The sequence below is a fragment of the Sphaerodactylus townsendi genome, linkage group LG03 (assembly GCF_021028975.2).
Source record: "Sphaerodactylus townsendi isolate TG3544 linkage group LG03, MPM_Stown_v2.3, whole genome shotgun sequence".
Taxonomy (NCBI): domain Eukaryota; kingdom Metazoa; phylum Chordata; class Lepidosauria; order Squamata; family Sphaerodactylidae; genus Sphaerodactylus; species Sphaerodactylus townsendi.
The window spans coordinates 103,582,696-103,726,874 of NC_059427.1; positions in this window are offsets into that span (position 1 = coordinate 103,582,696).

The window sequence follows — 144,179 nt, forward strand, 5'->3', positions numbered from 1 at the left end:
GGGGGGTGGGGGGGGGGGGGGGTGGGGGGGGGGGGGGGTGGGGGGGGGGGGGGGTGGGGGGGGGGGGGGGTGGGGGGGGGGGGGGGTGGGGGGGGGGGGGGGTGGGGGGGGGGGGGGGTGGGGGGGGGGGGGGGTGGGGGGGGGGGGGGGTGGGGGGGGGGGGGGGTGGGGGGGGGGGGGGGTGGGGGGGGGGGGGGGTGGGGGGGGGGGGGGGTGGGGGGGGGGGGGGGTGGGGGGGGGGGGGGGTGGGGGGGGGGGGGGGTGGGGGGGGGGGGGGGTGGGGGGGGGGGGGGGTGGGGGGGGGGGGGGGTGGGGGGGGGGGGGGGTGGGGGGGGGGGGGGGTGGGGGGGGGGGGGGGTGGGGGGGGGGGGGGGTGGGGGGGGGGGGGGGTGGGGGGGGGGGGGGGTGGGGGGGGGGGGGGGTGGGGGGGGGGGGGGGTGGGGGGGGGGGGGGGTGGGGGGGGGGGGGGGTGGGGGGGGGGGGGGGTGGGGGGGGGGGGGGGTGGGGGGGGGGGGGGGTGGGGGGGGGGGGGGGTGGGGGGGGGGGGGGGTGGGGGGGGGGGGGGGTGGGGGGGGGGGGGGGTGGGGGGGGGGGGGGGTGGGGGGGGGGGGGGGTGGGGGGGGGGGGGGGTGGGGGGGGGGGGGGGTGGGGGGGGGGGGGGGTGGGGGGGGGGGGGGGTGGGGGGGGGGGGGGGTGGGGGGGGGGGGGGGTGGGGGGGGGGGGGGGTGGGGGGGGGGGGGGGTGGGGGGGGGGGGGGGTGGGGGGGGGGGGGGGTGGGGGGGGGGGGGGGTGGGGGGGGGGGGGGGTGGGGGGGGGGGGGGGTGGGGGGGGGGGGGGGTGGGGGGGGGGGGGGGTGGGGGGGGGGGGGGGTGGGGGGGGGGGGGGGTGGGGGGGGGGGGGGGTGGGGGGGGGGGGGGGTGGGGGGGGGGGGGGGTGGGGGGGGGGGGGGGTGGGGGGGGGGGGGGGTGGGGGGGGGGGGGGGTGGGGGGGGGGGGGGGTGGGGGGGGGGGGGGGTGGGGGGGGGGGGGGGTGGGGGGGGGGGGGGGTGGGGGGGGGGGGGGGTGGGGGGGGGGGGGGGTGGGGGGGGGGGGGGGTGGGGGGGGGGGGGGGTGGGGGGGGGGGGGGGTGGGGGGGGGGGGGGGTGGGGGGGGGGGGGGGTGGGGGGGGGGGGGGGTGGGGGGGGGGGGGGGTGGGGGGGGGGGGGGGTGGGGGGGGGGGGGGGTGGGGGGGGGGGGGGGTGGGGGGGGGGGGGGGTGGGGGGGGGGGGGGGTGGGGGGGGGGGGGGGTGGGGGGGGGGGGGGGTGGGGGGGGGGGGGGGTGGGGGGGGGGGGGGGTGGGGGGGGGGGGGGGTGGGGGGGGGGGGGGGTGGGGGGGGGGGGGGGTGGGGGGGGGGGGGGGTGGGGGGGGGGGGGGGTGGGGGGGGGGGGGGGTGGGGGGGGGGGGGGGTGGGGGGGGGGGGGGGTGGGGGGGGGGGGGGGTGGGGGGGGGGGGGGGTGGGGGGGGGGGGGGGTGGGGGGGGGGGGGGGTGGGGGGGGGGGGGGGTGGGGGGGGGGGGGGGTGGGGGGGGGGGGGGGTGGGGGGGGGGGGGGGTGGGGGGGGGGGGGGGTGGGGGGGGGGGGGGGTGGGGGGGGGGGGGGGTGGGGGGGGGGGGGGGTGGGGGGGGGGGGGGGTGGGGGGGGGGGGGGGTGGGGGGGGGGGGGGGTGGGGGGGGGGGGGGGTGGGGGGGGGGGGGGGTGGGGGGGGGGGGGGGTGGGGGGGGGGGGGGGGGGGGGGGGGGGGGGGTGGGGGGGGGGGGGGGTGGGAGGGAAGGGGGGGGGGGGGGGGGGGCGGGGTGGGGGGGGGGGGGGGGGGGGGGGTGGGGGGGTGGGGGAGGGGGGGGGGGGGGGGGGGGGGGGGTGGGGGGGGAGGGGGGTGGGGGGGGGGGGGGGGGTGGGGGCTGACAGAGGCTGATGGGAATTGTAGTTCCTGAACATCTGGAGAGTCGCAGGTTCCCTACCCCTGAACTAGACAATTGAATCAGTCACAGATCATATAAATTAGTATTTTGTTTTTAAATAATCCTACCCTTTGAGGTCCATCTAAGAAGTCCTTAGTGATACCAATGGATGCTGACCAGTTTAAAATGGCAGAATCTTAGTACATGTACCATTTTGCAAAAATCTGATGCAAGTATGTTCAGTATTCATTCACAGTTGTCTACAATGAACTGAACAGATTGGGTGACCAGCTCATATCTGATTAGCACCTGTTAAGAATTATTGTTGAACATGTTTGTGGCAAATTTGGAAGGGGTTCCACTCCCCCTAAAGGAGCAGGTTCATAGCTTGAAGGTGCACCTTTACCCAGGCCACCTGTTGGATAAACAGGGGACAGAGGTAAACATGGATGCCTTTGACCAGCTTTGGTGAATTGCCCTAGAGAATTGCCAGTGTGCCATTCCTTCAGGTGAAGTAGATATGAATCAGACACAAATATGTGTGCTACTGCAAGCTTGTCTTTCTGATCATACACTTGGCATTCAGATCAATGGCATGCTCTTGAATTCATGCATATATCAGAGGATACATACATCTCAGGTTCATATGAAAAGCATCTTGGACATCAATATGCACATTTATATAATCATGGGTTTCATTCTGAATACAGATAAAAGTTATCCTAAGAAGATCTGCAACTACTTAAAATCAATTGCATAAAAATGTTCTTAAAAATGCTATCTCCACTAACAAACTTGTAAGTACAACTAAAGTGAAAAAGAAAGGATAAACCAATATTTCATACAAGTTGGTCTGAGTGCAAATTAAAAAAAGCAACCTTGCATTTTTGACCCTAAATATATTCAATACATTATTACAGCTAGATGTTGTATTGTGTATGCAAGAACACCTGCATTATTCAAAATATACAGTTTTGATTCAGTTGAATGACTATTGGCCTTGTTTGCCAGTACTAGTCTAAAACGGACAGGGAATTAAAATCTTTGTTGTTAAAATTCAGTAATTTGGAGTTTACATCTTATATTCAGGGGAAAATGTGCCTGCAGCTATGCCTCAAACCAATAACAATCAGATTAGAATTTAAAAAAGATTTCTAGCATTGTGTCATATTTTGGGGAATAATATTAGCTTAATGCATGAAGTGCTTGAAATTTCATCTTACAAGTAGCATGTTGCTATGTCATATTTCACTAGCATACATTCTCACTCTGGTTTTTCCCCTCTATTGCTGCTGTGATGCCCACAAGAATGCCATAACAAAAATAATTTCCTTTCCTAAACAATATTTTCCTGACTCACTCATAATGAAACTAAGAATCCATTGTTCTGGACCATTACACTTACTTGTACAGAAGTACACTTGTTATAAACATTTGACTGCAGTACTACTAATAACAGCAGTATATTAGCAAATTCACAAGTGAGTTGTTCATATAATTTCTGATATTCACAAGTGAGTTGTTCATATAATTTTGACATGATGTCCAAGCGCAAATTTAAACATATTTTCTGTTCTCATCTGTGTGAGCACTATTTCATTGTGGAGATGACATATGATGAATTCTAGTTGTACTTATATACACAAGTATCTTTACATGAAAACTGTGGCAAAAATAGGTACTAAATTTTCATTTCAGAAAATTACTAACAATTCCATGCATGAATGAGCAATTTCAGAAGTGTAGGGCACATTTCACCCAATTAAGTTTTTGCAGAAATTTTCTAAAAGTTTTAAAAACAACTTGCATGATAACTTGCAGTTTAGGGCAGATTATAATTGCAAAATTAAAAATATACAAAATACAATAAAACCATTAACCTTCATCCTGCAGAAAATGCCCCCAGCATAGACCATATTAGGAGCAAATAAAATGGCATGATGAAGCTTGCTGAAAACTCTAAAGACAATGTCCCCTTCAACTATCCAGGGAGATCATTTCAGAGTGGGAATAGCTGTAGAGGAGTATTAGACTTTAGTAGATCACACCTTAAACAGTAGAAAAATTAAAAGGTGGCTATAAGGGAACTACATTTGATACCCAGGGATACTTGGAAACAGATCTGAATATGTGTTCTATTTCATGTCGTATGTGATCCCACAGTAGAGAAAACCCATGTATAAGTTCCAGACAAATGGTGTTTTATCACTTCATCACCAAGCAGTGTGAAGCAGAGCATGTTCTTTTATTAAAAAGCATGGCTGTGATGCTTACATACACTTCATTGAACATTTTGTTCATAAAGCAAAAAAGCTGACAGATATCATTACAAAGGTGAAGTTATTATCATTGCTACGGCTGAAGCAAAGCAAGATGGAAAGACAAACTTTGTTCTCAGCACTGGAGAATCAACTTATCCTTTTGCTGGAAAAATTGTTATAAAAGACAAACAGTGCCACTCTAAGGAGAATTATTCCAGTCTAAGCCCAGTCATTTCAATGGGCAGAGACTGGATTGACTCTGCACAGGATTGCACTGAAAGGTACACTGCTAAGAATTCTTCTGAAGTAGGACTGTGATGATTTAAATGCTGTGTATGTATGTGTCTTTAAATTTGAGAGGTAAGTGGGAAAAATAAGGGGGATTGAGAGTGAGAGTGGGATGTGATTGGTGAATTCTGGAGTGTGCCTGAGAGAAGTTCTGTGCTGAAGTCAGAATGTGTCAGAGAGAGAGAACAGTGTGACAGCGAATCTGAGAGAGAATGGTGTGAGACTGAGTGGGTCAGACAGAGTATCAAACAGAGAACAGAGATCTGTCAGAGAGAGAATGGCAGAGAGTTTAGAAAACATATGGAACTTAAAATTAAGAAGACAGTGTTGAACTAAACAGAGATTGAATGTGAAACTTAATAGAGTGAAGTTGGTGATAAACTAAACTTCAGATTTAGATCAGAGTAGATTGATGTTAAATGAAAGTGACCTCAAAAGGAGTTGTTTCCTCAGTTTATTTTATTTTAAAAATATTTTATTTGAAATCTTGAAGTTATGTAACAATCATAAATAAAATTTATTTAAAGAAACCTGGAATTCTATCCTATTTCCTCAGGACCACATAGTGTTTCCCCATTGCCTTTTCATGATATTCACATTTCCAACACACATTCAAAATGTTTTATACATCTTTGCCAATTTATCAGGTGAGAAGAAGCAGCAATACATCATTTAAAAATTATCCTGAAGACTGGAAATTGATGTAAATTTAGGAACCTTTAGCCACATATCCTCCCATTGTTCCCTTTGTATATTGTGTCCCATCGTTCCCTTTGTGGCTCATTTCGTCTTACAATCTTTACTTATTCTTCTGTTTCAAGTCCCAACAAGAATTTATACATTTTGACAGTAAAAGGTCATAATTCGTATAAATCTGCACTTCAAATTCAGTCCTAGGATCTTCAAAACTGAAAGATTTTTTTATCTGTTTTAAATCTTTCTAATAATTGTGCATAGAAAAACCAATGACACGTATGCCTTCTGCTTAGGATGTTGGCTAAAACAACTGGCCACCCACTGATATAGATTTGTTCCATTTGCAGAACCAAATTATTTGTGACTAACAAAGGGATTGTCTGGAACTACTAGAATGGGGCCAATTCCTGATTTAAATTAAGATGGCAATGATGCTTGGAGGGAATAGAATTGAAACATTAACAAATGCCTACATTCATCACAGCTCATTGTTATGGAGCTGCAAAGCTAAATATCCCTGCTTTAAAGTCTATTTGGAGACCCTTTCAAATTCAATCAGTAACAGCATAATGTATGTTGAACTAGACCAACCTCACCACTTCGTGGAAGACTTGGAAAAAATAGGAAATGGAGATTGCAGATTAAGAAGGTGGAAAAACTGTCACCGCATTAACCTCAAAATAGTAAGCTTATTGCCTGATGCTGGGGCAAATGTCTGCTTTGGTATTTGTTTGGTATAACAAACTCTGGATGCCATCAGACAAACTGTCATGATATCAATTAGATGCATCATTATCAGTGGAAATAAACCTTGTTTGCCAACTTATGATAAGAAAAAAAATAAGAACTTACATCTGCCTTGCTGCTGTGCATTTAGAAATTCAGTTTCAGCAGTCACCTGGCTTTAACACCCACATCCAGATCTGTGTTTTGTTATATACAAGGACAACTTTGTGGAGAAAGAGAAAGAAAAAAATATTTTGGGTGCAAATCCTGTCATTCCCAAAACTCTTGGAAACAGATATATTTCCCCAACACTATTACTAATCTATTGTAAAATTGGTGGCATAAAATCCTTTATAATGATTTTTAAAATAGAAATATTTTGTGGGAAACTAAGCCAAAGAAAAAGGTTCAAAAGAAAAAAAGGGGGGAAAAGAATGTGCTGTACAAATGGACAGATGACTGAAAGAACCTCTGGAAGGAAATATGCAACTTTAATCTTTATTATTGACTTAATGCAAATGGATGGTTTCAGAATACCATCTGTTCTCACTGAAGCATCAGAGCAGCAGGATGCATGCCTCAGTGGCTCACTCTGTCCTTCACCTTGTCCTCCTGATTCTTAGCATAAATAAATAAATAAATAAAATTGCAAGGCTTGGATCTAATGAACGGAATTGTTTGTGTGTATTTGTACCTTTGCACTCCTTTGACAGAATCGACAGCTGCAGGTGAAATAATCCTGCATTTTTCCGAAACTCTCTTAATAAGAGTTGAACAGAAAATGTTTTCTGTTTGACAGGCCAGATGATTAATAAGCTTCAGACTTATGTTGAGAACATGAATAACATTTGGATTGTTGTGTTGTGGCATCTGCTTATTATACATAACTTTGGACATAATGGAAACCAAAAAGCCTATACATTTTATTAAATATCCCCAATGAATCTCATTTAACCTCTCTAATCCAGCCACTATTTGTATTGATTATTAATGTTACCATCAATGCATTCATTATTATAATTATGTTTTCTCATATAAACAGCTTGAAGTTAATGGCATTTATTCATTTTGAGTATTGCTTTCTCATTTCAATAGCAAGTTATGCTAACCTCCAGAATATACCGGTAGATGCCCAGCACAGAAATTCAGTTCTGTGCTGTCTCCCTGGATCTCACTAAATCTCTCCATGTGAACTTAGAAAAAAAAACAACTTTAATAACAGTCTCCAAAGTTTCTGAGTGACATCTAAATAAGGCAAAGGTTCTAATGGGAGGGGTCAATTTTCTTCCACTCAGTTCATTTTATTGCTCTTGGCTATAAACCATTACAAATTTCAAGATTGTAAAATAGATTAACATATGTAAGCGAGAACATATACAGAAATGTGAACTCATTGGAGACTAAAGCACTTTCCCCAAGACTCTATAATGGAATGTAACCTCAATTTTACAGTTTATTGCACGGGTAGTTAGAAAATTCTGCCATTTTAACAGCTGCCAAAGTCAAGCTTTCTACATTTAGAATGACCTCCCTGTTACTGTTTGCCAGCAAATATTCAAGCTGTGCAATCGACCCAAACGTATACAACTTTGGAAGCCACACTACATGGTAGCCCTAATCCAATTTACCCAATCAGAGATTTAAAAAAATAGAACACACCTGAACTTCCTGACTTTGGTGGGAATCTAAGGGACATTACTGCAGCAGTATCTTGTCAGTTTCCTCCAGAAAAAAAGTATCTGCAATAGTAACTGCATGTATTTGGGCTGAGACATTTAGACACTTGTCTTTCCTATGTAAGGTGCCACATGGACCTGCCCAAATTTCACAAGAAATAGTATTTAATGGCAAGTAACATAACAGATAATGTCCTTGACTCATATAGTGAGTTGCAAGAGTAGGAAACTTCCCATGAGCCACAGTGTATATGGTTGAAGGTTTGAATTTAGGCAATATATTTGGCTAAGTTAACTATGACGTATTCATGAGAAATTATTCAGAAGTTTTTTAAAATATAATTTTAGTAAAGAGAATGCACTAATCTGGACAGAAACTCTTCCAATGACTAAATGTTTGTTGCATTGCACACAGTGTTTTTGTCGCAAATCAGTATGCACAATAAAACATGCTTTTAGAGCACAATGATTTAGAATTAGTTATTGTTGCTACAAAAGTTGGAATCTGTTAAGGTTTGCCAGATTAGATGGTTAATTTCCAAAACTTGTCAAAGTAGTTGGCATTCACCATTATGAATATTAAAGAACCCAAAGTGCAACTGCCAGATTGTAATCATTAATCATTTATACTGTATTCAGCCTGTATCAAAGATATTTTAAAGGCCCATTGCACATCTGCCTGCAGGGAATATGCTTATAGGGCAATCCTATAAGGAATCACTTCAGTCTTATCTTATTGAAACCAGAATAGCTCTGCAAAGGATTGTACTTTAGTTGGGGGAAGATCATGTAGTTTGGGCAAAGAAAGCCTAAATCTGTCATATACTTTTGGAATGACTGAAAGTTTCTTTTACATGCCCATAGATCTTTCTATCATTTCCTATAAATCTGATGAAATGACATTTTTGAAGTTTAACAGCCCAATCCAGAGAGCTGGGGACAGCGCCGTGGTGCACCACCATGCTGCCGCAGCAAAAATAAGAAAAACCCCAGCCACTGGAAAATCCCCCATAGATCAAAACAGACTTATGACATTCTTGTGGGTGGTGTAAGTTTGACTCCTGCATCGGGGGGGGGGGGGCTCTTCTTCTGCCACACAGCTCTGTGGTGATGGGCCACCTGTTTGCCCTTCCCACTGACAAAGATGCCGCTTGTGCCAGCAGGGAGTGCAAACACATCAGCAAGGGCCTGCACCACTTCCAGATTGTGCTTTTCCCCACCTTGCATTGGGCTGCCTGATACTTTGACAGAATTAACTGCATTTCTTGAATTTCTCAGAATATAACCACATTTCAGGTATTAATTCCATTACAGAAAAATCCAGACTTCTAAAGAATGTTCAGCAAATGAGGAATTATAACAAATAACGGCACTAGAATCAACTAGGCCATAATTGCGACAGCGGTCAGGGTACATGGTGAGCTCTGGAACAGTGAGCATGCGTGCCCTGGGCTGGCTATGCGGCCAAGCCACACCCGGCCTGATTGTGTGATGCGCACAAGTTCGAGGGGTGGAGCACACTCCCTATATATTAGGCAGCATGCGGTTGCTCCAGCCTTCTTCGATGACTGGAGCAAACTGACCCACCCTCCCTCCCTATTTGTGCAGAGTTTGCTGCTTAAATTGTTGCAGCCTTGGCGGTTTGGACAGAGGAGTGTATCCTTATGGGGAGGCCGAGCTTGCGCGCCGGACCTCCCCACGGTTGGGGGCCTCTATAAGAAGCTTGGGGTGGGGCAGGCTCATGGCGCATGCCATGGAGGCCTTTGCAGTCGAGCTCGACACCCCAGCAGGAAGGGGGCCACAACAGGGGGCACCCAGGTGGCCCAGGACCTCTCTGCCCCCCAATATGGATTGGGGTTGGTGCCGGGGTCAGCCAGGGGTGCTAACCGGCTGTTCGGATGTGCTCCTCTTGCTTGCCCAGCCTCTACCTCAATAAAAGGGCTATGGCCCCATTTTAATTCCAAGACGTGTCCTGTGGTTATTCACCAGATGGAACCTCTGCACATCTGGGTGCTAATGATTCTATAACACACACTCTTTCACCTAGTGCACAAATTAACTTGTGTTAATTTGATTAAATCAGTTGTTTTGTGTTGACTTGAAGCCACATATATTGACACAGAACATGCCTGTATGCAAGACAGGTTGGATGTAATTGAATATACTATTGTGTGATAATAATATGAATTATGCTACTCCTAGTTTAAAAAGGGGAGATCACAGTTTGTGATGAAATGGCAAAGTGCAAAAATGGCAGTGGCAGTTTCCAGACACTGAAGATCACCTTCAGATTCATTCTTATATCAACAAACAATAGTTTGTCATTATGGCTGAAGTACAAAAAAATATTACTAATATTGTGAAGTCATTACAAACTGTTGTAAAATCAATATAATTTTTTTAACTAAGTAAATTGGTAAAGTGGTGACATAGTTTCCAGTGGGTTAAAAAAAAAGAGTGAATAAACCCTATTAATACATTAAGAGTCCCTGTCTATCTTTCAGCAATTAACTGACTTCAGATAATGAAAATGTTTAAGGTGGTGCAACATGTGAACGTATCTACTGGTACAAAGTGGTGACAAGAGAAGTGAGGGGTCTCCATACTGATATTGCAAAGTGGAAGAAGAGGCAGAAAGCATGACTGGAAAGGCGTGATTGCTTATTTTGCCATTTATTTTTATTTATATCCTACTTATCTCACTCATAGAGACACCAAGTGTGCTATCACACTGGCACTTGTAATTACTCAGTCTTCCATCCTTCTTTCCTCTTCCCATCCAAAAGTACTTAAAAGGTGCATGTGTATTAAGGGCTTGCCCCATTTGCCCCCCAGTCTTCCTGCTGTACAGAGTCATACTACTACTCAAGCTCGTTCTCTTGTTATCTGTGGATAGAGATGCAGTTAGAGGCAGTGGATGCATAAGTACTGCTTCACACACACACCTGACCCAGCTTTCTGTCTATGGCCTTGCAGGAATTCCTGATTTATGTGTGGCCAAGCAGCCATGAGTTTTGAGTGAGACCTTCAGAACACAGTCTGAAATCTTTAAAATGATGAGGTGCAACTGACCATTCAGCACACATACACAGCGCTAATCTAGATACATCTCTGCTTTGGCAAACTTACAATACCTTTTGGTACAAGTGCAGAATTTTCTCTGACAGTTTGCTCAATGGGTCATCCTTTCCAATATACTGCAGCCATTTTCAAACTGCTCTGAATCAATTAAAGTGATAATCGAGTAATTAAGGAATAATGAAAAGAATACCAAATTAGTCCTTTCCAACGAAAAAGCTTCACAACAAAAGCTGTCCAACAAAAGCTGTCTAAGTGGCAATATGACTGATAATTGATCTTTCAGCTCAAGAAGTCAACATTTCAAAGGGCATTGCAAGTGGCAATTATATCTGTAGTCTATTTGTGGGATCCCTGTAGTTTAAAGTATGCATCTTGTTTGTAGTTTAGTAATCAAGCAAGCCAGTTTCCTTGAAACCTGCATCTTGCTGAGAAAATGCTTTCAGGTGACTTAGAAATGCCTTTTCCCAAGATAATTTAGCAGGCAAATATCTCTCACACACAAAAAAGTAATATGGTGAAATATGTACTGATGGGGGAAAAAATGCCAGGATTATACGGAAAAGTTGATATGTTCTAGCTTGAGTTTGCTCACATAGTATTAATATAGCTCAGTAGAACACTGCATGGGATGCAAGAATTGCTTTCTACATGTGGGTTCTGACCTCTATCAGTGGTAAGACTGGAATTGTCTTAACTGCTTAAAACAATCTGTGCTTTAATCAGCAGAGATGAGGGGCAGTCATGTGCATTGCTTCTCCTCAGCATAGGTTCAGGCAGTTTGGGAAAAGGCTCTTAATTATAAATACTGACCTTCTTTGAAACTAATCATGCAAGAAAGTTGGATGCTTTTTCTGAGAATGGAATCATTACAGAGAGCAGCTCTGCAGGATAATAGGGCTGTAAACAGAGGCGAGTCCAAATGAGGTGAAGTAAAGTTGCCACCTTGCTTTCCTTATGGAAGCTTTGTACCATTAGAGTCTGTATGGTGGTTAGAATGTCAACATCCATGACTTCTAGAGAAATTAAGATGAATGAGTGCTACTCTTGTCAACTCTCTGCTTATTGTACAGGCTATTAACACCACAGAGTTTCTATCAGGAAAAACACAGCAATCTTAAGATTTATTTTGTACAACCAAGGTTATGCTTGCTTGGCCTAAGAAAAATCTCCAAACTTGTTGAGCCTGTTAATACTTTGGGGATTTTGAGACCAGGCACTGGGCACCATCAAAAAATGGTTGCCACTTGAATGAGTCCAATTACACAATGATTGTCATGAGGTCTGGATCCAATAAAAGATGTTTTTTTGTGGAGAGAGTTTCCAAGTCAAGTGTCCCGCTATGATGGAGAGCTCCATTTCCAAATATGCACTTTCTGCAGACTCAAAGGTGTTCTAATTCACCTCCTACTCTTGTGAAGAAAAGGAAAGTCATAATTGGCTGTTTGCTTAGGGAGAAGCTGGAAGAGGAAATTTGGGCACAAGAGAAAAAAGTGGCACTGCAGAAATCAAGTAGAAGACCACTTTTTAAAGACATACTTTTGGAAAATTGTTCAGAGAATATTTTGTTTGCTTGTTTGCTTGCATGCAGTTGCAGTTCTGATACAATAAGCATCCATTACAGCTGAATGTTATATGACTCCATAACTTCTGATTGGCTATCGGAGATCTAATTGGGTGTGTAGATTTTTAACAAATTGCTTCAGCAGCAGCTGCCACCATATCATAAGGATCTTCATTACATGACCAAAGGTATGTTGTGTGTATGCAGGAAAATATTTTAAATAATATGTTCATTTTAAAAAGTATCCTGTTAAATAGAGATTCTGCTGAAATGTTAAAAAGTTGCTTGATGGTTTGTGATTGGCTCTACCTGTTGTGGCAGCCATTTTGTTGTTGGTTCTGCCTCCTGCAGCAGCTATTTTCTAATTGTGCCTGGTACCCTGAGTCTGAATTCTAAAGATATTCCCCAAAACTACAGCAATTACACTGGCTACTAATCTGTTTCTGAGCCCAATTGAAGATACTGTTTTTGACCTTTAAAATGCTACATGGCTTAGGACTGGATATTTGAATGACTGCCTTCTCCCGTATCACAAAGACATTTCTGTCCCATCAATCAAAGAAGATTGTTTGGCAGTTGCATGAGAGAGGGACTTTTTGGTGGCAGCCAAATTACAGAACAACTTCCCCAGGGAGGTGTGCCTGGACTGTCAATCTTCAGGATGCAATCTTCAGGATGCAAATAAATAACTGTGCCTGGTAATTGTGCCTGGTACCCTGAGTCTTTATTTAGGATAGCATTTTGATTCATTTGATTTTTATTATTGGCAGTCCTAATTAGAATTTTAAACTGTGACTTTTATGGATTTTATAATGATTGTTTTTATAATATGTCTGTCCTGCGCCCCGGGAGGGGTCCCCGCTGGGGCCCCTATTGCCAACCCTTCTTCCCCTGCCTGGATGCTGGAACCTCTGGTCTCACTCCTGTTCTCTGGGGAGTGGACTAAGTGAGTCAGCCTTTTTAGCCACAGCTTGCTTAAGCTGACCACAGCTTGCCTAATGACTGCCAGAAGCTGGGGAGAATGGCTACAGAAGCCCTCCTGCCAGCCTCTGCACTGGGGCTCTTCCTCTCCCTCGTTACCCCAACCTACTCTATTTCCCCATTCACTCTCCTTCTCTCACTCTTCTTCTTGGTCTCTGTCCATTATCCCTCCTTGAACCCGCACTCCTTTGCTCTCTCCTCCACCTTTTTCCATTCACTCTCCTCCGTTCCTCTACCGACTACCTCCCCCACCTTCCACCATGCCGCCCCCTCTTCTGATTCCCTTCTGCCTTTTATTCCCTTCCTGTTTTTCAGCAGGGCTAAAAAGCCCGCCCCTTTGTCCCACCACTGCCTTCCCCATTACTTCTTCAGCTTGCCGTGAGCCTCCCTAGCTCTCACATCCCACAGCTCTCCCCTGTCACCCCCACCGCTCGGTGCCCCATCTGGGGATGGGGGTGAGGCATGCCCTCGGATCCCCGGAGTCATCGGGCCGGTGGTATGACTGTCCCTGGCCAGAGGAGGGGTCGTCTGGCGGTAAGTCTGGGGAGGGGGGTGGGGCCTATACCCCCGCTCCCAGACAATGTATAACATTTTGTTTACTTTGTAACCTGTCTTGCGTTCCACAAGAGAACAAGGCAGCTAATAATAAATAAATAAGTAAATGCAGGAAGGTTGGCAAACCTAGAGTAGAGGAATTTCTTTGAACACCCTCATAGGCTGTTCATTCATCACAAAAAAAAAATTGAACAGCCATACTGGCCCATAAAAAATATAGAACAAAAAATAACATCTATGTAATATCTTTTATAAAAGCCAGTTAAAATGGTTGTTTGAGGCCAACAGGTTTATGATTTTATTGCAGCTGTTATTGTATTTCAATGAGATGAGAACCATCTCATTTGAAATAATAGAATCCAGTAAAGTCCAAATGTATAGCTCTGGAGTGTAGGTTTCAGATAGCGTATCTGGGGGACTGTTGTTTATCTTCTTGCTCCCAGCCCAGAGAGTCCCAGAAGACTCCATATTGCTCCCAATGCCTTTTAACATCTACATGAAACCATAGGAAGAGGTCCATCCAGATATTTGGGCTGGGTTGTCATATCTATGTGGATGATACTTAGCTTTATATTGTACTTCCAGTAGGATTCAAGGATGGGGTGAAAACTGTGAACCAATTCCTAGAGGAAATTTTCGATGAGTAAGGGCTAAGAAGCTAAAACTTATTCTTGACAAAATAGATGTGCTCATGGTATACAGAGTGATTGACCAAGAAATTAATGTGCCACCTGTTCTGGATAAAGTTGCAGTCCCCTAAAATATCAGGTTGCTTGGGTATGTTGCTAGTTTAGACCTTCTGTTAGATTTACAATGGAGCTTCTAGCTTCTGCTTTGCCTGTGGTGCATGTCCTGGTAACAACTAGATTAAACGACTGCAGTCCCTTTTAATTGATTTGCCCTTGAAAAATGTTTGGGCTTCAGTTGGTACAGAATGCTGAAGCTAGAATGGTGATTGAGGTAGGTCATAGAAACAATATCACTCCCATTCTGTGCCAACTGCTCTGGTTCCCAGTTAGCTCCTAGGCCCAATTCAAGGCTTTGACATCCTGCATGTGAGCTCCCAAAGGCACCTGGTGGGCAACTGCGAGTAGTAGAGTGCTGAACTAGATGGACTCTGGTCTGATCCAGCAGGCTAGTTCTTATGTTCTTATGGCCTCTTCAAGCAACTGGGAACAATGCCAGGGATAAGTATATATTGATAATTTCTCTCAAAGGGGTCCACACCTCATGCACATTAGCCTTTACCAACCAGAATGGGCATGGGTCCAGTAGACACAAAGTGGGCCTTGCAGCTCTCATAACTCTGTCCACATCATCCTGGGAGAGTTGGCTGAATTGGTCCAATGAAGGACCCAAAGAAGGCCAATGGGTCTCTAGTTCACTTATTGCACCAGATCTGGACAGAACAAAGACCTTATCTGCAAAATAGTTCACATAACCATCACTGCTAAAAGCCATAATCATCTATTATTTTGGGACCTTTCCATTAAGGTCATCAACTGTCGCATTATTCTAAATAATTGAGCAGATTTGATATTAGCTGAGAAATAACCCTTTTTCACAGCTTTCACCACCATTTCATAGACTTTCAGAAGTGTCCTACAAGTTGTTCTTGCCCCTTTGTCTAGCTGTCTTAGTTCCCATTTCTTCCTCAGCTCCAGGTTATACTGTGGAGCTGGTTTAGCATGGAAGCATGGAGGGTGTTGAAGAGCTATCTCATCAATGGCCTCAGAAACCTATTCTAGTTTTCTATTAGTCCATCTAATGAGTCACTGGGAGGCATCAGGTCTTGCAGAGCATTCCAGAAACGTATTGGTTCTATTAGTCTCTGTGAGTGAGCATAAATCAACTCAGTACCTATACAGGAGAGGCGTAGCATGTTCAAACAGGCCTTCAGAGCATGGAGATCCAATCATGGCACTTAAATATTAATAACTAAACTCACCTTATCCCTGCTCCAGAAATTAAATCCAGAGTATGCCTGCTCTATGTGTGAAATCTTAAACAAATTGGGAGAGTTCCAGTGCCACCATGGAAGATACTGGGTCTGAGGCTTGTTCAGAAGCAGAGTCAGCTGCATAAACATTAAAGTCCCCCAAGACCAAAAGTGTGGGGAACTCCCAAGACCCAGGCAGCCTCTGCCTCCAACAACCTCAATAGGGTATCTGTTGGTGGTTAGGTGGATGTACACAAACCAGATAGCTAAACTCTTTTCAGCATTCAACATCAGACCAATACACTCAATACCTGGTTTGTGTAATGGCAATGCTTATCATTTATCTTATTTCCAGAAGGATCGCTTCAAGGAACTGGCTCATTTGAAGAATCTGAATGAAAGGAGATTAATTGTTTAAGTGATTGTTGACCACTAGAGACAAGTAGAGCACCATATGATTCCTATATTGTGTGTGCAATGTGCCATCAAGTTGAAGCTGACTTATGGCATTGGCCACCCTGTAAAGTTTTCCAGGCAAGACCTAGTAGAGGTGGTTTGCCATTGACTTCCTCTGCATAGTGACCCTGGCATTCCTTGGTGGTCTCCTATCCAAGCACTCACCAGGAACAACCCCGCTTAGCTTCTGAGATCTGACAAGACCAGGCTAGCCTGGGGCATCTAGGTCAGGACAGATCTCCTGACCATTTCTCCTAGCTGTTCCATAAATCCATGATATTCTTAATTTTTTTTGTTTTCTGAAATAAAAAGATAAAAGTCCATGGATCCAAGTACAAGGTCTCAAAATCTGACTGACCATGTTTGCTTTAGTCTCCAAACTGATCTTTACCAGCCAGAGTGGTATAGTGGTTGAGAGCAGTGGACTCTAAGCTGGAGAGCTGGGTTTGATTCCCTGTTCCTCCACATGAACCAGATTTGTTTCCCCACTCCTCCACATGAAGTCTGCTGGGTGGCCTTAGGACAGTCACAGTTCTCACAAAACTGTGTCAGCCCAACCTACCTCACAAGTGCCTTTGTGGGGAGGGGAAGGGGTGGTGAATGCAAGCCACTTTGAGACTCCTTACATGTAGAGAAAAGTGAGGTATAAAAAACCAACTCTTCTTCTTCTTCTTCTGGACACTGGAGGTATAACATGTAGAAATACATGGAACATTCCATGCATGTAAAATTATTTTATATGGAGCAACCTCACAGTACCTGTTTTGCATTACAATTTAGAGCATACATTTGAACAGTAAGGTGTTCACTAATGTAACCAGCAACCCCTTATAAGCATATACAGGCAACATATTACAGTACTTCTGTAAAGAAAGTGACCTGGAGGACATCCTGATAAATCTTATTTGGGGTGTGTGTGTGTGTGTGTGTGTGTGTGTGTGTGTGTGTGTGTGTGTGTGTGTGTGTGTGTGTGTGTGTGTGTGTGTGTGTGTGTGTGTGTGTGTGTGTGTGTGTACTTGGGTACTGCTACTGGCTGAGGTGACAACAGCTTTTCGCCTCAAACTTAATGATGTGAAATAGGATTAAGGTGGTGACAAAATTAGCAGTGATGACATGACCAGTGCTGACAACAGAACAGAAGCATCAGTGTAACCTCACAGATAACCTCATTAGTGAATGCAGGTTACTATGTAATTCCTTCAGGGCAAATAAGACAAGGTGATCTATTATCAAACAAGGAAGCCTTCAGCAAAGCATTCTTATATAAGTATATGCTGAAACAGTCTGCACTAGAATAAAATTCCACTATTCTGAGTCCATATGGCAGTGTTTACCAAGCAAAACAATTTACTATTCTCCTGGAACAAACCCACATAAGTCTGACACTTTTTTCAGTATCCTAAACCCTATTGGCCTTAGTGTTAGAACTTGCGTATAATTTACTGTTGACTAGTAGAGAAAAACTGCCCACTGTGTACATGAGAAGTACATACATATTTCCTTAAAATTATCAATAATTTTTCAATTATTCATTTGGAGGAGTGGGGGAACAAACCAAACATTTCAAAATTCAGATACCTTTACTGGCATAAAAAATAAATTAAAATTTCCTAGACAGTAAAATCAAATTATAAAAGAGGGATTAATAGTTGGACAGCTCAGCCATTTTGTCCAGTTTTTGACAAGCCTTAGTTTTTAATACTAGTGAGAAAAAATTGGCAACAGAGCTGGTAAAAACTGGGCTATCTGAAAAGTGCAAGGAAAGGTGCTTTTTTTTTTTACTTTGGGCTGTTTTAACTTGTATTGGTGGTGTGATTAATTTCTCTTCCAGATCAGTATGATACTGGCAATCCAACAATATGCAGGAGATTGCATCTGGCATATTTGCCCCATGTATGCAGAGTCATTTGGAATATGGAACACAAAGAAATCTTCCACGAAGAACAGATGATGGAAAGGAATTCAATCTGGCCATCATAAAGGCGCATTTGTGGGAAGGGAGTTCAAGAGAAGATAAATAGCATAAATTGGTGTTCTGGTTGAACTACATACCTAAAAATAGGAGAAAACAAAATTTTGGTTCCTGAGGAAACAGTGTTGCTATTTCAAAGTCATGAAGTTTTTGAATTATTATACTCAATAGACTAGATCAGTCAGACTGAGCCAAGTAGTCAAGGTCAACGCCAATAGATCTGATCATATGAAGAAGAAGAAGAGTTGGATTTTTATCACCCCTTTCTCTCCTGTAGGAGACTGAAAGGGGCTTATAAACTCCTTTCCCTTCCCCCCTCACAACAAACACCCTGTGAGGTAGGTGGGGCTGAGAGAGCTCAAAAGAACTGTGACTAGCCCAAGGTTACCCAGCTGGCATGTGTTGAAGTACACAGACTAATCTGAATTCCCCAGATAAGCCTCCACAGCTCAAGCAGCAGAGCGGGGAATCAAACCTGGTTCCTCCAGGTTAGAGTACACCTGCTCTTAACCACTATACCACTGTTAGCTCCTCTAACAACTGTCTTCGAACTTCGATGACAGCAAACTCAAAAGTTGGGAATTAAAAAGTACATTCAGCCAATCTTCAATGGTAACTGTCCATGCTTTGGTTTTCACAAAAGATTGTTTAATTTCTCCACAAATGGTAGAATAACTAACACATCTAGGCACTCCTGTTACCTGGTGAATTAAATGAGCTTGTGGGTATTCAGACACATTGTTAAAAACATAGCTCCACATAGGGATTCCATATAAAAATTGTAGGATGACTTTTGAAGATGATCACTGCAGCAGGGAGAAGTTGTTTTTCTTGAGCAGCAGTTGCATAGTGAAAGTTGGAGCAGATGTGCTCACAATCTGGGAGGGCAGGGTTTGATTCCCAGCTCTACTATGAAAATAATTATGAAGAGATAGATATAAGCCTGTGCACTCCAACTACTGCGCCAGCCTATGGAGTGACTCTGAAGGAAACAAAGTCACAGTTCTTTTGAGCTCTCTCAGCCCCATCTGCCTCACAAGGTGTTTGTTGTGAGGGGGAAGGGAAAGGAGTTTGTAAGTTCCTTTAAATCTCCTCACAGGAGAGAAAAGGGGGATATAAATCCAACTCTTCTTCTGCTTGATGGAAATAAAAGTTTTGAGACTGCAGATGCTACACACTTAGTTAATTTAAGAACTTAAAATCTGTGGAGTGACCAGTTTAGATTGTAACCAAAATTCAGCCCTAGGCAGTTTAAACTTTTAACTTGTTTATCTCTTCATCCTCAACTCTCTATTTGAAGTACTTTCACCTCTTTGAAAAAAAAATCATCACTTTAGATTTATCATGGTTGAAAGTCAGGGAATTGAGGTGACAATAATTTGTGAAAGCATGTAGATAATGTTTAAGGCTGAAGTGCATAAAAGAAAGGACTACCATATTGTCTATGTAAAGAAGTAAAGAGACATGTTGTTTCCCATTTTTGGAGGATGGACATCTTTTCTTTCCAGGACAACACTAGATCATTGATAAACAAGTTGAACAGATGCAGAGCTAAAACCCAGCCTTGCTTGACTCCCTTATCTGTTGGGATCTTGGGGGTCAGTAAACCATCATGAAAATACTTCACTTGGCAAGAGGTTCATAAATTCAAAGTCTGCAAAAGGATGCATAGGCAAGGGTCTATTTCTGTTTTGATGAGTTGTTACACAGAGCTTTTCTGGGCATGGCATCAAAGGCATCTTTGAGATCTAAAATGCTACAAATAGCTTTTTCTATGTGATGTTAAGGTATTTTTCAGCCAAGAAAGCTAGGATCAGGCAATGCTTGGTTGTAGATCTACCATGATAAAAACCGATCTGTTCAGGTCCCAAGACATTGTTATTTTGCAGCCAAGAAACCAGTCCCCCCCCCCAAGTTTTTTCCATAAAATTTACCTATGGTATATGGAGACTTATTACTTAGTAATTTTGAGGTTGATCAGTTGCGCCTTTCTTGAAAATGGGAATAAGGGAATTGATCCAGCTTTCTGGAAAGATACCAGAATGCCAGAATTGTTTAATAGTGTAAATAAATTAGCTGAAGGTTGAACCCAAAATTGAGTATCACTTCTAATAAGTTCATTTGGAATTCCATGTGGTCCTTGTGCTTCATTGGAGTCTAAGAAATTTATTAAAATAATTATTTTTCTGGTCTCAACAGGAGGCCAAGCTGAGGTATCTTTAAGCAGTTTAAAACTGGCACTGGGCGTTAGATGCGAAGGGAAGATATAAAAGATACATCAGCCATTTCTGCACTTGTTATCTCCTTCACATTGAATATTCATTATCTTTGGGTTGGATTCTTAGATAAGCACATGTGTCAGAGTCCTTGGTTCAAACACTTACGACTTCATGCTATGTATGTAGTTACTAATCACATGCTTGCTGCTCTGTATGTAGTTAAGTCACGACTGGTGGAGATTGGTAAACTTGAGAGCAAGACGTAAACATGAGGGTGAGACAGACCCAGCTGCAAGAGCTCCAAGGTCTGGTTGCCAAGTAAAGTGATAAGGGTGATCTTCTCAGTAGACACAATTAAGCTGAAGCCTGAGAGTTTCTTACTGGAATGAAAACTGGGGAGAGTGGGTTAAAGTGAAGTAATAAAACGCTAATAGCTTTTTGTGCACTTTAGAACTGGCTTGAAGAGTTCATGGTTCCCACCTGCTTCACTAATAAAGACTACTGCAAACAACAACAAAGTCTGTTTACTGAGCAAGAGCCATAGATCTAACAACATGTTTTCACCGCTTCTGCACTCAATACAGATCAGAAAATCTCTGCAGCTTCAGTGAGCAGAGAAGCAGGCCCCTTCCGCACGGAGGCGGAAGGGGTTGGGTCGGCGTAATGAACGCCGACCTGACGACAAACCGGCTGGGACGACGGCGCCGCGGAGCGCCATCGCCCGGCCGACCCGCCTCTTCCCTGTCCCTCTCCCACCTGCCCCTGCATTAAGACGTCGTGCGGCCAGCTGCTGCTGGCCTCATTAGAGACCTGCCCACACTGCCCTCCGACCTCCAGGGGTCGGAGGACAGTGAGGGAGGGCCTTCGGAGGCCAGGAGGGCGATGACGGTGACGAGGTGAGTGGGAGAGGGACGGGGACAACAGCGCATTCCCGGTGGTGCCGTTCGCACCGTGCCGCCGGGAATGCGCTGTTGTGCCAAAAACCTCCCTACAGGAGGGAGGTTTTTGGAGGCGGCCTGAGGCTGTCCTAGGGGAGGGGGAAGGGAGCCAGGTCAGCGCTGCTGCGTTTTGGCAGCACCGCCTGTGCGAACGGCTCCCTGGGGATGGCGTTTTTGCCATCCCCAGGGCGTCATTATTGGCCCGTGCGGAAAGGGCCTTACTATGGAAGAAACTTGCCCATTTGAATATCAACCCTCACCTTCTCTATATGATTAAACAGCTGCATTCCCAAACAATCTACTTGGTGAAAGATCCCCAAAACGGACTTCTCACAGTCCCCATTCCTGTCAACAAAAGGGTTAGGCAAGGTTGTATCCTTGCCCCCTTCTATTTAACATCTATCTTTGACCTAGCTTCCATATTATCAGAAGAGAATAGCAAAAGCCCCAAACTTGGCTCAATTCATATACCACTATTACTGTACGTGGACAATGCTGTCCCGTACCCAGGTCGGCCTATCTCAATTACTGAATCGTTTTGTTGCGTATTGTAAGACCAACAAATTAGAAGTGAACTATGATAAATCTAACATTTTGGTTTTTGCTAATAAGACAAAGCGATATACTGGGAAAATCCAGGGCCATCAAATAGAAAAGGTAAAACATTTCAAATACCTGGGATTATGGTTTAGTTATAATCTATCATGGTCAACACATCTGAAACTAGCCTCTGCTACAGCAGTAACTAACATCAAAGAAATTTTGCGTTTCTATTTTTCCAGAGGCAATCAATACATCCCTTCAGCTCTAAAGGTATTCAATGCCAAAATTGGAGCACAACTATTATAAGGGGCACCTGTATAGTTTGATGCTATGAAGGATTCTATAAAATTGATTCATTCCAAATTCCTATATAAAACCTTAGGAGTTGTGTCCCTTATGTGGCATTATGTCTTGAGACCGGACAGTGGCCACTAAATGCAATAGCTTGGCTTAGAAAAATTTAATTTTGGCTGCGAATTCACTTCCAGTTAGATTTTTCCACATTAGTTCACATGAAGTTAACAGGATCTCAATATTCTAGATGGATTACATCTATTCTTCTTAAGTTAGAAGAAGTGGTCCTAACAATAAACTCATTAAACATGCTCTCCTACTCAGATTGTCTGAGAAAAGGATCTTGGCAACAGAATTCCAAAGACTGTCTACTGCTGCAAATAAATCTTGTTCCACTTTGAAATTTTTGATTCCAATAAAACAGGGGTGCCTAGTTCCTTATTTAAGCATCCTAGCAGATCCTAAGCAAAGAAGGGCTTATTCCTGTGCTAGGTTTGATGTATTACCTTCTGCTATGCTGCAAGGCAGGTTTAAAGGAGTCCCTAGAGAGAAGAGACTACATCCATGCAATTTAGACCAACAAGAAACTGTACAACACCAGTTGCTTTGCTGCCCAAGGTTTAATAAAGCTAGGACAAAGTACCTGACATTTCTAACATCACAGTATACTGAAATGTCAGACAGACAAAAAATTATCCTCTTACTGAACAATAATAATTTGACTCAATGTGAAGCAATGGCCAAGTTTTTATATGTAATAATGAAAATGAAATGATGATTTACATCCGGCATGTTGTACAGTTTCTGATTTTAAGAATTGTTTTTCTTATCCTGTTTTTATATTTATCTGTTTTAATCTACACTGTATGCCAATAAAGGTTTATTGATCGATTGAATCTCTGAAACCTCTGAATGTGTGACATTTCCTTCACAAGGAGAGGTATGGGAATAAACACGTGTTTCACTTTCTTCAACTTTTTTTTGCTCCTGCTGGCTTTCCTTGCCCACACAGCAACTATTCCTCCCGCTTTTCTGGATCAAAAGGGCTGGGATTTTTTTTTTTTTACACTGAGGTTCTATCACTTGAACAATAAACCTTTGAAATTTACCTAAAACTTGCATGATTTAGATCATCAATGCTAGACCAAAGATGGTAACCTTTACCTCCCCCCCAAAAGTGGTTGGCAATGTCCCTGGCTGGAGGTGGCAACCTCCCTGGCTGGAGGTTGCACAGATGGAACAAGAAAATAGTGTTAGTGGGAGGCAAAATTGTGGATTGGATTGATTGGAAAGACTTCGCAGCATGAGAATCCTGTTCAAACAAACAAAAAAAAACCCCACTGCGAGCCAAAAAGCCAGGAGGTGAGCACTACATGCATAAATCATATTGCAAATCATGTATAACAAGTGAGAACCCACAAGACTTACAAGTTGAATTTCCCTTTCCCCACTATTTACTCTTTCCCTTCGTTGCAAGCCTCTTTAGCTTTTCTCCCTTCCCTGTCTCCTCTCCTTCCCCACCAGCAGCTAACCTATCTTTATCTTTTCCTCATCTTCACTTTTTCACCATACCCTACCACTAAAACCCTCTACCCAGGAAAAAAAATTATAGCCCAGTTGTGCAGTGCTGGTTGCCAGGATGGGCTCAATTGCACATTGAAAAACTGGTAAGGATTTGCCTGGAACCCTATATCAACTTCCCCACACGATTTCCTCTTTTCCTTCATCTGACAACCTACATATCCTCAACCTTCTCTGCTTCCTTTTCTCCTTTCCACAAACCCACAAACGTTTTATCTGCCCCTTCATCTTCAGCCATATTTATTTTTTATTTACTTCATTTATAGCCCAAAATTTCTTTATAATGGAGACTCAAAACATATTACTTCATTCTCCTTCTCCCCATTTTACCCTCAGAATAATCCTGTGAAGAACCCTGGGAAAGGGCCCCTCCCATAGCCCTGCCCCAAAAGGAGAAAGAAGAGAGGAAGATGCAGTCTTTCTGACCCTAATCCTCCCTTCAAATGGGGGATGGCAGGAATGAGGAAGAGGCATTCTTCCTTACGAATTAGCTGGTGCTGGTTTCATTGCAGGTGACAGGTGGGCCATCATCTAGTGCGAGCTGGACATTCCCTCCTTCATTATGGCTGGACACTCCCCTCATCTTGCATGGGGTCTGGCTGCCATTGTCCTCTACCTTGCCTCTAGTATGATTCATCTAGGCACAGTCTGCTGCCTTGGCTCACCTCATCTGCATGGGGGTCAGTGTGCATTGCCTTCTGCTCTGTCTTAGCCACCCAGAGAGCTCAACCAGTCATTGACTTCTGTCTTGTCTTCCCTTGCCCAGGCTTGGCTGGGTGAAGTGCCATTATCTGCATTGCCTCAAGCAGGCCTGGGGTGGTCTAGGCCTGCCATCACCACCTGTGTGAAGCTTAGCTGGGCTGGGCCTTGAGCAGTGCTCAGTTGGGCCAAGTATCATTGTCTGCCTCATCTTGCTTATTGGAGAACTGAAACATCCTCTGTGGGCAATATGAGGTGATATGGTTCCATAGATATGAGGACTTTGAAGATTAGAATCAAAAACTTGAACCTGATTCAGAATTCCACTGGTAATCAGAGCAGCTGCTGTAGCACAGGTGTTATGTGCTCTCTCTCACCAACACTCTGGTGAGGAGTCTAACCACTGCATTCTGAACTAGTGATAGTTTCTGAATTAGTCTCAATGGCAGGCCCGTGTAGAATGAGTTACAAAAGTCTAACCTGGAGGTGACCATTGCATGGATCACCATGACCGGGTTGGAACAGGATAGGTAGGGGGTAAACTGTCTTGCCTGTTGGAGATAGGAAAAGGCCACTCTCACTAAAACTATAACCACTGCACTCCACTGGCTTTTATGGGATGACTGCTTGAAACATTAGCAAGCAGTCAGATCTACGTGAGCCATGCAAGTCTTGTGGTATCAAGTTTCCTTATGGTTCCTGCTAGGCCTGGTCGCAATGAGTTCTCCCTCAAAGATCCAAAGTCCTGAAAAAAAAGTTATTTACCCTTCAGGTGTCTTTTATTAACAGAAACTAACATGTTGTGGTTGCCCAGCAACAGCCTCAAAGATGTGCAAAAAAAAAGTCAGTATAATTCAGATTTGGGTATAACTGATTTGAAAATTTTCAGGAAACCCAGATATTCCTGATTGCTCATATCAAGAACATCTGGATTCCCAGAAAAATCCATTAGAACCAAATCTGAATTTCACCCCTCCATCTTCTCCCCTTCCTCTTCCATCACTATCCTTGAATGAAGCAGTTATGGTGGCTACCTCCAAGCTCCACATGGAGCATGGAGGTGGTGGCTGGGCAGGTAAATAGTTTCCTCTGAGCCCCATGTGGAGCTTGGAGGCAGCGCCTGGCAGCACAGAGCTGTCTACTGACTCCAAGATCCACGTGAAGTCTGATGGTGAAATGCTAGAATTCTGTATCTGCCTGACCAGCCAGCAGGTAAATAAAGAGGAGAAGGAGGAAGGGGAGAGGGGATTCCTTTCACTGTTTGAGAAACAAAATTTAAGTAGCAGTGAGACTGAATTGGCCGCACAAAATGCCAAAAAAACTGCATTATGTAGGATTGTCAGGTTTTTCAATTTACCAAATAGAAACCCCTAATAGCCACTGACAGCATCTGTTTCTTAAAGCTACAGGCTCTCCTTTTATCACTGGGATAGTTTCACCCTTTTTTTGGTTTTCCAGAAAACCGGGACTATTTGTCAGATTTTTGGATGATCTGACGTCTATTCATAGATCCAATCTCTGATTTAAGTATTCCTGTGATTTGGCAAACTTGGCTATTAGAATATAGTTTTTTCTGATAATCCTAAAACAATTCTTTGTTCAATTATGTTTGGATTAGACAACTTCTAAATGGAAATAACACTGATAACAAGGAAACTGCGTATATAATTTAGAATGGTAATTTTAACATACAGCTTCAGAAATATTCAGAATAAATAATATATTAAAAAGATACAGCTTGTTTTATTATCACACTATTGAAAAGCAGGCACATGATTCAATCATTATAAGGTAACTCTCCTAAAATTTAATCTCTTATGCATACACCAATTCCTAATGAGTCTACAAGGAATAAACAAATTAGTCTCCAGAATGTATTATGCATTAATTAATCAAACAAATAGTATTATGAAAGGTGAAATATTTGAAAATTAGTTCTATATACAATGCTCACATTTGAAAAAAATGGGACATGGGAAGAATTAAGAACATAATGAAAATGTCAGTTTCTACCACTTCAAGTGAAATCACATGCAGTTTATTCTACAGTTATTTAATTTATTATCCTCAGCACATGAACACCACACAGTCCTTTCTTAATAAACACAATTAGAACATGGGAAGGGAAGAAAATACAAAACAATAATTGCACATTCAACCTCTTATAAAAGCTGTACATTGAAACATTGCAGAATTACAGTTATCCAAACATAACTTATATCTTTTTCTCTATTTATCGTCAATAGCAAGACTGTTGATAGCTTCACACTGGAAATTACCAACTTTGCCTACTGTAGACGAGTGGATCCATAAAACACAAGAATACCATATCGCAGACAGTCTATCGCAGCAAACTAATCAGTCATCAAGATATATAGAAGCTATGAAAGACAGAAATTCAAAGTGGTATCCTTGGAAATTGTTTATTAAACGAAGATTTAATTTATAGAATGATAGTTAGATCGTTATAGATAGAAACTGTTTAATTTACAGAACTGTACAATTTACTGTATGATTAGTGTCAACAATAACTGAGAAACTTTTGAGTTAATATACACAGAAGATATTTAAACTTTAACTTGATGACAAAAAAGTAGAATTAAGAATACATAATAGCAACTTACAGGATAAAGTGCTTTTTTTTCAGCATCACTAATAAGATAGGATGTAAATACCAAACTCTCTAAGACAGCTTGGAGACAAAGGATTCAGGGGAAGTCCTTTCACTTTGGAGTGGATTAGCGGGACAGAGGGTCTATCCTTGTAAACTCTATTATTCTTTTATTTTAAAGTTCTCTCTCCTTCTCCTCTCTTCTTCCTTTTACACAACATAGCAAGAAACAGATATATATATAAATCAAAAATGTTAACTATAAGTGAAGATAGACGGAACCATCTCTCCCGTCTGCTTCACGGCTTCTTTGCTCTTTTTTCTCTCTCTTTCTTTCCTTCCTCTATACCTAACATGGTATTTCTATTTCTTATAGCTATGGTAATAATTAATGTATATTTAGTTAAGGGAACAAAAATGAGATGATATAAGTTGAACTGTTAATGATATGGAAATATGTTGTTTTACGCATGATATGTTCCCAGTAATATCAAAGCTGTATGAAACGTCTTTTACTTTCTACTTATGTTGAAATTTAAATAAATGATTTTTTAAAAAAAGAAACAGATACCAAAATGAGCTAGCTAGCATATACAATGAAATAAATATGAAAATAAAGTCTATTAAAGGAACCTCACTTCCTAATTACCAAATAATGTTTTCCAGCCAAACTGTAACAAGTACGGTGTTAGCTACTGGCCTACTTGGGAGAATTGAAGGGAAATATACCGTATACCTCATTTCAAAACTTTTTATTTTATTTTCCATTGTAAGAAAAACTGTGTTTTTCCTATCACTTGAAAATTTGCAGACCATTCACAAGCCTTTACAGTGTCCCATCCTATACAATATAAACAATATACAATAAGAATTTTAAAAACCCAATCAGAATATCTTTCTCACTGGCAGCAGTTTTGTTCAAATTATCACTTGGTCACATATTACAAGATGTGCACCGGATTGGTCAAAAGTGCTTCTTATCTAATACTTGAAATTGCTCTCTATTGTATTGTTAAGTGTTTTGTGCATTTTTTTTGCATTGCTTTCTCATGGCCATGGCCATCCCTATCTCCCATCTGCTCAACACACTTGAAAATATTTTTTTTAAGAGGTGCATTTCTTGATTGTCTAAAGACTGCGGGGACCCATATAGCGCTCCCCAGAATTCTAGCTTTGTCCAGCTAACCTTCCTGACTTGCAAAAATATGTAACGTATGTTTGTATCCATCATGTTCTAAATTGGATCACATATTCAAAAGTGCATATTCTCACAGGGCCTCCTTGGAACTAAAGTTTAATCTAGTATGTCCTGATCATGAGCTAATATGAGAAATGCCAGAAAATGCAATTGCAGAGAAACAGAACATGAAATCAAATCTGATTTTAAAGATGCCCTTGATGAGCCTGGAAGTACAGTATCATTCCGTAAAAGAAATAACTGGCTATGCGGATGTTGCTATGCTGAAAGACACATAGTATATAGATGTCAACTGATCAAAACATAAATCTTAAGACAACAGACAATAAGCCAGCTTTCTTGCCCTTGATGGATCTATTTGCTATGAAAGAATTAGAAGCATAAGAAATAATACTTTGGCAAACTTTTTAACAGCTCCTCAAAGGAATTCTACAAAGCCTTGACTATAAAAATTCCAGGAATTAGTACGACTTATTCACTACTGCTGAAGAATATCTGGATTCTTTCTTCTTTCCTTTTCTCTATGGCCATATAAAATGATGGCCAGGGAAACAGAACATGTTGCACACCGGCTGCTTGACCTGTTTTAATATGTGAATGAGGAAAGGCTACTACAAATATACAAATCTAAACATATACCCACCCCAAGTGTCATATATCGGAATATATATATATGTGTATAACAAACTTAACAGACTTACTATATGCATATATTGTATGAATCTGGAATCTGTATCTCCCTAAGCTCAAAAAGCCATTCTCTGCAAGAGTCCTCCAACACAATAATACGGAAGCTGTAAAGGGTATAAGCAGGCGGTCTAAATATCGCTGCTTACAACATCATAATTCTGGGTCTTCCTACAACACTGTATATCAGAATGCAAAATAGCGGGGACCAGGTTTTGCATGGCTGGCCTTGACTCTGTTCTCCTCCTTCAGTTGGTTTTCAAAGGGTGCAAATGAAGGAGTGAGCAATCCTATGCAGAAATCTACTGGCTTAACCTGGAGTAACTGGCTGGGATTGCACTGTCAGTAATTGTGCAATCTGCTTTCTCCACGCTGTTGCCAAGATCGCTTAAAGCGGGATTGCTCCACTTTTTAATAATTATTTTTGGGGGGCAAAGGTGCATGGAAAGCAATGAAAGGTCAAGGATGTTGTTAAAATGCTGCCTCTGTGTGCCTAGGGGTGTAGTTGTCAGTATAGGGCTAGAGGTTGAAAGACAAAATTTCATGTATTTGTAATTAGAAATAAATATTTCACAATATATAATTACATATTGTTTTTGTGATTAATCACTATGCTTTAATTATGTTCAATTTGTATCAATGAAAATACATCCTGCATATCAGATATTTACATTATGATTCATAACAGTAGCAAAATTACAGTTATGAAGTAGCAACGAAAATAATTTTATGGGTGGGGGTCACCACAACATGAGGAACTGTATTAAAGGTTTGTGGCATTAGGAAGGTTGAGAACCACTGATTTAACATATACATATAAATAGATGATAATAATACATGCCAAACATGGTGAAACATTACAAAAAGCGTGCTAAAACCATACAAAAGGTTTCACAAACGTTAATAAATATATAACCATTTACTTAAAATTGCAATAAATACTCATATTATGCCAAATTAATGAGTCAGTCCCTATTGTGGCTTCAAAACACAACAAGGCTTGTTATATCTTTGTGTTCCATTTGTGGTGGAACAGGCATGCTCTGATCTTCAGACCCTATCCCACTCTTTACCCTCCCCCAGGCATTTCCAATGCCTGGGCACCACGGGGACCATTTATTGCCTGGGGTGCCCCTGGAGAACTAGCCACTTGCCAACTGCCAGCCTTTTCCCTCCCGGCACCCCTTTTTAAAATAGCATGTTTAAGAAGGTGGATATTTATGTGGCACAGAGAACTGCTACCAGCATCCAAAACAAAAAAGTATTCATTAAAAAGAAAATGTTTACCAGCACACTTTTAGCACAGCACCAGATTGAGCAAGGGTTCCAAAAGAAATGAGAGAAAATGTTCCTATGACCCTCTTTCTACCCATGCCCCATCACATGTTAGAATATAGATATTACAGATTTCTACAGAATTTCCATTACTTGAAGTTTGTTTTGCCTCCCTGGGGACAACACATGGTCCAAATGGTTGCCTTCTCCATACCTCAGATGAGAGCTCTGTCTCCTCTGAGAGTCCCAGCCAAAAAATCTTCCTCCTGACTCCCAGGATTTTATTCATTCCTTCTTTCCAACCACTACCCAGTTTAGCCAGGGTCAAAGAACCTTTTTTTAGGGTTTTCCTGAAGTCCTTTCTAGAATGCTGAAACCTCCAAATCTCTGATTCTTGCTTCGAAGGCGGGAAAGAGGATAGAGGGGAGGGGAGATTGACCCATCCCATTGTATCTATTAGCATTTCATTCTCTATAGTAGCATCTTGAAAAGGTGACTGAGGTGAGGCTGGAAAGGAATTGACTTGACTTTTTCCTTTCCACCTGTCTGAAGAAAAAAATGGTTAAACATTCCCTTCAAAAGATACCTTCCCTTAAAGTGGGAAAGCTATTTCCTCACATCCTCAAAGCAAAAACAAATGCAAAGGTTCATCGTCCTCCACCAGCAATTCTACTGTATTTACTTGAAAGGCAGGTAATCGTGAATGTTAGAAGACACTCTAAAAGTACAGCCAGAAAGAAAGAAAGAAAGAAAGAAAGAAAGAAAGAAAGAAAAAGAAAGAAAGAAAGAACTGAATTCATATATAAATGTAGGAAGGCCTCCTTTGGTTTGTTTGTTTTTTGATGGTATATCTGGAAACAAGACCCTAGTCTTGCACTGGACTAAAACTTGTATATATGTGAGTGTGTGATGGGATGTCTCGATATGTAGGAGAAAACTATGAGTGAATCTTGAGATCTAAACCCCAAGTTGTTGTTTAGGGTGATGATGATGGTTACATGTTGTTTCTTTGTAAAAGTAAATATCAGATTGAAGGAGAAATATTTCTCTCAAAAGTCAAAGTCTACCGTCAATAGCTTTTCCCTCACTGCCTATTCCAATGGAATGTGATGCAAAGTATTTAGAATCTCTGCACTAGACATTTCACATTATTCCTCCAGCCAGAATTAATGCTGTCTCCCGCTGTCTATGGGGTTGGAGAACAGAACAGGGAATTTGTAGATATTCTGTGAAAATCACCTGGGGATAATAATTTGTGATCACAATCTCCCTTGCAGTTCTAAAGTGACAGAACACATGTTGGGAATTCTCCATCCCATTATCACCTAACCAATTCTTTTCACTCCTCTGCTTGCCAATCTGAACATCACAGGAGAAGCTCAGTGTACACATAATTTGCCGACGACAGAATGCCTACAATTTCATCTCCACACATTTCTATTACCGAAAATGAAAAGAAAAAGAGAAATACGTTCTATATTCTCATTTCCTACAGTTTGTGACTATGTTTTCAGAAAAAGTATAGTTTGGCCCATGTGATGAAAGTAAATGTCTTTAACCATGAAGAATGCAACTGCATCTGTGGAGTCATGTCTGAAAGCCAGAATACTGGGAGAAGGAGAAGAAGGTTCCACTGAACAGAAATAAGGGCTTGAGAAATGTTACCATGACCCAATGCCATGGTACTTTGAGAATCAGATTTTATATATGTGCAACTTACCAGACCCCACTGTGATGTTTACAGGATATATAAATTAATATTAATTTCATAATAAACCATGCTGTCTTCAGACAACATAATCTATAGAATTTATTGCTGAATTTTGCTGTGACAGCACAACATTAACTTTGAACATGGGGGCGACTTCCAGTTAAGGGTGGCGACTGGTGGACGTCTCCGGAGAGACCTCAGGAGAATCGTGACCTAATCTCTGCAGTCCTAGAAGAAGAGGATTGCAAACTATCTCTCTACTGGCAGAGAAGTTCTGGAGAATGGAGGAGGGGATTGCAGGCTGAGTAGTTTGGCTCCCCCTTACCCCAGCAAAAAAAAGCGAGAGAGAGAGATCTCCCAGAATTGGGACCAAGCCCGCGGTATGCATCTTTTAACCCGCCACACATTTTCGTGAGAATATAAGAGGAATAAAATAAATACCTGGATTCTTCAGCCCAGGAGAAGAAAACTAGCTGAGACAGAGTAAACGCATAGATGATCCATCATGTTGGATTGGACTGCTTGAAAGTCGAGCAAACGAAGTCCTGAAAGAGTGAATAAAGCTTTAGGGCTGGACTGCCCCAGAACAGATCGTTGCCATGGACGGGATCTAAGAAAGCAAAGAAGTCTGGAAAGTATAACTTTGCCGAAGCAGCAGCGTACCGCCGAACGCCGGAGCTCCGCGGAAACTGCGGAGGTGGAGAGAGAAAAAAATCCAGCGCTGGGAAGGTGGGGAGCGGGCGGGACATCGGAACACTATCTGGATGCCCCCTTAAGAAAGCCCCCCCACTCATGAGATAAACCGGAAGAGACAATGCCAAACTATTGAGAAGTTACGTAGCTTTTAAGAACGTCTCTCTCCAACTCTGAGGGGAACCCGGAAGGGAAATAAACAAATAACCCTCAGTCAAATCCTTAATAACAGACATTGCGGAAAGTGATTTAAACGGAAGAGAAACCACCGCAGAGAGAGAAGAAGCCAGACGGAACAGAGTAAACTCTATAACACGGCTAAGCTAAACAATGAAGATGGCGATTGCCTGGTGAATAAACTGGAGCAAAGAAGAAGAAACAAACCCGGTAGGCAAACCTGGACTCTTCCTCTAACAAAGTTAATTAACAAGATAATAACAACCAGTGCTGCCTGAGGGTTAACTCATAGGAGCAAAACCAAACCATGAGTAAACTGCAGGAGGAGGAAATACTGGAGAGAGAGTAAGAGTGATACAAAGCAGTGACAGTGAACCTAGCAGGGCAAACAAACCAGAGAAGCCACGTCAAGAGAGTGAAGCCAAAATGGACAAACTAGGAGCAAATAAAAGTTGTTATGCTCTGTACTTCAATTACAAACAGGAAATCTAAGGAAACAACTAAGCCAGATTTCAAAAAGAGATCAAAAAAGAGCAACGCGTAAAAATCGAATTAGAAATAATGAACCTCACCAAAGAAGTGAAGGAAAACTCCAGCCACTGCAAGAAGATAGATGAGGACCTTAAGTCAGATAAGGTCAGCATTAAATGAACATGCAGAGCATATAGAAGAGGATAGAAGATAAAATGGATGTATACAAAGAACAACAAGGAAAACAAGCAGAAATACATACAGCTATATGTTGGAATCCTGAAACAAAAAGGAGACTTCACACTGAGAATTACATAGGAGGCTTCACCTGAAATGAAACCAAAGCGAAAACCTGTTAAACGTATCAAATGCAGCTATTACAAGGAAGTTCTGGAGCCTAGAAGAGGACGAACGCGAGTTAAAGAAATAGATAGATCCTGTATGGTTAGAGTCAACTCAAAGATTGCGCAACGCGGACAGGAAACTGCCCAAGAGACATTATTATAGAATTGCGTCCGGAAGAGTCTTAGAGACGAGATCTTTGAGTGATATCATGCATCATTCCTCCCGAATCTCAACTAGAAGGGGCACCAATTTGATTATCCTCAAAGAAATCCCTACAATAATTAGGAAGAAAAGGAGAAGACCATAAAGACTTGAAAACTGGACACCTTAAGCATACGAACAACATCAGATTTAGATGGAATACACCCAGAAGGCCTTTCATTTCAAATGGACTCTAAATGCTTCAACATCAATTCAGTGGCGAAGGCATTTTAAGGACTTTGGTTAACAGCAAGGAATTCGAAAAGAATCACGACCCATAGATGATACCCAGCAGAGGTAAGAACGCCAAATAATAGCAAATTGTAAAATTATAAGTTGGAATATAAATGCGTTTTAAAGCAAAATCCAATTAAGAGAAAAAAGGTCTTCAGCCAGCTCAGTAGGAACAGATTTGAAAGCATTTGTTTACAGGAGACACACATTAACACAAAAGATATAGGATACTTACAAAAATCCGGAGATTAAAATTCGCTCTTCCACGTCATATCTACAACAAAAAAAAAAGAAGAGGTTAAGCGCTATATATCAGAGAAGGCTTTAAAAACCAAAGAAATATACTCAGATACAGGAAGCTAAGATATCTAATTACTGAGATAACTTGGAATAATGAAAAAATAATGATAGTGGCGATTTCACGCGCCAAACAACAATAAAAGTTCAGTTTTATGCTAAGCTGTATAATCAATTATTACAACTGCTCCCACAAAAATGGATAATGCCGGGGACGACATGAATAGGATAGTAGATCCTGCTAAAGATAAAAAAACAACAACAAAGGTAAGCGCAAGAGAGCAGACTGAAATACGGAGACAATAAAACTGCCTAAAGCCTTCTTTAAGATAACCAAGGACTTGGAACTGGTCAATTACGTGTGGTGGAGGGAAAAATCGGGAACTGTCGTTAGAGTACACCTTCTTTTTAGGGAGACATAGCACTTACACTCCCAGGATAGACATGATTTGGGCACCCAGATCTTTGAGTTCCCTAACAAAAAAAGATAACAATACAAAAGGAAATAGAATAATGTATCGGACCACAGCCCAATAACCTGGGAGATTGGCCAGCATAAAAGCGAACAAACTGGAACGAAAAGGACTGGGTGCTCAGAAATGCTAAATGTAAAAGAAAAAGATAAAAAGAAGACTTATTTACAATTTTGGGACATCAATGCCGCGTAGCTCAATTAGTGATAATGGAATGATATGGAGGATGCCCTAGAAGCGGTAATAAGGGAGTGTTTACTAAGTGAAGAAATTATTCTGAAAAAAAAAACAAAGTGGGAAAAAAAGAAAACCCTGGAGGGGGAGCTGTATACTCTGGCGAAAAGGAATTAGAAAAAAGGGGAGAGAACAAAAAAAATACAGGAGAAAAAATCAGACGGCTAATACAAGAGACCAGTTAAAACCTGTTGATCACAGATGGAGAATAACAAAAGCAGGGAAATATTCATAGGACAAAAATATTATTCCCCAAGGGAACAAGGCGGAGAAAATGGCTGGCCAGTAAGAGAGCTTAAAAAAAGGCAAAGAAAGGAATATAATTACACAGATTTCCTGACCCACTCACAAGTAATTACAGGAGGCAGATAAAATTAATGAAATAATCAGGAATTATTATACTCTACAAAAAAGAGAACATTGACCAAGAGAATTATAAAAAACTACCTAATGAACCAACCAGCATTTTGAAATTTCCCAGGAGAAGACCGTGATAAATTAAACAGGGAAATATCCCAAGATGAAATTAGAAAAATAATAAGACAATTGAAAAAACAAATCGCCAGGCCCAGATGGGATCACTGCCTTATACTACAAAAATTATATAGATGAGTTAATAAACCCATTAACTCAACTATTGAATGAAGTTTTCAAAGGTAAAACAATCCCCGATTCTTGGAAACAAGCAGTGATCTCATTGATACCAAAACCATCAATAGGAACACCGGAAGCTAAAGACTTCCGACCGATTTCTTTGTTAAATATTGATTATAAAATATATACGTCAATTTTAGCAAATAGATTAAAAGGCATACTAAACAAATACATTACAGATGATCAAACAGGCTTCCTACCAGGAAGAACAACCACAAGAAATGTAAGAACGGTAATAAATATCATAGAAATGCTGAATTTAACGCCACACCCCCCCTCAACTATAATCTGTTTGGATGCTGAAAAGGCTTTTGACAGAGTGGACTGGGGCTTCCTTCTGTTCTCCTCCCGCTAAAATGTTTAGGGATAACAGGAAACTTCCTTAAGAGGAATAACAAATATATACTCCTCACAAAGGTGGCTAATTAAAAATAAATAATGGACTAACAGATAAATTTACAATCGAAAGAGGAACGAGACAGGGTTGTCCCCTGTCCCCATTATTATTTATTATCACTTTAGAACCCTTACTGAAGACAATTATTAATGATAAAAGAATTGAAGGAATTAAATATAAAGGAAGACAGTACAAATTAAAAGCATATGCAGATGATATAGCATGTTTTATCGAAGACCCGCTACATAAAATCACCCAATTAATGGAAGTGATTACAGACTATGGGAAAGTAGCAGGCCTTAAAATAAACAACTCAAAGACAAAAATTCTAACAAAAAACCTAAACGAAAGGGAGAAACAAGAATTAGGGAACCTAACAAACTTCACCATAGCAAAAAAACTAAAATACCTAGGAATAACATTGGAAAATAATAACAAAAATTTAATTATGAATAATTACAATCCAACCTGGCAAGAAATAAAGGAAAAACTAAACAACTGGGGGAAATTGAACATTTCCCTATACGGGAAAATATCAATCATTAAGATGTCGGTCTTACCGAAAATGATGTACTTGTTTCAGAACTTACCTCTAATCACACATACAAAACTTTTCAAAACATGGGAATCAGATATCAGCAAATTCCTGTGGGGGGGGGGGGAAACCTAGAGTTAAATTCAGATATTTAATAGACCATAAAAATAGAGGAGGCTATGGCCTCCCGGACCTAGCCCTATACCACGACGCAGCGGCCCTAAAATGGATTAAGAATTGGATAAATTTAAAAGACTATGACTTGTTAAACATAGAAAGCTTCCATAACCAAAAAGGATGGCATAACTACCTGTGGCCATCTCACAAAGAGAACAAAACAGGAGATAGAATGTTTAAAGAACATACAGTAAAAAATGCCTTACTTAAAATTTGGCAAAAATATAGTAACATCTTCTATACTAAAATACCCATCTGGCTATCTCGTATGGAAGGCTTAAGGATCCGAGATAGAAATAATAACAAAAACTGGTTGACATACCAGGACATAACTTACAGAAATTTGAATAAGTTAATAATTAAACCAAGGAACCTGATTAAGATAGCAGAACAACCTTGTCAATGGTTTACATACTTACAATTACAAAACTGCTGGGACTATGACACAAAAAACTGGGGCATCAACTTAACCTACACAGAATTAGATAAAATTTTAATAGGAGATGATACCAAATTAATCAGCAAACTTTACCAATGTTTGCTTCAACAAAAAACGGAAAGGGAAGTCATTAAACCCAACATGATTAAGTGGGCAGAAAACATAAATAAACCTATAATGCTAGATCAATGGCAGAATTACTGGTCCAACATATATAAACACACCCCCAACACAGACCATTGGGAACATAATTTAAAAATATTCTATCGAAATTATCTAACTCCTATAACATTATCTAAAATTAATAAGACATATTCACCAATGTGCTGGAAATGTGGTCGAGAAGTGGGAACCTTTTTCCATTTATGGTGGACGTGCCCTAAAATACAAAATTACTGGCTGTTAATACATTCAGAAATAGAAAAAATCATTGAGAAAAGGTATAGAAAAACCTCATTAACTTACCTTCTAGGCCCTAGTATGGCGGAGGAAACTTTCTCGAAAAATCAGCTATATTTATTGTCTCATTTGATTATAGCAGCTCGCTTAGTGCTGGCAAAACAATGGAAAAAGATAACAATTCCGGAAACAGAAGAATGGAAGAACAAGGTTCAACAAATGTTTACGTTAGACAAAAGATATCACCAAACTGAACTATTACCTGCAGAGAGATATGTGGAAAACTGGAGGCTTTGGATTAAATATCAAGAGAAAGAAGCTGAAGCGAACTTTTTACCAATTGATTATTAATTGATTTGATTTGTATATAATATTAGTAGGATTAATAACTAGTTTGATCACTTGGTTCCATTACTGTATAACTCCTGTAAAACCATTCGTTGAGATGATAATGTATTAAGTATTAAGGATTGAATGCTCACCATGATGACTTTTGTTTTAATAGACAAACAATAAGGGGTGTTAGAGAATCAATTTTTATTATGAGTTATAGAAATAACTTATGTTAACTATGTATTAACCTTTTGGAAACCAAACATAAACTGGATGATGTGTAATCCAAAGAAACAGCTAGAGAAGTTACTATATATAGAACTAAAATAACCAATTGAGACTGAAGGAGAAGTCTAATTTTCCCTTTTCTTTCACTATACCTCTTCTTTCTTTCTTTCCCTCTGAAGGTTAACACGATGAAATGAAATAGATATTGATGTTAACTAGATATAACTTGTGTTTTCTTAATATTGTAATTTTCTTTTTCGTCTCTTCCTTTCTAACTATTACTTTCTTTCTTTTTAGTTTCTAATTACTTATCAATAGGATGCGGAATGACTTCGCGTACAAGGATGTGTGAACCTTGTTTTTTATGTTTTAATTAATAAAGATATTCTAAACAAAAAAAAAAACTTTGAACATGGATAGTTGTGGCGGAGCGCTATTTTAATACCAATAAAACTATGGCCGCTTCTGCATGGCCACGCTGGGGGTTGGGTCAGCATACATGACGCTGACCCAACCCCCCCAGGACCGTTCGCACGAACAGTCCCGGGAACGACAGGGAAGACGGCGCCGCAGAGCACCATCGCCCGATCGACATATCTTCCCTGCGACTGTCCGGCGCGTCACTGAGGCCAGGGGACACGCCCCCTGCCCTGCGCGACCGCTCCAGAGTTGCAGGGCAGGGGGGGCGTGTCCCCAGGCCTCGGCGATGAACCGGAGGGTCACAGGGAAGGTAAGTCAATCGGGAAAGGGGGGAGGGATGGCGCCTTCCAACCTCTGCTGTTCGCACGGCAGCAGCTGGAAGCCACCGTTTTCCAAAAACCTCGCTCACGGAGCGAGGTGGGAAAATGGCGGCTTCGCGCCGCTGGGGAGGAGTGAGGGCAGCGCGGCTGCAAAGCAGCTGTGCCCCCCATGCGAACAGCTCCCTAGGGATGGTGTTTTTGCCGTCCCTATGGCGCTGTATATGGTCCGTGCGGAAAGGGCCTATGACTCACATTCAAATATTGTTAGCATGGGGAACCTTGGGTAGGACTCCTGGGTTATCCATTCTAAAGTTCATTAGTTTTAGCATAGTTGTAGCTAGTTCAGTGAAGCTTCCCAGCTAGCATTTTCCATCTTTATTATGTTTTGGAGAAGCAATGCCCCGAACTTCCTGGGACCAGGGTTGTGGCTGTGGGATGGGAATCAGACAGAGGATAGGTCTTCAACATTGGCTTCAAATTGGCATCAAGGAGCCTGTGAGACTAGATCAAGCAGCAGGCCTGAACCAGCAATTTGCATCTCTGAAGCTGGCCTGAGGAAGAAGCTGCAGGCAGATCTAGAGTTCAAAGATGTAATGTTGGTACACCTTTCTTCTATTTGGCTGGAATGTGGCTGGAACCTTGCTCTTGGTCACTCTTTCCCCCTGCAAATCCTGGGGACCCCTTTGAGTGGTCTTGGGAGTGGAGCCATACAGCAGCATGACAAGGTGTCAGCTGGCTCCTACCAACAGATGACAAAGAAACCAGCAAGTGATACACCATGTTTGCTCCCCCAGCTGGTGAGCCATGGGAATGTGGTAATTGCAGATGACAAGTGGGTCACCCAATACCAGATCTGTCCCTATGCTCTGTCAATGCTCCTCTTGTTGTTCTCAATAAAAGCTATAGCTTATTTTTCCCCATTTTGCTCTTGATGTTTTGTGCTCCCACCCTATCCTCACTCCCTCCACTGGCCAACAGGTGGGATGGAATCATGAATGACAGCACAAAGACCTCAGTTAAGATATATTAACAGGAGAAACTGGCCAGCATCCTCCATCCAGTGGAGGTGGTCTAATGGCAGTTAGCTGAATATAGAATCAACTATTTGGCAGAATTCTTATTCTACAAGTTTTACAATGCAATACTATTTAAAAAGGTCAATGTAAGTCCAATTATTTCAAAAGGCTGATAGGAGACTTGGTACAGGATTTCACTGCATGTTTCCTGCATTTTGGGGATCAAGAACAACCCCATATAGATCTGATGCCCACATTTTTGAACTGACTACATTAAGAGACAATGAAGTTAATGTTAAGCTGGAAATAGCAGAAGTTATTTTACTGACTTTGCTAAACAGAAACACAGTTATACACCCTAATATTACATCAAGCAGCTAGCATATAAATAACTGATAATCAGTTATATTTCAAACACCCTGGAAAAAATTGTTCTGGCTTCATTCCTTTGGAATAATTTGTATTTCTTCCAAAAATTACAAAAAAACTGTCAAATTTTATTTGGAAACTGGTTCAGGTAAAAGAGATGTCAATTTACACAAATGTTTTTCTCCCACCTCACAAGAAACATCTAGGCTTAATAGCAACATGTTCAATTGTTGTATATGAAATGAAAACCATGGGGATTTCAGAAAGACTGTCTAGACTAGGAAATGGTATGCCTTTGCCAATTTGACTTGGTTGTAATGAGAACTTCATCAGATCCCTCCAGATTCCAAACAAAACCATACAAACAACCCTGATCTCAATCACTTGTCAAGGAACTGAGAAGGTTTATTTTTCACATATTCAGCTTGGGTGTAGAGGCCTTAAATGCATCAACTCCAGCAGCTGTCTTAATGCTAGGAGTAAGATGTCTTCTTCTCCAGCTATCAACTCTTTTTAACTGTATAACTCTTTATCTGAAATTTAAATTCAGAAGTTAGTGAATTTTGTCCTCAGTTCTTCATGTTATATGACAGAAAACTCTTTGCTTTAAATGGAAACTACTTCTAACCATTGTAGTGCAGCCCAAAGGATACATATGACACTTGAAAGAAACCAATTAATAAACCAAATATACTATATTAGCTGGCCTTTCATCTTACACAAAAGGCATATATAATAATCCCTGAGGGGTACCATAATCAACCTCATGAGTTGCAACAGAACTATATCTTTGAATTCCGTTTTGGGTTCCAGGCCTGTCTTTTAGAATCTACACTGTCCATTGCAATGGAGAGGATTTCCAAAATAGCTTCCAATGGATCAATCTCATGCTGGTCCAATGTTCCTCCATTTGCATTCATCCTCCCTATATCTAGAACCTCCCTATATCTGTCAATAACTTCAAAAAAAAAATAATTCCAACCTTCTTCAAGTATAGTTGGTAAGACTTTCAAAGTGTTGAACACATGGAGATATTTTTTTAATCCTCTTTCTCTTTGTGTGAACTTTCCCACATATTTCTGCACAAATCAGATCTCTGTTTGAAGGGGAGTTAAGAGGTTTTAGAAGGTTGCCCTGTGAAGTCTAACAAGGCTGGCTGACCAACTTGTTCTGAATGACTTTAGTCAGACTTGATTCAGGTATAGGTGTGCACATAAGAAGCCTTAGGCATCTAGTTAGCTTTTCTATATCAGATTATTTAATTCACAGCATGAGATACAACTCAACAATATTTTAGGTTTGGTGTTGACCTAGTACACAAGAAATACTACTGGAGAATCTCTGCTTCCATTTTAATCCTTTATGAAAGCAATACTATTACATTTTTAACACTGACTAACTCAACAGGAAATTATACCATCCATCACTGTTACACAGATAATTAAAGGAAAGCAATTACATGAATCCACAAAAGTATCTTACCCAAAGATAAGCAGGTCACAAGCAAGGAGCCCCTTCTGAGAAGAAACTCCTAATCAATTTCCTTCCCATCTCATCCCACTCAATGAGCTGACTACTTTGTTGACTTAATTAAAACTCTTTACAAGGCCTACTAAGCTGATCTGTCCCAAATTTTTGTTGCTGTCTGGTAACTTCCTCCCTGTTCTCCATCAAGTAAGCAAGCTACGCCTCTTCTTACTGTATTCAAGCGCATTGCTATTTATTCAAATCTCAAAAAAACAATTTACCCACACTCTTCAGGAAGGTTCAGATCAAGACATAAGGCCCTAAAATCCCCTGATCTGAATGTCAGATCTTGGAATCTAAGAAGGATCACCCTGGGATGAGAAACCACCAAGAAGTCAAGGGATGCTACACAGAGGCAGGCAATAGCAAACCACCTTTGAACGCCTCTTGTCTTGAAAAGTCTATGGGGTCACTGTAAGTCAGCTGCTGCTTTAAGGTATTTTCTACCACCAAGGCTCTAAGATTTGTCATATTTCAAATGCTCCATTGCATTTTCCCCACCCTCTTTGGTAACTGAGTAATGTTATTTCTGTATTATTTAGGCACCCCCATAATTTGAGGCTTTAAGCCTTAGGTGATATAGTTTATGCATAAATCCAATTCTGTGTCCAGTTCTCAATTTCTCAATTTCCCTTTGCTTCCAAATGCTTAGAATGTGCAGCTTGCTTCTACTATTATTTTCTGACTCCTCTTTTGAATCCATGGAATCTAGTATTTACTCCTTGCATTCAAACTAAGTTAACATCACCCAAGATCTGTGAGAAGCTAAGGCCTCCGACATACCTGTGCCATGTATCTGGGGGCTGATGGCACAATTGGCTAATGGCTGGAGAAACCAATGCACAGTTGTGGGCTTTCCCAGCCTTTCTGGCCTTTTTGACTTCCTTTATGCCCCCTCTTTCATGCTAATTGGGCTCAGCCTGGTCTGGTTCGGGGAAGTGGGGCCTGGTCTGGGAGATCTCAGTGGGAGGAGCTTCCCTCCAGTCCGCCCAGTTTTGTTTAAGCCTGCTGCCATACCTCAGAACCCGCAGTTGCATTGTGGCCCTGTCCAACTTTGTTCCTTGCACTGTGGGCCACTTCACCTATCGGACCTTTTGCCTGCCCCTCGCTTGTGTTTTTCTCATGCATACTGATGGTTCCCCATTCACTAATTCATCAACATTCTGTGGGATGTTGGAACGTCATATCTTATTCATTTTGAATTGCAGCAGAAATGATAACCACTGACTGGGGGATTCAGCCTGTTACCCAAAGTGATGAGAGTCTCTCCCTTTCAGAGTGGAAAATTTGCAAGAGCAGACCTCTGGTTTAGCAAAATGTCAGGCAAGCTTGAAATCTTTTTTGCCCATGATTTACAGAAGTCAGTTTTTCAAAAAATTCCACAAGAGAGCCTGTATATTAGGCTGCAGTCAAAGTCTGGTTGATAATGACATCTTTTTCTAATTTCAGCACCTTGTCAGAAGCAGGTGTGGGTTTTCTGACACAGTATTATCCATTGGGTGGGGTCTATTCAACATCTTCTGGCTAGGGGTGGCGCCTGGGATTGGAGAGGTCAATTCAACTCATTTGGATTGGCTTGAGGGATGAATTGAGGTGCTTTCATTCATATAATTCATCTTCCTATTCATTGGAAAGGGCTACCAGGTGCAGCAGTGGCGTAGGAGGTTAAGAGCTTGTGTATCTAATTTGGAGGAACCGGGTTTGATTCCCCGCTCTGCCGCCTGAGCTGTGGAGGCTTATCTGGGGAATTCAGATTAGCCTGTACACTCCCACACACGCCAGCTGGGTGACCTTGGGCTAGTCACAGCTTCTCGGAGCTCTCTCAGCCCCACCCATCTCACAGGGTGTTTGTTGTGAGGGGGGAAGGGCAAGGAGATTGTAAGCCCCTTTGAGTCTCCTCACAGGAGAGAAAGGGGGGATATAAATCCAAACTCTTCTTCTTCTTCTTCTTCTGGGTGAAAATGACCTTGAAGTCACTTTGGGAATTAACTTAACTAGGGGGAGAGGGAGCCTGAATTGTAACCCAAGTTCTTTGCCATGTTTCTCTTTTGGTCTGACTTACTGGAGAGGTATTCCTGGTGTTAAGACAGTAAAGGTGGATCTGGTCAGGATGATGTTTACTTGCATGTTGGGCAATGAGATTGGGACCCTGGGTTGTTGCAAGATCAGTTACCTGGATATTTCAACCCACCTCTTGAGAGAGTATCAGCATGGAGCCAGATTCATTTTGGAACATAAGAACAAGCCAGCTGGATCAGACCAAAGTCCATATAGTCCAGCATTCTGCTACTCGCAGTGGCCCACCAGGTGCCTTTGGGAGCTCACATGCAGGATGTGAAAGCAATGGCCTTCTGCGGCTGTTGCTCCCGATCACCTGGTCTGTTAAGGCATTTGCAATCTCAGATCAAGGAGGATCAAGATTGGTAGCCATAAATCGACTTCTCTTCCATAAATCTGTCCAAGCCCCTTTGAAAGCTATCCAGGTTGGTGGCCATCACCACCTCCTGTGGCAGCATATTCCAAACACCAATCACACGTTGCGTGAAGAAGTGTTTCCTTTTATTAGTCCTAATTCTTCCCCCCAGCATTTTCAATGAATGCCCCCTGGTTCTAGTATTGTGAGAAAGAGAGAAAAATTTCTCTCTGTCAACATTTTCTACCCCATGCATAATTTTATAGACTTCAATCATATCCCCCCTCAGCCGCCTCCTCTCCAAACTAAAGAGTCCCAAACGCTGCAGCCTCTCCTCATAGGGAAGGTGCTCCAGTCCCTCAGTCATCCTTGTTGCCCTTCTCTGCACTTTTTCTATCTCCTCAATATCCTTTTTGAGATGCGGCGACCAGAACTGGACACAGTACTCCAAGTGCGGTCGCACCACTGCTTTATATAAGGGCATGACAATCTTTGCAGTTTTATTCTCAATTCCTTTTCTAATGATCCCCAGCATAGAGTTTGCCTTTTTTACAGCTGCCATGCATTGAGTTGACATTCCCATGGAACTATCAACTAAGACGCCTAAATCCCTTTCCTGGTCTGTGACTGATAGCACTGACCCCTGTAGCGTGTATGTGAAGTTTGGATTTTTTGCCCCTATGTGCATCACTTTACATTTTGCTACATTGAACTGCATTTGCCATTTCTGAGCCCACTCACCTAATTTATCAAGGTCCGCTTGGAGCTCTTCGCAATCCTTTGTGGTTCTCACCACCCTACATAACTTGGTATCATCTGCAAACTTGGCCACCATGCTACCCACCCCTACTTCCAGGTCATTTATGAATAGGTTAAAGAGCACTGGTCCCAAAACGGATCCTTGGGGGACACCACTCCCGACATCTCTCCATTGTGAGAACTTCCCATTTACACCCACTCTTTGTTTCCTGTTTCTCAACCAGTTTTTAATCCATAGGAGGACTTCCCCTCTTATTCCTTCATTGCTGAGTTTTCTCAACAGTCTCTGGAAAACAATCTGTGTGCCCAGGTGATACCAGATCATCACGTTTTGGGATTGGGGGGGTGGTTGGTTCTGTTTTAACCTGCAAGCAGTGCTCTACCAGTCCTCCACAAAAGGTGCCTTGGTAATGCAGGTTAAGATGGATGCTACCTCCAGCCCTGTACTGTGTTGCCTATAAGAAAAAGGGATTTGTCTGGATAAGTCCCTCAGCCCCTCATCTCACATGCATACCAGCCAGGTATGCCCTTCCCACAGTTATTAAGAAAACAATGGACTTCTTCCTGACAAAAGCCACAGCATATCTGATTTCTTGTTCACAAAAGATATACTAACACCAGCCAAACCTAGATTCAATCAAAACTATTTGCCAGCTATTTTTTGCCTCATTAATTCTATTACACCTTTCTTGCCTCAACTCTGGGATGGTGACCTCACTTTGCAATAGAATCACTATGGAAATATGGTTTCATCAGTTCCATCCTTAATCTAACCATTCACTAGATGCTCCCTAGCCAGAGTCATTAAACCAAATGTCTCCTGTATTGGCCCCTCCCAATGGACAAGAACTTCTTTTGTTTGAGGACGATGAGCTCTCTTAACATTGCTAGAGGGGCAGATTTTCCTATAACTTACCTGCTTGCCGAGCAGTCCACATTCAGTGGACTCTATCTAGTTACACTGTTCCCAGGGCTGCTTTCACCCCATCTTTAGAATCCAACACAGGCCTCAATGAACAATTACCCAAAACACCCTGACCTATTCCTGACCTATCCCCTGAACTCTATTTATATCCCAAGTCTAGGTGTATTTTCTGTGTGTTTGCGTTTACCATTTGTATGTGTGTAAATTTATTATTTCATTCTTCCAAATAAAATTGTTAAACTTTACTTCTTTGACTTTTGCTGATTTCTTGCAGAAACCCACCGCACAAACTCTGGTGGAAAAGTTCAGTGGTTACCCACTTTCACAAAGGCAAGAACTTTCCCACTAATTCCCCACTTAAAAGAGACAGACCCTACCATTTTGGATAATACATTCCCCTAATTCATGGTGATTCCTTTAAGGGGTTTTGAGTGAGGAGTTATGGGGGAATGTCCAACTTGGGGGCTGTCAAGGAGTTCTCACTCCAAGTGGCAGAGGCAACAACACAGTGGCTGGAGCCCAGGTGGAATCCATCAACCTACCACCTCTTGGGATCTCCTCCACCCAGCAGATAGGCTGGGACAGTATGGGGTGGAGTACACTTATGTTAAAGTTTAGAGAACTCGAACAAAAGTAAGAGAAAATTCTAGCTTTGCCTGAGGCATCTGTGCATGTCAGTAAATTTGGTGGAAGCAACGAAATGGATAACAATAATAGCTAGTCCATAAACCAAATCCAAATTGCTGGAACCCTGGTGGTCTGTACACTTTCATCACCTTCTACAGATTTTTGAAGAATTCTAACAATATCATGTTACCCTATGAGCATGTTTGGGAGAGAGATTTTTAAAACTTCATTTCTAATCTTTCTTTCTGCCCAGTTGGGACACAAAGTGCATTACTTTATTGCCTGCTCCACTTCATTTCTAATCTTTCTTTCTGCCCAGTTGGGACACAAAGTGCATTACTTTATTGCCTGCTCCATTTTATCCTCACAACAACCATGGAAATAGGTTAGGATGAGAGTATGTGACTGGCCCAAGGTCAGACCTAGGTCTCTGAGATCCTAGTCACTGGTCTAACACTGGTGTAGAGGTGTATGTTCTGATCTCACCCACATAAGAATATGAATTTATTTTATAATATGCTAAAGCAACTAATAACAAATCTTAAATTGTGTCTATATTCTTGAGCCTGCCATAATGTCTGTAAATAAAGTAGCACTATACTTGTTATGTAGCAAAGAAAAAAACACTGAGGAAAAATATCTACTTATACATAAAGTAAAATGATAAGCTGCAGTATTACAGTCAGAACTCTGCTAATGACCTGAGTTTGATCCCAATGGAAGTTGGTTTTAGGAAGCTGGCCAAGGTTGATTCAGCCTTACATCCTTCCAAGTTCAGTAAACGGAATATCCAGCTTTCTGGAGGTAAAGTGTAGATGACTGGGAAAGGCTCTGGCAACCACAGTGAAAACATAGTCTGCCTAGTAAATGTCATTATGTGACCTCACACTATGGATCAGTAGTGACCCAGTGCTGGGACCTATAACTTCTAGATAATCATTCCTCACTTCTTTCTTTTTAACTAGGACTTCATTATCAAGGGGACCTAGACAGACTTTGGTAAGAGCACCAGGCCAATAGTTTTTTGATCAAGAAAAGAGTGATTTACATATACACTGGAAGGCTCCACACACCATTGTTTCCAAAGTGAAAAGCAGTATTTTGTACTTTGACATTTAAAACAAAAAAACAACAGGTATAAGTTCAAGCCAGTGTCCCTTTTGTCTCTTTCCGAGCAAACATTTATTGGAGGAAAAGGAGTGTTGATCAAAGGCAATGCACACAATTTGGGGAAAATTGTGTGAATGCTTTGCCCTTTGTTAAAATATAGTTACAATTTGTACATTTGAGTTTAGAGCCCCACTCAAAGTGGGGGGGCAATAAAGCTCTAGACAATGCCGTGCCCCTGCACTAGTGCATTTACTCTCCCTGAGACAGTTACCAAGGAGGAAAGGCAGACATGCTGATGACCGCCCATCTCAAATCTCCACTGCTGTGAAATCTAGAGGTCTAGACTGTGGTGATGCTGCACTGGCATCCTACTTGGATGTCAGTATTCGAGTAGGGGTGGGCCAAGGTGTTCCCTCCCAGGGTTTAGGGCCGGGTGTGCGGTGCACTGGCCCTCAGACTTAAGCCACACTTTTAGTTCTGTAAACCCTGTGGGGCTTTCAAGTGGTGGGGAAGTTGCAGGGCTTTTTTGAGTTTCCCATTCCACCTGAAAGCCCTTTTGGAGGTGGCAGGGTGATACTATGTTGGTGCTGTCACCTCCAGGTTTGGATGGGGCTGCCTGTCACAAATCTATTAAAGATTACAAAAATTGATGTGGTGGATCATTGGGGGAAAATGCTCTCAGATTAAGATGGACAAAAACTTGTTCATCTTGTTATCATGGGTGGATACCCTTCCAGGGACCTATGGCTCACTATTTTACATCCTTAACAATTTCAACCCACCAATGAGCCTTTTTGCAGGCAAGACTGAATATTTTTCCCTCTGCAAAATCAACTGGCAGATACAGACAAATTTCTCATGAAGACCAAATATGTCCATGTCTTTTAAGGGTACCCAAAATCACAAAACATATATTGTTATACTGTCCAAGATATGATGGCAGGTGAGTCCAACAAATTTTGTAATTGGTACAAGAAATGAACTGGCCAGACAAAAGAAAAATAAAATTTCTCTTCTTATACAAGAATCCTGAAATTACACAAGTGGCTGAATTTTTAGCATATGCTCTTGTACAAAGGTACCTGACTTAATGTGCGCTGCATTCCTATTGTATTTGTTACTGCTTTTAAATGTTTTAAGGGTTTCTCTTTTACACCATTAAAATATTTGTTATTGCTATTGTTGCACTCAGAATCGAGAAAAATAAGGGATGTGTAAAAAATGGTAAAACCAACTAATGGTAAAATACTTTGAGGCCATATACTAATTACTATGGATTTTTGTGATAAAGTTTGGGAATGTAATTAATTCAGAGACTATTCTTTATTCTTTATTCTTTATTATTTCACATTTATAGTCCTCCCTCCCCTGAAGGCCTCAGGGCGGCTTACAACCAACAAGTAGCTAAAAGCCCTGGCCCTCGTAGATGCCAGTCGAATGGTTTTTTGGGCCAGGGACCTCTAACTGTAAGGCTGAACACACTCAAATAATAATGCTTGTATGAATGTTAAGAGTCAAGTTAAATGTTAGAGGCAAGAAAACATTTGTGCATGATTTGAATTTTTTAACTAAATTGATTCTATAGTATACTTGACGAATATCAGGGAAAATCTGAACATTGTTAAAAAAGCTATTTTGACAAATCCATCACTAGGTTTTGACATTTGATAAAAATGCAGTTTATATTGTTGATTTCAAATATATTATTATGTGTCTGAAAAGTATATTATGCTTGGGGGTCACAGAGGCATAATTTCTAAGATCAGTATAAGTATGCTAATGGTATTTGATTGCAAGCAGTCATATTTGCCACAAAAAAACAATCCAGTGAAAACTAGTGTGGTCATGGGGGCTGAGCAAGCTAGAAACATAGGAAGGGCCTGACACAAGTCAGTGAGACATCATGTAAGGATCTCCTTAATGCTATTATGTCTTTTCCTTTTCCTGTCATTGGAGTGATCCCAGATATTCTATGATATCCACAATGAACATGTTATTGGTAGTAACACCTGTTAGTGGTAAAAGACCATGGTGATTTTTCTTTATTCTTGCTGGTTGTCAATGTTTTCCTTGAAATGCACACACTTCTCTGTCACCTACTATGTTTTAAAACTAGGAATAATAAAAGTATTTTATTATATAGAAGATATAAACAATATAAACAGTAGATATGCGAGGAATGCCTAAAACACATACACACAAAAAGTCCCAAGGATGTTTTACAATGAAAAGTGCCAGGCACCCTTAAAGAAAGCAGCAGCAACAGCAAACGCAGCCATATGAGACAAGGGAAGTCTGAAGGGAGTTAGTATAGTATGGTCAGATGCCAAGTACCCAATGTTTAACAGCATCTCACCATTATTGATAGTGTCCCTGCTTCTTTAATTCTGCTGTTTCTTAAGAATGAAAGGCACTGATATCTGGAACTTTAATCAAGAATTCATCTGTTACCAAATGAAAAAATGGATAGAGAGAGTGAGAGCTGACCAATCTATCTTAAATTTCAGCAGTACACTTTCACTTTCACACTTTCACACTTACACTTTCACAGGCTTTTACTTATTTTTTTTCCTGTACCTGGAGAACCCCAACTGAGTAGCGATCTGCTAATGGGGACATGGGGTATCCCATGTCCATGGGTGCACACATGTGCCTGAGCTGCCCACTGCTTAGCCCCGCCCCGCCCCTCTCCCAACCTCCCAGATGGCTGGCTCCTGCCATCCCCAGGGCCTGGGGAGGACAGGAGCTGGCCTGCAGGAAGCCGGGGGGGGCAGGATTAGTGGTGGGCACTGTGGCGCCTGCCTGGGCCACCCACTGCAGTGCTCTGCACTCCCTGCAGGCTGGCTTCTGCCCTCCATGGCAGAAGCTGGCCTACAGGGAGAGTGGGACACCACAGTGGGTGGCCCAGGTGGACACCGCAGTGCAGGCTGGCCCAGGAGTCTAGGAACCAACCTGCCGTCACAATGCCCATCCGAGTTGCTTCCCCGAGCACCACTTTCCCTGCTGGCTCCTGTAAGTGGGGCAGGGGGGCACGGGGAGTCAGGCCGGGGGAGTGGACGCAAGGAGGCAGTCATGCCCCTGGATACCATTTAGGCCCAGTATGCTACTGCCCCAACCTGCTTCTGTCAGCCATTCACCACATTCTTAATACTTTCTACACAAAAGTTAAATCATATTGAAAGAGTGTTTATTCAACCTTAGGAGCTGATTCAGATATTTCTGACATTAGTGGAATGTCTTGCATGGATTTATCCATTTCTGGATCAGACTCAAGAGATTTTTCTGAAAGTACTATCATTATTTCCATTTGGTTAGGATGACAGCACATATTATCTTCATACTATGAAAGAGCCCATTACCATAAGATGATAAAGACTAGAATAAACGGTATCAGTCTGGACATCTCATAGAACTGAGGAAGAATAAAGGGCAACTGTTCTGTGTTTTTTTAACAGCAGAGAGAATAGCAGTGTGTTTCAGCTCATTAAGAAAAAGGATGAGTAGGTTTCACAAAATATGGCCTTGTGGGCTAAAGCTGTCTCTCTTTGTTCCTTGAACAGTAGAACGAACCTTTACATCTCAGGCCAATTATCTACCAGTATTCTACAGAAACTGACAAAACATATACCATGAGCAATGATATGAAACTGGTTTACTTTGAACCCCCCTCCCAATTTGCATCTGATTTGTGTGTGTTTGCATTCTCTTTTCCTCCCTCACCACAAGATGTGAAATCTCTTATTACAAGAACAAAAACATTTCTGTGATGTAAACATCATGCAACACCAAATACTCAATAATTAAATACTCCTAATATCAGAAAGTGAAGCAGAGTTCTTGCGGATATTTTTTTTAATAAATAAATTTGTGCCTGGTATTCATTTTAAACTTGGTATGATAAGGCTGTAGGATGTTAGTAACAAAGCAGATTCCACCAATATGAATGAATACTAATTCACAATCCACAACTGATAAGCTGCAGAATGAAACCTTAGTATTTGCTATGGACCACTTGTGGAATTTTATGAAAAACAAAGGCACACAGTTATTGAACTACATTGCATTTTTAAAATGCTTTTGTTCTCACAGAAAATCTGATCAACGAAGAAGTAAATGACTTAATAGCTGTACAATCTAGAGCAGGGGTCTTCAAACTATGGCCCTCCAGATGTTCATGAACTTAGCCATGCTGGCAGGGGCTGATGGGGATTGTACTCCATGAACATCTGGAGGGCCATAGTTTGAACCCCCCTGATCTAGAGGCATGGTGCAGTGGTCAGAGAATAGGACTTGGATGTGAGACATATGATCATGCCTGCAATTGCAGGGGAGGGGGTGCATATTTGCCCTACTCCCTTGAGTGGATCTGCTATGGAAAGAAGTTTACTTCATTCTAGTTCCAGTTCAATGATCACTGAGCGCAAATCAAACATGATAGATCCTAGAGCAAAAGTGAAATACTCTTTTATGTAGACTTTATCTTTTTTAATCACACTCTAAATGCAATGGACAAAATTTTTGCTACTGACAAGATAATCTTTCTGTTTACACAAAAATGTAAAGATGAAACCACACATTCAAGTAATCTGCATTCAGAAATCTAAGGCACCTGGAAATAAAATCCTAGTCCAGAATACAGAATGCACGATAATAAGACATACAGAGCAGACCCTGCAAAGACATACCCTCAAGGAGAGACCAAATGGCGATTGGCTCCAGGCAGGCCAATGGCAGGAGTAGGATCAACAGACTTTGTTATAATAAATGTTATTTATAGTAGTATCCTACTATTAATACTATTTGCAATAGATTAGGGTATCACACAATATATATAAAATATTTTTTTTGCCTTCAGTATTAGACTTCTGTTTATTTACATGACACAAAGCTTTGTGAAAATATTAACTTATCTTCAACAGGATATTTTCATTTTATTTTGCTTTTAATCCATGTTTTGATTTTTCCTTCTTGGTTTTGTTTTATTTTGTTTCAACACCATTCTGCTTCACGATGCTATTTTATTTTATTCCCTCACCTTTTCGGATTGGATTAATATATATCTTCATACATGGTATTACCATAAATTGACTACATGTCTTCAAAAGACACCCTACTCTCTCTCTCTCTCTCTCTCTCTCTCTCTCTCTCTCTCTCTCTCTCACACACACACACACACACACACACACACACACACACACACACACACACACACACACACACACAAATATGTGTTATTATTTCATATGATCTGAGATGCTGAAATACATTTCTAAATCAGTGGAAAGTACCTGTAACCTATATTTCATTATGGGTCCATCAAATTAATACACACTAATCCCTTGTACCAGTGAACATTCTAAGCTTCCCAGTAGACAATTATAGAATGGAATTTAATTCTTTATTTAAAATAGTAACCTGGCAAGATCATTTTGAGGGCACATATTTCACTAGTACCCAAACAATTTTTAGAAAAGGTTCATGTTTTTACCCACTATACTATAAATTGGCAGTTTCTTTAATGCTTAAATGTGTTCAGATATTACCTACTATAATGCTACTTCCTACTTATATACTTAGATTTACTTTTATCTTGATAGATTTTCCCCTCACACAAGGTTTCTTAATAAGCCCTTATAGAAAACTTTTTGCTTGTTTTTCCATATATAGATCATTATTGATACTGAATTTCGTATGGAGCAATTCAATGTTTCCCGCTGAGAAGAACTTTTTAAGCAATTCATCATTTCTAAAGAAATAAAATGGAATTTGATTAATTCTTCTACCTAATTTACTTAAATATAGTAAAAACCTTAACAGTATCAGGAAAAAAATCAGTTGGCAACAATGTATTTTGAAAAAATAATGAGATAGCAAAGTTTTTATAATTGAGCCTGTGGTGTGAGGATTATATTGCTCTCTTGTGGTATCTGTGTTAGATGACTCAATGACCTCTGTGCTAAACATTATCTAAGTCATGGCTTAAAAGCGAATGACTATGATGCCTGTAGAGTATATCCCATTAAAAATTGTTCATCAGAGGGAAAAGGTTCATGTCCCACCATGCATATTACAGTGATCAGGATTCTTGGAGCAAGTCACCAGTTTTTTTTTTTTTTTAGTGCAAATGTGTTCAATAGAGAAGGTGTATATTTTTTGTTTCAATTTCTTTTCATTGTCAGACACTGAATCATATAGGGTAGTAAACATTTTAGACTGCAGCCTGAACAGTATCATCCTAAGCAGAACAATATGATTTCAAGCCTATTCATTTAATTGGGCTAACTCTTCTCAGGATTGCATCATAGCTCTATTTAACAAGTTTCATTATAGTCTTTGAAATCTCCCCTACAACCCTTGTTATATCCCAGTGTGCTCCAGTCTATTCCCAATTCCACTGCATTTTACTGAATGCAGGAATGCATTTTACTGAATGCAGGAATGTATGTATTGGAGTCATCAAGAAGACTGTTAGGCAGAAGTACATGAATTGTGTCGATTCTACAGGTAACCTTTTAAGGTAAAACTTAATAACATTACCTTAACTAGATAATTAAATGAATCATCTTAGCTTTTAATTTTACAGTGTTAGTAACTGTGGAATTTGACACATTGAGTAACATGCTCCCACAGCTCCAGTCCTAATGTGAGCACGAAAGGTGGCTCAATTACAATAAAAGACATTAAAATTCAGTAAGGAAAAAAATGCCCCTTATCAACAAGCTATAGGTGTCCTGAATCCATGAATACTCTCTCTGGTCTTTGTTGTGAATAATTCACGTTAGTTTTTTTAAAAAATCAATCCCCATTCCCAACCACAACAATGATTACCTTTCAACATCCTTCACTCTTAAGAATGATTTTTCCACTACTGTAATGTTTCCCCTGTTTTATAAGAGGACATGAAAACAGATATATGAAATTGGGCCCTGCCTCTTAATTCTCCAGATGTCATATTATTTTACTTGAGCTGTATCATACTGAATGAGAAACCTCCCTTGAAGATACTGATCAGAAGAAACTTCCCTCTCCTTGCAATAACCACGTATGGTCTCAGGTTTTCCTCCAATTCTGCGACAGCACTGTTGCCTTCTAGGTAAAGGGGAATCCAACTCTCATTATCAAACATTAGGAAAGAAAGATTGCATTCTGATGTCAATACCACCAAACTGAGCACGTGCAGTGCTTCCTTTAATTCCTTTTCTCTTCACTTGTACATTTAGCCTAGGGTTGCCAACCTCTAGGTGGTGCTGAAGATCTCTCACCGTTACTGTCACGCCTCTAGAGACACCCTATTTTCCTTATTAAATCCTCAGTTGCACCCTTAGAATGGTTTTAGTTGCGTTATACACAGTATTCTGTGGGAGGGAACCTTAGTTAGGCCCTGTCCCTTTAAGAAGCCCTCTATAGGCAAGAACACTATAGCATTCTTATTAGTCAGCAGTTCCTGTTTTATGGTCTGTTTTAGTTTAGGTGTCTGGGGAAGGCTGGAGACAGCAATATTTCAGACATTTAAGGTGTCAGAGATCCATAGAACTCAGAGTTAGCAAGTTCCAACACAATTGCAAGGAGGACACCGGGAAAACTCAGAAGAAGCAAGCAGCACAAACAAGTTCTTCAAACCATCTCCAATTGTTTCCAGCATTGCAGGTATTCTTTATGTAGTTAGACTTCATGGGAGGAGTCAGAGTCCTAAACGTTCAGTACTATTAAACCTTTTTTGAACTGTTGTTTATTCATCTGTGGGTCTTACATTCTGTTCTGTTCTGCAAGGCACCTGAATTTAGTTTGTTTGGGGAACAGAACAGTTACATCTCATTTCCAGGTGACAGAGATCAATTCATCTGGAGCAAATGGCTGCTTTGGAATGTGAACTTTATGGCATTATGACCCAATGGAAGCCCCTCCCCTCCGCTAAATCGTTTCCTTCATAGGTACTACCTTCAAAATCTCCAGGTATATCCCATCTTGAAGCTGCCCCCTAATTAAGCCTGATTGAAAACTTCCTGCCTTGTTACTGCTTCATCTAAATATACATACCTCAGCAAATTGGAGTCTGTTTACTCCAGCAAACTGGCATATTACAGTGGGATTAATGCAGGGTTTACAGTGGCATATCTTTACAAAACAGCACCCAGGGATTGTCCCGGGTGCCATGCCCAGTCAAACTCCCCCCATCCCTGCACCCTGCCAAACTCCACCCACAAAAAAGTTTACTTACTTTGCCACCACCATTGCAGTGCTCCCACTTGGCTGACACAGAGGCCAGCAAGGAGTAGGGCGGGTGAGCAGGCAGGAAAAAAACCTTCCCCAGCAGACCAGCCACTAGCCCTGGACTCCCCCTCAGCAAACCATACATAACTTTGCCAGGCTACTGCCACCCTTCTGCTGATAGCGAGGGGGGAGTTCAGAAGGGGCATAGCAGTGGCCCAATGGAGCTTCACACAGATTGCTGAGGGGGGCCAGGACCAGTAGTGGGCCTGCTGGGGAAGGTTTCTCTCCCACCTGCCCTGCTCCTTGCTGACTTCTGCATCAACCAGATGGGAGCGTGGTAGTGGTGGTGAAGTGAGTAAGCAAAAAATGGGGAGGGGGTCAGCAGGTGGGTGCAGTGCTTTGTACAACTTGCTTAGGGGGAGTCCAGGGCTGGGAGCAGGCCTGCTGGAGAAGGCTTTTCTTCTGCCTGCCCCAGCCCTGCTCCTTGCTGGTTTCCACATCAGCCAACTGGGAGCACTGTGCCAGTGGTGGAGTGAGTGCTCAAAGTCTTGGCTAGGGGCTGAGGGCTGGGGGAAAGGGAGGGGTAGGGCCAAAATGCACTTCCATGTAACCCAGGTGAATAGAACCTGGGTCACATGCCCTCTCTTGCTCTCCTAAATATCAATTGAGAGTTGACAAAGCTGGTTTGTGGGGTGAATCATTCATTTGCATTCAGACATTTGCATTCAGACATCATGAAATCCAGTTGATTCTACTGACCTCTTGGTCATACCAAGAAGTTTGTTTCTTCTTTTTTTCTCCTTTTGTAGTAAAAACTGAAATAAAATAAAAATATTAAAGAAAAATTTCTCATTAATGTACAATTGAGGCCAAGCGAGGTCTATCAAGGCCGATCCAGTATATCTCCTCTTTCTAACAATAGGTTACTGTGACAAACTGCTTAAAAAAGGGTTAATTTGAAGATGCAGTTCAGTCAAAGAAGAGATGCAAAAAGTAAACCCAGAGCTCCCACCTGATTGGTTGGCTGAACTGCAGTTAGCTATAAGGATCAGAGTGTAGGCTAGTGAGTCAGAGACAGATTGAGAAAGGCATAATGCCAGAGAGATAGAATCCTCAGAGCTGAGAGGAAAATATTATTATTTCACCAGGGGTTAGGTAGCCAGGTGTTGGTGAAGACTGAGGAAGGTCAGTGTGTGTATATGACACCTGAGTCTTTAGTCCAGAGGAAAACCTACTCATGGGGTCAATACTAAAACCACACAAAGGGCTTGCTTATAGTCTCTGTGGAGACAGCATCTAGATATGGGACTGGAGAGATTCTGAGGTGTGTGTTTTATAATTGGCAGGGTCAAGAAAAGGTTTAGAGGAACCCCAAAGCTTGCTCTGTTTAGCCCAGTGTGAATACTCTTTGGTGGAAAGGGTGGATGGTTTGAGGTATTTGTTCAGGATGTGTAGGAAGGTTTATCCTGAAGAAAGTAACTGAGTGAAAGAAGATCTATTTGAACTGAATCAACATTTTATCTGAAACATCTGAAGTAAATTACTAAGAACTGTCCATAACATCCAAGTATTCCTGCCTAAGAAAAAGTAAAGCTTAATTATCTGCAACACCCAATCTAATAACTCCGTAAATAAATGTTCTACTTCATTTTAATGTTAAAAAGCATCACACAGTCTTTTTTCAGAGTAAACCAGTCTCTCAGGAGTAAACAGATTTGGAGGGAATACTGAGATTTCCTCACAGTGCTAAATTTCCCTCAAAGGTGTCAGTGTGAGATAGCCTGACAGGATCAGCCTTGAAGAGCTTGTGTGTGTGCGTGCGTGTGTGTGTGTGTGTGTACCTGTACCCTGCTGCTGAGCTTTGCTCTCAGAACTACTGTCTCTCCCTCAGCAGTATATAGGGCAAGGATCCTTTTATTTATCAGGATAAGGATTCCTTTAAGTGGTTCCAAGCTGTAGGAATCCTTTACAAGGACTAACGATCCATTACAGTTACAAATAAAATAGCCACAAATTAATTCAGTCTTAAAAGTCAACTTGTTTTACTGTAAACTGAGGAACTAGCTTTGATTCCTGTATTCATAGTGTATCTATCAATTTTAAATTATATTCTTTGCAGGGTTTCACCGGAACTGCTCTCTATGTACCTGTTCCAGCTTGATGCCAGGCAGAGATATCAGGTTACAGCAGGGAGCTGAGTCCAGTCAGAGAGTCAGGTTTCAGTGTCAGAAGTCCAATCCAAGGGTCAGAATGCACAGAATCCACAAGTCAGAGGAAGTGTTGCAGCACTCCTGAGCTTTGTTGCATCCTGGCCGGGATATTCTGTGTACCTGCTTGATATAGGCTCTTCCAGCATGTTAGGCTTCATCCTGTAAAGACTCTGCCTCCCCACTGCTGCAGAAAGTGCCCTTTCTGAGCTAGCAGGCATGCATTTCTTCGTTTAACATGCAGCAACTCCCTCTGTCTCTGCCTTTGCTGACATGTGGGCTCAGGTGAGCTAGGTTGCTGAGTCTCTGCAGCTGGAGCAGGGCTGAATGCATGGGCTGCTTCTGCAGGCACTTCTGGCTCTGAGTTTTGACCTGGCTGTTAACCCTGTAAAGCATGCAAGGACCCTGGCTGCTCCAAGCCCAGCCTTTGTTGGTTCCCAACCTGGTTTGGGCTTATTGGGCTCTGCTTATTGGGCTCATCCCCTGAAGACTCATAACTCTATTAGGGATGGCCCATGACAGTACCTGCTTACAATCATGAAATACTTTTATTGCCACTGCCATTATTGTCATCCTACTCTCTGGTGGTTCAATTTTTATGGATGAGATGGAAGATTTCAATCGATTTCACTCCAGCTTCAGGTCTGAAATAGTTCTGGTCCTTTGCTGGGAGGGAGATGAGGGAACATGACCCATCTGGTTCTTCTGACTGGTTTGTAGCTTTCCATCATTTTGACCATGCTATCTTTTTGTCCATGCTAGTCAAAGTAAAAAGTGGTGGCTCTGCTCCTTAGATTTCTATCTTATCTAGGTGACTGATCCCACAAGGTTGTGCTGAGGAACAGTGATTCTGCCCCCTGGCACTTGTGCGTGTTCTGAATACTGTTTAATATCTACATGAAACCAATTGGAAAGGCAATCAGGGCCTTTTTATGTTGTCATCATTATGCAGATGTCACTTAACTCTATTCCATTTTTTAAAATCAGGGTCCAGTCAGAGACGAGATATTTTGTATAAATAATGAAATTTAATTTTTCTGAAGCCAGTTAAAAGTGGTACTGTAAGTACCATGATTTTGAACCTAAAAGTGCATATTTAGTATTATCTTTCAGTGCTTAGATCCACAGGTGCATTTCTGATCCCTCTAAGCATTAGTTCCTACTGCACAATATGACCTTAGCATGTGTACAGAAATGACCATTCCTTAGTTCCTTATTTAAGCAAAAGCCATTGAATTATTGACTATCCCAAATTCTGCCCAACAGGAAGCTAACCCTGAAAAGGTGCTCAGAAACTTCTTGCTATCTAGGGAACAAGGTATATATACACACAAATAACCCAGTAAGGTTATTGTACCAAGATATGAAATAATCTTTTTTTCTTGACAGTAAAGTCTTCTTATGCTAAAATATTCAGCTTTTCTAAATTTAATTCATAAAAAAGAAATGGTGTGTTCACTATTTCACATATTAACTATGTACATTCCACATATGCTCCACCTATGAAAAGTCTGCACATGAGGAGAAATCTCCAGACCAGAAAGAAGTTGTTGTCGGTTTAAGCCCTCTGTTTAGTGACTCTGCTGTCACTGTTTACCTGCTTCCCTTCTTTGGCAGTGCTTGGCTCCTTTCCACAGGAGAAACAAGGAAGTCATGGTCAGGAATAGGCAAAGAGTGGTGGTGGAACCAATAGCTCCCAGAGGCTTCTGAGTAGTCTACAGAGGCAGTTTCCCCTATTAAATTGCTTCACTTCATTACTTAAAGAAAGTTGGTGCTACTTCATTGAGTTTCACAATTTTGTTTGTCCTCAATTGCCCCTATTTAGCAGGTTTCTTTCCTCTCATTTACAGTATGAGCTATGGAAAATACTTTTAGACTGTTGTGCTAGCTTTCTGATGGCAACTTACAGTTCACAGATTTTTCATTTGTGTACTCTCCAGTGTTAATTGACATCCAAAAACATTAAAACTCTTTTTTCTGTTTAAGTGGAAAATATTTACAATTAAAGAAAAACATGATGTAAATAATTTCATTTAGTTATAACTCTCAAAATATTTTTAAATTAGTCAGTTTCAGTTTTGTGATATAAGAGGCTACATCCAGTAGTTTTTCATTCAAAGTGAAAGAAGAGTCACACATTCAGTGGGTTTGTATCTACTCCCAACACCAAAATAGGACTTCCGATGTACTAAGAATTGGGTCATGCTTCAGCACTCAGTAATTTGACCTAAAGACATCCCAATTCCCACAGCAGTCAGCTGTACCTTTCATGTACTGAAAACATTTAAGAACTACAATTTTAGACAGTTTGTATTATGTGCAACCTGTCAGTTTTCACATATAATGGAACCAGTGGGTCCAGCTGCAAATAAATACAGGGTTCTCACTAAATGGATTGCAATGTTCCAGTTCAAAGGTGGTACACAGGAGAAGAACAGAAGGACATAACAGGGAAATTGACCTGTCTTAGTTTGTTTTAGATTTTATTCCTTACTAAATAATCAGTGGTAAAGTCTATCAGAAGTCAGATGTAAGGAAAGCAAAGAAAGCATTTACTAGGGTTTGGGTCTTTACCTGAGCAATTTTCTCAGCATATCTTGTTGTAGAGCCAGATACTTTGTTTTCTATCAAAGAAATATTCAGATTGAAATAACAAACAGGCCACAGTTTAACCAGACTTTGTAACAATCAACACTTGCACACTGAAGAAAAACGAAAGGAAACAGTGGGAAGAGAGCAGAATAACCAGAAGTCAAATTAGTGAAAGAGTAGAAAAATAAAAAGGGAATATTGGAGATAATCAAATATTGTATATTACTATGTAACCCATTATTACATTAACATTTTCAGTGTTTCAGTCAAGTTCCCTGTGACTAGTTCTTCTGGAGCAAAGTCTAACAAAGCATAGAACCGGCTGTCCATAAAAATCAAAACAGAGCCATATCTTGTGAAAATGATAACTTTCTGACAGCACTGCTTCCCTCTGCTGCCTAGTAATGAGTGAGTTGGACACCTCCTGACAGCTCAACCTCAGATAAATATTTCAAACATATCATGCAAGAGATTCACAGATCAATCCCTACCTCCATGAAACCAGTGGAGTGAGACAGAAAGCCATTTTGAACTGGCCCAGCAGAGCGGAACACAATGAGAAGTACTTTTAAAAAATATCCTGTTACTGTTGATGTTTCAGGAAGCAGGTTCAGATGACAGAGATAATGCTCTGGACTGTAATTCTGATGCTTCACCGTTGCAACACAAACTGGCATATCAAAGCATTTTCTGGTACACAATTAATGATCAGTAAGTTGGCCACAAATACATTTTTACTCTATTATAAAAGACTGCATAGAAATTAGGGTGTTAAGAGGGTTTTTGATATTTCCAGATGTTTCTCCCTCAGTGCAAAATACATTAAGCATGCAACTGGGGTGGGGCGGTGGGAGGAGGAAAAAGCTATAACTTTGACTAGGAAGAAAACATTAGTTTACTTTTTAAAATTATGTGTTTTAAGACAATTGCTCACATTTGACATCTGGGAAACTGAACTATGCTGGCTTAAATTAGTAAGTCTTCCCCTACTACAAAATATTTTAAAATCTTATTCTGAGCTACAGGAACCATCTGTATTTTTTCCCTAAGATTTTAGCTTTTTATCTGCCTGCCTGCCTGCCTGCCTGCCTGCCTGCCTGCCTGCCTGCCTGCCTGCCTGCCTGCCTGCCTGTCTGTCTGTCTGTCTGTCTGTCTGTCTGTCTGTCTGTCTATCTATCTATCTATCTATCATCAGCTGTGAAAACAGGCCTCTCTTTGTTTTTAGGAGTATTCTGAAATTTGCTTGAGATGTGTTAGCAGAAAATTGATAGAAGATACATATCTCAGGCAAAACAAGCAGGATACAGAAAAGTTACAAACGTGTTCTTTCATTTTTATTATTATTACTAGCTGTACCTGCTGTGGCCCAGTCTGGTGAACTGGGAAACATTGAGAAAATGGGAAAATCCCCTCCCTCCCCTCCCTTGCAGGCCACCCCTCCCTCCCTCCATACCCTCCCTTGCATGCCACCCCTCCCTCCCCTCCCTCCCTCCATTAGGGTGGGTGGGCCATGTGCAGATGCTGGGCCCCTCCCTCCCCTTCCTTGCATGCCACCCCTCTTTTCCCTTCTGCCCAGTCTAGTGAAATTGGAAACAGTGGCCCAGTCTGATGAAATTGGAAACATTGAGATGGAATTGTAAAGTAGTGAGTATAGCATGTGTTGCTGTAATGTCCACCAGATGGCGCTGTTTGTAAAAAAACATGGTTTTACCTGTCACAAGTGTGACACCTGTATCATAGTATAATAGTAGGCATATAAAACATGCATGTATCCAAATGCAACGTTGTGTCAAAATTTCAAACCAATTGGTGAAGAGCTTTCAGAGATTTAAGATTTTGAACAAACAAACATTTACATTTTAATTTATATTTATTTATTTATTTATTTCATTTTTAAACCGCCCTCCCCCGAAGGGCTCAGGGCGGGGTACATCAACATAATAATACAAATATAAAACAATCTATAACAATTTTAAATTAATAGAATTTAAACAATTTAAAATTTACAATTTACAGTTTACAGATGGCGACTTATCCCAACCCCATTCCCGCCCACGGGAGACCAAGATGGTATGGGGGTCAGATGGTCATCCCGGCTGGCCAAAAGCCTGGCGGAACAGGTCCGTTTTACAGGCCTGGGGTGGGGGGGGGGGGGGGTGGGGGGGGGGGGGGGTGGGGGGGGGGGGGGGTGGGGGGGGGGGGGGGTGGGGGGGGGGGGGGGTGGGGGGGGGGGGGGGTGGGGGGGGGGGGGGGTGGGGGGGGGGGGGGGTGGGGGGGGGGGGGGGTGGGGGGGGGGGGGGGTGGGGGGGGGGGGGGGTGGGGGGGGGGGGGGGTGGGGGGGGGGGGGGGTGGGGGGGGGGGGGGGTGGGGGGGGGGGGGGGTGGGGGGGGGGGGGGGTGGGGGGGGGGGGGGGTGGGGGGGGGGGGGGGTGGGGGGGGGGGGGGGTGGGGGGGGGGGGGGGTGGGGGGGGGGGGGGGTGGGGGGGGGGGGGGGTGGGGGGGGGGGGGGGTGGGGGGGGGGGGGGGTGGGGGGGGGGGGGGGTGGGGGGGGGGGGGGGTGGGGGGGGGGGGGGGTGGGGGGGGGGGGGGGTGGGGGGGGGGGGGGGTGGGGGGGGGGGGGGGTGGGGGGGGGGGGGGGTGGGGGGGGGGGGGGGTGGGGGGGGGGGGGGGTGGGGGGGGGGGGGGGTGGGGGGGGGGGGGGGTGGGGGGGGGGGGGGGTGGGGGGGGGGGGGGGTGGGGGGGGGGGGGGGTGGGGGGGGGGGGGGGTGGGGGGGGGGGGGGGTGGGGGGGGGGGGGGGTGGGGGGGGGGGGGGGTGGGGGGGGGGGGGGGTGGGGGGGGGGGGGGGTGGGGGGGGGGGGGGGTGGGGGGGGGGGGGGGTGGGGGGGGGGGGGGGTGGGGGGGGGGGGGGGTGGGGGGGGGGGGGGGTGGGGGGGGGGGGGGGTGGGGGGGGGGGGGGGTGGGGGGGGGGGGGGGTGGGGGGGGGGGGGGGTGGGGGGGGGGGGGGGTGGGGGGGGGGGGGGGTGGGGGGGGGGGGGGGTGGGGGGGGGGGGGGGTGGGGGGGGGGGGGGGTGGGGGGGGGGGGGGGTGGGGGGGGGGGGGGGTGGGGGGGGGGGGGGGTGGGGGGGGGGGGGGGTGGGGGGGGGGGGGGGTGGGGGGGGGGGGGGGTGGGGGGGGGGGGGGGTGGGGGGGGGGGGGGGTGGGGGGGGGGGGGGGTGGGGGGGGGGGGGGGTGGGGGGGGGGGGGGGTGGGGGGGGGGGGGGGTGGGGGGGGGGGGGGGTGGGGGGGGGGGGGGGTGGGGGGGGGGGGGGGTGGGGGGGGGGGGGGGTGGGGGGGGGGGGGGGTGGGGGGGGGGGGGGGTGGGGGGGGGGGGGGGTGGGGGGGGGGGGGGGTGGGGGGGGGGGGGGGTGGGGGGGGGGGGGGGTGGGGGGGGGGGGGGGTGGGGGGGGGGGGGGGTGGGGGGGGGGGGGGGTGGGGGGGGGGGGGGGTGGGGGGGGGGGGGGGTGGGGGGGGGGGGGGGTGGGGGGGGGGGGGGGTGGGGGGGGGGGGGGGTGGGGGGGGGGGGGGGTGGGGGGGGGGGGGGGTGGGGGGGGGGGGGGGTGGGGGGGGGGGGGGGTGGGGGGGGGGGGGGGTGGGGGGGGGGGGGGGTGGGGGGGGGGGGGGGTGGGGGGGGGGGGGGGTGGGGGGGGGGGGGGGTGGGGGGGGGGGGGGGTGGGGGGGGGGGGGGGTGGGGGGGGGGGGGGGTGGGGGGGGGGGGGGGTGGGGGGGGGGGGGGGTGGGGGGGGGGGGGGGTGGGGGGGGGGGGGGGTGGGGGGGGGGGGGGGTGGGGGGGGGGGGGGGTGGGGGGGGGGGGGGGTGGGGGGGGGGGGGGGTGGGGGGGGGGGGGGGTGGGGGGGGGGGGGGGTGGGGGGGGGGGGGGGTGGGGGGGGGGGGGGGTGGGGGGGGGGGGGGGTGGGGGGGGGGGGGGGTGGGGGGGGGGGGGGGTGGGGGGGGGGGGGGGTGGGGGGGGGGGGGGGTGGGGGGGGGGGGGGGTGGGGGGGGGGGGGGGTGGGGGGGGGGGGGGGTGGGGGGGGGGGGGGGTGGGGGGGGGGGGGGGTGGGGGGGGGGGGGGGTGGGGGGGGGGGGGGGTGGGGGGGGGGGGGGGTGGGGGGGGGGGGGGGTGGGGGGGGGGGGGGGTGGGGGGGGGGGGGGGTGGGGGGGGGGGGGGGTGGGGGGGGGGGGGGGTGGGGGGGGGGGGGGGTGGGGGGGGGGGGGGGTGGGGGGGGGGGGGGGTGGGGGGGGGGGGGGGTGGGGGGGGGGGGGGGTGGGGGGGGGGGGGGGTGGGGGGGGGGGGGGGTGGGGGGGGGGGGGGGTGGGGGGGGGGGGGGGTGGGGGGGGGGGGGGGTGGGGGGGGGGGGGGGTGGGGGGGGGGGGGGGTGGGGGGGGGGGGGGGTGGGGGGGGGGGGGGGTGGGGGGGGGGGGGGGTGGGGGGGGGGGGGGGTGGGGGGGGGGGGGGGTGGGGGGGGGGGGGGGTGGGGGGGGGGGGGGGTGGGGGGGGGGGGGGGTGGGGGGGGGGGGGGGTGGGGGGGGGGGGGGGTGGGGGGGGGGGGGGGTGGGGGGGGGGGGGGGTGGGGGGGGGGGGGGGTGGGGGGGGGGGGGGGTGGGGGGGGGGGGGGGTGGGGGGGGGGGGGGGTGGGGGGGGGGGGGGGTGGGGGGGGGGGGGGGTGGGGGGGGGGGGGGGTGGGGGGGGGGGGGGGTGGGGGGGGGGGGGGGTGGGGGGGGGGGGGGGTGGGGGGGGGGGGGGGTGGGGGGGGGGGGGGGTGGGGGGGGGGGGGGGTGGGGGGGGGGGGGGGTGGGGGGGGGGGGGGGTGGGGGGGGGGGGGGGTGGGGGGGGGGGGGGGTGGGGGGGGGGGGGGGTGGGGGGGGGGGGGGGTGGGGGGGGGGGGGGGTGGGGGGGGGGGGGGGTGGGGGGGGGGGGGGGTGGGGGGGGGGGGGGGTGGGGGGGGGGGGGGGTGGGGGGGGGGGGGGGTGGGGGGGGGGGGGGGTGGGGGGGGGGGGGGGTGGGGGGGGGGGGGGGTGGGGGGGGGGGGGGGTGGGGGGGGGGGGGGGTGGGGGGGGGGGGGGGTGGGGGGGGGGGGGGGTGGGGGGGGGGGGGGGTGGGGGGGGGGGGGGGTGGGGGGGGGGGGGGGTGGGGGGGGGGGGGGGTGGGGGGGGGGGGGGGTGGGGGGGGGGGGGGGTGGGGGGGGGGGGGGGTGGGGGGGGGGGGGGGTGGGGGGGGGGGGGGGTGGGGGGGGGGGGGGGTGGGGGGGGGGGGGGGTGGGGGGGGGGGGGGGTGGGGGGGGGGGGGGGTGGGGGGGGGGGGGGGTGGGGGGGGGGGGGGGTGGGGGGGGGGGGGGGTGGGGGGGGGGGGGGGTGGGGGGGGGGGGGGGTGGGGGGGGGGGGGGGTGGGGGGGGGGGGGGGTGGGGGGGGGGGGGGGTGGGGGGGGGGGGGGGTGGGGGGGGGGGGGGGTGGGGGGGGGGGGGGGTGGGGGGGGGGGGGGGTGGGGGGGGGGGGGGGTGGGGGGGGGGGGGGGTGGGGGGGGGGGGGGGTGGGGGGGGGGGGGGGTGGGGGGGGGGGGGGGTGGGGGGGGGGGGGGGTGGGGGGGGGGGGGGGTGGGGGGGGGGGGGGGTGGGGGGGGGGGGGGGTGGGGGGGGGGGGGGGTGGGGGGGGGGGGGGGTGGGGGGGGGGGGGGGTGGGGGGGGGGGGGGGTGGGGGGGGGGGGGGGTGGGGGGGGGGGGGGGTGGGGGGGGGGGGGGGTGGGGGGGGGGGGGGGTGGGGGGGGGGGGGGGTGGGGGGGGGGGGGGGTGGGGGGGGGGGGGGGTGGGGGGGGGGGGGGGTGGGGGGGGGGGGGGGTGGGGGGGGGGGGGGGTGGGGGGGGGGGGGGGTGGGGGGGGGGGGGGGTGGGGGGGGGGGGGGGTGGGGGGGGGGGGGGGTGGGGGGGGGGGGGGGTGGGGGGGGGGGGGGGTGGGGGGGGGGGGGGGTGGGGGGGGGGGGGGGTGGGGGGGGGGGGGGGTGGGGGGGGGGGGGGGTGGGGGGGGGGGGGGGTGGGGGGGGGGGGGGGTGGGGGGGGGGGGGGGTGGGGGGGGGGGGGGGTGGGGGGGGGGGGGGGTGGGGGGGGGGGGGGGTGGGGGGGGGGGGGGGTGGGGGGGGGGGGGGGTGGGGGGGGGGGGGGGTGGGGGGGGGGGGGGGTGGGGGGGGGGGGGGGTGGGGGGGGGGGGGGGTGGGGGGGGGGGGGGGTGGGGGGGGGGGGGGGTGGGGGGGGGGGGGGGTGGGGGGGGGGGGGGGTGGGGGGGGGGGGGGGTGGGGGGGGGGGGGGGTGGGGGGGGGGGGGGGTGGGGGGGGGGGGGGGTGGGGGGGGGGGGGGGTGGGGGGGGGGGGGGGTGGGGGGGGGGGGGGGTGGGGGGGGGGGGGGGTGGGGGGGGGGGGGGGTGGGGGGGGGGGGGGGTGGGGGGGGGGGGGGGTGGGGGGGGGGGGGGGTGGGGGGGGGGGGGGGTGGGGGGGGGGGGGGGTGGGGGGGGGGGGGGGTGGGGGGGGGGGGGGGTGGGGGGGGGGGGGGGTGGGGGGGGGGGGGGGTGGGGGGGGGGGGGGGTGGGGGGGGGGGGGGGTGGGGGGGGGGGGGGGTGGGGGGGGGGGGGGGTGGGGGGGGGGGGGGGTGGGGGGGGGGGGGGGTGGGGGGGGGGGGGGGTGGGGGGGGGGGGGGGTGGGGGGGGGGGGGGGTGGGGGGGGGGGGGGGTGGGGGGGGGGGGGGGTGGGGGGGGGGGGGGGTGGGGGGGGGGGGGGGTGGGGGGGGGGGGGGGTGGGGGGGGGGGGGGGTGGGGGGGGGGGGGGGTGGGGGGGGGGGGGGGTGGGGGGGGGGGGGGGTGGGGGGGGGGGGGGGTGGGGGGGGGGGGGGGTGGGGGGGGGGGGGGGTGGGGGGGGGGGGGGGTGGGGGGGGGGGGGGGTGGGGGGGGGGGGGGGTGGGGGGGGGGGGGGGTGGGGGGGGGGGGGGGTGGGGGGGGGGGGGGGTGGGGGGGGGGGGGGGTGGGGGGGGGGGGGGGTGGGGGGGGGGGGGGGTGGGGGGGGGGGGGGGTGGGGGGGGGGGGGGGTGGGGGGGGGGGGGGGTGGGGGGGGGGGGGGGTGGGGGGGGGGGGGGGTGGGGGGGGGGGGGGGTGGGGGGGGGGGGGGGTGGGGGGGGGGGGGGGTGGGGGGGGGGGGGGGTGGGGGGGGGGGGGGGTGGGGGGGGGGGGGGGTGGGGGGGGGGGGGGGTGGGGGGGGGGGGGGGTGGGGGGGGGGGGGGGTGGGGGGGGGGGGGGGTGGGGGGGGGGGGGGGTGGGGGGGGGGGGGGGTGGGGGGGGGGGGGGGTGGGGGGGGGGGGGGGTGGGGGGGGGGGGGGGTGGGGGGGGGGGGGGGTGGGGGGGGGGGGGGGTGGGGGGGGGGGGGGGTGGGGGGGGGGGGGGGTGGGGGGGGGGGGGGGTGGGGGGGGGGGGGGGTGGGGGGGGGGGGGGGTGGGGGGGGGGGGGGGTGGGGGGGGGGGGGGGTGGGGGGGGGGGGGGGTGGGGGGGGGGGGGGGTGGGGGGGGGGGGGGGTGGGGGGGGGGGGGGGTGGGGGGGGGGGGGGGTGGGGGGGGGGGGGGGTGGGGGGGGGGGGGGGTGGGGGGGGGGGGGGGTGGGGGGGGGGGGGGGTGGGGGGGGGGGGGGGTGGGGGGGGGGGGGGGTGGGGGGGGGGGGGGGTGGGGGGGGGGGGGGGTGGGGGGGGGGGGGGGTGGGGGGGGGGGGGGGTGGGGGGGGGGGGGGGTGGGGGGGGGGGGGGGTGGGGGGGGGGGGGGGTGGGGGGGGGGGGGGGTGGGGGGGGGGGGGGGTGGGGGGGGGGGGGGGTGGGGGGGGGGGGGGGTGGGGGGGGGGGGGGGTGGGGGGGGGGGGGGGTGGGGGGGGGGGGGGGTGGGGGGGGGGGGGGGTGGGGGGGGGGGGGGGTGGGGGGGGGGGGGGGTGGGGGGGGGGGGGGGTGGGGGGGGGGGGGGGTGGGGGGGGGGGGGGGTGGGGGGGGGGGGGGGTGGGGGGGGGGGGGGGTGGGGGGGGGGGGGGGTGGGGGGGGGGGGGGGTGGGGGGGGGGGGGGGTGGGGGGGGGGGGGGGTGGGGGGGGGGGGGGGTGGGGGGGGGGGGGGGTGGGGGGGGGGGGGGGTGGGGGGGGGGGGGGGTGGGGGGGGGGGGGGGTGGGGGGGGGGGGGGGTGGGGGGGGGGGGGGGTGGGGGGGGGGGGGGGTGGGGGGGGGGGGGGGTGGGGGGGGGGGGGGGTGGGGGGGGGGGGGGGTGGGGGGGGGGGGGGGTGGGGGGGGGGGGGGGTGGGGGGGGGGGGGGGTGGGGGGGGGGGGGGGTGGGGGGGGGGGGGGGTGGGGGGGGGGGGGGGTGGGGGGGGGGGGGGGTGGGGGGGGGGGGGGGTGGGGGGGGGGGGGGGTGGGGGGGGGGGGGGGTGGGGGGGGGGGGGGGTGGGGGGGGGGGGGGGTGGGGGGGGGGGGGGGTGGGGGGGGGGGGGGGTGGGGGGGGGGGGGGGTGGGGGGGGGGGGGGGTGGGGGGGGGGGGGGGTGGGGGGGGGGGGGGGTGGGGGGGGGGGGGGGTGGGGGGGGGGGGGGGTGGGGGGGGGGGGGGGTGGGGGGGGGGGGGGGTGGGGGGGGGGGGGGGTGGGGGGGGGGGGGGGTGGGGGGGGGGGGGGGTGGGGGGGGGGGGGGGTGGGGGGGGGGGGGGGTGGGGGGGGGGGGGGGTGGGGGGGGGGGGGGGTGGGGGGGGGGGGGGGTGGGGGGGGGGGGGGGTGGGGGGGGGGGGGGGTGGGGGGGGGGGGGGGTGGGGGGGGGGGGGGGTGGGGGGGGGGGGGGGTGGGGGGGGGGGGGGGTGGGGGGGGGGGGGGGTGGGGGGGGGGGGGGGTGGGGGGGGGGGGGGGTGGGGGGGGGGGGGGGTGGGGGGGGGGGGGGGTGGGGGGGGGGGGGGGTGGGGGGGGGGGGGGGTGGGGGGGGGGGGGGGTGGGGGGGGGGGGGGGTGGGGGGGGGGGGGGGTGGGGGGGGGGGGGGGTGGGGGGGGGGGGGGGTGGGGGGGGGGGGGGGTGGGGGGGGGGGGGGGTGGGGGGGGGGGGGGGTGGGGGGGGGGGGGGGTGGGGGGGGGGGGGGGTGGGGGGGGGGGGGGGTGGGGGGGGGGGGGGGTGGGGGGGGGGGGGGGTGGGGGGGGGGGGGGGTGGGGGGGGGGGGGGGTGGGGGGGGGGGGGGGTGGGGGGGGGGGGGGGTGGGGGGGGGGGGGGGTGGGGGGGGGGGGGGGTGGGGGGGGGGGGGGGTGGGGGGGGGGGGGGGTGGGGGGGGGGGGGGGTGGGGGGGGGGGGGGGTGGGGGGGGGGGGGGGTGGGGGGGGGGGGGGGTGGGGGGGGGGGGGGGTGGGGGGGGGGGGGGGTGGGGGGGGGGGGGGGTGGGGGGGGGGGGGGGTGGGGGGGGGGGGGGGTGGGGGGGGGGGGGGGTGGGGGGGGGGGGGGGTGGGGGGGGGGGGGGGTGGGGGGGGGGGGGGGTGGGGGGGGGGGGGGGTGGGGGGGGGGGGGGGTGGGGGGGGGGGGGGGTGGGGGGGGGGGGGGGTGGGGGGGGGGGGGGGTGGGGGGGGGGGGGGGTGGGGGGGGGGGGGGGTGGGGGGGGGGGGGGGTGGGGGGGGGGGGGGGTGGGGGGGGGGGGGGGTGGGGGGGGGGGGGGGTGGGGGGGGGGGGGGGTGGGGGGGGGGGGGGGTGGGGGGGGGGGGGGGTGGGGGGGGGGGGGGGTGGGGGGGGGGGGGGGTGGGGGGGGGGGGGGGTGGGGGGGGGGGGGGGTGGGGGGGGGGGGGGGTGGGGGGGGGGGGGGGTGGGGGGGGGGGGGGGTGGGGGGGGGGGGGGGTGGGGGGGGGGGGGGGTGGGGGGGGGGGGGGGTGGGGGGGGGGGGGGGTGGGGGGGGGGGGGGGTGGGGGGGGGGGGGGGTGGGGGGGGGGGGGGGTGGGGGGGGGGGGGGGTGGGGGGGGGGGGGGGTGGGGGGGGGGGGGGGTGGGGGGGGGGGGGGGTGGGGGGGGGGGGGGGTGGGGGGGGGGGGGGGTGGGGGGGGGGGGGGGTGGGGGGGGGGGGGGGTGGGGGGGGGGGGGGGTGGGGGGGGGGGGGGGTGGGGGGGGGGGGGGGTGGGGGGGGGGGGGGGTGGGGGGGGGGGGGGGTGGGGGGGGGGGGGGGTGGGGGGGGGGGGGGGTGGGGGGGGGGGGGGGTGGGGGGGGGGGGGGGTGGGGGGGGGGGGGGGTGGGGGGGGGGGGGGGTGGGGGGGGGGGGGGGTGGGGGGGGGGGGGGGTGGGGGGGGGGGGGGGTGGGGGGGGGGGGGGGTGGGGGGGGGGGGGGGTGGGGGGGGGGGGGGGTGGGGGGGGGGGGGGGTGGGGGGGGGGGGGGGTGGGGGGGGGGGGGGGTGGGGGGGGGGGGGGGTGGGGGGGGGGGGGGGTGGGGGGGGGGGGGGGTGGGGGGGGGGGGGGGTGGGGGGGGGGGGGGGTGGGGGGGGGGGGGGGTGGGGGGGGGGGGGGGTGGGGGGGGGGGGGGGTGGGGGGGGGGGGGGGTGGGGGGGGGGGGGGGTGGGGGGGGGGGGGGGTGGGGGGGGGGGGGGGTGGGGGGGGGGGGGGGTGGGGGGGGGGGGGGGTGGGGGGGGGGGGGGGTGGGGGGGGGGGGGGGTGGGGGGGGGGGGGGGTGGGGGGGGGGGGGGGTGGGGGGGGGGGGGGGTGGGGGGGGGGGGGGGTGGGGGGGGGGGGGGGTGGGGGGGGGGGGGGGTGGGGGGGGGGGGGGGTGGGGGGGGGGGGGGGTGGGGGGGGGGGGGGGTGGGGGGGGGGGGGGGTGGGGGGGGGGGGGGGTGGGGGGGGGGGGGGGTGGGGGGGGGGGGGGGTGGGGGGGGGGGGGGGTGGGGGGGGGGGGGGGTGGGGGGGGGGGGGGGTGGGGGGGGGGGGGGGTGGGGGGGGGGGGGGGTGGGGGGGGGGGGGGGTGGGGGGGGGGGGGGGTGGGGGGGGGGGGGGGTGGGGGGGGGGGGGGGTGGGGGGGGGGGGGGGTGGGGGGGGGGGGGGGTGGGGGGGGGGGGGGGTGGGGGGGGGGGGGGGTGGGGGGGGGGGGGGGTGGGGGGGGGGGGGGGTGGGGGGGGGGGGGGGTGGGGGGGGGGGGGGGTGGGGGGGGGGGGGGGTGGGGGGGGGGGGGGGTGGGGGGGGGGGGGGGTGGGGGGGGGGGGGGGTGGGGGGGGGGGGGGGTGGGGGGGGGGGGGGGTGGGGGGGGGGGGGGGTGGGGGGGGGGGGGGGTGGGGGGGGGGGGGGGTGGGGGGGGGGGGGGGTGGGGGGGGGGGGGGGTGGGGGGGGGGGGGGGTGGGGGGGGGGGGGGGTGGGGGGGGGGGGGGGTGGGGGGGGGGGGGGGTGGGGGGGGGGGGGGGTGGGGGGGGGGGGGGGTGGGGGGGGGGGGGGGTGGGGGGGGGGGGGGGTGGGGGGGGGGGGGGGTGGGGGGGGGGGGGGGTGGGGGGGGGGGGGGGTGGGGGGGGGGGGGGGTGGGGGGGGGGGGGGGTGGGGGGGGGGGGGGGTGGGGGGGGGGGGGGGTGGGGGGGGGGGGGGGTGGGGGGGGGGGGGGGTGGGGGGGGGGGGGGGTGGGGGGGGGGGGGGGTGGGGGGGGGGGGGGGTGGGGGGGGGGGGGGGTGGGGGGGGGGGGGGGTGGGGGGGGGGGGGGGTGGGGGGGGGGGGGGGTGGGGGGGGGGGGGGGTGGGGGGGGGGGGGGGTGGGGGGGGGGGGGGGTGGGGGGGGGGGGGGGTGGGGGGGGGGGGGGGTGGGGGGGGGGGGGGGTGGGGGGGGGGGGGGGTGGGGGGGGGGGGGGGTGGGGGGGGGGGGGGGTGGGGGGGGGGGGGGGTGGGGGGGGGGGGGGGTGGGGGGGGGGGGGGGTGGGGGGGGGGGGGGGTGGGGGGGGGGGGGGGTGGGGGGGGGGGGGGGTGGGGGGGGGGGGGGGTGGGGGGGGGGGGGGGTGGGGGGGGGGGGGGGTGGGGGGGGGGGGGGGTGGGGGGGGGGGGGGGTGGGGGGGGGGGGGGGTGGGGGGGGGGGGGGGTGGGGGGGGGGGGGGGTGGGGGGGGGGGGGGGTGGGGGGGGGGGGGGGTGGGGGGGGGGGGGGGTGGGGGGGGGGGGGGGTGGGGGGGGGGGGGGGTGGGGGGGGGGGGGGGTGGGGGGGGGGGGGGGTGGGGGGGGGGGGGGGTGGGGGGGGGGGGGGGTGGGGGGGGGGGGGGGTGGGGGGGGGGGGGGGTGGGGGGGGGGGGGGGTGGGGGGGGGGGGGGGTGGGGGGGGGGGGGGGTGGGGGGGGGGGGGGGTGGGGGGGGGGGGGGGTGGGGGGGGGGGGGGGTGGGGGGGGGGGGGGGTGGGGGGGGGGGGGGGTGGGGGGGGGGGGGGGTGGGGGGGGGGGGGGGTGGGGGGGGGGGGGGGTGGGGGGGGGGGGGGGTGGGGGGGGGGGGGGGTGGGGGGGGGGGGGGGTGGGGGGGGGGGGGGGTGGGGGGGGGGGGGGGTGGGGGGGGGGGGGGGTGGGGGGGGGGGGGGGTGGGGGGGGGGGGGGGTGGGGGGGGGGGGGGGTGGGGGGGGGGGGGGGTGGGGGGGGGGGGGGGTGGGGGGGGGGGGGGGTGGGGGGGGGGGGGGGTGGGGGGGGGGGGGGGTGGGGGGGGGGGGGGGTGGGGGGGGGGGGGGGTGGGGGGGGGGGGGGGTGGGGGGGGGGGGGGGTGGGGGGGGGGGGGGGTGGGGGGGGGGGGGGGTGGGGGGGGGGGGGGGTGGGGGGGGGGGGGGGTGGGGGGGGGGGGGGGTGGGGGGGGGGGGGGGTGGGGGGGGGGGGGGGTGGGGGGGGGGGGGGGTGGGGGGGGGGGGGGGTGGGGGGGGGGGGGGGTGGGGGGGGGGGGGGGTGGGGGGGGGGGGGGGTGGGGGGGGGGGGGGGTGGGGGGGGGGGGGGGTGGGGGGGGGGGGGGGTGGGGGGGGGGGGGGGTGGGGGGGGGGGGGGGTGGGGGGGGGGGGGGGTGGGGGGGGGGGGGGGTGGGGGGGGGGGGGGGTGGGGGGGGGGGGGGGTGGGGGGGGGGGGGGGTGGGGGGGGGGGGGGGTGGGGGGGGGGGGGGGTGGGGGGGGGGGGGGGTGGGGGGGGGGGGGGGTGGGGGGGGGGGGGGGTGGGGGGGGGGGGGGGTGGGGGGGGGGGGGGGTGGGGGGGGGGGGGGGTGGGGGGGGGGGGGGGTGGGGGGGGGGGGGGGTGGGGGGGGGGGGGGGTGGGGGGGGGGGGGGGTGGGGGGGGGGGGGGGTGGGGGGGGGGGGGGGTGGGGGGGGGGGGGGGTGGGGGGGGGGGGGGGTGGGGGGGGGGGGGGGTGGGGGGGGGGGGGGGTGGGGGGGGGGGGGGGTGGGGGGGGGGGGGGGTGGGGGGGGGGGGGGGTGGGGGGGGGGGGGGGTGGGGGGGGGGGGGGGTGGGGGGGGGGGGGGGTGGGGGGGGGGGGGGGTGGGGGGGGGGGGGGGTGGGGGGGGGGGGGGGTGGGGGGGGGGGGGGGTGGGGGGGGGGGGGGGTGGGGGGGGGGGGGGGTGGGGGGGGGGGGGGGTGGGGGGGGGGGGGGGTGGGGGGGGGGGGGGGTGGGGGGGGGGGGGGGTGGGGGGGGGGGGGGGTGGGGGGGGGGGGGGGTGGGGGGGGGGGGGGGTGGGGGGGGGGGGGGGTGGGGGGGGGGGGGGGTGGGGGGGGGGGGGGGTGGGGGGGGGGGGGGGTGGGGGGGGGGGGGGGTGGGGGGGGGGGGGGGTGGGGGGGGGGGGGGGTGGGGGGGGGGGGGGGTGGGGGGGGGGGGGGGTGGGGGGGGGGGGGGGTGGGGGGGGGGGGGGGTGGGGGGGGGGGGGGGTGGGGGGGGGGGGGGGTGGGGGGGGGGGGGGGTGGGGGGGGGGGGGGGTGGGGGGGGGGGGGGGTGGGGGGGGGGGGGGGTGGGGGGGGGGGGGGGTGGGGGGGGGGGGGGGTGGGGGGGGGGGGGGGTGGGGGGGGGGGGGGGTGGGGGGGGGGGGGGGTGGGGGGGGGGGGGGGTGGGGGGGGGGGGGGGTGGGGGGGGGGGGGGGTGGGGGGGGGGGGGGGTGGGGGGGGGGGGGGGTGGGGGGGGGGGGGGGTGGGGGGGGGGGGGGGTGGGGGGGGGGGGGGGTGGGGGGGGGGGGGGGTGGGGGGGGGGGGGGGTGGGGGGGGGGGGGGGTGGGGGGGGGGGGGGGTGGGGGGGGGGGGGGGTGGGGGGGGGGGGGGGTGGGGGGGGGGGGGGGTGGGGGGGGGGGGGGGTGGGGGGGGGGGGGGGTGGGGGGGGGGGGGGGTGGGGGGGGGGGGGGGTGGGGGGGGGGGGGGGTGGGGGGGGGGGGGGGTGGGGGGGGGGGGGGGTGGGGGGGGGGGGGGGTGGGGGGGGGGGGGGGTGGGGGGGGGGGGGGGTGGGGGGGGGGGGGGGTGGGGGGGGGGGGGGGTGGGGGGGGGGGGGGGTGGGGGGGGGGGGGGGTGGGGGGGGGGGGGGGTGGGGGGGGGGGGGGGTGGGGGGGGGGGGGGGTGGGGGGGGGGGGGGGTGGGGGGGGGGGGGGGTGGGGGGGGGGGGGGGTGGGGGGGGGGGGGGGTGGGGGGGGGGGGGGGTGGGGGGGGGGGGGGGTGGGGGGGGGGGGGGGTGGGGGGGGGGGGGGGTGGGGGGGGGGGGGGGTGGGGGGGGGGGGGGGTGGGGGGGGGGGGGGGTGGGGGGGGGGGGGGGTGGGGGGGGGGGGGGGTGGGGGGGGGGGGGGGTGGGGGGGGGGGGGGGTGGGGGGGGGGGGGGGTGGGGGGGGGGGGGGGTGGGGGGGGGGGGGGGTGGGGGGGGGGGGGGGTGGGGGGGGGGGGGGGTGGGGGGGGGGGGGGGTGGGGGGGGGGGGGGGTGGGGGGGGGGGGGGGTGGGGGGGGGGGGGGGTGGGGGGGGGGGGGGGTGGGGGGGGGGGGGGGTGGGGGGGGGGGGGGGTGGGGGGGGGGGGGGGTGGGGGGGGGGGGGGGTGGGGGGGGGGGGGGGTGGGGGGGGGGGGGGGTGGGGGGGGGGGGGGGTGGGGGGGGGGGGGGGTGGGGGGGGGGGGGGGTGGGGGGGGGGGGGGGTGGGGGGGGGGGGGGGTGGGGGGGGGGGGGGGTGGGGGGGGGGGGGGGTGGGGGGGGGGGGGGGTGGGGGGGGGGGGGGGTGGGGGGGGGGGGGGGTGGGGGGGGGGGGGGGTGGGGGGGGGGGGGGGTGGGGGGGGGGGGGGGTGGGGGGGGGGGGGGGTGGGGGGGGGGGGGGGTGGGGGGGGGGGGGGGTGGGGGGGGGGGGGGGTGGGGGGGGGGGGGGGTGGGGGGGGGGGGGGGTGGGGGGGGGGGGGGGTGGGGGGGGGGGGGGGTGGGGGGGGGGGGGGGTGGGGGGGGGGGGGGGTGGGGGGGGGGGGGGGTGGGGGGGGGGGGGGGTGGGGGGGGGGGGGGGTGGGGGGGGGGGGGGGTGGGGGGGGGGGGGGGTGGGGGGGGGGGGGGGTGGGGGGGGGGGGGGGTGGGGGGGGGGGGGGGTGGGGGGGGGGGGGGGTGGGGGGGGGGGGGGGTGGGGGGGGGGGGGGGTGGGGGGGGGGGGGGGTGGGGGGGGGGGGGGGTGGGGGGGGGGGGGGGTGGGGGGGGGGGGGGGTGGGGGGGGGGGGGGGTGGGGGGGGGGGGGGGTGGGGGGGGGGGGGGGTGGGGGGGGGGGGGGGTGGGGGGGGGGGGGGGTGGGGGGGGGGGGGGGTGGGGGGGGGGGGGGGTGGGGGGGGGGGGGGGTGGGGGGGGGGGGGGGTGGGGGGGGGGGGGGGTGGGGGGGGGGGGGGGTGGGGGGGGGGGGGGGTGGGGGGGGGGGGGGGTGGGGGGGGGGGGGGGTGGGGGGGGGGGGGGGTGGGGGGGGGGGGGGGTGGGGGGGGGGGGGGGTGGGGGGGGGGGGGGGTGGGGGGGGGGGGGGGTGGGGGGGGGGGGGGGTGGGGGGGGGGGGGGGTGGGGGGGGGGGGGGGTGGGGGGGGGGGGGGGTGGGGGGGGGGGGGGGTGGGGGGGGGGGGGGGTGGGGGGGGGGGGGGGTGGGGGGGGGGGGGGGTGGGGGGGGGGGGGGGTGGGGGGGGGGGGGGGTGGGGGGGGGGGGGGGTGGGGGGGGGGGGGGGTGGGGGGGGGGGGGGGTGGGGGGGGGGGGGGGTGGGGGGGGGGGGGGGTGGGGGGGGGGGGGGGTGGGGGGGGGGGGGGGTGGGGGGGGGGGGGGGTGGGGGGGGGGGGGGGTGGGGGGGGGGGGGGGTGGGGGGGGGGGGGGGTGGGGGGGGGGGGGGGTGGGGGGGGGGGGGGGTGGGGGGGGGGGGGGGTGGGGGGGGGGGGGGGTGGGGGGGGGGGGGGGTGGGGGGGGGGGGGGGTGGGGGGGGGGGGGGGTGGGGGGGGGGGGGGGTGGGGGGGGGGGGGGGTGGGGGGGGGGGGGGGTGGGGGGGGGGGGGGGTGGGGGGGGGGGGGGGTGGGGGGGGGGGGGGGTGGGGGGGGGGGGGGGTGGGGGGGGGGGGGGGTGGGGGGGGGGGGGGGTGGGGGGGGGGGGGGGTGGGGGGGGGGGGGGGTGGGGGGGGGGGGGGGTGGGGGGGGGGGGGGGTGGGGGGGGGGGGGGGTGGGGGGGGGGGGGGGTGGGGGGGGGGGGGGGTGGGGGGGGGGGGGGGTGGGGGGGGGGGGGGGTGGGGGGGGGGGGGGGTGGGGGGGGGGGGGGGTGGGGGGGGGGGGGGGTGGGGGGGGGGGGGGGTGGGGGGGGGGGGGGGTGGGGGGGGGGGGGGGTGGGGGGGGGGGGGGGTGGGGGGGGGGGGGGGTGGGGGGGGGGGGGGGTGGGGGGGGGGGGGGGTGGGGGGGGGGGGGGGTGGGGGGGGGGGGGGGTGGGGGGGGGGGGGGGTGGGGGGGGGGGGGGGTGGGGGGGGGGGGGGGTGGGGGGGGGGGGGGGTGGGGGGGGGGGGGGGTGGGGGGGGGGGGGGGTGGGGGGGGGGGGGGGTGGGGGGGGGGGGGGGTGGGGGGGGGGGGGGGTGGGGGGGGGGGGGGGTGGGGGGGGGGGGGGGTGGGGGGGGGGGGGGGTGGGGGGGGGGGGGGGTGGGGGGGGGGGGGGGTGGGGGGGGGGGGGGGTGGGGGGGGGGGGGGGTGGGGGGGGGGGGGGGTGGGGGGGGGGGGGGGTGGGGGGGGGGGGGGGTGGGGGGGGGGGGGGGTGGGGGGGGGGGGGGGTGGGGGGGGGGGGGGGTGGGGGGGGGGGGGGGTGGGGGGGGGGGGGGGTGGGGGGGGGGGGGGGTGGGGGGGGGGGGGGGTGGGGGGGGGGGGGGGTGGGGGGGGGGGGGGGTGGGGGGGGGGGGGGGTGGGGGGGGGGGGGGGTGGGGGGGGGGGGGGGTGGGGGGGGGGGGGGGTGGGGGGGGGGGGGGGTGGGGGGGGGGGGGGGTGGGGGGGGGGGGGGGTGGGGGGGGGGGGGGGTGGGGGGGGGGGGGGGTGGGGGGGGGGGGGGGTGGGGGGGGGGGGGGGTGGGGGGGGGGGGGGGTGGGGGGGGGGGGGGGTGGGGGGGGGGGGGGGTGGGGGGGGGGGGGGGTGGGGGGGGGGGGGGGTGGGGGGGGGGGGGGGTGGGGGGGGGGGGGGGTGGGGGGGGGGGGGGGTGGGGGGGGGGGGGGGTGGGGGGGGGGGGGGGTGGGGGGGGGGGGGGGTGGGGGGGGGGGGGGGTGGGGGGGGGGGGGGGTGGGGGGGGGGGGGGGTGGGGGGGGGGGGGGGTGGGGGGGGGGGGGGGTGGGGGGGGGGGGGGGTGGGGGGGGGGGGGGGTGGGGGGGGGGGGGGGTGGGGGGGGGGGGGGGTGGGGGGGGGGGGGGGTGGGGGGGGGGGGGGGTGGGGGGGGGGGGGGGTGGGGGGGGGGGGGGGTGGGGGGGGGGGGGGGTGGGGGGGGGGGGGGGTGGGGGGGGGGGGGGGTGGGGGGGGGGGGGGGTGGGGGGGGGGGGGGGTGGGGGGGGGGGGGGGTGGGGGGGGGGGGGGGTGGGGGGGGGGGGGGGTGGGGGGGGGGGGGGGTGGGGGGGGGGGGGGGTGGGGGGGGGGGGGGGTGGGGGGGGGGGGGGGTGGGGGGGGGGGGGGGTGGGGGGGGGGGGGGGTGGGGGGGGGGGGGGGTGGGGGGGGGGGGGGGTGGGGGGGGGGGGGGGTGGGGGGGGGGGGGGGTGGGGGGGGGGGGGGGTGGGGGGGGGGGGGGGTGGGGGGGGGGGGGGGTGGGGGGGGGGGGGGGTGGGGGGGGGGGGGGGTGGGGGGGGGGGGGGGTGGGGGGGGGGGGGGGTGGGGGGGGGGGGGGGTGGGGGGGGGGGGGGGTGGGGGGGGGGGGGGGTGGGGGGGGGGGGGGGTGGGGGGGGGGGGGGGTGGGGGGGGGGGGGGGTGGGGGGGGGGGGGGGTGGGGGGGGGGGGGGGTGGGGGGGGGGGGGGGTGGGGGGGGGGGGGGGTGGGGGGGGGGGGGGGTGGGGGGGGGGGGGGGTGGGGGGGGGGGGGGGTGGGGGGGGGGGGGGGTGGGGGGGGGGGGGGGTGGGGGGGGGGGGGGGTGGGGGGGGGGGGGGGTGGGGGGGGGGGGGGGTGGGGGGGGGGGGGGGTGGGGGGGGGGGGGGGTGGGGGGGGGGGGGGGTGGGGGGGGGGGGGGGTGGGGGGGGGGGGGGGTGGGGGGGGGGGGGGGTGGGGGGGGGGGGGGGTGGGGGGGGGGGGGGGTGGGGGGGGGGGGGGGTGGGGGGGGGGGGGGGTGGGGGGGGGGGGGGGTGGGGGGGGGGGGGGGTGGGGGGGGGGGGGGGTGGGGGGGGGGGGGGGTGGGGGGGGGGGGGGGTGGGGGGGGGGGGGGGTGGGGGGGGGGGGGGGTGGGGGGGGGGGGGGGTGGGGGGGGGGGGGGGTGGGGGGGGGGGGGGGTGGGGGGGGGGGGGGGTGGGGGGGGGGGGGGGTGGGGGGGGGGGGGGGTGGGGGGGGGGGGGGGTGGGGGGGGGGGGGGGTGGGGGGGGGGGGGGGTGGGGGGGGGGGGGGGTGGGGGGGGGGGGGGGTGGGGGGGGGGGGGGGTGGGGGGGGGGGGGGGTGGGGGGGGGGGGGGGTGGGGGGGGGGGGGGGTGGGGGGGGGGGGGGGTGGGGGGGGGGGGGGGTGGGGGGGGGGGGGGGTGGGGGGGGGGGGGGGTGGGGGGGGGGGGGGGTGGGGGGGGGGGGGGGTGGGGGGGGGGGGGGGTGGGGGGGGGGGGGGGTGGGGGGGGGGGGGGGTGGGGGGGGGGGGGGGTGGGGGGGGGGGGGGGTGGGGGGGGGGGGGGGTGGGGGGGGGGGGGGGTGGGGGGGGGGGGGGGTGGGGGGGGGGGGGGGTGGGGGGGGGGGGGGGTGGGGGGGGGGGGGGGTGGGGGGGGGGGGGGGTGGGGGGGGGGGGGGGTGGGGGGGGGGGGGGGTGGGGGGGGGGGGGGGTGGGGGGGGGGGGGGGTGGGGGGGGGGGGGGGTGGGGGGGGGGGGGGGTGGGGGGGGGGGGGGGTGGGGGGGGGGGGGGGTGGGGGGGGGGGGGGGTGGGGGGGGGGGGGGGTGGGGGGGGGGGGGGGTGGGGGGGGGGGGGGGTGGGGGGGGGGGGGGGTGGGGGGGGGGGGGGGTGGGGGGGGGGGGGGGTGGGGGGGGGGGGGGGTGGGGGGGGGGGGGGGTGGGGGGGGGGGGGGGTGGGGGGGGGGGGGGGTGGGGGGGGGGGGGGGTGGGGGGGGGGGGGGGTGGGGGGGGGGGGGGGTGGGGGGGGGGGGGGGTGGGGGGGGGGGGGGGTGGGGGGGGGGGGGGGTGGGGGGGGGGGGGGGTGGGGGGGGGGGGGGGTGGGGGGGGGGGGGGGTGGGGGGGGGGGGGGGTGGGGGGGGGGGGGGGTGGGGGGGGGGGGGGGTGGGGGGGGGGGGGGGTGGGGGGGGGGGGGGGTGGGGGGGGGGGGGGGTGGGGGGGGGGGGGGGTGGGGGGGGGGGGGGGTGGGGGGGGGGGGGGGTGGGGGGGGGGGGGGGTGGGGGGGGGGGGGGGTGGGGGGGGGGGGGGGTGGGGGGGGGGGGGGGTGGGGGGGGGGGGGGGTGGGGGGGGGGGGGGGTGGGGGGGGGGGGGGGTGGGGGGGGGGGGGGGTGGGGGGGGGGGGGGGTGGGGGGGGGGGGGGGTGGGGGGGGGGGGGGGTGGGGGGGGGGGGGGGTGGGGGGGGGGGGGGGTGGGGGGGGGGGGGGGTGGGGGGGGGGGGGGGTGGGGGGGGGGGGGGGTGGGGGGGGGGGGGGGTGGGGGGGGGGGGGGGTGGGGGGGGGGGGGGGTGGGGGGGGGGGGGGGTGGGGGGGGGGGGGGGTGGGGGGGGGGGGGGGTGGGGGGGGGGGGGGGTGGGGGGGGGGGGGGGTGGGGGGGGGGGGGGGTGGGGGGGGGGGGGGGTGGGGGGGGGGGGGGGTGGGGGGGGGGGGGGGTGGGGGGGGGGGGGGGTGGGGGGGGGGGGGGGTGGGGGGGGGGGGGGGTGGGGGGGGGGGGGGGTGGGGGGGGGGGGGGGTGGGGGGGGGGGGGGGTGGGGGGGGGGGGGGGTGGGGGGGGGGGGGGGTGGGGGGGGGGGGGGGTGGGGGGGGGGGGGGGTGGGGGGGGGGGGGGGTGGGGGGGGGGGGGGGTGGGGGGGGGGGGGGGTGGGGGGGGGGGGGGGTGGGGGGGGGGGGGGGTGGGGGGGGGGGGGGGTGGGGGGGGGGGGGGGTGGGGGGGGGGGGGGGTGGGGGGGGGGGGGGGTGGGGGGGGGGGGGGGTGGGGGGGGGGGGGGGTGGGGGGGGGGGGGGGTGGGGGGGGGGGGGGGTGGGGGGGGGGGGGGGTGGGGGGGGGGGGGGGTGGGGGGGGGGGGGGGTGGGGGGGGGGGGGGGTGGGGGGGGGGGGGGGTGGGGGGGGGGGGGGGTGGGGGGGGGGGGGGGTGGGGGGGGGGGGGGGTGGGGGGGGGGGGGGGTGGGGGGGGGGGGGGGTGGGGGGGGGGGGGGGTGGGGGGGGGGGGGGGTGGGGGGGGGGGGGGGTGGGGGGGGGGGGGGGTGGGGGGGGGGGGGGGTGGGGGGGGGGGGGGGTGGGGGGGGGGGGGGGTGGGGGGGGGGGGGGGTGGGGGGGGGGGGGGGTGGGGGGGGGGGGGGGTGGGGGGGGGGGGGGGTGGGGGGGGGGGGGGGTGGGGGGGGGGGGGGGTGGGGGGGGGGGGGGGTGGGGGGGGGGGGGGGTGGGGGGGGGGGGGGGTGGGGGGGGGGGGGGGTGGGGGGGGGGGGGGGTGGGGGGGGGGGGGGGTGGGGGGGGGGGGGGGTGGGGGGGGGGGGGGGTGGGGGGGGGGGGGGGTGGGGGGGGGGGGGGGTGGGGGGGGGGGGGGGTGGGGGGGGGGGGGGGTGGGGGGGGGGGGGGGTGGGGGGGGGGGGGGGTGGGGGGGGGGGGGGGTGGGGGGGGGGGGGGGTGGGGGGGGGGGGGGGTGGGGGGGGGGGGGGGTGGGGGGGGGGGGGGGTGGGGGGGGGGGGGGGTGGGGGGGGGGGGGGGTGGGGGGGGGGGGGGGTGGGGGGGGGGGGGGGTGGGGGGGGGGGGGGGTGGGGGGGGGGGGGGGTGGGGGGGGGGGGGGGTGGGGGGGGGGGGGGGTGGGGGGGGGGGGGGGTGGGGGGGGGGGGGGGTGGGGGGGGGGGGGGGTGGGGGGGGGGGGGGGTGGGGGGGGGGGGGGGTGGGGGGGGGGGGGGGTGGGGGGGGGGGGGGGTGGGGGGGGGGGGGGGTGGGGGGGGGGGGGGGTGGGGGGGGGGGGGGGTGGGGGGGGGGGGGGGTGGGGGGGGGGGGGGGTGGGGGGGGGGGGGGGTGGGGGGGGGGGGGGGTGGGGGGGGGGGGGGGTGGGGGGGGGGGGGGGTGGGGGGGGGGGGGGGTGGGGGGGGGGGGGGGTGGGGGGGGGGGGGGGTGGGGGGGGGGGGGGGTGGGGGGGGGGGGGGGTGGGGGGGGGGGGGGGTGGGGGGGGGGGGGGGTGGGGGGGGGGGGGGGTGGGGGGGGGGGGGGGTGGGGGGGGGGGGGGGTGGGGGGGGGGGGGGGTGGGGGGGGGGGGGGGTGGGGGGGGGGGGGGGTGGGGGGGGGGGGGGGTGGGGGGGGGGGGGGGTGGGGGGGGGGGGGGGTGGGGGGGGGGGGGGGTGGGGGGGGGGGGGGGTGGGGGGGGGGGGGGGTGGGGGGGGGGGGGGGTGGGGGGGGGGGGGGGTGGGGGGGGGGGGGGGTGGGGGGGGGGGGGGGTGGGGGGGGGGGGGGGTGGGGGGGGGGGGGGGTGGGGGGGGGGGGGGGTGGGGGGGGGGGGGGGTGGGGGGGGGGGGGGGTGGGGGGGGGGGGGGGTGGGGGGGGGGGGGGGTGGGGGGGGGGGGGGGTGGGGGGGGGGGGGGGTGGGGGGGGGGGGGGGTGGGGGGGGGGGGGGGTGGGGGGGGGGGGGGGTGGGGGGGGGGGGGGGTGGGGGGGGGGGGGGGTGGGGGGGGGGGGGGGTGGGGGGGGGGGGGGGTGGGGGGGGGGGGGGGTGGGGGGGGGGGGGGGTGGGGGGGGGGGGGGGTGGGGGGGGGGGGGGGTGGGGGGGGGGGGGGGTGGGGGGGGGGGGGGGTGGGGGGGGGGGGGGGTGGGGGGGGGGGGGGGTGGGGGGGGGGGGGGGTGGGGGGGGGGGGGGGTGGGGGGGGGGGGGGGTGGGGGGGGGGGGGGGTGGGGGGGGGGGGGGGTGGGGGGGGGGGGGGGTGGGGGGGGGGGGGGGTGGGGGGGGGGGGGGGTGGGGGGGGGGGGGGGTGGGGGGGGGGGGGGGTGGGGGGGGGGGGGGGTGGGGGGGGGGGGGGGTGGGGGGGGGGGGGGGTGGGGGGGGGGGGGGGTGGGGGGGGGGGGGGGTGGGGGGGGGGGGGGGTGGGGGGGGGGGGGGGTGGGGGGGGGGGGGGGTGGGGGGGGGGGGGGGTGGGGGGGGGGGGGGGTGGGGGGGGGGGGGGGTGGGGGGGGGGGGGGGTGGGGGGGGGGGGGGGTGGGGGGGGGGGGGGGTGGGGGGGGGGGGGGGTGGGGGGGGGGGGGGGTGGGGGGGGGGGGGGGTGGGGGGGGGGGGGGGTGGGGGGGGGGGGGGGTGGGGGGGGGGGGGGGTGGGGGGGGGGGGGGGTGGGGGGGGGGGGGGGTGGGGGGGGGGGGGGGTGGGGGGGGGGGGGGGTGGGGGGGGGGGGGGGTGGGGGGGGGGGGGGGTGGGGGGGGGGGGGGGTGGGGGGGGGGGGGGGTGGGGGGGGGGGGGGGTGGGGGGGGGGGGGGGTGGGGGGGGGGGGGGGTGGGGGGGGGGGGGGGTGGGGGGGGGGGGGGGTGGGGGGGGGGGGGGGTGGGGGGGGGGGGGGGTGGGGGGGGGGGGGGGTGGGGGGGGGGGGGGGTGGGGGGGGGGGGGGGTGGGGGGGGGGGGGGGTGGGGGGGGGGGGGGGTGGGGGGGGGGGGGGGTGGGGGGGGGGGGGGGTGGGGGGGGGGGGGGGTGGGGGGGGGGGGGGGTGGGGGGGGGGGGGGGTGGGGGGGGGGGGGGGTGGGGGGGGGGGGGGGTGGGGGGGGGGGGGGGTGGGGGGGGGGGGGGGTGGGGGGGGGGGGGGGTGGGGGGGGGGGGGGGTGGGGGGGGGGGGGGGTGGGGGGGGGGGGGGGTGGGGGGGGGGGGGGGTGGGGGGGGGGGGGGGTGGGGGGGGGGGGGGGTGGGGGGGGGGGGGGGTGGGGGGGGGGGGGGGTGGGGGGGGGGGGGGGTGGGGGGGGGGGGGGGTGGGGGGGGGGGGGGGTGGGGGGGGGGGGGGGTGGGGGGGGGGGGGGGTGGGGGGGGGGGGGGGTGGGGGGGGGGGGGGGTGGGGGGGGGGGGGGGTGGGGGGGGGGGGGGGTGGGGGGGGGGGGGGGTGGGGGGGGGGGGGGGTGGGGGGGGGGGGGGGTGGGGGGGGGGGGGGGTGGGGGGGGGGGGGGGTGGGGGGGGGGGGGGGTGGGGGGGGGGGGGGGTGGGGGGGGGGGGGGGTGGGGGGGGGGGGGGGTGGGGGGGGGGGGGGGTGGGGGGGGGGGGGGGTGGGGGGGGGGGGGGGTGGGGGGGGGGGGGGGTGGGGGGGGGGGGGGGTGGGGGGGGGGGGGGGTGGGGGGGGGGGGGGGTGGGGGGGGGGGGGGGTGGGGGGGGGGGGGGGTGGGGGGGGGGGGGGGTGGGGGGGGGGGGGGGTGGGGGGGGGGGGGGGTGGGGGGGGGGGGGGGTGGGGGGGGGGGGGGGTGGGGGGGGGGGGGGGTGGGGGGGGGGGGGGGTGGGGGGGGGGGGGGGTGGGGGGGGGGGGGGGTGGGGGGGGGGGGGGGTGGGGGGGGGGGGGGGTGGGGGGGGGGGGGGGTGGGGGGGGGGGGGGGTGGGGGGGGGGGGGGGTGGGGGGGGGGGGGGGTGGGGGGGGGGGGGGGTGGGGGGGGGGGGGGGTGGGGGGGGGGGGGGGTGGGGGGGGGGGGGGGTGGGGGGGGGGGGGGGTGGGGGGGGGGGGGGGTGGGGGGGGGGGGGGGTGGGGGGGGGGGGGGGTGGGGGGGGGGGGGGGTGGGGGGGGGGGGGGGTGGGGGGGGGGGGGGGTGGGGGGGGGGGGGGGTGGGGGGGGGGGGGGGTGGGGGGGGGGGGGGGTGGGGGGGGGGGGGGGTGGGGGGGGGGGGGGGTGGGGGGGGGGGGGGGTGGGGGGGGGGGGGGGTGGGGGGGGGGGGGGGTGGGGGGGGGGGGGGGTGGGGGGGGGGGGGGGTGGGGGGGGGGGGGGGTGGGGGGGGGGGGGGGTGGGGGGGGGGGGGGGTGGGGGGGGGGGGGGGTGGGGGGGGGGGGGGGTGGGGGGGGGGGGGGGTGGGGGGGGGGGGGGGTGGGGGGGGGGGGGGGTGGGGGGGGGGGGGGGTGGGGGGGGGGGGGGGTGGGGGGGGGGGGGGGTGGGGGGGGGGGGGGGTGGGGGGGGGGGGGGGTGGGGGGGGGGGGGGGTGGGGGGGGGGGGGGGTGGGGGGGGGGGGGGGTGGGGGGGGGGGGGGGTGGGGGGGGGGGGGGGTGGGGGGGGGGGGGGGTGGGGGGGGGGGGGGGTGGGGGGGGGGGGGGGTGGGGGGGGGGGGGGGTGGGGGGGGGGGGGGGTGGGGGGGGGGGGGGGTGGGGGGGGGGGGGGGTGGGGGGGGGGGGGGGTGGGGGGGGGGGGGGGTGGGGGGGGGGGGGGGTGGGGGGGGGGGGGGGTGGGGGGGGGGGGGGGTGGGGGGGGGGGGGGGTGGGGGGGGGGGGGGGTGGGGGGGGGGGGGGGTGGGGGGGGGGGGGGGTGGGGGGGGGGGGGGGTGGGGGGGGGGGGGGGTGGGGGGGGGGGGGGGTGGGGGGGGGGGGGGGTGGGGGGGGGGGGGGGTGGGGGGGGGGGGGGGTGGGGGGGGGGGGGGGTGGGGGGGGGGGGGGGTGGGGGGGGGGGGGGGTGGGGGGGGGGGGGGGTGGGGGGGGGGGGGGGTGGGGGGGGGGGGGGGTGGGGGGGGGGGGGGGTGGGGGGGGGGGGGGGTGGGGGGGGGGGGGGGTGGGGGGGGGGGGGGGTGGGGGGGGGGGGGGGTGGGGGGGGGGGGGGGTGGGGGGGGGGGGGGGTGGGGGGGGGGGGGGGTGGGGGGGGGGGGGGGTGGGGGGGGGGGGGGGTGGGGGGGGGGGGGGGTGGGGGGGGGGGGGGGTGGGGGGGGGGGGGGGTGGGGGGGGGGGGGGGTGGGGGGGGGGGGGGGTGGGGGGGGGGGGGGGTGGGGGGGGGGGGGGGTGGGGGGGGGGGGGGGTGGGGGGGGGGGGGGGTGGGGGGGGGGGGGGGTGGGGGGGGGGGGGGGTGGGGGGGGGGGGGGGTGGGGGGGGGGGGGGGTGGGGGGGGGGGGGGGTGGGGGGGGGGGGGGGTGGGGGGGGGGGGGGGTGGGGGGGGGGGGGGGTGGGGGGGGGGGGGGGTGGGGGGGGGGGGGGGTGGGGGGGGGGGGGGGTGGGGGGGGGGGGGGGTGGGGGGGGGGGGGGGTGGGGGGGGGGGGGGGTGGGGGGGGGGGGGGGTGGGGGGGGGGGGGGGTGGGGGGGGGGGGGGGTGGGGGGGGGGGGGGGTGGGGGGGGGGGGGGGTGGGGGGGGGGGGGGGTGGGGGGGGGGGGGGGTGGGGGGGGGGGGGGGTGGGGGGGGGGGGGGGTGGGGGGGGGGGGGGGTGGGGGGGGGGGGGGGTGGGGGGGGGGGGGGGTGGGGGGGGGGGGGGGTGGGGGGGGGGGGGGGTGGGGGGGGGGGGGGGTGGGGGGGGGGGGGGGTGGGGGGGGGGGGGGGTGGGGGGGGGGGGGGGTGGGGGGGGGGGGGGGTGGGGGGGGGGGGGGGTGGGGGGGGGGGGGGGTGGGGGGGGGGGGGGGTGGGGGGGGGGGGGGGTGGGGGGGGGGGGGGGTGGGGGGGGGGGGGGGTGGGGGGGGGGGGGGGTGGGGGGGGGGGGGGGTGGGGGGGGGGGGGGGTGGGGGGGGGGGGGGGTGGGGGGGGGGGGGGGTGGGGGGGGGGGGGGGTGGGGGGGGGGGGGGGTGGGGGGGGGGGGGGGTGGGGGGGGGGGGGGGTGGGGGGGGGGGGGGGTGGGGGGGGGGGGGGGTGGGGGGGGGGGGGGGTGGGGGGGGGGGGGGGTGGGGGGGGGGGGGGGTGGGGGGGGGGGGGGGTGGGGGGGGGGGGGGGTGGGGGGGGGGGGGGGTGGGGGGGGGGGGGGGTGGGGGGGGGGGGGGGTGGGGGGGGGGGGGGGTGGGGGGGGGGGGGGGTGGGGGGGGGGGGGGGTGGGGGGGGGGGGGGGTGGGGGGGGGGGGGGGTGGGGGGGGGGGGGGGTGGGGGGGGGGGGGGGTGGGGGGGGGGGGGGGTGGGGGGGGGGGGGGGTGGGGGGGGGGGGGGGTGGGGGGGGGGGGGGGTGGGGGGGGGGGGGGGTGGGGGGGGGGGGGGGTGGGGGGGGGGGGGGGTGGGGGGGGGGGGGGGTGGGGGGGGGGGGGGGTGGGGGGGGGGGGGGGGGGGGGGGGGGGGGGGTGGGGGGGGGGGGGGGGGGGTGGGGGGGGGGGGGGGGGGGGGGGGGGGTGGTGGGGTGGGGGTGGTGGGGGGGGGGGGGGGGGGGGGGGGGGGTGGGGGGGGGGGGGGGGGGGGGGGGGGGGGGGGGGGGGGGGGGGGGGGGGGGGGGGGGGGGGTGGGGGGGGGGGGGGTGGTGGGGGGTGGGTGGGGTGGAAGTCTTCAGGGATGGAGCCTGATTTCAGGGATAAGTTGCATATTAATGTGAGAACATCAGCAATTTCATGCTTGAGCTCTTTAAGAACTCTTGGATGAATGCAATCTGGGCCAGGGGATTTGGTAGCATTTAGTTTATCAATGGCTGCCAGAACTTCTTCCTTGTCTACCACTAACTTCGCTAGTTCCTCGGATTCACCTCCTGAGAAGCTTGGTTCAGGTGCAGGAATTTTCCTCACCTCCTCTTGGGTGAAGACAGATGCAAAGAATTCATTCAGCTTCTCTGCAATCTCCCTGTCACCTTTTAGCACACCTTTTGTTCCTTCATCGTCTAACGGACCTACCGCTTCCCTAGCTGGCTTCCTGCTTTTGATGTACTTGAAGAACTGTTTGTTGCTAGTCTTGATGTTCGCAGCCATGCGTTCCTCATAATCCTTTTTTGCCTCCCTTACAGCTAACTTGCTTCTCTTTTGCCACCATTTGTGTTCTCTCTGGTATTCTTCATCAGTTAAGTTGGACTTCCATTTTCTAAAAGACATCTTTTTTTTCCTAATAATTACCTCAACCTCCCTTGTTAACCATGGTGGCTTTCTTTTGGACTGGGCGCTGCCTTTCCTAACCTGCGGAACACATTCCAACTCTTTACATGCTGGGTTTCATGTGTCTGTTGGTAAGGAAAAAAACACTTGTTTGAAGCATTTCAGAAAAAAAGCTTAAAGGATGAACTGGAGCACAGAAGCTGGTGGAAAGGAAAACTCACAACATCACCTACACACTATTGGCTCACACTTAGTAGCTTGCCTCTCAGTGGAATTTTTAAAAAATCCTATCAGATTTTAACATTCCATTTGCATGTGACATATAGAGAAGACCAGACTGATCTGGTCCAGTATAAAACGATGTAAATTGTAACACTGGGCCACTCCCAACTTACCTTGTCTGAGTGCAACCCCGCAGCGACCCCTCGTAGAAAAGCCTCCGTGGCTTTTGACAACGGAGACATTTATTCCCCACTCATTTTCCATTCAGGAAATAGCGTGGGGTTCCACATCAAGAGTCAAAGAGGCAATCGAGCGTTCTGATTGGCTGGCACGCGTGTGCATCATTTACACGTGGGAGTTGCAGCCAGCCGAAGGCGGGGCTCCATTTTGATTGGCTGACCCGAAAAGTTCATTTGGATAAGCTGAACGCATTGTTTTGAGACGTCTGCACATGCTGACGTCACTACCTGTTGCAAATTGCTTGGGCAGAAAAATGAAAGTAAAAATCGGTTTCGGTTTACACCGCCGACAACCCTGTGCTCAGCTGCACTTTGCCAAGCTGCAAAACAGTGGAGCTCGAGCAAAAAAGAGCAAAAAAGAGCAATGTTGGCACGTCTTGTTGTGCACACGTCTCAATTTCCGAGCACTTTCTGACGGGGACACCCTCCCTAAACAAAATGGCGGTTCCTGTTTCCTGATTGGCCGGAAGCTGCGCGTCAGAGTGAATCAGCCGCGCGTAAACAGCCGAGGTTCCCCACCCCCCTGCGGCACCCGCGGGGTTTTTGAAAATGTTGCTCTTTGCAGAGGACCTAATTTGCCGCGCGGCAAGGAGGTGGGAGAGCGGCAAATTAAGGGCAGCTGCGCAGTGGGCGCTGGTGACGTGGGAACGTCCATCCTCCTCGTGTCTTTTAAAGAGGTGACCCCGCGGCTTATGGTGAGTGGGGAGTGGCCCACTGTAGAATTGTTCTGTGTTAATTAATTGAGCTGAAAATTGCTTTTGTTTCACTACAGTATTTGTCTTTATAGCTCTTCTGATTCGATGTGTAATGGCTTCCTGGAATTCATCTAATACAAAAATCTAACATCACCTTCACAGACATTCACTGTAATATTCTAGGTTTTGTCCTTGGGTATGTTTAAAGTGGACATGAAAATATCTTAAAGAATTTCATATTGTGCATTAAATCGACATTCTAATGCCACCATCTAAATAATGTCTCAAAAGTTTTCTCTTACTTTTTCATTAGTGCAATATATGTTTGTTGCAAATTGGGTTTGCCCACAGCTGATGGGTTATCATTTAGCTATTGTTATTAAAGTCTAAAAATCACTACCACAGCTGAACGTGCCACTGGATTGGCCCTGTATATCATCTAAACACTTTGCTCTAATCTGCTGATGGAAGCACACTGCTAGATATAGAAGACCAAGCAGGTGGCTATGCTCCTAATTAAATGAAGTGTTGCTTTTAGTGGGAGGGGTGGATGGATGATCAATTAATTCAACTATTCTTTTGCAACTGAAGTCACTGATGTTTAAAAATTTAAAAACATTGAGAGGAATCGGGCCAGTTACACTTTCAGCTTGTTCGATGCTTACAAATGTCATTGTTTTAACTTTGAAAAATAACTAGATCCATGTCCAAATTAAAAAAAATGCTGCATCTGCTTCTTACAATATCATAGCAATCTAACAAATGCAAGACACTGAAACATTATCATGAAATGTCTCACGGCTGCTCATTTTAAATAAATTAGAAACAGTTTTGTTGCAAAGGTCAGGAGTTTTAAACATCATTCCTGTGATGGTATTCAGTTTTCTATTTTTTAAAAGTTTTGACTATCTTACCTATCATATTCTTCTCCAGCTTCAGGTCTCCAAGTGGTGGTTTTCAGTTGAAACCAAAATACTCTCCTTGGGATTTTCCTAGGGCGCCCTTCAAATGCTACCTGCTTCTGAAATTTACTCCCAATTAAAAAGGCAGCTTCTAGATCAGGAGTTCCAAGTTCTGCAGGACAAAGCTCAAAGCAACTGTTCCCCCCTCTATTATAACATCAAATTCAAAATCAACCAGATGGCTAATTACTTGACCCAACTCTTAGAGCCCAACCAAAGGTGGGCATGTACTAGGGCACGTTGCAACTCCATCCCCTCCACTATATTACAAGAGAGATTTACTAAGATTGCCCCACAAGATCGAAAATGCCCTCACTGCATTTCTGAGACTCAGTCTATGGAACATACATTGCTCTACTGCTCTGAACGTGAGGGTCCCAGGAGCAGGCTCTTTGCTTTGTTCCCTGTAATGTTTAATGAATATACAGCAGTTGAGAAGGTTATATTTTTATTTTAAACAACTCTTCTCCTTTGATTGTAACCTCTGTAGCCAACTTTCTATCAGATATTTTAGAATAATTTATTCTGTAATGGTATTCCATGCATAGAATAATCTGACCTGCCAATGCTTGTTTTCTTTTTTTATTCTCTCAATGCCTAATAAAAGTTATTGCGGCCAGATGTGCAGAGCTTCCAGGTGAATAACCACAGGACACTTTTTGGATTAAATTGGGCTGCAGCCCTTTATTAATGCTGAAGCTGGGTGAACAAGAGGTACACATCATAGCAGCCAGTCAGCACCCATGGCTGTCCTCGGCAACAACCCCAATCCCTATTGGGGAGAACAGAAAGGTTAGAAAGGCCAGGGCGCTTGCTTTGGCCCCCTAATTGCTGGGGTGTCGGGCTCAATTGCAGAGGCCTCTGTGGCATGCGCCATAAGCCCGCCCCACCACAAGTCACTCATGGAGGCCCCCATCTGCGGGGAGGTGCGCCCTGTAAACTCAGCCTTCCCACAAGGATGTGCTCCTCTGCCCAAACTGCCAGAGCTGTGACTTGTAGTAGCAACAAAACACTGTCCCCAAACAGGGAGAGTGGGTGGGTCAGTTTACTAAGGCGCCAAAAGAGGCCGAAGCAACCATGTTCTGCCTAATATATAGGGAGCTTGCACCACCCCTTTTGCCCACGTGCGTGTCGCATGACATTGCCAGGTGGTGAGGCTGGCCATTCAGCTGCTGAGGGCCGCAATGCTCCCTATTGTGGAGCTCACTAATGCCCTGCCCCCTGTCGCAATTACGGGCCTCGTTGATTCAAGTGCCGCGATTTATTATTTTAACAAGTTTTGACTATATCTACCCAGTTTTTAATCATCATAAAAATAACCAAAACCAAATGACAATAGTGTTAGAGACCCAGCATGGTGTCCTGATTAAGAGCAGGTGGACTCTAATCTGGAGAACTAGGTCTGATTCCCTACTTCTCCCCATTAGTGGGGGATTCTTATCTGGTGAACCAGATTTGTTTCCCCACTCCTACATTGCTTGCTGGGTGATCTTGGGCTAGTCATAGTTCTCTAAGAATTCTCTCAGCCCCACTTACCTCACAAGGTGTCTGCTGTGGAGAGAGAAAGAGAAAGAAGTTTCTAAGTCGCCTTGAGACTTCTTTCAGGAGAGAAAGGCAGGGCATAAATCCAAACTCTTCTTCTCTTCTACTCTGAAGTAGGCAATTGTGTCCATCTCTAAATCAAAACCATGCTGTGGCCAAAATGAAGAAGCATGGACCTATGTTTACTGAGACATCGCAAATGATAGCAGCAAACTCCTGGTTTTTACACCCGCCTGCCATTGATTGAAAATGTTGTTTTCTAGAGGTTTTCAATATGTTAATTGCTTTCCAATCAAGCCTCTATTTAGCTGTCAAGCAGGATGGGTTGAAAATTACTTGAAACAAATAAAAGCAAACTTTTCTGATCTCTATGGGTTTGTCTTAGGCTAGAATTGGATATTAAGTACAATTTACTGGTGAATGTTATGGCAGGAAATAATTATATTGTCATAGTGGCAGTAAGTGTCTTCAATGCATCTTGGGAAGCACAATGAACAATGAGCTATTTGAAAACTAAATAGATTCCAGTTTTATTTTCAATAACCTTGTAGTTGCAACCACAGGGTATTATAGTCTGCAAAGATGGAACCTTTTTGAATTGCTTTGTGGTAGATCTTAGAATGCAAGAACTTTTTTTTTTGAGGATCTATCACTGACATGGTAAAGATGATAGTATTCCTTCAGAACACCAAATACTAAATATGCCTGATATACCAAATTGGCTAAAACAATGAGTTATGATCTAAAATATCCCTAGTTCAAATATCACATCTGCTAGGTGGCATTAAACAAGCTACCTTCCCCCCAGCTTTAGCCTGTCATGAGTATGGGGATAATAATAATGGCCTCCCTTATAGTGCTGTTGTAGGTTTACAAGAAGAAGAGTTGGATTCATATCCCCCCTTTCCCTCCTGTAGGAGACTCAAGGGAGCTTACAAACTCCTTTCCCTTCCCCCTTCAAAACAAACACCCTGTGAGGTAGGTGAAGCTGAGAGAGCTCTGAAGAGCTGTGACTAGCCCAAAGTCACTCAGCTGGCATGTGTTGGAGTGTACAGGCTAATCTGAATTCCCCAGATAACCCTCCACAGCTCAAGTGGCAGAGCGGGGAATCAAACCCGGTTCCTTCAGATTAGAGTACACCTGCTCCTAACCACTATGCCACTGCTGCATATACGTGAAAATCTTTGAACACTGAAGTGAAGATAGTCCCTGTGCAAGCACTACATCATTACTGACCTATACATGATGTCATATCACAAAATTTACTTGGCAGACTGTGCTTTTGGGTTTGTTTGCCATTGCCTTTCCAAGTTTCCTACACTTACTTCCAGCAAGCTGGGTATCCATTTTACTGACCTTGGAAGATTGACTCAATTTTGAGCTGGCTACCTGAAACCAACTTCCATCAGGATCAAACAATGAAAACACGATATAAATGTTAAGTATTATGGGGCAAATGTCTGCCTGCTTGGAAACTGTTCTGTAAGTGTATTCTTAGAAAGTTACTGAGCTGAAGTTTGTAAAAGTAGGATATAATCATCATGTTCTTGGAGAAACATACCTAAGGTATGTTTACCTAAGGCATTATGTTATATGGTTTTTAATGGGTTGGTTTCCTGTGCCTTTCACACAGCCACATAGTACCTATAGAATAAAGGTTTTTTAAAGTTTGTAGGGCTGAACAAGGCTTAGCCTTGAGGAATAGATGAAGGACAGATTCCTGTCTCTTTTCTTCATGCCATTTTTTCTGAGATATTTCAGCCAGTAGAGAATTATTTGCCATATTTTGGAGCTTCTCTGGCATTGAATACTGTTTCTATTCACCAAACTGTAAAACTGCTATTTGCATTGTACATTTCTATTGACAGGTGGGGTTCACAAAATTAATCTAATCCATGGAAAAAAACCCACCATTTAAAAATTAAAAGGCTAAGTTATAACAACTCTCTCACATAGGTTAGTTTTCTTTGTATGCAGAAACATGCTCATGTTTCATGTAACGTAAGGGGCTTATATCTTCTGCTTTCTGCGCTGCCACCAATAATATTTTTTTCTTATATAGGGCCACAAAACTGATTTTTCACGGTCACCACCCTTTGCTGGGGAACACAGACACACAGACAACAAATAATAATAACTGGAGCGGTTTATAAAGTTGAACAAAACTTAGAACTTTTATTGTTGGCTTTAACAGAGGCTTCTCAGTTAAACTGCAGAGGTTTTACGCTTGATGGTTTCTGAGATAGTTCGCTTAAGCTTAACGGTTACAGAGTCAGTTTGTCTTAATCTTAGCGGTTGCAGAGAAATATTGTTTTTAAACTGAACGGTTTCAGGCACTTCACTTAAGATGTTACTTCAAAAATATTACTTTGGAGATGTTACTGTGGAGATTTCACACTCCCTCATAAAACAAAGCGCTCAGTCCGCTGTACCTTCCCACAAAAATCAAACACTCAGTCTTCGCCCTGTGGGATTCAGGCATACAGCCTCCCTCTCCCACAATCCTAAAACTTGGCTCCTCTGCCACAGGATTTGGGCCTCCCAAAACTGATGTTTCCTGTACTGGAGGACAGACTTTCAGACTTTCAGACTTTAGACTTTAGAGGTTTCCCTCACAAACACAAAACAAAACACCTGAAGGCGGACACTCGCCTCCAAATCTCAGGGTTTTAGATCATTGAATAGCCTCCTCAGCTATTCCTACCACAGCAGTGAGAGATCTGGTCCGATTCTCCTCACTCTGTCACCAAAAAGTACCCGAAGGCACATATGCTCAGTCAGAGCCAAAAAGTCCAAAGACTTAAAATAAAGAACCCTTCAGCACTCTGGCTGACAGTATTTATAGCATCTGCGTTTTTTTCTCGGGCCAATCAGGGCTGGCCAGGGCTTAACTCTTTCAGGGGCGGTTCCACCCTGTAACCTGAATGCAGGATAAGTGCATTCGTCACATTTCACTTCATGGAGAACTAGGTATGGAGGAATGTTGCAGAAGATATCCACCTTCTTGTCCTAATACCAGGAAACAGGAAGGAGCTCTCCAGTTTTCAGCAAGCCTGACTGAACAAGAATTTTCATGTCTGTCTTACTGAATGTGTTTCATATTTAATATATTATACATCAACTCTTTCTTGTATTTTTGAACTGAGTCCAAGCTTAACATGCTAGACAACAAGGAACAGAAGATGTGCTCTTTCACTAGGTCCAAGAATAAGGCATGGACAGCATATGAAGAGGTGATGTTGGGCTTTCTTCCTTCTTACAGAGTTTTGAGCTGTATAATGGAAGATGTACAATTTTTTTAAAAAAATCACTGTCAAGCAAAAAGGAAGAAATGTAAATGTAATTGAAATTATATATTATCATGAATCTTGCCTACAAAAGCTCATAACACAATACATTTGATAGCCTCACTGTTTTTGCCATACAGCCCAATCCAGGGTGTGGAGGCAGAAGGGACTTGTAGAGGAAGAGAGGGACTATGCAGGTAGATTTGCCTGCCCAGGGCACTTACCCCAGTGGAGAAGCAAATATGCAGGCAGGCAGCTTCTGCAGCCCTCTGGGTCAGCCAGACATGGTGCCAAGTGATGTGTCAGTGTTCCACACTGCTGTCAGTTCCACTGCCTTAGTTGGCTTCCATCCTGGGTTTGTAGCAGTTGTGCCATGGCCATGACCCTCAGACTTATGCCACCCTTTTGAGTGGAATAAGTATTAAGCCCCATGGAGGGCTTTCTGGCCATGGATTTGTGTGTGTGTGTTTTCACCCTCCCTGTGCTGCCAGAAAGCCCTCTGGAGGATGCAGGGCACACCACTGTTACCTAGGATGGAGACACAGTGTCTCAATAAAGTTGGAAATATTAGTTCAGATCAGACTGCTTATTAATATTACCAGAGATTGAGTAGGAAATCTTTAATATCAATATATATGAAGGTCAGCTCTTGGAAGAAGATCCACAGAGAGGAGTATAAGGCAAATTTGACAATCTTTATTGTAAGGATAAGAGGTTCACAAGCACTCAGTTCATTGCAGCACACACACACACACACAGAGTTCCTAAGATATTATTAGGTTGGAAGATAGGTCTGGAATAGAGAGGGCTATGGTTTATATAGATAATACAACCTGATCACAATGTGAAGAAGTTCTGGGGTTCAGAGCCAAACTGCCAGCATCTGGTTCCAGGGAGCAATGTGTTGGGCACAGCAACAAAGATGGAAAGGTATCAGTGGCACTGAGCGATTGGACCTTTGGAATGTAGGATTGTTATAGGGTGAAGGACCACCTCTGGGAGGTGTCTGGATGACCCCTGGGAGGTGTCAGGAGGCTTTGATCTTTGGGGACTAGATTTGGGATGTGCAAGATGGAAATTAATAGGAGAAGAGTAATGGGATAGACATTAAGTGGACAGGGGTAGTGGGGAGTTGTCCAGGTAGTTGATGACATTACAGTAGAGAGACAATAGAATGAAAACTAAAGTGGTCAGGAGAAGTCAATCATAGAAGGGAGTATCTAGGTTAAGACAATCAGGGGAGGTAATGCAATCAGGGGTTCTTTGTGGCTGGAATAGACATGGAGATGAGAAGCCCATCCTGCAGAGCTCGAGCTGAGGATACACCCTTCCTTGACTATGGAGCTGAGCATCTGCTGCTATGGCAAGTGGGTTGAAAACATGAGAGGAGTTTCTGGCTTGCAGGTAGACCTGGCCATTTCCAGAATCCAGGCTCCCCATCTCTGCAAGGCCAGCATCATCCTTTAGGCTGGCAAGCAGCAGGGGCACTTGTGAACAAACACCCCCCCCCATGTGTGGGCATTATGGTAACACCACAGCAGTGCCATTCTTGGCCACCCAGGGTTCTGAATTGGACTGTAAGTATAGTTGTACTAATATGTACTTTTTCTTTCTTGGCAGTTAACCCAAACAAAAGGCTCTGTGTTAAAAAGTACATTTAGTTCTGAAACCCTTCAAGCTTTTTAGTACATTATTAATAGCAAAGCAGGCAAAAAAAAAAGGTTGGTGGAAGTGGCTACTTTCCCTTTAAGTTTGTCACTTTAAATGTGTATTTAGCAAATAAATACCTAGCTGTTTTTATTTGATACAGCAAGGTAATGTGGGCATCAATAAATATATATTATAATCACTCAGATAGAGGGGAAGACAGACAGATGCTCTCCTAGAGCTCACTCATTGCTTATTCAATATAAAGTCAGATGCTGGGATTTGGCACATCTTTATTCAGAAAGATGGGCTGATTGCTGACAACTTTGATGCAATAAAAAGTGTAGCAGCACTACTGAAAGAAAGTTATTTGATAAATGTATATTTTTCCATTTTGTTAAAAAGGAATCTATTATAAGTGCAGCTGCTTTCCGAATAGAATTAATGCTGAAGTGAAGCTTCATATTAAAAAGTAAAATGGGACTTGCTCTCTAATATCAGGCTGAAAGGCATTGTAATGCAGCAGAAGGATTGAACTTTGACTCCTCCAAGAACACTGATTCATATAATAAAAAGGGGGGAAAGGCTTTAAAAATGCTAACATCCTCTTTTCAAAGCCTAACCAAGCTGCTGTCTGGAAAACAGAATAGCAAATACAGTTAGATATCTCTCCAAAGCAGATATACCCCAGGGAATGGGCATGAAAAATTCCCAAAACTTGTTTTAAAGTTTTGAAAGAAAAAAAAGAAGTATACAGGTGTGAAAGGAGAAACAGAAATATCCTCAGGAACAATGTGGCACCAGTCATTAGGGGTTTTAATAATATTATTTATAATGTCATAAATCTTGTGTTTTCAACTAGTTTTGAGGCACATTCACTAAAAAACAAGGCTATTTCCATTTCTTACATGAATCACTATAGATTGTAGGTTTTTTTTTTCAAAAATATAGTCTTAATATAACAACATATCCTCAGAATGTTGAACTTTCTTCTAGTGAGGCCAGTGACAGATCAGTCTACAGACTGATGTACTTTGGACGTAAATTGAGAAGGGAAAAGTTCTCTTACATAATTATAATTTTCCCCAATACTATTTGACAGGTTTAGAACATCATACTCAAATAACTTTATGCAAAGATGCACTAACAGTCAGAATGCAAGTATTCTTATTTCTATTTTATTTACATCTTTTATAGTCCTCCTTTCTTATTGGACTTCAAGGCAGTTGACATAGGTTAAGTCAATACAGTCAACAAAATGGAACCTTCAATAAACAATGCAATAATATTTGCATTATAGAAATTTTGACCCAACCAGAAATCTTAAGCAGATGCAAAGCACATATGTTAATTAGCATGATGCATTAAACAATGCATTATGAAGACAACAATGTATCATGAAGACCAGCAAAGATGAAGACAGAACAAAAAATTTCACAAACAATCTTTCTAATATGTAAATGATGTTTATTCAACAAAACAGAATTTATGTATTAGAGCCCAAGGCAGATATTGCAATTTAGATATTGCTGGATTTGCTGCAATTACAGGTTATGTACAGATGCAGGAAGCTGAAAGGGAAAATCAAGAGAGTCAAAACTGTCCAGGATGCTTGGAGGTTACTTAAAAACACAGTAATAAAAGCTCAGCTGGAATGTATTCCACAGGTTAGAAAAGGCAGCACCCAGTCCAAAAGAAAGCCACCATGGTTAACAAGAGAGGTTGAGGAAATTATCAGAAAAAAGAAAATGTCTTTTAGAAAATGGAAGTCCAGTTTGACTGATGAAGAATATGAGAGGGAACACAAATGGTGGCAAAAGAGAAGCAAGTTAGCTGTAAGGGAGGCAAAAAAGGATTATGAGGAGCGCATGGCTGCGAACATCAAGACCAGCAACAAACGGTTCTTCAAGTACATCAAAAAAGCAGAGGAGCCAGCAAAGGGAAGCGGTAGGCCCCGTTAGTTGACAAAGGAACAAAGGATTGTGCTTTTAAGATGGCAGGGAGATTGCAGAGAAGCTGAATGAATTCTTTGCATCTGTCTTCACCCAAGAGGAGGTGAGGAACATTCCTGCACCTGAACCAAGCTTCTTAGGAGGCAAATCCGAGGAACTAGCGAAGATAGTGGTAGACAAGGAAGAAGTTCTGGCAGCCATTGATAAACTAAATGTTACCAAATCCCCTGGCCCAGATTGCATTCACCCAGAGTTCTTAAAGAGCTCAAGCATGAAATTGCTGATCTTCTCACTTTAATATGCAACTTATCCCTGAAATCAGGCTCCATCCCTGAAGACTGGAAGATGGCCAATGTCACACCAATCTTTAAGAAAGGATCTAGGGGGGACCCGGGAAATTACAGGCCAGTCAGTTTGACATCTGTTCCTGGTAAATTAGTAGAATCTATCATTAAAGATAAAATTATAAAGCATGTAGAAAAGCAAGACCTGCTGAGAAAGAGTCAGCATGGCTTTTGCAGAGGCAAATCCTGTCTTACAAACTTACTAGAGTTCTTTGAGGGTGTAAACAGGCATGTGGACAGGGGTGAACCGGTGGACATTGTCTACTTGGATTTCCAAAAGGCTTTTGACAAAGTTCCTCACCAGAGACTGTTGAGAAAACTCAGCAATGAAGGAATAAGAGGGGAAGTCCTCCTATGGATTAAAAACTGGTTGAGAAACAGGAAACAAAGAGTGGGTGTAAATGGGAAGTTCTCACAATGGAGAGATGTCGGGAGTGGTGTCCCCCAAGGATCCGTTTTGGGACCAGTGCTCTTTAACCTATTCATAAATGACCTGGAAGTAGGGGTGGGTAGCGTGGTGGCCAAGTTTGCAGATGATACCAAATTATGTAGGGTGGTGAGAACCACAAAGGATTGCGAAGAGCTCCAAGCGGACCTTGATAAATTAGGTGAGTGGGCTCAGAAATGGCAAATGCAGTTCAATGTAGCGAAATGTAAAGTGATGCACATAGGGGCAAAAAATCCAAACTTCACATACACGCTACAGGGGTCAGTGCTATCAGTCACAGACCAGGAAAGGGATTTAGGCGTCTTAGTTGATAGTTCCATGGGAATGTCAACTCAATGCATGGCAGCTGTAAAAAAGGCAAACTCTATGCTGGGGAACATTAGAAAAGGAATTGAGAATAAAACTGCAAAGATTGTCATGCCCTTATATAAAGCAGTGGTGCGACCGCACTTGGAGTACTGTGTTCAGTTCTGGTCGCCGCATCTCAAAAAGGATATTGAAGAGGTAGAAAAAGTGCAGAGAAGGGCAACGAGGATGATTGAGGGACTGGAGCACCTTCCCTATGAGGAGAGGCTGCAGCGTTTGGGACTCTTTAGTTTGGAGAGGAGGCGGCTGAGGGGGGATATGATTGAAGTCTACAAAATTATGCATGGGGTAGAAAATGTTGACAGAGAGAAATTTTTCTCTCTTTCTCACAATACTAGAACCAGGGGGCATTCATTGAAAATGCTGGGGGGAAGAATTAGGACTAATAAAAGGAAACACTTCTTCACGCAACGTGTGATTGGTGTTTGGAATATGCTGCCACAGGAGGTGGTGATGGCCACTAACCTGGATAGCTTTAAAAGGGGCTTGGACAGATTTATGGAGGAGAAGTCGATTTATGGCTACCAATCTTGATCCTCCTTGATCTGAGATTGCAAATGCCTTAACAGACCAGGTGATTGGGAGCAACAGCCGCAGAAGGCCATTGCTTTCACATCCTACATGTGAGCTCCCAAAGGCACCTGGTGGGCCACTGCGAGTAGCAGAATGCTGGACTAGATGGACTTTGGTCTGATCCAGCTGGCTTGTTCTTATGTTCTTAGGTTCTTATGTTCTTATGTTTAGCTTTTAACATTCATAGTGTGGTCTTATAACTTCATTTTCACAAAAATAAATACCAAATAACTTATTGATTGTGGAGATTTTGGTATGATATGGGTCAGATACAAGTTGCATCATCCTGTACAGGTATGTGTTCTGTGAGCTACTTCATCAAATCTTCTGTTAATCGCCTTGTGTTAGGCAAATTCACTGTTAGATGGGTGTTCTTCAGCTGTGACCCAAGTACATAGCATATATAAGCTACATATTAGCACTAAGTGGAAGTAATAACAGTACCAGCAGCTATTAGGGTTGGCGGTTCGGCCCCTCCCGAACGGCAAATCAGGCCGAGATCAGCCAGTTCGGAGGGGGTCGGAGGGCCGAGGAGCCGAGCCTGCCCCCTCCTCACTAAACGCAATCCAAAGTTGGCCCTTCCCCCGAGCCAGCGGCTTCTCCGAGCCAGCCTGGGGAAAATAAAATTTAACTCCTTCTGGCCCAGCTCCGCCTCCTGGCAAGCTTGGGACGAGCGGAGCTTCCAAGTAAGCTTGGGACGAGCAGCTTCCAAGTAAAAAAACAAAAACAAACCCTACTCCGCCGCAAGCGCCGCTCCCCCACCCCACTCCCGCAAGTCCTACAAGCACCCACCCCCACCCAGCCTCATTTCCCACCCAACCTGCGCGAAACCCCAAGACCCCGAACTCCCATGCCGCTCCTGGCAAGTGGCGGTGGGATGAGTGGGGCTTCAAACTACAAAAATAAAAAAACCCACAGAATGGTCCCCACAAAGTTTCCCACCCAAAGAGACCCCACTTACCCACAGTGTCACTGGGCCTTTCCCCACTTACCGTAAGCCCCGCGCTACTTGAGGAGAGTAGCGCGGGGTTCCTTCTCCCTCCCCACGGCAGGGGCGGCCACAGCGCAGCCGCCTCTGCGCCGCTGCCGCTGGGCCTTTCCCCACTTTACCGTGAAGCTCCGCTGGCCATTTGGAGGAGAGTAGCTGGGTACCTCCTCCCTCCCCACGGCAGGGGCGGCCACAGCGCAGTCGCCATGTCAAGGCCTTTCCCCACTTACCGTGAAGTTCGCCGCGCCACTTGAGGAGAGTAGCTGGGTACCTCCTCCCTCCTCAATGCAGGCGCTTCCACAATGCAGTCGCCTGCAGCCGCCATCAAGGCCTTTCCCCACTTATCGTAAGTTCCGCGCCATTTGAGGAGAGAGAGTAGCTGGGTACCTCCTCCCTCCCCACGGCAGGGGCGGCTACAGTCGCCTCCTGCCGCTACCGCTGGGCCTTTCCCCACTTACCGTAAGTTCCGCGCTAAGCATTGAGGAGAGTAGCTGGGTTCCTCCTCCCTCCCCACGGCAGGGGCGGCCACAGCGAAAGTCAGCTTCCACCGCTGCCGCTGGGCTCTTTCCCCCCCATTTTACCGTAAGCTCCGCGCTACTTCTGAGGGGAGAGTAGCTGGGTACCTCCTCCCTCCCCACGGCAGGGCGCTATTAAAGAACAGCCGCCCTGCCGCTACCGCTGGGCCTTTCCCCACTTTCACCGTGAAGTCCCGCTGCTATTTGAGGGAGAGTAGCGCCGGGTTCCTCCTCCCTCCCCACGGCAGGGGCGTACAGCGCAGCCGCTTCGCCGCTGCCGCTTTCGGCCTTTTCCCACTTACCGTAAGCTCCGCGCTACTTGAGGAGAGTAGCTGGGTTCCTTTCCATCCCCAGGGTATGGGCGGCTACAGCACAGTCAGCCTCAGCCGCTGGGCCTTTCTCCACTTACCGTAAGCCCCGCCGCTTACTTGAGGAGAGAAAGTAGCGCTGGCTTCCTCCTCCCTCCCCACGGCAGGGGCGGCTACAGCGCAGTCGCCCCACCGCTGCCGCTAAATCGTGTTCCCTCAGCAGCGGCATCCCAGGCGCTCTTCTGAACGGCGCCTTTTGACGACCTTCAGCATTAGAGCTGGTCGTGTGGACGCTTGGACGCTGCTGCTTAGATGCCGCGCGCTGAGAGCAGCGCGCGGCATAGGGGGGATGGAAGGGAGTGGGGAAAAGCCCACTGTCCACAGGCTTCTCCACTCCAGTGGAAGGCAGGACAGCACAGTAAGGCTGGAAGAAAAAAGTGCTGGGGGAAAAAGAAACAAAGCAGAGAATCCACATCCCCAATGTTAGAAATGTGGCAAAACAACACTTTAACTGAAAAAAATCAACTACTTTAACTGAACAACTAACTAAAAACTTTAATAAATTTATGTGTGAATTCCACCTGCCTGGGAGTTTCTTACCACAGTGCCGCAAAAACATGGTTAAAAAGCATGGATCCTCAAGGATCCGCATGGTTTTTTTCACTTGGTCACCCAAAATCACCACCACAACATGGCACAAGTCCTTAGACACATGTCTGAACAAAGCAGTCAGTCACACATCCCATGCTTCATGGCCCAACAGTGCCGCAAAAACATGGTTAAAAAGCATGGATCCTCAAGGATCCGCATGGTTTTTTTCACTTGGTCACCCAAAATCACCACCACATCATGGCACAAGTCCTTAGACACATGTCTGCACAAAGCAGTCACACATCCCACGCTTCATGGCCCAACAGTGCCCCAAAAACATGATCAAAAAGAATGGATCCCTCACCTATCCTAAATGATTTTTTTCTCTTGGTCACCCCAAAATCACACAAACATCACACAGTAGCACAAAAATCTGTTTAAAAAGCTAAGGTTCCTCAAGGATCCTTTGGCCCCCCTCAACCAAACTGCACTGAAACCTAGGGGGTATGATCATGAAAGTCTCCAGATGATAAATTTGAAATTTTGGTGTCTCTAGCTTTTAAAAAAAAATGTATTGTCGGGTTGCTTTCCTTTAAAAAATGGTTTGCATTTTTCATCCCTCCCCTAGACATTGGGTGATAATGGACTGATCTGTTTGTGGGTCCATAACTTGGGCCCCCCTGAACCAAACTGCACCAAACATGGGGTGTATGATCAGAATAGCGTCTGGGGAGACACCCTGAAAGTTTGGAGATGATAACGTCAAAAATGCGCCGTCGGCAGGCACCACAAGAATTCCACCATGGAAAGCAATTGAAAAAATACAATGAAAACCACAGAATCTTAGGCAAGAATCCTGGGGTGCGTGCAGGGGGCGAATTTTTAAAGGTATCAGCATTTAGTAATTGTAGGGTATCTTCAGAATACTGGTTTGATCATGCACTCCTGTTTGGTACAGTTTAGTTACCAGGGGTCGATAAAGAGGACTCCTCAAAGATAGCCCCTATATCTCCATTGGCTTCCATTGACAAATAAATGGAATATGTGGGCTATCTTTGAGGGTCCATAACTTTGGGCCCCCCTGAACCAAACTGCACCCAAATCCTGGGGTGCATAATCAGAACAGTATTTCCTGGAAGATACAATTCTGAAATTTTCATGCCAATATCTTCAAAAATGCGGCCCCTGCCGGGCAAAACAGGGAAAACATCAAAAAAATAAAAACGAACCCGAGAATCTCGGAAATTCGGGTGTATCCGAGCCTGGCAGGCTCAGATATGGGGGGATCCGACCCCATACATCCGAACTGGACCCGAATCCGAACCGGGGCCGAATTTTTTTCCCATTTACCAACCCTAGCAGCTATAGCATAAGCATAAGCATTTATTGTCATTGTGCACGCTCAACGAAATTTACAGCAGCATTCCTCGATGCACACAATTTCAGACTTATACCCCATCCTCACTTTCCCCTTCCTCCACCCATCCCTACACAGCCCCAAACACATCAACACGAAGCCGTGGAGTTTAGCATAGCCACAGCCCTAGAGTAGAAGCTGTCTCTAAGGCCGTTTCCGCACGGGCGGAAAATGACGGCCTGGAGACGGTAAAAACGCCGTCTCCAGGCTGCCATTCGTGACAGGCGGGCGAGGCTGCAGCGAAGCTGCGACTGCCTGGCACCGCCCGGCTGGCCCGCGAGTCGGGCGTGATTCCGAGAACGCTTAAGAAGCGTGCTCTTTGGAAGAGACCGCCGCGGAAGCCGCTGCCGAGTTTAACGGCAGTGGCTTCACGGCGCTTCCTCGCATTCGGCACTCACTTTGTCTCTTGGCCTTCGGCGCTGCCGCTGAGGCCTGGGGACATTTCCCCCTGCCCTCTGCCGCTCGAGCAGGCGCGCAGGGTTAGGGTTGGGGCATGTCCCCAGGCCTCGGCGACATCACCGGAGGCCCAGGGACAAGTTGGGTTGTGAAGCGCCAAGGCGCTCCGCTGTGCCGGCTGCCCGCCTCTTCCCGGGACCGTCCGTGCGGACGGTCCCAGCATCTTCGGGTCGGCGCGAGAAGCGCCGACCCAGCCGTTTCCGCCGCCGTGCGGAAATGGCCTAAGCCTCTTTGTCCTAGTTTTGATAGATCTGTATTGTCTGCCGGATGGTAACAGTTCAAAAAGAGAGTGTGCTGGATGAGACGGGTCTCTCAGAATATTTTGGTCTTTCTTTACAGATGACCTGAGGTCTTGATCTGAAAAACTTTCCATCCATCTTTGAAATGATGAGTTACAATTTAAAAAATCTTTACTTGATGACCTAAGGCCACTCACCTCTCCTCTAGGACCCTGAGAAGTCCATCTCAATGATCTTTAGAGTGGACTAGGCATTACCCAATTTTTTGTAGGAGGGGAATTCAGTTGAAATCCCTACTCTACTTGAAAGTAACCAGCATAACCCACTCTGGAAAGTTGGACTGGTGTCATATTAAGGAACTGGGTTAAAGGGAGGGGGAAGAGAGTCTTAAGTAAGTTGTCTTAAGTGCTGTCTTCTCAAATATATATCAAAATGCAAGATGATTTTGCTCAGATCTACTCTTGATGGATGCTGACAAGTTCTTTGCCCTTGCCATAGAAAGTAGTGGGAAGAGCCTTGTGTTATTCCATGCAGTATTGCTTGACAAATTACATCTATGTCATAATGTGTAAGTTAGAATAACCATGAAGACTGAAGACTTCAGATTCAGGTAGGAATTTTGCATTTGTCACAATTTAGTACAGAGGCTCAAGATGATGATAATGATAATGTTTGTTTGTTTAATGTATTGTCGAAGGCTTTTTTGTTTGTTTATTATTTATTTTACTTATACCCCGCCCTATACCATAGTTTCAGGACAGTTAACAAACGGGGGTGAACTCCCATTAAAACATAAAAAATTAACATCAGAATAAAAATGTAGCTAAAACAATAAAGTCCATTAAAACTCCATTAAAAATCCCCACCCACCCCCCTGGGGCAGACATCAAGAAGAGTAGCCCCTGAAAATGTAGGTCAATACAGCAAATACAGCAAACAATAAAACATGAAACAGTAAATTAAATATACCAGCTAATCCCAAAATTGCAGATCCCACAACTACAAAAACTAAAATACAATGAACTAAAATAGAGCCTGCTATAGAGCCTTGGCTGCTGCTGGAACTCCCGTTATATAAAACATTAAGAAATTTGATTAGACTAAAAAGGAAATCTTAAGAATGAATGCAATCGTACCTTTAATAGTTTCTACAGCTGACGACTTTCCCTTAAGCTCTCTTAACAGTGTAATCCAATCATATAAGCAAATAAACATGCATAATCTAGCCTAGCCTTATTATATTATATTAGCAATAAATAGCAGCAACCGACTCAGCAGGGGCAGCCATTGCGGCTGTGGTGAGCAGATAAGGCAAAGGGTGGTTGCATGCAAGGTGCAATGCTTAGCAAGAGGCTTGCAAAGATCTGCAATGATTGGCTCCCGGCCGTAAAGGCAGGAGGAGCAAGGGTATATAAAGCACCACACCCTGAGCTCATCCTTCTTGGCTGCCGAGACTCAGGACCGGTGTGACCCGCCCACCCTCCCTATGTTATTATGCAATTGTTTGTTGTGCTGTTATGCTTTATTATGTGCAATTTTTGTCGCAGCCCGGCGGGTTGAAGCTGGGGGAGAAGCCAAGCCAGGCAGCCAGTCTTCTCCATGCTTGTGCCCTGCAAAGGACTGGGGTGTGTGGCGGGCCGTTAGGCAAGCCGTTAGGCTTAGCCGGTGCCCAACACCCCAGCAGGAGGGGTTGGGTCAGGCCGGTAGGCAGCTGGTAGGCTTAGCCGGTGCCCAGCACCCCAGCAAAGAGGGGAGGACAGCGGGCCGGTAGGCAAGCCGGTAGGCTTAGCCGGTGCCTGCTTCCCCAGCAGCAGGTAGGGTTGAAGCCGGGGGTTCGCCCCTGGAGCTCACAGCTTCCTGCAGGTGGCCCCAATATGGATTGGGGAATGCTTGATGTTGCGACCCGTTTGTTGCCCAGCTTCTGTGTAAATAGTTACTGTTGTTAATTAATAAATTGGGCTGCGGCCCAATCCATTTTCCAAGCCTGTCATGGTTGTGTGATGTTTTGCCAGAGAAGGGTCTCACCATCTGCACGCAATGATAATTACGTAATTACGTAACATAAAAAGGTTGCAGCTCAGAAATAATACAATTGAAATTTTTTATATATAAGCTAGCCATGGGTAAGCTAGCCATGGGTCCCACTTTGATTTATTAGTCTTAGAAATTGTTACTCCCATGGGACTGGAGTTGAGGTGCTGCAAGATTCTATTGGCAATGTTGAACTCTTGCATTTTTTGCACCTAATCTTCTATGGTGTGAACTGTTGGCGTTCTCCAATGGGAAGCTAATAACAATCTTGCAGTAAATGTCAAGTAAAGAAAAAGGTGTAAATTGTTTGTGGAGAGTTCGAGATCTGAATATAGGACTTAACCATGGACAGCTGAAATTTCAAACCAAGAATTCTTTGTATTTGGATATGGATTTTCTTTCAGAATCTTTTTATAGGTCCACCATACATATGTAAAAAAGCCGATTCTCTTACCACATTTCCAGCAGGTTGTAAAGCATCTTTAAATTGTTCTCTCTAAAAAACACACACACAAGGGGTAAATGAATAGATATTCCTCCAATATTTTGTCCAGCTATCTAATTGAATGTTTCTTCCTTAGTTACCTGTCCATTTAATTATAGGTTGTTTTACCGTTTCTTGTTCCATTTTATATTTTAATAAAACCTTGTATAATTTACTAATTTGTTTCTTTTCTTCTTTTAGTAAAATTCTGTCTAGGACATTCTCATTCCAATTAAATCCCCATGGTTCTCTATCCACTTTGAAAAAAATTATATATTTATTCCTATGTATACCAATGACATATTTTGTCATTAAAAGTTATTGAGTCTCTACTTTTGAAAATAAATACATCCTTTTCTTTTCTTACTAGGTCTTTATATCTGGGCCAATTTCAGCCTACGTTAACATCTCTAATTTGTAATTATTCCATTTTCAATACCCATCTGAGTATCTTCTTATAGAATATTTTTTGATATTTGACCGATGCTAAATAGTGTTTTCCTTACATAGTGGTTTTTGATAACTGTATTCTTGTAGGTTTTTTTCTTTCTGTCTGGCCAAAGTTGGCCATGCCAACTAGTTGGGATCCCATAGGCTTCTAGATTGAGAATGGATCAATTTTTAAGAACATCCATTTGCTAATCCAGATCAATGCATTGACATTGTGATATAATTTAAGGCCTGGTACCACAACCCCACCTCTTACTTTTTCATCTCTCATATTAATGTATTTAATTCATGACTTTTTCCCACTCCATATAAACTTCATAATTTCTTTATTTCAGTCAACAAAAGGTTTTTCTGTTTCAATTAATGGGATATTTTGAAACAGGTACATGAATTTCGGCAGTACACTCATTTTAATCAGTGAAATCCTTTCCAATAGTGATAAGTTAATTTGCTTCTGTGAGGCCAGAACTCAATGTCCGGCCTGCGCAGCTGTTTTGAGAAAGATATGTTAGAAACAAATTCCCCAAAAAAGCAAAAGACATCTGACATCAGAAACAAACAGACAGTTTTTACTTAGCAGAATATAGAAAGTTACAGAATGTGAACTCTCCCAAGGGAGAGGCACGCCGTGGGTGCTCTCAACTGAGAGGCACGCCCACCATAGGAAAGACCTTAGTCTTTATAGATACAAAGATACATACGTCACAGTTCATCCCCATAACCACATACATAATCCATACCTCTTTCACGTGCTATAAGCATGAACCTTAAAATCCCATTGGATAGTTCTGTCTCCTTGTCACATTAAGACAGCCTCTATTCTATGTGTCACATTCCTTCTGTTATTCAAACGCTGCATGCTCTTAGCTCATGTCCCTCTACCCATATGCAAACGGCTGCAATAAAACTACTGCCTCCAAGAAAAACCCGTTTTCTAAGTTTGCTCCTTCAGAGAGATATTTCCTTAGGGCATGCAGGTTTGAATCTACATTCTTTAAGATCATAAACCTTCCCTTTCCCAGTTTGAAATGATTTTACCTTTTAACAGATTTACAAACATGATTCTAACAATTATAGAATTATAGTGAAATACCAGTAAATATGAATCTCTCATTATCATTTCTGTGTTCATTTAACATATATAGAAAAACACTTTTTCCTATTTAACTAATCACATTCATTAGCTAGTTCTAACCAAAAACAAAGTTATAAATGTATGTCTTCTGTCACGTTGGTCTACCTTAGTGACAAGATCTTAAAGATGTTTATCTTTGCTTGCCTGCATAATCACTGACAAGCTTCTAACATGTCATTTGACCTGCTGCTAAACATGGAGGCTTCAGCTAGTCACTATAGAGAAACTCCATTTTGATTCTTAGAAATCTTTGGTTCATGCAACTTAATCTTTCTTGATCTTCTTTGATCAAATACAAATTTATAGACATTCTGGTCCGTCCCCACAGATTCCATTTATTTAACTCTATTCTGATCTTATTCCATAAATTTATATAATTATTCTGAAATACATGATGATTATTGCCCATCAAAAATATTTCTATTTAGTTTTTTTTCTCCATCTTAAAATCAGTTATATCTTCCAATTTCTTATTAGCCTTAGCAGTTACATTTTTGGTCAGCATTACGGTGTTTTTTTAAAAAAAGTATTTAAAAACCTGCTAGATTACCAAACTCATTTGTCTTATTTATCAGTTTATGTATTTTTCTATTGGGTCTTTTACAAAGAATACCATACTGTCAGTGTATGCTTTTAGTTTTTTCCTTTATATTCAATACCTTTAATAAGATTATCTTCTCTTATTGTATTAAAAAAACCCTCTGCAACCAGAATAAACAAAAGTGGAGACAGCGGGCAACCCTGATGGGTCCCCCCAGGGGCGTAACGAGGCAGCCCTGGGCAAACTGTAGCCCTGGGCAAAACCTGAGTTGGATGCCCCCCCCATGGGCAGCCACTCCACCACGGCACCCCATTTTTTTTTTTTTGGTAAACCAGGGTCATTGTTTCCTACAGGGGGTGAAGTTTTTTAGACATATCGGCACCAAAATTTCAGCATATCATCAGGAGACTGTCCTTATGCTACTCCCCAAGTTTGGTGAGGTTTGGTTCAAGGAGTCCAAAGTTATGGACTCCCAAAGGGGTGCCCCATCCCCCATTGTTTCTAATGGGAGCTAATAGGAGATGGGGGCCACAGTTTTGAGGGTCCATAACTTTGGACCCCCTGAACCAAACTGCACCAAACCTTGGGGGTGCCATCATGACAGTCTACAGATGATACCCTGAAATTTTGGTGCTGATACATCCAAGAATGCCCTCCCTGCAAGAACATCCCGAAATTTGCCCAAGAATCTCTGTTCTGCATTGAGTTTTCTGCATTGCTGTCAATGGGGGTTGCAGGCTGGGGGGGCACATTTCTGAAGGCACAGTCTCAAAACTTTCAGGGTCTCATCAGGAGACTGCCCTAATGATTCCCCCCAAGTTTGGTGCAGTTTGGTTCAGGGGGGCCAAAGTTATGGACGCTCAAAACTGTACCCCCCATTAGCTCCCATTGGAAACAATGGGGGATAGGGGGACCCCTTTTGGGAGTCCATAACTTTGGACTCCCTGAACCAAACCTCACCAAACTTGGGGGTAGAATAAGGACAGTCTCCTGATACGCTGAAATTTAGGTGCCGCTGGCCTAAAAACTGCGCCCCCTGCAGGCCAAAAATGGAAAACCACTAAAAATACCCAAAAACGAACCCAGCATTTTGATGCCCCCCACAAGGTGATGCCCTGGGCAGCTGCCCACCTTGCCCAATGGGCATTACATCAGTGGGTCCCCCTTTGTATTATTACTGATTGAGAGAAGTTATTATTAATTTTAGCTTTTTGATTCGTTTATATTGCTGATATGGCATTATTAAAAGAGTCTTGTATTCCTAATTCTGAGAGAATTTCTTTGAGGAATAATGAATTAACTTGATCAAAGGCCTTATAAGCGTCCAAAAAAATTAACGCAGCCAGAATGTCTGGTTTATGGTCTAGCAGCTCAATAATATCAATAACTGTCCTGACATTGAATTTTGTATTTCTGTTTGGTAAAAAACCTGCTTGGCCGACATTAATAATTTCACTTAATATCTTTTTAAGTCTATTTGCCAGGGTTGAAGAAAAAATTTTTGTAATCAGTATTAAGCAATGAAATTGGTCTGAATTCATCCAGTTTAACGGCTGTTTATTTTTGAGAATTAATGTTGTATTTACTTCCTCCCAGGTCTTTTGAATCAGTTTGCCTTCCAAAATGCAGGTGTTTCCAAAGGGGTTGGTGGAGAAGAATTCTCACTCCTTCCCATGGTAATCTCCTGCTACTTTGTTATAAGGGCCTAAATTCACTAAAGATAATTCACTGAATGTTCACTAAGTGTTCTGTTCCCCTAAATTTTCATGAATGGTACTGATATATCCTTTAAATAATTTAAAATCATTGTATCACTCATTGCACAGAAATAGTCTAATTTTCTAGAGTGACATCTTCATTTTCTGTAGAACTTCTGAGTTCTTAAATGCTAGCAAAAACACAGCATCATTAATTGGAATAGTAAATTAATCCACTGTCTCAAAAGGCACTTTTTAAGCACTCTGTTTCCTTTCTATGATAACCACATGTATTTCATATGACCTAAACTTCATGTCTGCATGATTAATATTCACATTGCACCATTTTCTTTACATTTTTTTGCTATAATTAAAACTTCACTGTTGCTGGCTTTTTCTATTTTCCTTCTTACCACTCTAAAAAATCACACTTCATCACAGCCATAATACAGTACATTTATACTAAACTCCAAAAGGGATGAATAGCAAACCTAAAAGATAAAGTATGAGACATTCACAGACCTTGGGAAGATTACTCACTGGAGGAACAATATTTCCTAGCAAGTGCACTCTCAACATGTTTTCATGGGTTTGCCTCTGTCCCTATTCCCAACTGCTATTATTGTTATTGGATAAAGGGGCTTTCACAAAGTAAGAATTTCTAACCTCCATTGACTTGCTGCAGATTTTAAATGGTGACCTTGAAAAAGGGACAAGCTAAGGAGAAATAGCTTTTATCCCACTTTACAACAGCCAGAGCCATATGTGCACTTCACTACCTTTTCAATAGCTGAAGTTTTTTTTATTTTGCCTTTACCTTTTCCACAATGCTCTTTTCCCCATCCTCCAGCTGGGACACAATCTAGGGAAAGAATGAAACTAAAACAGGACTGTTGGGATGATGTGTCACTCCCCTGCTGCAATCACTAGCTCTTTTGAACTGCTGACTATAAGGAATTTATAATAAATGTTTAGTCTCGCTCCCCATAATATCTGAAGCCATTTGATATATATATAAGACAACTAATTATTTCAGCAGATGTACAGATGATACCTTACAAATCTTTTTGCCTGCCTTCAGTCTTTATTTCCATTCAAAAGTTGGAAAAAGAATACTTTCAGCAGAGGGTATAATTGTTCATACAACCTGCCCAGCTTTGTAGCCAGTCTTAGCAGGTGAACCACCACAATAAAGCTTCAATTGTTTTGTTTGCATATTCGATAGGAAACAGTTTTCAAATTAGGCTCTGTATGCCTTAAAGGTATTGACACATTGTTGTAAATGAAATTTGCTATCATTCTGTTTTCTCAGAATGCTTTTCAGCTAAGATTTTCAAATAGTTTTTGCATGACATCACTTGGTCTGACTATGCTTGGGTAAGGTTTGAAGAGAACAATGACTTGAGCTAAATTGTGAAGTACCTAATATTCAAGATCTAGTGAGACTGATGCATGTAGCCAGCACTGTGTACTGGTTAGAGTGTTGGACTAGGAGCTGGGAGATCCAGCTTCACATCTCTACTCTGCCATGGAAGTGTGCTGGATGGTCTCTGGCCAGTTACTATTTCTCAGCCTAACTTACCTCACAAAGTGTTGTTATGAGAATAAATAAAGGAGGGAAAAATGTTGTAAACAGCTTTGGGTTCTCGTTGGAAAGAAAAACGAGGTAAGCATATCTAAATAAAATAAATTCACCTCATTTGCTGTGGGTTCAAATGACTGCATCTTTTGAGGGGAAGGACTTTGCTAATAAAAGCCTGTCAAGAGGCCATGGCCAAAAAGCTCTGGTATGTCTGTACAGTGCAGCACATGATGCTTTAGATCCTTCCTCCTCCTCTATATAGGTGTATGACAGAACCAGTTATTTGTGAACCAGTTGTTTGGCTATAGTCAACTAATTAATACCAAAAAAAACCCATTCAAGCAAGAATTCTTTGACTTGAAAGAGACACATCTTAACAGACCACCTTAATAAAAAAATTGTAGCTTAATAAAAATTGTAGTTAAAAAAGATTTCAAGCAATAATGCTGGGAAAGATCTCTGCATGATTTCTGAGAGAGTTACTATCAGGAAGAGAGCGGGTAACAACAATAGAAAAGGTAGATCAATTATCTAACTCAGTATAAACTGATTTTGTTCCATTTGCTTGTGGAAGAGGGGTAGGGGTGAAACAACATTAAATTAGTTCTTATAAATACATTTATTTTTCTGTAGCCCAGAGGAGTGGCTAGAATGAAGTGACTTGTGCTGCTTCAGCTGAAATGTCAACCTGCACACAAGAACATCTTAAATTATGCAATTCTGTGCCTTGCCTCTGCAGTTATGAAGTATATTGCCATACAAAATCTGGGAGACAATAACTAGTTCAAAATGCAGGGAAGGATAATGCAGCATAAGGGCAAAGGACAGGTCTTGTGGCTGGTGGGAAAGAATGAGCTCTTTCTTTATATCAGGACCATAACCTTTACACAGGAACCTGTGAGGGCTCATTCAGAACAGCTGATAAAAGGCAAGCTAGTGCACCATCTGCCAAATTACCTTTACAACCCCTGTTCCCATACTTCCTTCCTCAACATAATTCTGCCATCTTTTCCCGCTGTTGCTACATAGATTCTACTATTGCATGAGAAATGGAAAATAAATTTAAGTCCACACTCATAATGCCTGTTTTTGACTTCTGTTTGAAAGATAAGTAAGGAACAGTCAAATCTCTGAACAAAACTTGACATGGCAAAACCAAAGCTGAAAAACTGATGTGATTTAGAAGAACCAGCTCCCTGTGGCAATCATTCTAGAATTGTCCTTTAAATAACACACTACATTTGTTTTTTTCTGAACTGCTGAAAGTATTTCAGAAATAAAGGGAAGTATATTTGACTGTTATTTAGCACTTGAAAATACCTCACAGGAATTTATGCACTAGCTATGACATGAACCAACTCTAGTGTGTTAAAATGTTCTATGAACAAAAGATGCATCTTTTTTGTGGGGAAGAGGGAGAAGTTGTAATAACCAACATTTGTCTTGATCATTTCTGACATTTTACCTCTTATACAATACCCTCTTTAGGGAGTGAAAATAAATAGCTTTTTGCCTCAAGAATAGTTGGTGAGCTGAATATATTTGGTTTTGTCCTGGCTCCATTGTGTACTTAGAAAGAAATATTTTAGCATGATGCAATCAAAGTCCAGACTGATGTGATTAAAAATGACATCAAGCAGCAGCTGCATCAATTCATTCTTGTATGAACAGAACATTAGGCATCATAGAGGAAATTGCCAGTTGAAGAACTTCAGTTGCCATTTTTCCCCCTCCATCAGAACTGCATCTTGTAGTTTTCTAACAAAGGCAGCAATCTATAAACCAGCTGAATTGCAATTCTTACATTTAAGCTGACAATGGGTCAAAATTGGCTTAAATTCAATTACTTAACTGCTTCATAAATTGAACTGGTTTGCAGATCTTTTTGTTCAAGTGGCATTTGACAAAAGAAGTCTAATACTGAAACTCATATCATATCAGATTTTCACAGTTAGCATTTAAAGAGAAAGTGGCTCAGGATCCAACTTCCCTGCAGGTCAGGATCTTCTCCCAGGTCAGGATCCCTGACTAATAGGAAGTATTTCAGGTTATTCAGTCATGATACCAAGGGATTTTGTTACTACAGAACACTTGCTGCCCGATGGAAGCAACTAATGCTCTCCTGTCATTAAAATAACTTTTGCTACAACAACATTTCTGTGTGGTAATAAAACATTTATTAACAAAATTGGTTCAAGGTAAAACAGAAGCGTAAGGCGCAGCATGGGGGTCTGATCTTGTGGTGTGTGTACTGGGCAGCCAACCGTGCTGTCCCCCAGACACCTAAATTTTTCTCAGCACGCCTGCCGATGAAAAATTATAAAGCACACTGGAGCAGCTGTGAGATTCCAGACGGGCGGTCGCCACTTCCTGAAGACTCTTTGCTGCCAGGGGTGCAAGCCATCTAAGCCCACGTCTGGGCAGGTGACCCCTTGGCTTGCTACACCCCAAACCTCGTGAGGAGGTTCCACCACAGCGGGTATTTTGCCCGCTGTCCCCCCCAACTAAAGATCAGTCCCCCATGCGCAAACCGCCGCAAAAACAACAACAATAAAGCGCATGCATTAACACAGAACAAAATGGGGAGAAGTGGGTGGGCAACGCGCACGCTCGAACAAATGAGGAGGTGGAGAGGCCGAGCACAGGCCTAAGTAGGCCGCCCGGCCCCATCTCCCTGGATGACGTCAGGCCCGCCGGACCCAGCGTTGCTGGCAAGCCAAGCCTCGCAAGCCCAGAAGAGCTCGCAAGGCAGGGGGAGGGGAGGAGGCAGCCATGGAGGCTGTCCCTTCCCCGCCAGCAATGGCCGCCGTGGGTAAGTCACGGCTGTTCCTTGCTGCCCGATGGAAGCAACTAATGCTCTCCTGTCATTAAAATAACTTTTGCTACAACAACATTTCTGTGTGGTAATAAAACATTTATTAACAAAATTGGTTCAAGGTAAAACAGAAGCGTAAGGCGCAGCATGGGGGTCTGATCTTGTGGTGTGTGTACTGGGCAGCCAACCGTGCTGTCCCCCAGACACCTAAATTTTTCTCAGCACGCCTGCCGATGAAAAATTATAAAGCACACTGGAGCAGCTGTGAGATTCCAGACGGGCGGTCGCCACTTCCTGAAGACTCTTTGCTGCCAGGGGTGCAAGCCATCTAAGCCCACGTCTGGGCAGGTGACCCCTTGGCTTGCTACACCCCAAACCTTGTGAGGAGGTTCCACCACAGCGGGTATTTTGCCCGCTGTCCCCCCCCAACTAAAGATCAGTCCCCCATGCGCAAACCGCCAGAGAGCTGGGCCCCAGCTCCCGCCAAACGCCTCCTATACCTTGAGCCAATCACACAATTCCCCACGGATGCTATGTAGCCAACAGTCCATGCCCCAAGATGTTAAGTGAACCCCATCGTCCCTGTAAAGGGGAGCCAGTTTATGAGAGATGTCCCAATGAGCGATGCACCGACCCCCCAGTGACCGAATGAAGGCAGAAACCGCGCGGCAGGTGTTAATCCTGGACATGTCCACTTGTTTTGGCGAGACGGCCCCTCGCCAACAGCGTCTCTCCAGCAGCTTGGACCAAAACAGCATGGTCCCGGGTAACTGCCTGTGAATACAATCCAGATCCTCCCGCATCCTGTGAAGTAATGTAATCCTCTTGACTGCAGGCAAGTTGTTCTCTCCAAGATGTATGATGAGGGCGTGAGGTGCCCCCAGGCGATCCACCTTATCCTGTAGCATGGGCAGAAGGGCATCCCACCGCATTCCCCTGAGGCCGAACCACGAAACTCGAATCCCTGCCGGAAGGCCTAGGTTCCATCCCCATCCAGATGATGCCACATAACGAGATGCCCAGTGGACGATGCTGTGTCCGATAATCCATATGCGCCGGGGACCTGTGGAAACTGAGAGACGGGCGAGTCAAGCTTGTGTGAGAGGCCTAATGTAGGTCTTGTATGCGGAAGACCGCCATCTGCCTAACGACTGAATGTGCTCGTCAGACCAACCCAGGGAGGCTGCGGTGGATGCTGCCCCAATCCTGAAAGAGTGAAGGCCAAATGACATGTGGGGAAGGTGAAGCTTTTTGAGGCAAAAGCGGAAAACACTGGCCAGTTGGTAACGTGACAAACAGGTCCCATCTTTGTGGATGAGGAATGGGCCCGGGATGTCTGGGCGGGAGGCTAAATACGCATCTGTCAACCCTACCGGGCATGGGAGACCTGGCCCGGATGGACGAATGATTATATGTGCCCCTCTAGCCCGCTGGTCAGTCTTAGACTGGCGGAGGTGGATGTGCAAAACCTGGTCTACGATGCCGACGTCATGCCATGCTAAAGCTCTGGCTGACTTATCGGTGCGTGAAGCAGCGACCAACTCACTGCTTCTAAAGGCTCCAAAAAATGCCAGGGCGAAGGCCGCCCTGAATAGGCGGGTTTCAAAGCGGGACCTGCAGACCCGGGGAAGGATGGATATGAGCTTGTGGAGCAGTGATATGGAAACAGGTTGCCGCCCGTCCGGTTTGCGGGCGGCCATCCTGGCCCACCCCTTGATGGCCTGGCGGGCGGCATGGGAACGGGAGGGGTCAGGGAGAGAGGAGGTTTTGCAGTGGAACGATACCGCCGACATGAAAACCCGTAGGGTTCGTGCTGAGCGTCCAGATCGCTGCAGGTGAGCCAAGTATCGTAGGATGGCCTCCTCTGTAAAAGGTGACTTGTGTCTTCCCAACGACATTGAGTGGAATTCCAGGAAGTCTTGCAGTCCTCTTTGGTATGCCCGACGCGTCGCTGGTGCCAATGATTCTCTGATGCCTAAAGCCACTAATCCTTCCCAAGGCTCCACAGCTCCTGAGGAAAAAAGTCAGGGTTAACCGCTGCCCCAGGAGCCAATTCCCGGAACCTGTCCATCTGGAACCTGGAAAGGGCATCAGCTATGCCGTTGTCTGTTCCCGGCACGTGCCTGGCAGAAAAGGAGATGTTGTTAATCAAACAAGTGGCCACAAATCTCCGCACCAAGCGCATGACCCGCTCAGAGCGAGAAGACTGCTTGTTAATCACCTGGACCACCGCTGCGTTATCGCACCAAAAGAGAACTTTGCGGTCCTTGAACCGTTGCCTCCACAAATGGACTGCCACCAAGATGGGAAAAAATTCTAAGAAAGTTAGATCACGCAGGATTCCCATAGCCACCCATTCCTCTGGCCAATGCTGGGCGCACCAATGTCCCTCAAAAAAGACCCCAAAACCCAGACTCCCGGAGGCATCCGAGTGCACCTGCAGGTCAGAGTGTGCGGAAAGAGGGGAACGCCATAAGGATATGTCGTTAAAGTGTTCCAAAAACTCCACCCAAACTGACAAATCCGCCTTGATGCCCTTGGTTAACCGAATGTAATGATGGGGTGCTGTAACTCCTCTCATTGCCTGTGACAGGCGGGCACAGAATGGTCGGCCCGGAGCCACCACCCGACATGCGAAGTTCAAGTGCCCCAAGACCACTTGCATCTCTCTGAGAGTGCACTTGCTGCGCTGTAAAAAATTCTGTAGTAAGGAGAGAAGCCTGCTGAGCTTATCGGGTGGAAGGCTGGAGGTGCCCTTCACTGTGTCCAAAGTAATCCCTAGAAAGACCAGAGAAGGAGTGGGCCCCTCGGTCTTCTCCTCTGCTAGAGGTATGCCCAAGTCAGCCGCTAGATCCATGAAGGCCCGCAGCCGGGCAGCGCATTCCGTGGTGCCAGCTCGACCTATGATCAAGAAATCGTCCAAATAGTGTGTTATATGGGGAGATGCAGCCCGGCCCTTGGCTGCCCATTCAACAAACGTGCTGAACGTTTCGAAAGCAGCGCATGCCACGGAACAGCCCATGGGCATCGCCTTATCCACGAACCAGCGGTCCTGAAACTTAAAACCCAGTAGACAGAAGTCGTTAGGGTGGATGGGTAACAAGCGAAAAGCCGACTGAATGTCACATTTCGCCAGCTGCGCCCCAGGGCCGCAGGAACGGATGAGGGCCACAGCCTGGTCCAAGGAGGCGTACTTGACTGAGCTGACCTCGGGGTCAATGCAGTCGTTAACTGAAGAGCCCTTAGGATAGGACAGGTGGTGAATCATGCGGAACTCCCCTGGTGTCTTCTTAGGCACCACACCCAGGGGGGACACCCTGAGGTTGGGGAGGGGCGGGGAAGGGAAAGGGCCAGCGATCCTGCCTGCCTGTAGTTCCTTGTGAATCTTCGCAGCAACCACCTCAGGAAGGTCCCTGGCGGACTTGAGGTTGCTACAGTCTGTGGGGACCCGGGGGCCAGTGTAGGGAATTCGAAAACCGTGTGTGAAGCCGTCTAGCAAAAATTGTGCGGCCTGCTTCCTGGGGTAAGCCTGGAGTAAAGGGAGCAGGGAGGAGATCTTCACCGGAGAGGTGGCCAGGCCGGTGAGGTCCCAAGAACCCCCCGCTTCAGGCGGAGGGGGTAGCCCCTGGGTTCCCCAACCCTCCCTCCTTTCTGGCGCTGGGGCTGGTGGTGGGCCGGGCACCCCGAAAGGGCTGGAATGGCTTCCCTTTAGGGCAGCTAAGGCGTGAATGGGGGCCAGCGCACCGCTCGCAGGCATGATCAAACTTGCATTTTTGTCTGAGGCACTTCCCACCGTTAAACTCCCAGCACACTAGTCGGCCCGAGCCGCGAAATGCAGGGCGCTTCCTGCTGGTAGCCTGTTGAGATTTGGCGTTGGGCTGCACACACATTGTCCATGCCCTGTCGTGCAGTAGATGCCAGCGTGTCTTATAAGTGTTTGAGGCGCTCTTACGGAACTCCTCATCATAACCTATTGCTGCTGCCTCTCCTGCAATGGACCTGGCCCTCAGCACGTTGTTGTAATGTGCAAGAACCTGCCATGCTCTAAGGGGGTATGCGGCAGAAATGAGCATGGCATATTCCCCAAACCCAAGGAGCCAATTGGAAAAGGTGCGTTCGACCTTTTGAGGCTTAACAGTCCGCTTGGAGGACCCCCCTGTAACCTCCTGAGCCCCCTCGGGCTTGACAAAATCAAAGATGTCTACATAGTAGCCATCCAAAGCTCTCTCTTTGAGTTTTTTGGGCAGGTGCCACCCTGGGGGGTCCTGGAGCAGCTCGCTGCTGGACATGACGGAGTCATTGTCCATCCCGTCCTGGGGGAGACCCAGACTGAGATCACGACGTTTGGCCAAAGAAGGGGGAAGGGATGGGATGCCCTCCCGCGAAACCCAATAAAAACCGTCTGCCTGCGCAGAGTCCTCATCCGAGGACAACTCACTAGACGATGAGGTGTCACGATGCTTCCTGGGACATCTGCGCCGAGATGTCTTGTGTCTTTGGGTTCGAGATGTGCAGGGCCGCCTCCGCTCATCCTCCTCCTCCTCACTGTCCGAAGAGGAACGCTCTCTGGATTCGTTGCTGAAAACCTGGTCGGAAAAAGAAGAAACCTCCCCTTCCCTGGAACCCCTGGCCGCACGTGAGCTAGTGCTGGGAGCATCCGAATCTGGAGACTGTTCATGGGCCTCTATCCAGCTGTTGCTCTTGGACAATTGCCTAATCGACTTGGCCATGTTCTGCAGGAGAACGTTCCCCATTCGCTGCCATGGGTTACGGCGGTTTGCAGGGGCGAGGTGTCTTCTTTTGTGGACTGCAGTCCTACCTGAGCCACGGGAGTCCCGGGGGTGTGGGGATGCAGAGCGTGCCGGGCTAACCGGCTGTCTAGAGCGGCTGGCCCCTGCATCCCCCCTAGGTCTAGGAGTCACTGCCGGGTTACCACCCCTTCGTGTTGCCCGAGTGGAGACGCCCGGTGCAAGGTTTATTACCGGTTCTGCTCCATGGACCCTCGCCTTCTTGGCTGGCGCACCCCTGGCCGCCTTGGCAGCCTTTTGTTTCTGGGGTTGCGAGCCTGAGGCCCCCCACCCCTTTCTAGGAGCCTTGGTCCCTGAGCTCTTCGCTGGAGCCATGATCGATTGGCAACAAAATCACTGCAGCTGGAACCACCGGCAGGAGTAATGGTGCCTGAAAGCTGGATGTCTGCAAATAGCAACTAGACTTCCTAAGTGCGGCAATAAGGGGAAGCAAAGGTGCAGCGCAGCGAGGGGAGGAATGAATGTTAGAGAATGCCATTAACAACCAGAAACAACCCCCCACCCCCTTCGTGTGGCGGAACTAGCCACGGGCTCACGCAGTGGCATGGAGAAAAAGTGGTGAGTGGTGGCAGGCAATGCCAAGCCACCCAGGCAGGCCCCTATGAGCTGGCCGGGGCCGGAAAGGCCGCGGGCAGCGGCTGGAGGCGGCGGGCGGCACAGGGCCTGCCCAGCCAGGTCCCCCTTCACAGCTGGCAGCAGCAAGAAAAAAGGCCGAGAGTGGCGGCAGAAAACGGCGGGCGGCGCAAGGCCCATTCCGCCGGGTCCCCTTCCCAGCCGGCAGCAGCCGGAAAATGGCCACGGGCGGCGTCTGAAGGCGGCGCAAGGCTCGCCCGCCGGGTCCCCCTCCCTGCCGGCCAAAGCCGGCTAAAAAGGCCGCAGGCAGCGGCTGAAAGAGGCAGGCGGCGCAAAGCTCGCCCGCCGGGTCCCCCTCCCTGCCGGCTGAAGCTGGCGAAAAGGCCGCGAGTGGCGGCTGAAGGCGGCGGGCGGCGCAAAGCTCGCCCGCCGGGTCCCCCTCCCTGCCGGCCGAAGCCGGGGAAAAGGCCGCAGGCAGCGGCTGAAGGAGGTGGGCGGCGCAAGGCTCGCCCGCCGGGTCCCCCTCCCTGCTGGCCGAAGCCGGAGAAAAGGCCGCGATGAAGCGTTGGAAAGGAGGCCCGAGATTGAGCGCAAGGCTGCAGCCATGGGTCCCCCTCCCTGCCGGCTGAAGCTGGCGAAAATTACTGAGTGGCGGCTGAAGGAGACGGAGCGAGCGCAAGGAAGGCTGTAAAGGCCCTGCCGGCCGAAGCCGGAGAAAAGGCCGCGAGTGGCGGCTGAAGGAGGCGGGCGGCGCAAGGCTCGCCCGCCGGGTCCCCCTCCCTGCCGGCCGAAGCCGGAGAAAAGGCCGCGAGTGGCGGCTGAAGGCGGCGGGCGGCGCAAGGCTCGCCCGCCGGGTCCCCCTCCCTGCCGGCCGAAGCCGGAGAAAAGGCCGCGAGTGGCGGCTGAAGGCGAAGCCAGGCTGGCGCAAGAGCTCGCCAGCGGGTCCCCTTCCCTGCCGGCCGAAGCTGGCGAAAAGGCCGCTGACGTGGCGGACTGTGAAGGAGGCGGGGCCCGGCGCATAAGGCTTCGCCGCCCGAGGACCCTCACCTGCCGGGCGAAGCCCGGTGAAAAAAAAAAAGGCAGCAGTGGCTGGCTGAAGGAAGGCGGTGGCGCCATAGGCTCGCGCCGCCCGGGTCCCTACCGGCCCGGCGAAGCCCGGTGAAAAAAAGGCAGCAGTGGCGGCTGAAGGCGGCGGGCGGCGCAAGGCTCGCCCGCCGGGTCCCCTTCCCTGCCGGCCGAAGCCGGCTCCAGGAAAAGAAAAAGGGGGGGTCCCCGGGGAGCCACGTCGGCCCCTCCCCCCCAAAAGAAACACGTGCGCTTACCTCTGCCAACGCGCACGCTCGAACAAATGAGGAGGTGGAGAGGCCGAGCACAGGCCTAAGTAGGCCGCCCGGCCCCACCTCCCTGGATGACGTCAGGCCCGCCGGACCCAGCGTTGCTGGCAAGCCAAGCCTCGCTGGTGAGCCAGAGAAGAGCGCTTTCGCCAAGGCAGAGGAGGAGGAAGGCAGCCATGGAGGCTGTCCCTTCCCCGCCAGCAATGGCCGCCGCGGGTAAGTCACGGCTGTTCCTTTCAGCACTCTAGGACTCAATACTAACTGATATTAATATAAATAGCTCATATTAAACTTTGGATCTACAATTTCAAGCGAATTTTGGATTTTAAGAACAAGTTATAATTTCCAGTATTTTTGCTTTAAATCTCTTCTCCAAATCCTGAAATCGTGAAGTCTTTCCCTGGTCTTTACCTTTGTGGCATGCAGCCTCCTCCTTTAGATGAAGGAAATTGAAGCCTTATCCTAATCTGTATCTATTTCTGCCCTATCTGTTTTTTAGAGTAAAATTTAAAAGTTTCTGTCAAGTTTCTTTCACAAGCCAACCTAATTTGTGTAACACACATTAAACACTTCATGCATTTCAGATAGCGCTGCATTTTAATACGACACCCTCTTGCCTTCCTTCAGTTTATCCCAGCAACAGGCAACAGTATCTACTATTTTAATTGCCCTCATAAACAGGCAATCAGCCACTTGACTTTAGAAGAAGGAGAAGAAGAGGAGTTTGGATTTATATCCCCCTTTCTCTCCTGTAGGAGACTCAAAGGGGCTTACAATCTCCTTGCCCTTCCCCCCCTCACAACAAACACCCTGTGAGGTAGGTGGGGCTGAGAGAGCTCCGAAGAACTGTGACTAGCCCAAGGTCACCCAGCTGGCATGTGTGGGAGTGCACAGGCTAATCTGAATTCCCCAGATAAGCCTCCATGGCTCAAGTGGCAGAGCAGGGAATCAAACCTGGTTCCTCCAGATTAGAGTGCACCTGCTCTTAACCACTACGCCACTGCTGCTCCCCCATTTAGCCAATGATTGCCTGCTTTCCTTCCTCTGAAAACTGGCAGAGATTAATCAAGTAACAAAAATACTCAGGCTTGATCAGTTAACAACTGCAATCTGTGTATGCTAACTGGGAAACTGGAAAGCTTTCCTGGACAACAAAAAGGTGGGATGAGGAAAGCACAATGGACCTTTTAATTTACAGTCTATTATGATTTTAAAAGTGTAACGACTTAGGCAGTAAGTCTGCTATAGAACAGAGTGGTAAAAATTTATATATTATGTATTTCCTTGCATAATATGAACGAACAACCCTGCCTTTTCTTTTTTCTTTCCCCCCCATTTAATTAAGACAAAGTATCTGACTATTTGTGCACCATTCTATATTTTAAACTTAATAAAAATGAATTTAAAATAAAATAAAATAAAAGTGTAACAACAACTCTTGGAAGAAAAAGCTGTTTTAATGGGACAACAATGTTTGTCCTTTAATGCACGTGAAATCTTCAACCAAAAGCATCTGCCTTTGGAAGCTGAAGTAGGTTGGTGTATGGGAACTTTAAAAAATTATTTGCCTTCAAGCAGCCCCTATGAATGTGGCTTAAATCACCCCTGGCAAGAGAATTTCAACTGCCTTAGGTAAGTCTTAGTCGTAACATATTGTATTGTGGTTTATTTCCTACTTAAAGACCCACTTAATATATTACCAAGGAAAGTTGTTTCTGTTTAGCTGGGATTTATGTCATATTGACAGCTTCAATGTGGGCAATTTCTGAAAATTTGTGTACTGAATTTGAGAAATGAGGTTTTGGGGGGTGGGGGGGTGGGAGGGTTCTCAGTGGGTTATAGTGTCCACCAGTGGAATTGTTCAATGGTGTCTGGAGATCTGTTGTTATTCTAGGAGATCTCCATGCCCCATGCGTAGAGGTTGGCAATCCTAGGTCTAGGTTGCAGAAGTATCCACCAATATTTCATAGTCTGTTCCATACTACAATCATAATTGCAGGGGTGGGGGTGTACAGAAGAGAGATGATTTGTAAAAAGTAACTACTCAATCCAGGTGGCCCATGTGTTAATTTATTACAAAGATTATCATGGATCAGGCAGCTCTGACTACATGAAGCCAGCATTTCAGCTACTATTCCATTATTGAAGTAATCCTTGTGCTAAGTCTTAAACTGGGTAATGAAGCAAAGTCATATAACAGTCCAGCAACTGGACTATGCCAAGAGTTCTGTGACATCTTATCTGGCAAAATGCTCATCAAACATCATTCCACTGGGTTGATCCTCCTCTCCAGATTCAGCAAAAAGAAAAGCAACCCAGCATTAGATCCCACCATTTCATAGTCTGCAGGTTCTAGTGGTGAACAGTAAATGGACAACAGTAGATGGATTATATATTCACATGACAATTTCTACCAGTCAAAATGGGAGGGGGATAAATCATACAAGAATAGCTTTTACAGATTATAGTTTTAGGTAGTGTTATAGAAGGAACACTGCTCTGTACTTATTACTCTGTTGCCAATGGCTGCATAATCTTTCCTTTAAAAGTTGGAGAAGATTCTGCTTTCTTTTTAAAAAAAGCTAAAAGGGCATAATTCCTGAGGGACTATAGTAATGCATTCTCTTATGCACCAATCTCAATTGCCCATTATTGCACAGTTTGAAAAGTTTTTGTGCACAACTATCTGATATCAATAGTGAACCCAAAACTGGATAAAAACAGTGTTGCTCACCATAACTGTTTGTTATGCCATCACTCCTTGCCCTGGGGGAGGAGGTTGATTGTGCCATAGCATTTGGGGAGAGATGAAATCTGCCACCCAGGGGAGCGCCTTCTCTCAGTTCTAGTCTGCTGGGTCCTCTTCAGAGAGGGAGACCATAGATGAGGTGTGGAGATCAATTCCTTTCTGGAAGGGGCTACCTGACGATGCAGTACAGAAACCTTTTCTCCTTTATGGGTTGAGGGGAAATGTCTCTGCCCAGGGGAGCAGATCCCTTTAGATAGAGAGTGTCACCCACTGAGCAAAGGCAAATGCTCTGAGACAAAGATTCAGCCAGGTGCTTTGTCTTTATGCAAGCCTTCTTTGGTGACACTGAGGCTTGGCCTAGGGAGTGGCCTGCAATGGAGGTGGAAGGGTCAATGTTCCCAGATGGACCTTCCCCCAAACCTCAGGCTGGAGAGCTCTGGTACATAGGGTAGCCTTGAGCTTCACAGCCCTCTCTTTTTGTACCTTGCGAGAGGCTGGCAGATGGCTCTCCCCTAAGATCATAGGCCCTTTCTACATAGGCCATTTAACCCAGGACAGGGTCAGGATTCACATCGTTTTGGGTGGGAACTTCACACAGCTCCTGCCCCAATTCGGCCCTGCCCCAGGTTAAATAGCTAAACCTGGGATATACGAGAATCACGCTATCCATGATTCTTTTACAATATTCCAGGTTGCAGCCATGCCTGTGTGAAGGCCCTGGGTGGGAGACATTGCTTTTGGGTGCACTTTAAAAAAAAACTCACCTTCTCTTCTGCACAGCTTTATAGGAGAGGATGACCAGCCATCCAACCCCTGAGGCGTTGCCATGGCCACAGGGGCCTGTCCCCTCATCCCTGCTGAGCTGGGCAGGGGAAAGGTGTTTTTTTTTTAAAAAAAGGATGCACCTCCATGCAGAGTCACATCCGTTACTTCTTCTCTTGATGGTTATCTACATAGGGAATTAATATTTCATATGCTACACATTTGGTATGCTAACCATTCCTCTTAGCTGTATCCATCTTTTCTCTCTCTATTTTCATTCTTTTTGTTTGTGTGAGGTGATGATGTCATTCACCTAAAGCATTAAGTGATAGGGGAAACAATTTAGCCATGACTACATTGTTTTATGAGACCTTCCATTATTCTATGCATTATGCATTGAAATAATTTTGCAGAAAGTATACCAATGTGAACACAATTGATTTTGAATGAAAAGCTTCATTTTATATGATCAGAGAAGCATCAAAGCTTTTAACCCTTGTTATATTTTTGTTGTGTATTACAGTGACAGTATTCCAAAATAATCACTGGTCTTGTGGCATTTTTAATGTATCTATATACTTGTAAATAACTGAACTGAGAATTGTCCATGCCACGCAGCTGTAATTAAATGTCCTGAGGATGCAAAAAAAAAAGCCTCCTGGGTTTTGCACAGCCTTTTCCCCAAGATGTCTTCAGCACGCCTTATTTCTGCCTAAGGTGTATTTTTAAAAAAATACTTCAAAGGGCACCCTTTTCTCCTAAGCCCCCTGTGAGACATCTTCTCTCTGTCTGTACAGAATGCAGAGTTCAGGAGATGTCTTATGTTTCCCTCAGATCGTTTTGCTGTCTGGTCAGTTTTACCCTATGCTCATGCCTGACATTTTGTGTGTAGCTGAAGGGATTCTCCCTAGGGCAATTTGCTGAAAATAATCCCAGGACTACAGGTTCTGATTTTGGATGCTTTTTCTGCCCTAAAAGTACATAATTGTGCTGGCATTATATGTTTTTCCTTTATCTTTTAAAAATATTTTCAAGGAGCTATCTTTGTAGCTCTGCAGACACTTATAAGAGAATACTAGCTGCTCAGAAGACGGGTCTGCAGAGCCGTAATGTAGCCAACCTGACCTGTGGTGGTGCAGAGGGGGAGAGAACGGTCTTTCTTCTGGAATGCTGCCCTGTCAGAACAGTGTCCTGAATGCAGAAGCCTGTTTGAATTCAGAAAACTCCATATTGGGACTGGACAAGACTGCCTAATGACCTCCCCCAACCCAACCTCATGCCTGGCACATATGCAGGAATATGTGAATTTGAATATGAACAACAGCATACCTGGGCAAAACCAGTTCTCTTTTGTCTATATTTCTTAATTTTTCCTCTGATTCATCCTCCTAGTGACCATTGCAACACCCATTAAGGGTAATTACTTGTTTTGTCCAATACCTAGGACAGTGGTGGCGAACCTTTGGCACTCCAGATGTTAGGGACTACAATTCCCATCAGCCCCTGCCAGCATGGTCAATTGGCCATGCTGGCAGGAGCTGATGGGAATTGTAGTCCATAACATCTGGAGTGCCAAAGGTTCGCCACCACGGACCTAGGAAAACCCACCAAGATAATGGGTCAGCTATCAGGTCAATGGTTAGGGTTCTCTCCTGACACTCTCTCAGGTCAATGGTTAGGGTTCTCGCCTGACACTCAAAACCATTACTTCACCTTGGACAGCAGGAAAAATCCTTTGTTTAAGGATTTCCTTTGCCTCAAGACATGTTTTTCCTATAAAAGCCTGCCTCAGACCCCAGTCAGGTGTTAAATATTATCACACATCACCACGATGCTTGATAATATTGTTCCATCAGCGCTGATCATTTCAGAGCCTAGTGCTGGCCCATTAGATTTCTGTCTCCTGGACTACAAGACTGGTAAATATAATCTCTGACCGTTTCTGCATGGTGGCAGAAACGGCTCTCCACCAGTGTAATTGATTCCAGTGGAGGCTGGGGACTGCTCGGACAGTATTGTGCGGGGGGCCCTGAAGCTGCAATGAACCGCAGTGGTGGCTCCACAAAGAGCCGCCTTGGGTTCATTCTGTTTACTCACTTCTCCTCCCTGCACAGCTCTGGATGGCTGGAGAGACACACCCATGCTGCCCTCCTGCCCTTCCCCTCCCTCCTCCCTCCTCCCTCTGCACTCCCCACTTACCTTTTCCAGCTGGCAGAAAACAGCTTTCTGCTGGCTGAAAAGGGGCCAGGCTTGTGGAGCAGGTCCAGACCTGGTGAGGTGAGGTGGGATGAGGGGGGAAGGGGGTTGGGTCAGGGGTGATTTTCATGTCCCCCAGGCGCATGCCCGGTGCAACATGCCCTCTGTCCCCAAGTAGCTCCACCACTGCTTCAATGGCATACCCGAGGAGGGGCATGAAGAGAACCAGCATGGTGTAGTGGTTAAGAGCAGGTGCACTCTAATCTGGATAACTGGGTTTGATTCTCTGCTCTGCCACTTTAGCTGTGGAGGCTTATCTGGTGAACTAGATTAGCTTGTGCAGTCCAACACATGCCAGCTGGGTGACCTTTGGCTAGTCACACTTCTTCGGAATTCTCTCAGCCCCACCTACCTCACAGGGTGTTTGTTGTGAGGGGGGAAGGGAAAGGAAATTGTAAGCCTCTTTGAGTCTCCTTACAAGATAGAAAGAGAGGATATACATCCAAACTCCTCCTCCTCCTCCTCCTCCTCCTCCTCCCCCTCCTCATGTCCCAAATGACACTTGCCCACTCACCCTCCACTGCTCACTGCCCACAGCTGCTCATCACCTGCCTGTGGCCACTCATTATTCACCACTGCTTTCCCACCCTGTTTGCCACTCACTTGTCCTGCTCACTACTCACCCACCTGTTCCACTCACTTGCCTGCTCTCCCTGCTGACTGATTACACATTTTACTCAGCCCACCCCCTCCCTTGCTCACTGCTCACCAGCCCAACACTCGCCCTGCTAGCCTGCTGGCCTGCCTCAATGGGGGGGGGGCATAATCATACTTGCCCAATGTGCCATTTTTTAGAAGTAGGCCTCTGGGACTGTGGAATACACTGTCTCTGAGTGTGGTGGAGTCTCCTTCTTTGGAGGTTTTTAAACAGAGGCTGGAAGTCCATCTGTTGGGAGTACTCTGATTTTGCCTGTGTAATATATTTGTATTTTTGTTTTTGATATTGTAGGAAGCTGCTTTGGGAGAGGAACTGGGATATAAATATTTAAATAAACAAATAAATGAACACATTCCCACAAACACAAAAGGGTCACCAATATCCAGATATCTCAAAACCATTTTAGAGGTTATATCAAACTTCAGGAGCAGAGGCAAGGAATACAGAAATATCTGTGTTTGAGCAAAAACAATATGAAATCACTTTGACTTGAAGTCCGTGCCTCAGTTTCCACAAAGAGGTGAGGCCATGATAAAACACTTCAGAAGCATATGTGCAGTAAGATGTTCAAATATATTTACATGTATTATCTAATAATTGAAAGAAATTACATTAACAAATATAATCAATGCTTAATGTAGAGAACCTCAGACAACACTTCACTGCTATTTATTCTCACATTAACATGTATAGTGTTATGAGGATAGATAAAGAATTTGATTTACTGGCAACTGTATTAGAAGAACTATATTCTAAAATTATGATACATTTTTCACAGTGCATAGAAATGTACTATCTGCATGTTTATTTAAGAAATCAGGTGTTTAGTAAAATTTAAACTTTATCTTCACATCACACTTTATATCTCAAAGCAATTTTCTCCAGCATGCAGATTTCAGGCAGATAGAACTTTTCCTAACTCTTCTAGTCCTTGAGTTGCCAGGTGTTGAACATTCAACATTTGTATAATAATTGGGGTTGAAAAATTTGGTAGGATTCTAAGTAGACTTACTCTCTAGAAAAATCCAAAGACAACATTTAGTTAAGTTTACCAGCAGTCCTGAACTGTGATTTTAAATTTTAGTTTTCACTATTTTATGCATTATCTATGTTGTAAGCTGCCTTGAATCATACAGTCACAAGGGCCAAAAACCCCTGTCATGCAGGAATACACAATCAAAAGAAAATTGAGCTCCACAAGGAAAATGGTGCCTAATAAACTTTTAAAATACTCAGATTTCTACTCAGATTTCTATACGAGTCTATTCAGTGGAACTTACACTCAGAAAAGTGTTCTTATGATGACACTGTCATTCTCTTCAGTGAAAGGTTCAACTCTCCTTTCTACACACATACTTGTCCATGTTCTTTATCAAAGTAAGCATTTTGACATTTAAATAATGGAATTAGACAGAGTTAACACCTCTATAATGATCTAAATTGATGGAACAGAATCAATTTGTAAGTGATACGTTATTAAGTTTTTGCTGGAGAGTTGCATTTATCTACTCGAACAAAAGAACTTGATGTCAATAGGCTTTGGAAAAGTTTATGCCAGCTGAAGATCTTTCCTATCATGACTTAACAAGGGGAGGAGGATTCTATATCAGATTTCTTCAGCCAGGCAAATCTAATAAGCTTCTTTTAGGAAAGGATAGTTGCTGTTTTATGTTGAGACTGATGGTCTGTATGAGGTCACTGGTTTACAGCTATTATCCAGACATCCCTGGCAGAAGTTAAAATGAGAAAGGCATTAATACTGATTAATCCCTGTCACAGGCTTCCTTTATTGCTAGGAAATCTGACATTAAGACACAAACAAACTCTAACATGTAGCTGAATGTGAGTGGTCTCACTGAATTAACTGGGACTACTTATATTCTTTAAATCTAAGCCAAACCCAAACCAAGCGAAAATATTTTTTACATACAGGGTAAAATGTCAAGCTAATGTTGAACATTTTCTGATAATGGGCTTTGCCTGCTATGCCTTAATGGCAGTATGTGACAGTATCATAGCCATAGTTCAAACATTTTTTTAAAATCAGTCCTTCCCGGAAAAGGATTTATTTATACTTGTTATTTATATCCTATGTTTCTCTGCAGTGAGAACCCGAAGTGGCTCCCAGGTCCTAGTCTAACATTCTAACAACTATAACATGTTGGTCTGAACATCTGTCAGTTTCACTTGCATCATTCTTGCTGGTTGTGAGAGGAAGTCTATTATTTAGTGAGTTCTTTGTATATGTCCATTTTGCATGATTACACTGCCTTCTCACAGCTGACATCCATTTGCTGCATCAGCCAATGCACCATACTTTTATAAAGCACATTACCACATGCGAACCTTCCCATGTTCCCAAAAGGTCATCGAATCGGTTGAACACATTCTCCTCAACTGTGACTTCTATTGTTCATTTAGAAGTCTATATATTGACCCTCACATCCAGAACTGTCCCTTCTCTTCGAACAAGACCAAGACCTACTTCCTGCTCTGCGATCAATTTCCTCAGAGGACTCTGGATGTCGCAAAATTCCTGGTATTGGCCCAGCAAGCCTGATCAAGTATCTGCTGAACTAAGAACTTCTGCGCTGCGCCGTCGTCCGGTCGACCTACCTGCTCTGCGGCCCTCTGGCACGTCGCCGAGGCCAGGGGACATGCCCCCTGCCCTGCGCGACTGCTCCGGTGTCACAGGGCAGAGGGGGCATGTCCCACAGTAGCCACCGGCGTACGCTGGAGGGGCGCATAGAGCAGGTAGAGTTGACTAAACATGGGTAGAGGGCCTTTGAGGTGGCTGCCATTAAGATCGGCAGCGGCTTGAAGCCGCCGTTTTCTGTAAACCTTGCTCGGGGAGCAAGGTAGGAAAACTGGCGACTTCAGCCGCTCCGGCGGAGCTAGAGGGCGGCGCTGGCTTATTAAGCAGTTCACAAGCCCCCTGTGCGAACGGCTCCCTGGGGACGGCGTTTTTGCCGTCCCCAGGCCGCCGTATTATGCCAGTGCGGAAAGGGCCTTTGTTTCTGGTAAGGCCCCTATCCACCAACACTAGTTGCCATAGGTAACTGTCAACACTGATTAAAGCTCTACCAACACATGCCACACAAAGTAAATATATTTCCAAGCAATCTTCATTTACTTGCTAAGATTGGCTTCTGGTTATTTTCTTAAGGCTTACTGCCACAAGACTCTCCCTGGAGACCCCTTTGTCCCCTCTTGCAGAGACTTCAAGGCACCTCTTTTTCCCCACCCTCTCTTGAATTTGGCATCTTTGGGGACCTAACCAATGGTTCAGGAATGGACTGGCCCATCCTTTCTGTCAGGGTCTGGGATGATTACTCATACATGTCTTGGCCTTCCCTTTCTTCCAGGCAGTGGCGTAGTGCCAAGAGGACGGGGGGTGCGCGATGCACTAGGCGCATGCCGCTGTGAGGTCATGGTGAGGGCATTCTGGAGGCATGGCGGGGGCATTCTGGAGCATACCAGGGGTGTTTCAGGATGGGGTGGGGCGGATGGGGGTGTGGTGGAGGCGCAGGGCACATGCATGCCCCAGGCACAGTTCCCCCTCGCTCCGCCTCTGGTTCCAGGAGTTGGGCTGATTGACCAGGCACAGCTTGATCTTATCCTTATAACTGAATTGATCACTCAGGCATGACTTAACCTATCTGTTCCTTTGTCCTTTATTCTTCTGTTGTGCCTGTTGATTATATGAGCAGAAGAGACAGAGATGATATGTCATCTGTCATGAGTACAGGCCTCTGGTCCACTGTCATTTTTTCTGTTGTTAATGTTGGCTGTTCTGGGTAAGATTGATCGGTGATCTGTGACCCCGACTGCCTTTCCCTTGTATTCCATATCAGAGCATATCAGTTAAAAATAGTTGAGGGCACTGATGTGTGCCTTCACTGTCTGACTATGAACCAAACTAACCTTATGATCAGTTCTTGTTAACTCATCTTGAATATATGCTTACTTTACAATTCAGGCACTTGAAATACCTCATCATGATCTTGGGGGGAATGTATGTACCTTTTCTCCAATCAAAAATATTCAGCAAAAGCTGTAGCAACCTGACCCTGCAACAAAACCAGCTAAAGTGCAGCAGCAAGAAAAAAAATTACAGGAGACAACTTTGACAACTGTAGAGACTATCTTGTCAAGAGTTAACTTGGCAGATTAAAGAAAAAGAACAACTATGACTGGCTATCATATTCAAGTTTGAAGCATTCCTGAGTTTGGCTTACTTTGATAATCAAGTTTGTTTCCTAACAAGAGTTGCATGTATATCATATTAAGGGAACAACTTTTATTGAAAATATAAGTTTTAAAAATTAATTAGATAGTGTGAATATGCTAGTTAGATATTTTATTGTATATACATGGCATTGAATACTTAATAAAATTACATTGGGAATGATTACTCGGTTTTAAAACATCTTCATAATGAAAAAAGAGTCTTGTACTCTAGAAAGATAACTATAAAAACTGAAGTGCATTGGATTATTTCTAAAATAAGAGCTAGGCTTCTAATACATGGAAACATGATAGGAATATGTTAGCTAAAATCTATGTATAGGCCATAGATCCTGCTCCTAAACTATTGTTTTCTACTTATTCACACATAGTGATATCAATGGATTGCAACTAGACATCAGAATTTATTTTTGAGGGAAAGTTCAGATGAGGTCAATATATCTGGCATTTAGCAAGCAAGTCTGAAATAAATTTAATTTGAAATACTGGTGTTTGTATATATATAAGATGCTTCTCTTAATCAAGAGTAGCTTAATTTTCTTATTTTGCTTGGAAGAAAACATTAAGAATAACATGTTCTATACTCCTATGGAGTTTTACACACTCTCTCAACATACTCTCAAGCTATTTTAACACAGTCAAAACTGATGATGTCTTGCAAGACAATAGAAATCTTGCAAGTTAGCAATAAAGATCATAATTGCTAGACTGGCAGACTGCCTTTTTTTTAACTCAGAAAATATCTTTAAAAAGGCATGGATATTGTAATAGTTTGCACTTGGACATAATGTTTTATTCAGATTACTCTAATAGATCAGCAATATTTTAGTATTCCAGGAAAGAAAATGGAAGCAAGCAGGGTGGCCAAATCTTCAACAGTTAAGGGAGGTGTTCTTATTGGATGACTTTTGTAGAAAGAGATCCTACAAGGGTTGCAGCTGCAAGGCTGTAATAGTCTAAGAGTTCCTTCAGGAGTCCAATCTACTAAATATTTTAAATGAATTACAACACTATATAAAATTTCAGTCCTGTATTAAAACACACAGCAAGCAAGTCATGTCTGAATGGCAGGGCAACTGTCCATATCTCATATTATACTATGAAGCCACAAACAAGAAAGTTTTCTGATGGTTCAAATGTTTGAACTTGATACTAGCAAGTCATCATCAACCTCTTATTTTCTCAGGCTCCTTTTAAAATATGAGAATAACACACCAATCTTCCACGACTATTCTGAAGAAAGCATTTTCATTAATTCTGGCACTGTGTGCTAATGCCAAGAGGCCTACTTTACCATTTAAGCAAACAAGGTTGGTACTGGTCAAAGTGGAGCATGATTCTGCCCAAATTAAGTCATGTCTATCCTATTGATTCAATTGATGGGCTTAACTCTTTCCCATTGAAATCAATGCCACTTAATCATGTTTAACTTTGCTGAATTGTGTAGAGATTGACTTCTCTGTTTTAAAGAAAAAAGAAAGGGCATGTTAGGAAATCTCAGCTGTGTAGTGGTTTTGGCATCTTCATTATGTTATTTAACACCCCAAACTAAGATAGTGATAGACATCAAATTATCTTAATGAATTAATATTCTGTTCTCTTGGAAAATTTCTCTTGCCTTTTTTTAAAAGAAGAATGTGGGCTCTGTAGCATGGAGACATCAACACACAGCTCTAATTAACACCAATCACACACATTAATGGTATAACCTACTGCTTAAGTAAATGAACATCCTTGCTCCTGCTGTTTCTAGCAGGCTGATAGGCATGCGCTACACTGACAAAGTAAGCTAATTTACAGAGTGATGGTCTAAGTGGGAACTGTTGTTTATTTGCAGAGTTTTCCCCATTTAATGCACAAGACAAGTAATGCACTTAATGTTAATTAAAATATCAACAACTAAAGGTAAATATTGAAATCTCAGCAAGGAGAATTACACATACTCATTCAGAGCTAAATGCTCTTGTCTATCAATTATTGTTCAGTAGAGGGTAAAGTGGTTGGCCATCATTTGCAGTAAGAATGAAGTGGTGACCTATGGCTAGAAATCTGTCTCATGAGTTCATTTCAATATGTTCAATATAGTCCTCCCCATTATTTCCACTTTATGTCTGACTCCTACCACAGGATTGATTGTTTGGTCAAGCAAGCATGTCAGGTAAGGTAAGAGCAACATTAGTGTTTCTGCCCATTGTGCTTCTACTCTTCTGAGGTAGACACACATTGGTTTCAATGTGATGATGCCTCAGTTGAAAACTGTCCTCACCACAATGGTTCATCTGGCATCTTGGCATCCTATTCAACAGAAATGTTTCTTTGCCTTTGCTTGACATGGCAACACTTGACTTTTGACCGATGAGGCCAGCTGCAAGATCTTGTCATCTAGCATAGGCAGGCAAGAGTCAGCCGGCCTCTCCCCTGACCCACCCACAGAATCTCCATCTTCACTGGATTCAGCTTCAGCTGACTTGCTCTCAACCACCAAGCCACAGCCTCTAAACAATGCTGGAGAACCCCAGGGACAGAGGCAGGCGACCAGCCATTGTGAACATGAGCTGGGTGTCATCCGCATATTGGTGACACCGCAGCCCAAAATTCTGAACTAACCCAGTCAACTAACCCCAGTGGCTCTATACCTCTCTGTCCTCCCCAATAGGGATTGGGGTTGTTGCCAGGGTCAGCCAGGGGTGCTGAACGGCTGCTGATCGGATGTGCTCCTCTTGATTGCCCAACTTCTGCCTTAAGGATGTTGTAACAATAAAGAGGGCTGCAGCCCATTTAATTCCAACGATGTGTCCTGTGATTATTCACCAGATAAGAATCTGCACATCTGGATACAAAACAAACTATAAGACATACTGTTAAGAATCCTCCTGAATGCCTGTTTCTAAGATATCAACATTTGCACAATAAATCATGTAGAATCAAAAATATCAGGTTTTCAAGGCCACAACAGATTTCAATGTATCTTAAGGGTGGATCACATTATGTATGATTCATTCATCGGAAGACATCTGTCTTGCCTTTGGTAGGCTTCCATGAGTAAATGTACCATATAAACAGCAGCATTGTACCATATAAACAGCAGTATTGATCATAGTAGTGTCCTAATATTCAAAGGCATTTTTTAGTTTTTAATATCATGAACATTACTGCTATCATCTAGTTTACATGCCACGCTTATTTGAAAGACCATCTCCTTTCCTATTGTCCCCTGTGCAACCCTAACCACCCTGAGCCCCTTGGGGGAGGGCAGTATATAAATCAATCACTCAATCACTCAATCAAACAAACAAACAAACAAACAAACAAACAAACAAACAAACAAACAAACAAACAAACAAACAAACAAACAAACAAACAAACAAACAAACAAACAAACTATGGTTATCAGACAACTGTCGGTTGGTTATCGAACAGAGACCACAATTTTCCACTGAGGTTCTGTTCTGTAGAATTGACTCCCTGAAAAGTTGAGGGGGGCACCCCCTTGGAGATCTTTAGGAGGTACTGCAAGGATTGTCTGTTTGACAGAACTTTTGAAGGGGGGTTGAATGGCAGGCATCTTTTAAGGGGGGAATAGAGTTTTGACTGTTTTATTTTTGGGTTTTGATGGAAATGTTTAAACTATTATTGTGAGAAAATGGAGGTTGTGTTCCAATAATTAAATGTACAAATTATATTGAGGATAGCTAAATTTAGGATGGCTGCAGAAATTATGAAATATGAAGCGGCTGTGTATTTGCAGACCAAAGTCCCAACTCTCCTTATATTCTGTACACACTGAGGCATTCCAAACACTGAGACAGAAATTGTTTCTAGTAATGCTACCTGCTAGTTATTTTTAAGCTGGACATGCTGTAGATTGAACCCTTGTACAGAGAGAGGCATATGCTGGAGAGGGATAGATGGATATGATCTTTTAATTTAGTTTTTAGACATATTGTGGATATTTGCTGGTAATTATTCTTTTGTTCATTTGTTCATTTACACAACTTGTACTATATTAAAGCATATCATATACCTAATTATGAAACTGGCCCCCATTTAGTTGGGTGCAGGGATATTAGGAAGACAAAGATTGGATTCTCCATTACCCATGCATCTCATAGGTCTCTTAGTCATAATATATAATGCTTATGGTGTACAAAAAAACCCCATACATTTTATTGCAACATTTAGAATGAGGATATAGAAAATATTAGTAAAATAAATCTCACTGGTTTTATTTGCACAAGGGAAAATACAAATCAAAATTTGAATTGAATTAACAACCTTTCTAAATTCACTGGATCTTTAGTTCTGTCCTCTGTCTAGTGACACTTGATAGAATGACTGGTCTAAAGCATCAAGGAGGAATTGACCTGAGTCAAATTGGTTAATGCATTTCTCCAGTTTATGAGTACAAATCAGCATAATTTGTTTCAGGAAGCTTAGAGCATCTTGGATAAAAGTTCTTTGGTTATTAGTCTTCATCCAAGCAACAAAAAAATCCATTATATCGCAATGTAAAAGCATCACGTATTCTTAGGTCACTGCCCCTTTCCATATACTAGAGCAAGACATTTTTTTGGTCATTTTTTTATTCGTTCCAGTAAGAATGATGTGTAGTATGTTCTGCAACTGAAACCTGTACAAACTAATGTGAAGTTGAAAAATTTGTTTCACTCTTAGAAAAACCAGGGGGAATATCACAAATTTTATGTATCACTTGTCACAAATGCAAATATAGCAGCTATTAATCTTTTACATAAGACAGCATTCCCATTGGTCTAGTAGTTCTACTGTAAATTATCATGTCAAGGATTAACTCATTTTGTTTCACTAATACTTTGGTTGATTCCCTTTGCTTTGTTCAGAGGTCCCTCTTGAATTGTTCTTTAGGACAATTGTAGTCTGAATGATTAATCCTGGGGACAGAGAGGGTCAACTACTGATGAATAAAAACAAAAGCCCTGGGTTAATTCTGGGTTAAACTAATTCCATCTGAAAACCGGGGTGGGGGGGGGACCCAGCACTATATTTTCAATTGGAATTAATGAGTGAACAGAATCTATGTGTCATAATTCCTCCTTCCTCGTCTCTCCACAAACAACACAAAACAAGAAGTTTTAAAAAATGTAACTAAGTCACTCAATTTGATGCACACTTCAATAATTTCAAATCTAATGCATCCATCGTATTACTTTTCTTTAATGGACTCACATAGGGGTACATGTTTCTCTCCATTTTAGATCTTATCAGTCTTTGTATGAGGTTAGGCTAAGAGAGATAGTGACTGGCCTAGGATCATCCAATATGCTTCATCACAGTATAGAGATTTAAACCTTCAACTGGATGCTCTGATTACTGCACTGGCTCTCAAATATGAGTTAAATATGTATGTAAGACTTATATTCCAACTAATGTTAGCAAATAATTTACCTAATTGCTTTTTTAGATTGCAACTTCTGATTCCCTGTATTTAAAATACAAAATAGATGGGCTGAGGATAAAAAACTAATCACTTCACTTGGATTTGGCCAAGCTGACTTTTGAGCCAGAGACCTCACTCTTTACATCTTTAGCTATTACATTAGACAGCTTCAGCTGGGGAAAGAAATAAAAAGCTTTCAATGTATTGTCGAAGGCTTTCATGGCCGGAATCACTGGGGTGCTGTGTGGTTTCCGGGCTGTATGGTCGTGTTCTAGCAGCATTCTCTCCTGATGCAGTATCACTGCATGTGACCATGTGACAACTACTAATGTAGTTACATTCACCTTCAGAAGGGGAAATTTCTCAAAGATGACGGGGATAGTGTGCGGGAAGCTGAAAGGAAAATTAAGAGAGTCAAAATTGTCGAAGATGCTTGGAGGTTATTTAAAAACATGGTAATAAAAGATCAGCTGGAATGTGTTCTGCAGGTTAAGAAATGTGTCAGAATGGGTGTCATGGGGAATGGGAGGCTGCTGGGATTTTGCTGTGATCTGCGGTGCTTTGCTGTTCTGTACTGTTGCTTCCCACAGGTGTCTTATCCGCAAAGCCACCAGCAGTTTTGCTGCTCCATTCTTCTTCGTAAAAAAGGATGGTTCCCTTCAGTTTTCCACAGACTACTGAGGTCTTAATGCTGTATAAATGTCCAACAAATATCCATTTCCCCTAATCAAGGACTTGTTAGCCAATTTGGGAAATGGTTGTATTTTCACCAAACTGGATTTAAGGGAAACTTATTACCGAGTGTGGATTGCTGAAGGTTTTGAACATCTTATAGCTTTTAAAAACTGCTATGGACAATTTGAGTACCAAGTCCTGTCCTTCAGGTTACATCATTCTTACCCCTCTCTATCTTTTGTTGTACATGTCGATGCATCCACTAAGGCTTTGGGGGCTGCCCTCCTCCAAACACCTTTTGTATCTCTTTGATATCCTTTTTGAGATGTGGCGACCAGAACTGAACACAGTACTCCAAGTGCAGTCGCACCACTGCTTTATATAAGGGCATGACAATCTTTGCAGTTTCAATTCCTTTCCTAATTATCCCCAGCATAAAGTTTGCCTTTTTCACAGCTGCCGTGCATTGAGTTGACAATTCCATGGAACTATTCACTAAGACACCCAAATCCCTTTTCTGGTCTGTGACTGATAGAACTGACCTCTGTAGTGTGTATGTGAAGTTTGGATTTTTTGCCCCATGTGCATCACTTTACATTTGCTATGTTGAACTGCATTTGCCATTTCTTAGCCCACTCATCCAATTTGTAAAGGTCCACTTGGAGGAACTTTGTCAAAAGCCTTTTGGAAATCCAAGTAAATATCCACTGCTTCCCCCTTATCCACATGCCTGTTTATACCCTCAAAGAACTCTAGTAAGTTTGTAAGGCAGGGCTTGTTTCTTACAGTCTACCACTCTACAGTCTACCACTCTACACCATGCTGGCCTAGAGGTGACAACTGTGTGTACCACTGTGACTAAATCAGTTTGGGATAGGAAGGGTAGAGGATAGATAGGTAGGGTGCCAACTGTCTCACCTGGTGAAGATGGTACAAGGTCTATTATGTTATGTTTGTACATCTTAATATATTAATATTTATGCTATGTTTCAGTTCTTTCTGTTTCATTCCAGACTTTACAATCTTAACACCTTGTTACTGGATATCTATTTTGTTGATTGTGCTAATTCACTTTTTGTAATCCACCTTGAATCCCTATAAGAAGAGTGGACTATAAATAATGTAAATTAAAAAATACTATCGCAGAATAATAGCAGAGTGGAATTATAGAATCTGCTTTTTCCTACTGTTGCTTAATTTCAGAAACTGGTCATTAATATGCTGTTCAGCTCCCCCGGATTCTTAGAAGTAGTCTGGAGATCCACACCATTTATTCTGTAACAATATCCTTGAAGGCAATAAGACATTTCCAGAATAAGTAGGGCTGAATAACATCTGTGCTATGCAAACCTCCTACTGAATTATTAGATTGATTTCAAGCAGTGTCCAAAATTAATATTAAAAAATGCAAAGAGGTGATGGTGAGGAACCTCCTCAAGATTTTTCAGAATTACATATGTTTGCTCAGATTGCTCAGCCTTAGTAGTTCTTACATATTGTTTTTGTTATGTCTTAAAATGACTGTGTTTTCTCTAAGGAAAACATTTTAGCAGCTCAGATTTCCTAGTAATTTTATCAGGACAGTAAGTGCTGTGTTAGGTGAAAAAAAGATATAACATCTTGAAAACCCTACTCTTATACTAATCAAAACAGGAAACCATGTTTTGATGAATGAAGATTTAACTAATTCCCATCTGAATATTCTGTGCTTTTAAGACGATAGCAATAAAGGAATTTCATTCCACACACTTTCTCTACCCCCCTCCTTTACTGTTATGTTTTCCACAGTTTTCAGTGTCACCAAAATCTTGATTTATAAACTGCAAGTGTTAGCTTATAATCAGCTTCTGGCTGGGAACAAATGTGCTCAGACATTCAGAAAAGCACAGTTTAAGAAGCAGTGACAGATTTTAAGACTGCTGCTGGATACTTGCTGAACTTTGGTCCATTCCACAAAGCACAAAAAAGACATCTGTGGGATGTCTTAAAAAGAGGCAAAAAGAGGCAACTGCTGGGTTAAAAAAAACTGCTGGGTAAAAAGAGGCAACGATCCTGGGTAAAAAGAGGCAACTGCCTCTTTTCACTCCACACACTCAAAATAAGATACCCTCTTAAAAAGAGGTGGCTTCTGGTGTGCTTTTCAGGCAGCAAAGGATGTCTGAGTTGAGCCTCTTTTCCCAGCTTGACCATCTTTCTCTGTGGTCAGTTTCACCCTCAGTTTGTGCCCAACATTTTATGCACAGTTGAAGGGATTCTCCCTGCCACCATTTGCTGAAGGTTGGCAAGAATGTTTGTTTTGCAGGCTCCGATCCTGGGTGCCTTCTCAGCCCCAAAAGTACATAGTTATACTCAGCTGGTCCTGTTGATTCCAGAAATATATAGAATTCCTATTATTTTTGAAGAGCTACATTCATTCATAGGTACATATACTATAAAGCTACCGAAGAGAATCTTAGCTGCTCGGAAGATGGGTCTGCTGTCCATTGAGAAGCATTGGATTGACCTGCCCTCTGTGGTCCAACAGTTTTTTTTTGTACTGCACAGTTGGTCTGCAGAGGGCAGGTCAAGCCAATGTTTCTCAATGGGTGCAAACCCATCTTCCAACCTGCTAAGATTCTTATATGTGTTTCTGTGTAGCTATAAAGTTTGCTCCTCATTTTTTTTTAAAAAAATAGGTAAACTATATATTGCTGGAATTGGCAGGACCAGCTGAGTATAACTATGTACTTTTGGGGCTGAAAGGCACCCAGGATCAGAGCCTGCAGAGTAAATGTCCTGGGGCTACCTTCAGCAAATGGAGGCAGGGAGAATCCCTTCAGCTGCGCACAAACTGTTGGTTGCAAGCTGAGGGTGAAACTGACCAGAGACAGAGCAAAATGGTCAGACAGGAAACATAAGATGCCTCCTGAGCTCTGCATTCTGCACAGCCAAGCAGAAGAAATCTTGCAGGCAGCTTAGGGTTCCTTCCCAGGATGCCTTTTATTGTATACTCAGGATGTCTTATTTCAGCTGTGCTGAATGGACCTTTAATTTTGTGTCAGAGAAATCAAAACAGGTAAGAAGCAAATTTGTGGAAATATCCCAACCATCCTTGGGAAGCTGAGAAAAACAAAAAAATCTTTAAGGAGGGAAGCTTTGGCAAAAGGATGACTTCTGGGATACAATTCAAAAATTATCAGTTGCCTTTACATTTACCTCAGGCCGAGGAGATAATACAGAAGTCATTCCTACTACAAAGAAGTCATTCCTACTACTACATACAGAAGTCATTCCTACTACTACATCTTGTTTTTGTCTAATGCCCCATCTGCACATGTACAATAATGCACTTTCAATCCACTTTCATTGCACTTTGCAGCTGGATTTTACTGTGTGAAATAGCAAAATCCACTTGCAAACAATTGTGAAAGTGGATTGAAAGTGCATTATTCTGCATGTGCGGAAGGGGCCTAACTGCCCTATCCACAAGTATAATAGCATTGTAGAGATGAGCAATGTAGAGAATAAGGATGGCTGATAAAAATATAAGGAGAAATGGATGGGAGAAACTGCTTCCTGCTTTTAAGTTCTAGGAAGAATCTCCAGATTATAACATGAACACAGGATTGAGATAGTACTAACAGATATTTGCTCCATTTCCATATATTCAAATAGCCTGGGATAGCATTAGTTTTCACCAAATTAAAAAATGAAAAAAGAACCAATGCTACATTGGAGGACATTTTTAGGCAGATACTCTTTTACTTATTTTTAGCTTAAAGGTTGTACCCTACCACATGGGTTTAAGAATCCTCAGAGTAGTTTGTAAAATATCAGACCAATTAAACAGCAGTTCTGCAAATCATCACTGTGTGTGTATTAAATGCTTTTAAGGTTGCATATTCATGGTGAATGTGATGGATTCTTATGGAGTTAATTTGCAAAGGTGTAGTTAGCCAGAGCAAGAGCACCACAGTAACAACCAGAGCACAGCCTGATTGGCTAGGCTGTAATGTTATAGCTGGCAGCCACAGATAGGGTGCGCTGTCTGCTTTAAAAGCAGGAAGAAGACTGTTAGAAGGGAGAGATGGGGGAATTGGGAGTCTGGAAAGCAGTCGGTGTGACTCTTAGGGGCTTTCCGCACTTACTGTGTTGTACCGGTTTCTACTCAGGTTCAACTCAGTGTATCCGCACTACAACCGAGCTCGACATTGTCTTGTCTCTGTTCCCCCCGCTCGGAACTGCGACATCCCTGTCGCAGTTATGAACCACGACTCGCTGGTGGAACAAGGTCGATATCGCTTCGAAGCTTCGAAATGCGGACGCATCGAAACGACACCGCATCCACTCAACCAATCAGGAGCCGCTTCGTTCGCATGCGCAGAACAGGAGAGTCCTGACGGGCAGAGCTGGGCTTTTTTTATACAGTTTCCCTCACGCTTCGCCAAGCTACAACATCGGTAGATCATTTCAAAGCCGACGCATTAAATCTGGAAAAATTTTGGCTGCCAAAGTTTCAGAGTTCTCGACCGCGACCGGGAAGTAGTTCAGCTGCTGTCAATGCTACGTAGAGCGACGCACGGAAACTGTAAAACCCCCCAAAGAACGCTCCCGCTTCCCGCCAACACGTTTCTAAGCGCCAATCAATGGTATCGAGGAGCGAAACAGGTACCAAGATGATCCCGCCCACTTAGCTCGGTTCCAGGGGGCCAAGGAAGTTGCTGTGCGGACAGCCAGGAATCGCCCCCCATTGAAGGGAACCGAGTCGACCTTCACTCCCTTTTGTAGTGCGGAAAGCCCCAAAGAGAACCCTGTGATTTCCTCAGAGTCAGTCGAAGGAGATAGTGTCTAAGGGC